Source organism: Moschus berezovskii, chromosome 5 (genome assembly GCF_049115385.1).
Source record: "Moschus berezovskii isolate FMDL1 chromosome 5, NW_MosBer_1.0, whole genome shotgun sequence".
NCBI lineage: Eukaryota > Metazoa > Chordata > Mammalia > Artiodactyla > Moschidae > Moschus > Moschus berezovskii.
In genome coordinates this window covers 78,878,705-79,022,883 of record NC_142464.1, presented here as the reverse complement: position 1 = coordinate 79,022,883, position 144,179 = coordinate 78,878,705, and the positions used below count along the sequence as shown (strand labels likewise).

The 144,179-nt window shown below is 39.6% G+C and overlaps 1 protein-coding gene across 1 annotated transcript; it reads left to right on the top strand.

Annotated features, from left to right (window-relative positions):
- The first annotated feature begins 30,091 nt into the window (after nt 1-30,091).
- CHIC2 (cysteine rich hydrophobic domain 2) lies at nt 30,092-92,406 on the top strand. Its single transcript, XM_055435068.2, has 6 exons — nt 30,092-30,534; nt 63,628-63,682; nt 63,824-63,979; nt 87,311-87,367; nt 87,533-87,592; nt 90,835-92,406. The coding sequence occupies exons 1-6, from the start codon at nt 30,416-30,418 to the stop codon at nt 90,883-90,885; spliced, it is 498 nt and encodes a 165-aa protein (XP_055291043.1). The 5' UTR covers nt 30,092-30,415; the 3' UTR covers nt 90,886-92,406.
- The last annotated feature ends 51,773 nt before the right edge of the window (nt 92,407-144,179 follow it).

Sequence of the window (144,179 nt, the reverse complement as noted above, 5' to 3'; positions counted from 1 at the left end):
GATCTTGCCTGTCCCCACTGTTTATTCAGAACCGATGGGCCTTTGAGAAACCTGAATTCGCCTTTGTGCTCACCACAGGCACAAGAGTTCAATTCGGCCCTCATAGAGGAAGGGGTGGGGGAGGTTCTGGGAAAAAAGTGAGGAGTTTGGCCGAGAATTTCAGGAACGGCCTTCAGAACAGAGTTTTGATGGCACCCAGTCCCCACCACTGGAGAAGGAAATGGCACCCCACTCCAGTGTTCTTGCCTGGAGAATCCCAGGGATGGGGGAGCCTGGTGGGCTTCCATCTATGGGGTCACACAGAGTCGGACACGACTGAAGTGACTTAGCAGTAGCAGCAGTCCCCACCACACATCCCTTCTGATTCCCACTTCACCTTAATTAATATTCACCCAGTCCCAAATCCTTAAGCCTAACAAGGCATCCCTCCCCCATTTAAAGCTCTCCTCTGTCACCAGAATAAAATTTATTGAGCGCCTTCTCAGTGCCCAGCGTGTGCTGGGCTCCGCGGGGAGCAAGCCTGAAAAGGCCCAGACTGTATCCTATAGAATATTGTTTCATTTTAGTAACAATGGTCTGAGGTGGGGAACAATTATCCAGATAATTGAAGCAAATGCTGCATCTCCCTCCCTCTCCAGTTCTCTTGGCGCTTGCCTTTTTTTTTTTTAAACTGAGTTTTCAAAGTTAGTGGTTTTGGTTGGAAGCAGGGAGCTGGGAATATAAGGGGAGGGCTGAATTAACACCAATTCTCCACTTTCCTTGGCCTAAATTTGCTGAAAGCACTGGGCCCAAATGGCTCCTTAGTAATGGGATTCAGGACGGTTTCATTTTAAAAAAAGGTTTCCAAAAAGAGAATGAATCATTATAATTTCTAGCAAGCTGGCCTTTCTGGTGTTCAACGTTGGCCATCTACAAAAATCACCTGGGGAGTATGGATGCCCTAGAGATTTTGATTTAATGGTGTGTGGCCAGAACACTGAAATTTAAAACAACAAACAAAAACCATGGCGCACTTTCTACGTGGTCCTGATGCTGGTGAGGGCTGAAAAATAATGGATAAATCCTACCGTCACTTATCCAAAATAATAACCGCTTTGAGTCCCATTGAACAACTGATAGTGGTTGAAAGTGTGTACTGGGAGCCTACTATTTAAAAGGTTCAGGACAGGGGGATCCACTGCACAAGGCCCGTCCCCTGGAAATTTCCACTTTGTGGAAGCGATAATAAACCAACACACAGAGCTGGTGAATTACAAAAGGTCGCCTGAATATGAAAGCAAAACCCTAGCGGCTCCGGGAGCGGAGAAAGCCCAAGTGTGAAGTGACCTGCGGGGACCACCGGCCATCTTCGGTCTGGGACGGGATTGGAGGGAATGTGTCAGGCGAGAGGAATTTCTTTTGGCTAATTGAAATAATTGAAAGAAGGTCTCCCTTAGACTGGTAGAAGAATATTAGGGTCTGCCTCTCTGAACCAGGAAAAAAAACCGCCCGCTGCTTTCGAGTCTTCTCGAGGAATTAGGGGATGCCTAGCACCCGGCCTAGCCACTCCAGTACTCTTGCCTAGAAAATCCCATGGATGGAGCAGCCTGGTAGGCTGCAGTCCGTGGGGTCGCTAAGGGTCGAACACGACTGAGCGACTTCACTTTCACTTTTCACTTTCCACTTTCACACATTGGAGAAGGAAATGGCAACCCACTCCAGTGTTCTTGCCTGGAGAATCCCAGGGACGGGGGAGCCTGGTGGGCTTCCGTCTATGGGGTCACACAGAGTCGGACACGACTTAAGTGACTTAGCAGCAGCAGCAGCAGCAGCAGCACCCGGCCTGGTACTTAGTGAGAGTTCGTAGCCTCTCTTGTTTTCTGTAATTATCTGCGATCTGCAGCTCCACGGATCCTGAGGTTTGGGAAGCAGGTACCAGAGCCCAGGGTTTCGTAGTGAGTAACCAGGAAGCCGGGGCCTCTGCCCAATTACCATTCCGCCCCCACACGCCTTTTCCCGGCGGGATTTGCCAGCTAAGGCTCCTCCGCAGTCCGGCGTCTGCGCCCTAAAGGTGCCCAGTCCGGTGGTTTTTCCAGCCCTCTGTTTCTGGGCGAACAGTTCAGTAGCCTCCTCAACCTGGGCCCGCCAGGAAAACCTCGCCATCTCCTATTCCCCACGCCCATCAAAGGCCCCTGTTTAGGACTGCGCTCTAAATTTCAAGGCTCTTTTGGCCTGGAGAAACCTTACAGCTTTGTGGACGGTTTTATAGAGGAGGAAACAGGAGGGTATGAGCATCTCTATTTCCCGAGCTCTCACTGTGTGCCTTGCCCTTAATCAGAAGCCTTGCCCACAAAACCTTATTTAATTTGCATAGTTGCCCTACCAGATAAAGCGCTATTTTTCTGTTATTTCTCCAATGAGAATCCTGAATCTTATTAAAGTTCAAAGGCTTATCCAAGGTCACAGAGCTAGAGATGAGACAGCCAGGACTCAGATCCTGTTTGTAGAATGTAAAAGTCGGAAGTTTTAAGCACTAGGTAATACTGTCTCCTAGAGGTCAGTCTTCATTCCAATCCCAAAGAAAGGCAATGCCAAAGAATGCTCAAACTACCGCACAATTGCACTCATCTCACACGCTAGTAAAGTCATGCTCAAAATTCTCCAAGCCAGGCTTCAGCAGTATGTGAACCGTGAACTCCCAGATGTTCAAGCAGGTTTTAGAAAAGGCAGAGGCACCAGAGATCAAATTGCCAACATCCGCTGGATCATGGAGAAAGCAAGAGAGTTTCAGAAAAACATCTATTTCTGCTTCATTGACTATGCCAAAGCCTTTGACTGTGTCGATCACAATAAACTGTGGAACATTCTGAAAGAGATGGGAATCCCAGACCACCTGACCTGCCTCTTGAGAAACCTGTATGCAGGTCAGGAAGCAACAGTTAGAACTGGACATGGAACAACAGACTGGTTCCAAATAGGAAAAGGAGTACGTCAAGGTTGTATATTGTCACCTTGCTTATTTAACTTATATGCAGAGTACATCATGAGGAACGCTGGGCTGGAAGAAGTACAAGCTGGAATCAAGATTGCAGGGAGAAATATCAATAACCTCAGATATGCAGATGACACTACCCTTATGGCAGAAAGTGAAGAGGAACTCAAAAGCCTCTTGATGAAAGTGAAAGAGGAGAGTGAAAAGGTTGGCTTGAAGCTCAACATTCAGAAAACAAAGATCATGGCATCTGGTCCCATCACTTCATGGGAAATAGATGGAAAAACAGTGGAAACAGTGTCAGACTTTGTTTTTTTGGGCTCCAAAATCACTGCAGATGCTGATTGCAGCCATGAAATTAAAAGACGCTTGCTCCTTGGAAGGAAAGTTATGACCAACCTTGATAGTATATTAAAAAGCAGAGACATTACTTTGCCAACCAAGGTCCGTCTAGTCAAGGCAATGGTTTTTCCCGTGGTCATGTATGGATGTGAGAGTTGGACTGTGAAGAAAGCTGATCGCCGAAGAATCGATGCTTTTGAACTGTGGTGTTGGAGAAGACTCGAGAGTCCGTTGTACTGCAAGGAGATCCAACCAGTCCATTCTAAGGGAGATCAATCCTGGATGTTCATTGGAGGGACTGATGCTAAAGCTGAAACTGCAATACTTTGGCCACCTCATGCGACGAGTTGACTCACTGGAAAAGTCTCTGATGCTGGGAAGGGTTGGGGGCGGGAGGAGAAGGGGACGACGGAGAATGAGATGGCTGGATGGCATCACCGACTCTGTGGACATGAGTTTGAGTGTACTCCGGGAGTTGGTGATGGACAGGGAGGCCTGGCGTGCTGTGATTTATGGGGTCGCGGAGAGTCGGACACGACTGAGCGACTGAACTGAACTGAACTGAACTGAATAATATATCCAGTATGTATTGTGCACCTACTATATTTTTTAAAAATGATTTTTATTGGAGTATGCATGTGTGCTCAGTCGTGTCCAACTCTTTGTGGTTCTATGGACTGTAGTCAGCCAGGCTCCTCTGTCCGTGGGATTTCCCAGGCAAGACTACTGGAGTAGGTTGCCATTCCCTTCTCTAGGGGATCTTCTTGACCCAAGGACTGAACCTGCATCTCCTGTGTTGGCAGGCAGATTCTTTACCACTGAGCCATCTGGGAAGTATTATTGGAGTATAGTTGATTTACAATGTTGCATGCTAGTTTCAGGTATACAGCAAAGTGAATCAGTTAAATATATATCCACTCTTTTCCCATATAGGTCATTATAGAGCACTGAGTTCCCTGTGCTGTATAGCAGATCCTCATTAGTTATCTATTTTATGTATAGCAGTGGAGCACCAACTATGTCCTCAGCTATGAGTTAAGCCTTTAATGTATCATTTATTTCTCATAGTGACCTTGTGAGGAAGATATTTTATTATTTTGAATTTGTTTATTGTTCACTCCTTGGTTAATGTGGTTTTCCTGCGAATTAAAGATTACAAAGGCCAGTCTAAGGTAGCCCATATTACAGAAAAGGCATAGACTGGAGTGGGATGAGATAGGGAATATGACTGTTTTCGTTCATTTGCTCCCAGAACATAGTAAGTGCTAAAGACAGTTGGCCAGGTGAAAGCAATATGTCACTCTTATTTCAAAAGCTGTCATCATAATCAGTATTTATGTCTTCAGGTTTATTTCAGTGCTGGTTGAGTACCTCCCCCAGTTGACTGCAAGCTGCACTGGGCAGAAACTGCCTCTGTTTATTCGCAGGTGTCTATAAAACGTCTAGCCCAGAGGTGGCATATATTAGGAGTGGAATAAATACTTGTTGAATGACTAAGCCCTCATTTTGCAGATAGGACAAATGAGGCTCAGAGAGGCTATGCAACTTGTCCAAAGCCACGCAGCTCAAAAGTGGGAGAGGGAAGATTCAAACTGAGGATTTTCTAACGCTGACCCCGTCCCCCTTTCACCCTGGCCCACAGCTTTCTGTGCTGTGTCCTCTGGGTCACAGGGACTGAGCACTGGGACTGGCGCTGCGCCGCCAGGGGCTGTCCCAAGTCCGTGCCCAGTCACTCCCCTCCCCAGGCCGAGAGATTTAAGAAGCTGTCGGAGGCCGGCGAGGCTGCTCCCTAGACGCAGTGAATAGGCACTCCTCGCGGGTCGGCCCCTACCCAGCGCTCCAGCTGCCAGCGCGGGAAACCTGCAACCCACTCCTTCCCGGTGATCGACTCCCTCTCTGAGTCTTGATCTGCTCCTCTCCCTGGCTAACTTCTCACCGGAAAAGTAAGCGACTCTAAGAGATCGCCTTGAACCCACAACCTGCAAACGCTGCCATCAGAAACAGTCCCCAAACTCCAAGCACATGGGCATCTGCGCTGGGCACAGCGTCCTCACCGTAGCAGGTGCGCATGCGCAAGCGTGAGTGCTGGGCTGGAGAACCGTGTGAATCTGTGCGTGCGCAAGCGCGGGTGAAGCGTGTGCTAGAGGGTGGGGGTTGAGTGTGAGTATGAGAATGAGTGCATGTGGCAGGGTATGTGTGATGTGCATGTGTGTATCAGCAAGTGTGTGAAGAGGTGAGGAGTGTGAATACGAGTAGCGTGTTAAGTGTAAAAGTGAAGAGTGTAGGTATGTAGGAGCTTGAATGGGGGTTGTAAGCATAAGGGTGCCTGTGAATACTGGGGTGTGTGGATGTATGAATGTGAGAATTAAAGAGACTGTGTGAGGATGTATGTGTTGCTGAGGGTGTATGAATGGGCGTGTGACTGTGAGTTTGTGAGAAGTGTGGGGTCCCATGCGTGCGTGCGAGAGTATGTGCGTTTGTGGAAGCACGTGTGTGTGCGGGCTCGCAAGTGTGTACTGAAGAGTATGGGGAGTATGAGCGTTTGAGTATGAGTGTGAATGTGGAAGAGAGCATGTGTGTGTGTCTGTGTGTGAAGTTGGCATGTGAGACCACCCGCCTTCGTGGGGCGCGTGCATGGGTTCGGGTCCTTTCGCGGGCCTCATAGCTGCTCTCTCCAGCCCACCCAGTGGGCATCCTCCTTAGCGCAAGCTCCTCCTGCTACCGGGGGCCTTGGAACCTGCCAGGTCAGAGTCGGGGGCGGGGGTAAGCAGAGCCTGGAGAGAACCTCGCGGTGAAGCCAGGACCTGCTAAGTGGGAGGGGCTTTGGAGCAGTGTCTCCAGGAGTCCCCTTCTTTTCTTCTCTGCCTGCCTCCAGTTTCCCTCGCTCCCGTCTGGATCATCTTTCCATCCATTTTCTCACTCACTGAACATTTACGTGTCCTCTGCCTTAGGACATTTAGACAGAGCCAGGCTCTTTTAGGTCCTGGGGAAACCAGTGCTAAATAGCTTAGGTCTCACTCACTTTGGTGGAGAAGGAAATGGCAACCCACTCCAGTGTTCTTGCCTGGAGAATCCCAGGTATGGGGGAGCCTGGTAGGCTGCCGTCTATGGGGTCGCACACAGTCGGACCCGACTGAAGCGACTTAGCAGCAGCAGCAGCACTCACTATGGAGTTTTCACAGAGTTTTCTGTTCATGAGTAACTGCTTTGCCAAATACTGATGATTTGATGCAAACTAAAGTTTTGGCCTCTGCCCTCAAGAAGGGCATGGAAGACTTTTAAGACAGACAGTGATATCAATAAGACAATTCACTAACTAAGTGCCTGTGCATCCCGGCTCCATTCCAGCCTCAACCCTTTCACTGCTCTACTGAGCTTGGGCTTAGGGTTAGGAGGTCCTGGGTGTGAAGCTCCCCTCCTTTGACAATGAAAATAATCATGACTCTTCTCATTGGGTGACTGTGGGGGTTAAATGAATTAAGTCATGATAACTGTGGGAAAATGCCTGGCACACGGTAAGCACTCAATACACCAGCTATGATGATGGTGATGATGATGTTCCCCGGGTCACATGCAATGTGGGAGAAGGGGAGATGCTGTGTTGTAGGCTACAAGTTTAAGAGATTATCCAAGGATTTAAATTAATCTATGTATGATTATCCTGCATTCCTCTCCAGAATCAGGCTGTATTAGATACCTGGTCTTGAGTTTTCTCTAGTGACTTCTTTATTTATTTATTTTTATTTGGCTGTTCTGGGTCTTCATTGCAGCATGTGGGATCTTATTAATAGTTGCAGCATGGAAACTCTTAGTTATGGCATGTGGGACCCAGTTCCCTGACCAGGGATCGAACCCAGGCCCCTTGCATAGGAAGTGTGGAGTCTTAGCCACTGAACCACATGGAAGTCACCCCTGTGACTTCTTATGCTCCAGAACTAATGACACCAATAGTGCTGTTGTCAAGAAGAAATGAAAAAGCAATAGGGGAAGAAAGTAAGAATCTACAGGAGCCAAATGTTCTTTCAGGCAACCTTAGCAGATTTTCAAGTTCACTCATGTACCATTAAAGTGAAAGGGAGTATTTTAACAGTGACACAAAATTTAACTTGTGAACAAGACTTCTGATGAAATATGACATAGGAAATATGTTTCCTGATTAGCCAGGTAACTCCCTGGAACAAGATACTGTATAAACAATTGCAGGACATACTTTTTTTTTTTTTAAAAAAAGAAATCTGTCTTATTAAGATTCATTTTTTGATGTTCTAACTAGGATCACAAAATAATTTTCTTTTAAACCAAAAAGGGCATGTTCAAAGATTGAATTTCCTATTGAGACTTTTTCTTTTTTAAGAAAAAAATACATCAAAAATAAATCTTGAAAAGTATGAGAACTGGTGGCACCATCTATGTTCTTGAATTTAGCAGCTGAAATGGAATTTTGCCATTATCCTGCTGGCTCATTTCATATTACAACTAGAGAAACTGAGGTCCAGGGAGATGAACTAGTGTGAATTGTCAGTCCCTCCATCAGTCACCAAATAGAGCATTTCAATCTTGTTCCTGTAAGCACAGTTTTACATTTGCAGGAAGAATTCCGGCAACTAGGAGGAAAAAGATGGAGAAGTTTCAGCTCCCTTCCATATGGGCACATCTCTGTTGCTGGCAGCTCTGCATTCTGGTCGGTCAGACCCAAATTTTATCATCTTCCTGACTCCTCTCTTTTTGTACATTTAATCCACTGGGAAGTCCTGATGGCCCTATGTTTAAAAATATACAGAACCTGACCCCTCTCAACATTCCCACCATTGCCACACGGGTCTACCTTACATTCTAGTCTCCTGACTAGGCTTTTTCCTCCTATGCCTGTCTGTTCTCAACCCAGCACCCAGAGGAACCTCTAAAAATAGGAGTCAAATCAGGTCAGAGCAAAAGATATACTGAAGATATTACAGTGGCCAAAAAGGCCCTCCATGATCTGGCCGTGTGTCTCTCTTTGACCTCCTGTTCTCCCATTGGCCTACCTGCCTGCTCTGCCTTCCTTGCTTGGCTGGCCCTTTCTTGCACTGGCCTTCCCCTCTGCGGAGAATTCTTCCCCATAAGCTCACTTCCTCACCTTCTGGTCTTTCTCAAATGTCATTTTTTCACTATTTTAAAAATACCAAAGCCTCTACTATGCCCTCTGTACTCCCAACCCCCTTATTATGTTCTATTTTGTTCTCCCATAGCACTTACCATTTTCCAACATGCTGTATAATGTACTGTGTTTGTATGCTTATGGCGGAATCTCCCTGCAAGAATGAAAGCTCCTGGAGAATGTGTATCTGTTGGGATCTGTTGGGGTCACTGAGAACAGAGCCTGGCACAGTAGGCGGTGCTCAAAAATACTAGATACAGGATTGAAAGAAGAATGCCAGTGTTCTAGGTAGATGCCTAAACACAACTCATATCTTACATCTACATAACATTTTGGAGTTTACAAAGAATATGTTTTAAACGTATCTTAAATGTGTTATGTCACTGGAGATGCACAATTAATATAAGATAGATAGGACTATTTCCCCCCAGTTGTTATTTCCACAATGAGGTATTCAGAGGTTAAAAGACTTGCCCAAATCAGATCCAGGACTAAAATCTAAATCAGAGTGTCTTTTTGGGTGAGAGACACTTGGCTCAATGAGGAAAACTAATAAGTTACTAGATCCACAGTAGATCCTTCTAAATCTTGCCCCAGGATGAAGGCTGGGATCCTCCCTCCACTATCTGCCTTTCAGCTAAGTGAGTGGTGCTTGGGGGAACATAACACGATGGCCACATCCTCTTGTGTTTATAATTTGCATAGAGTTGAAAACAAGAGATATTGTCCTGTTAGCTCAAGCTTATTTGGAGTCTGCCCTGAATCTCTGGACTTGGCGGGATGCCCTCCCTTGTCTAACTGCTCTGGGCAAACCAACATGCTGTCTTAGTGTATTATAGTTCTTTCCTCATGTTTGGGCTCTCTGTCAGTCCATCAGATTTAGCTGATGAGCTCATTGACTACAAACTGATTTAGCAAGATAATATCCCTCATTCTCTGGGCATACACAGTACTATTGTCTTCCACAGATACTAGTAAAAATTGACATCTCCTTTTGAGAGCATTGATATCTCAATAGCCATTAATCAATAAGTGTTTTTAAAGCAACAAATTATCATATTGAACTACAAAAGGAGTTTTTAAAAAAAGTAATATGATTCAGAAAATAGATGTAAATATAAAATTACCAATTCTGAACAAATTTTTAGAGATAATACTTTTTCCTCAAAGATGTTCACATTTAATAAAATAAATGACAGTTGCTTCTTTGTTATTCCCCGACTGGCATAAATTGTTACTTTTTTGTATGAATGGGAAAAATTTAAACATTTCGAGACAAGAAAAGGAAAAGAACAATGTAATTGTTTATTGAAATATTAATTCAATGTTTGGTTATTCACAGATTATCTCCATGCCATCTCCATTTAGAATTTAATACTTGTCTCAGTTATACACTATTTTTTAGTTCCAGGTGCTCTAAAGCAACAAGGATGTTAATTATGAATGCAAAAGGCATAGTTCAGAAAGAAACAATGGCAGCCAAAATTAACTGTATCATTGCTTCTCTAAAGGGGTTTTTTTACCTGTTCTTTTTTCTGAGATCAGGCAAATTACTGGAATTTCCAACAGTGTACCTAATAATGATCACAATACCATTTATATTGTCCAGAGAATGATTCTTACCCAGATAGGATTCTTGGATATTTAGTTGTAAACCCTAAAGAAAGCATATCAGAATAACAGCCAATTTTAAATATAAGGTCTAGGCCATATTGCTAGAGGAACTTCTGGAAATAGAGCTGCAGTTGCTATTGACATTCAAATCAGTTTAATTCACTATTATTTCCTGAGTGCCTATATGTGCTAGGTACTAGGGTTACAAAGATGGCCAGAATCTAACCACAGCCTTCAATGAATTTTAATGGGATGCAACAGTCTATGGCACCATGGAGAATAGAGCCATTCTTTCTTCTAGCTGGCATCAGGGACTCTGGGATTGGGACTTGAACTGTTTGTAGGATATGCTCAACTTCAAAACAATGCCACCACCACAACAGCTGTGAGAGAAGAGACTTCTAGGTCAAAGGTCTGCTGGTGGGCACAGGCCTAGAAGATGGATGTTCCATCATGTGGCAGTGGAATGACTTCACACAGCAGGGTGAAACAGCAAGGGCTGCTGAGAGGCAGAAAGCAAAGGGTCTAAGTGGGGAGTGAAGTACTAGGAGATATCTCTATATTAAATGGACAGTCACTGAAGGTGCTGAGCAGAAAATTGAAATGATTATATTATAATCATTGAAAAGGATGGATTGGAAGAGAGAGAAACCAGAGGCAGTTAAAGTCTTAAAGTCCAGTCCTGAGATGATGAAGGTCACATTAATCCGTGGTGGCAGGAAAGGAAAAAGACAGGATAAATTCAAGAGCCATGTGGAAGGGACCACAAACAGTCCTTGGTTACCAATTGGTTGGAACATAGGTGCAGAAAGAGAAGAGGCAGTGGGAAATTTATATTTCTATCTCAGGTGTCAGCATTGATGGTGATGATGTCAAATTTATTAACACAGTGGTTATAGCTGGAAGATAAGCTGGGTTTTTTTGTTTGTTTGTTTCAGATGGGCTTGTAGATAGAGTGGGTGGAAGAGAAAGAAGAAGAACTATTTGTCTTAAAGATTTTGAGTTGTAAGTGTTGTCTGAACCACCAAGGAGAAATTTTTTACATATAGTAGTGTTGTAAATATGGATCTGAACTTAAGAGAATTTGGGGTTGGAATAAAAATGGCATTCGTCTACAGTATTTAAACTGTATTTGTATAATAGTTGCAGCATTAAGAGAAGATGAAATTACTGAGGGTTGAGGTGATGGTTAGTATGGTGGTCAGGAAAGGCCTCAAGTTTGTTATTTCGGTATAGTGCCCATCAGAGTAAATGGTACATAGTATTTAACATATTTGTTGAGAGCTGATTCTGTTCCAGAGCCTCATTTCTTTGTCCTTAGGCACTATATAATCTCTGTCACTCTGCCTTGACAATGGAACTGGAATACAATAGATTTGAAAATCAAATCAAAGTTGTAAGGCAGCTTGGTAGAAATATGGGATTAGTATTCAAAAGAGTCTCCTTTAACCAACCAGGTGCCTTAGAAGGTTGGCCTGAGCTCTCTTCTCCTCATCCTAACCCCTCTAATAGAAACAGAGTGAAGTAAAGAAATCCTAAGGTGGTATTCAGAAACCTTGCCTTGTTTTCTTTCCAAAAGACTTCCTTTTCCAGGTAGACCTTAGACATTTTCTGACTGATATGACTTTTTCTCCACAGGGCCTGTTGACAACTTAGCCTGCCAAGGACCCATCAAGTAGGGCTGCTGCTGCTGCTAAGTCACTTCAGTCGTGTCTGACTCTGTGCGAACCCATAGACGTCAGCCCACCAGGCTCCCCTGCCCCTGGGATTCTCCAGGCAAGAACACTGGAGTGGGTTGCCATTTCCTTCTCCAATGCATGAAAGTGAAAAGTGAAAGTGAAGTTGCTCATTCCTGTCCGACTCTTAGCGACCCCATGGACCACAGCCTACCAGGCTCCTCCATCCATGGGATTTTCCAGGCAAGAGTACTGGAATGGGCTATCATTGCCTTCTCTGGTAGGGCAGTCAGATGTTTATGGTCTGGTCCTGAGCAGCAGCATCACCCAGATTCCCAGTGTGAGTCAGAATCCCAGGTGACTGTTCCAGGTCACAAGATGTTTGTATTTCCTTAAGGACTTCAAGTGCTTGCAAAATGGTCTGTCATAGCCACCTCCAGAAAGAAGGTTGCTCATCTTTGAGTTCCCAGGTAGATGAAAAGAGCAGGGAGAAATGGTAAATCAATGCACAAAATCATACACCTTTGCACATACATTTATCATCAGCTATTACTTTTTATTTATTTTCCATTCACCACATCGTTACCTATCTAACTTCCCACATCCTAGCACATTCTGGACCAACTTCTCTGTTTTAAGCAATCAGGCCTGTTTGTGGTCCACAGCACATACAGTTGTGTTTAGGGCTTCCTACTGAGAAAGCAAGAGAGTTCTAGAAAAACATCTATTTCTGCTTCATTGATTATGCCAAAGCCTTTGACTGTGTGGATGACAATAAACTGTGGAAAATTCTGAAAGAGATGGGAATCCCAGACCACCTGACCTGCCTCTTGAGAAACCTGTATGCAGGTCAGGAAGCAACAGTCAGAACTGGTCATGGAACAACAGACTGGTTCCAAATAGGAAAAAGAGTACGTCTAGGCTTTATATTGTCACCTTGCTTATTTAACTTATATGCAGAGTACATCATGAGGAACGCTGGACTGGAAGAAACACAAGATGGAATCAGGATTGCTGAGAGAAATATCAATAACCTCAGATATGCAGATGACACTACCCTTATGGCAGAAAGTGAAGAGGAACTCAAAAGCCTCTTGATGAAAGTGAAAGAGGAGAGTGAAAAGGTTGGCTTGAAGCTCAACATTCAGAAAACAAAGATCATGGCATCTGGTCCCATCACTTCATGGGAAATAGATGGGGAAACAGTGGAAACAGTGTCAGACTTTATTTTTTGGGGCTCCAAAATCACTGCAGATGCTGATTGCAGCCATGAAATTAAAAGACACTTACTCCTTGGAAGGAAAGTTGTGACCAACCTTGATAGTATATTAAAAAGCACAGACATTACTTTGCCAACAAAGGTCCATCTAGTCAAGGCAATGGTTTTTCCCGTGGTGATGTATGGTTGTGAGAGTTGGACTATGAAGAAAGCTGATCGCTGAAGAATTGATGCTTTTGAACTGTGGTGTTGGAGAAGACTCTCGAGAGTCCCTTGGACTGCAAGGAGATCCAACCAGTCCCTTCTAAAGGAGATCAGTCCTGGGTGTTCATTGGAAGGACTGATGCTAAAGCTGAAACTTCAGTACTTTGGCCACCTCATGTGACAAGTTGACTCACTGGAAAAGAATCTGATGCTGGGAAAGGTTGGGGGTTGGAGGAGAAGGGGACGACAGAGAATGAGATGGCTGGATGGCAGCACCGATTCTGTGGACATGAGTTTGAGTGAACTCCTGGAGTTGGTGATGGACAGGGAGGCCTGGCGTGCTGTGATTCATAGGGTCGCGGAGAGTCGGACACTACTGAGCGACTGAACTGAACTGAACTGAACTGACATGTTTCCCCCACTTAAAGTGCCTCTACCCTTTTCTTCTACCTTTTTCTTCCTAGTAGTGAAAACTCAGGTCATCTAAAATTCCTCAATGTTTACATAAATAGTAGCTATAAGTTTTATCTCTACCTAGTATATACTGGGGTGTAATTTCTCAGGTTCTGTTTACACAGATGCTAATCAAGCAGGTTTTAGAAAAGGCAGAGGCACCAGAGATCAAATTGCCAACATCCGCTGGATCATGGAGAAAGCAAGAGAGTTTCAGAAAAACATCTATTTCTGCTTCATTGACTATGCCAAAGCCTTTGACTGTGTCGATCACAATAAACTGTGGAACATTCTGAAAGAGATGGGAATCCCAGACCACCTGACCTGCCTCTTGAGAAACCTGTATGCAGGTCAGGAAGCAACAGTTAGAACTGGACATGGAACAACAGACTGGTTCCAAATAGGAAAAGGTGTACATCAAGGTTGTATATTGTCACCTTGCTTATTTAACTTATATGCAGAGTACATCATGAGGAACGCTGGACTGGAAGAAGCACAAGCTGGAATCAAGATTGCTGGGAGAAATATCAATAACCTCAGATATGCAGATGACACTACCCTTATAGCAGAAAGTGAAGAGGAACTCAAAAGCCTCTTGATGAAAGTGAAAGAGGAGAGTGAAAAGGTTGGCTTGAAGCTCAACATTCAGAAAACAAAGATCATGGCATCTGGTCCCATCACTTAATGGGAAATAGATGGAAAAACAGTGGAAACAGTGTCAGAATTTATTTTTTGGGGCTCCAAAATCACTGCAGATGCTGATTGCAGCCATGAAATTAAAAGACGCTTGCTCCTTGGAAGGAAAGTTATGACCAACCTTGATAGTATATTAAAAAGCAGAGATGTTACTTTGCCAACCAAGGTCCGTCTAGTCAAGTCTATGGTTTTTCCCGTGGTCATGTATGGATGTGAGAGTTGGACTGTGAGGAAAGCTGATTGCCGAAGAATCGATGCTTTTGAACTGTGGTGTTGGAGAAGACTCTTGAGAGTCCGTTGTACTGCAAGGAGATCCAACCAGTCCATTCTAAAGGAGATCAATCCTGGGTGTTCATTGGAGGGACTGATGCTAAAGCTGAAACGGCAATACTTTGGCCACCTCATGCGACGAGTTTACTCACTGGAAAAGAGTCTGATGCTGGGAAAGGTTGGGGGTGGGAGGAGAAGGGGACGACGGAGAATGAGATGGCTGGATGGCATCACTGACTCTGTGGACATGAGTTTGAGTGAACTCCGGGAGTTGGTGATGGACAGGGAGGCCTGGCGTGCTGTGATTCATGGGGTCGCGGAGAGTCTGACACGACTGAGCGACTGAACTGAACTGAACTGAACTGAATCTTTGAAGAGCAGTATCTTATAGACTAACCCTAGCATCACTCAGAGAGATGGTTGAGTTAAATGGACTATTCAACTAAGTCAATTTGAAGTTTCTTAAATGATGAGTATAATAACAATAGTAACTATCATTTATTAAGTGTCTACTCTGCCAGACTAATGGAGACAGCCATGCCAACCCACAGCAGTATTCTTGCGTGGAGAATCCCATGGACAGAGGAGCATGTCCAGCAACAATCCATAGGGTCACAAAGAGTCAGACACAACTGAAGCGACTTAGCACACACGCATCTGTGCCACACACACACATGCCAGACTAAGCATTTTGCTATGTTATTACATTTGATTGAGTGAGAAGATACTCTCCTCATTCTGCAGATGAGAAAATGGAAGTTTAGAGAGGTTAATTTGCCTGTGGTCACATGATTAGTAAAGATCAGAACCTGGATTCAAACCCATGTCTTTGAGACTCTGCCATTCACAATCTTACCAAAACACCATATTTTTAGTGTTCATTTTTTAAAGAACAAAAATAGTTTCTGTATTTTCTTGATCTCTTTCCATTCCTCCTTGTATAGGGCTGCATACTGAATGCTGTAATTAAATGGGCTATTTTTAGTTATAGGAACACACAGATGCTCAATTTTCCTGTGTGGATTGAGTGTTTTTGGTAAAGATAAACAGAGAAGTAAGGATTTGCTGAGGGTATATCTCAGCAAATGTGAAGTTAGATCAATGGAGAACTGGAAAAATCATTTCATCGTATGCGCATTTCTTTCAGGGGCTTACTTAGAGACCTATGGATCCTTCTTCCCTTTGAGAACAAAGCTTGTAATGTTTGGATAGAAGAACCTTTTTTAGAAATTAGTTCCTTCATTAATTCCACAAATATTTATTGAGTGCTTATTATATGTCAAGCAGTCTTCATGGCACTAGGGCAAAGAAAAGAGATAAAGTTTTCTCCTAATTGGGCTTATTTTCTAATAGTTCCTTATATTAAGTTTTAGGGATATGCTGATAAATCTCATGGGACTCATCTTTTCTTAATGCTTATTCTACAGGTTTTGAGTCTTCTCCATTTTTAAGATTGTACTTGAATTAAGAAGTAGGTGTACATCAGTATTTCCCAAATTTATTTATAGTGAACATTGGTTAAATTTCTACAGCATTCATAGTGTTTGGTTTCAGCCTTGGGATTGTAGGGAAGCTGACACTATCAATGGCTCCAAAGAAGAAGTTGTAATCTGGACTAAATTGATCAGTATATATTATCCCTTCCATAATGATTGGCTTGGTAAATAGCTTACAACCTGAGAGGGTCCAATAACAGCAAATCTCAGAACTTCTGTGGGTAGGGGGAGTTTAAGAACACTTAGTCTCTCACATGCTCTGGAGAGTGTGATATGTTAAGTATGAAGGCTGGATCTGCTGCAGTCATTTTGCAGAGAAGAGGAAAAACCTAATACATGGATATAAACAGAGTTCAGAAATGGAGCTGGAGGTCTGATCAGATTGTACCATGTCTGTCCCACCTCTGGACTTTAATCATCAGTGAAGTCAACAAATGTCTGCTTACTGAGTTTGAATTCAGTTTCATGCCAGCCAAGGTCTTGGCTGGATGGCATCACCGACTCGGTGGACATGAGTTTGAGTGAACTGTGGGAGTTGGTGATGGACAGGGAGGCATGGCGTGCTGTGATTCATGGGGTCGCGAAGAGTCGGACACGACTGAGCGACTTAACTGAACTGAAGGTCTGTCTAGTCAAGGCTATGGTTTTTCCAGTGGTCATGTATGGATGTGAGAGTTGGACTGTGAAGAGGGCTGATCGCCGAATAATTAGTGCTTTTGAACTGTGGTGTTGGAGGAGACTCTTGAGAGTCCCTTGGACTGCAAGGAGATCCAACCAGTCCATTCTAAAGGAGATCAGTCCTGGGTGTTCATTGGAAGGACTGATGCTGAAGCTGAAACGCCAATACTTTGGCCACCTCATGCGAAGAGTAGACTCACTGGAAAAGACTCTGATGCTGGGAGGGATTGGGGGCGGGAGGAGAAGGGGACGACAGAGAATGAGATGGCTGGATGGGATCACTGACTCGATGGAGGAGAGTTTGAGTGAACTCTGGGAGTTGGTGATGGACAGGGAGGCCTGGCGTGCTGTGATTCATGGGGTCGCAAAGAGTCGGACACAACTGAGCGGACACGACTGAGCGACTGAACTGAACTGAATTACAACTTAAAGCATAACAATTGACACCAAACAACAATGACAAAAAGGAAGGGAGGAAGAAAAGAAAAAAGAAAAAACACTTTCCTTCCCTTTTTGTTTTTTCTAGAAGCATTTCACAGGACTAGATATTCTCAAAGTGAATTCACATTGGGAAATGCTGATTTTGACAATTGGTGTCTATTACCCAATGTCCTAGATAGGAGAAAATATGCGTCCCTTTGATCAAGATCTTTCCAAGTTTTAAGAAATATCTTTATATCCACTGTTCTGTAATCTAAGTGCAAAGAGGTGTTCTTAATGCCAACCCCCTCTGTTCATGGGATTTTCCAAGCAAGCATACTGGAGTGGGTTGTCATTTCCTACTCCAAGGGATCTTTCCAACCCAGAGATCAAACCCGTGTCTCCTGTGTTTCATGCATTGGAAGGCAGATTTTTTTTTTACCACTGTTCCACCTTTGAAATATTAGTTAAGGAAAAAAAAGAAAGAAAAACAGAGGATACTATAATTATGATGAAAGAAATAATATATCTCAGGGGAAAGAAAAGATAGAAAAGTTGGAAAATAAAGGTAAAGATAAAAATCAATTTTCTGCAAAGGGACGTTTTAATCCTAACCTAGAAGAGAAAGTATGCAGTAAAATTTCTAAGGTTATAGAATTTAATGTCATGTAGGGAAAATATAAAGATAATAGTTAATAAATCATAAGATCTTTTAAGATTGAGTAGACAGAAATATGAAAAGAAGGCTCAATATAGATAAATATAATTCAAATTATATTAATAAAGTTGTTTCTGTGTTACTTTAATTATGATACAGAAACAAAAAGGGGATTAAGGATCGTAGGACTGTTCCTTAATGTTATAAACCTAATCTGACTCAATTAAATCAGATTGAACAGCTCTTCTCAACATAACCATCAAAATGTTGTTTTTGATCGTTTTAGGAATGAAAACAGAAAGCAATCTCTGACTCTGGCAGTAGCATTTATCAAAATGACATTTGATGCATATGTGATGGTAGATCCTGAGCTACCCAAAGTTTGTAAATTTATTTCAGTAACCTGAAAAAAGTCTCTATTAGATGTTGGAGATATTACATTCAGGGTTTGATTGGTATCACTCATCATTGATCTGGGATTATCATTTAAAGGGCTTTTGGATTCATTTGCCAAGTTGCATCATTGTAAAACATCTCAAATCAGGCATGACAGGATAGAAACACATGCTGGTGCTATGGAGTGTAGTTGGGTCTGAATGGACCCTGATTTAGTCAACAGTCATGCTTTCATCATGAATGATCAGCTGCTCTATGATACTAACAAGAATGATCACCTGCTTGTGTGACATACCCTTAAACAGGTCCTCATAGGTGGTGGTGGGTGTCAGGAGGGCTGCTCTGGGAATGAAGTTACAAGAATCTGACAGAAGGAGGGTGGAGGGGGACTCTGAGCCAACGTGAAATCACTTCTAAGGTGAGTGGGAGCTACAATAGCCCAGCAAGGATATTTGGAGGAAGCATCTCCTTAAACAGACTGCTCACAGGCTAATCACTATGCTAATCCACAGCAAAGAAGTTTGTCCATTCCTTAGATGATACATACATTACCACCTCAATGAGCTTCTTATAGATAATGTAAGCTGTTGGGTTAAGTCTCAGAAAACAATTAAGTCAAGTTGACTGTTCCTTCCAGTTCAGCCACTGAATTTTAAGTTGCCAGGCAACTGTGTAGGCCTGAATGGATGACTACTCAAAAACCCCTTCACAGTCCCGTAGGGTGGCTTTGCTTAGAATGTCAAGGAGGGAGAAAGACAGGATGAGAAAAATGGTTGTGGTATCTTCTTATATTTCTGTAGGGCTTTGTAGATGCTCAGAACATGATCCAACATGGTGAATTATTTCTGCAGGAGCAGCTAGGAAGGAGTATTGTCTTCATTCTCCAGATAAGAGTATTGAAGGAAGATAATTTAGGTTGATTGTAATGCAGCATGCAAATACATGTCTACTACTCTTTATTCTAGTATTCTCTCCACAGTGATTAAAATGACATCATCATCATTAGTCATAACAGCTAGCACTTATTGAGTACTTATCATTCTTTACAGGTATTATCTCATTTAACCCTCCCAACAGCTCTGTGCAATAAGCATTATAATTAGCTCTGCTACATAGATAAGGGTAACAAGTATTGAGTCAACCCCAGTTTCCTGTTTCTTAAGTATCATCCTTGGATTGCTAAGTGTTTGGGGAGGTAGAGAATTTTTTTTTAATAACCACTCAGCAGTTCCTCATTATGTTGCATAAAAATAGTTAGCCTCATTTTCTCTTTAAGTTTCTATTTTTTTCCTTCCTTGTGGTGGAAACTTACCCTCAGAATCAAAAAGAGCCTTAGGTCTTCACTGTATCTCAGCCTTTTAGGAGCCAGTTGAACTTGAGTCTCCCATTTAACTTCAGCATCCTCTGAAATGTATAGAATGGAAATAATATCCCTCTGTTTTTATTTCACTGGAGTGTTGTGACGGTCAGATGAGACATTCTAAGTGAAAATGTTTATGACATGATAAGCATTCATGGGGTTGCAAAGAGTCACGATTGAGCGACTGAACTGAACTGAAAACATTGATATAAATATTTATTCTACTTATAAATTGTCTTTTTTCTTTGCCTCATTTTCCCTTATTTTTCTGAAGAACATTGCATTTTTTTATATGTTCATATCCAATATCTTCTGAACAGTGCAATTAAATGTAACACAAAAGATAATAGAAAGATTCCTGAAAAAGTTCACTTAGAACTATTGTGTTCCTCCAGATCTAAGTTTTCCCAATGGTAATGGGTACCTTTAATTTTCAGAGCCTCCAGATTACCTCACAGCAAGTTATATCTTCAAAGGACACTTTGGTGGTCTTTAAGTACATCAAGTGCAGAGTTACTAGATAATTTCCCCAAACCTAAAATTATTCATGCATCTTCTTAGGTCTTAGCATCACTAAGAGCAACATAATGTGTTGGGTATTGAAGTCCTGAAGTTCATTTACTTGAGAGAATTTGTTCTTTACAATGTTGTTGCTGCTGCTGCTAAGTCGCTTCAGTCGTGTCCGACTCTGTGCGACCCCATAGACGGCAGCCCACCAGGCTCCCCCGTCCCTGGGATTCTCCAGGCAAGAACACTGGAGTGGGTTGCCGTTTCCTTCTCCAGTGCATGAAAGTGAAAAGTGAAAGTGTTAGTTCTACGTAAGAGTAACTCAGGTTTTATGAAAAGGCTGAATAGTAGGCAATGAAAACAGAAAAGAAAGAAATCTCAAAAGTATGAATGTAAAAAGCAAGTATTCAAAAAGAAAATAATGAGGAAAATATCATAAGAAAACAGCAGATGTGATTAAAAGCACAGCATTGCAAGGCTATCATGTATGTGACTGGGGGTTCAGTGAGCAGAGGAGAGAGAGAGAAAGGCCAGAAGCAAGTTCTCTCCTAAGTTCCCATGTGAAGTTGGGTGTTGTCTAAACTCAATCATGTGAGAAATCCCACATGATTAGAACCATTAAGTCCCAACTCTTCCCTGTATCGTGTTCAAAGAAGCGGAGAAACATCTCGACATTAGTGAGTAGGAAGGCCATTGGTTCCCAGTGAGAGTTCCCAAAAGGTAGAAAATAGATTTCACCACACCCAATTCAAGAGCAAAGATTGGTTATGTCCCTTAACCTTGAAGGCGAAGCCCAATATTGCAAAAGTTATGTATTGAGTGTCTATCTAGGGGGGCTCCCAGGTGGCGCTCGAGGTAAAGAACCTGCCTGCCAGTGCAGGAGATGAAGGAGATGTGGGTTCAATCCTTGATTGGGAAGATCCCTTGGAGTGGGGCATGGCAGCCCATTCCAGCATTCTTGCCTGGAGAATCCCAAGCACAGAGGAACCTGGTGGGCTACTGTCCATAGGGTTGCAAAAACTCAGTGGCTTAAGACAGTAGTAGATGTTTGTTATTTTGACAGTTTCCATGGACTAGGGATTGGTGGTCTGACACAGGATCTCTCATAATGTTGCAGTCAGCGTGTTACCTGGGGCTGCAGTCATCTAAGGGCTTGAGAAGGGTTGTTTTCAGGATGGTTCCCTCACAGGAGTGGCAGGAGGCCTCAGTTCTTCTCTTTGTGAGCCTCCCTGTAGGGTTGTTTGAGTGTCCTCCTGGCATGGCAACTGGCTTCCCCCAGAGTGAGTGATTTAAGACAATGAAGTGTATATTGTCATGTCTTCTATAACCTAGTGAGGGAGGGGTCTACAGAAGGGTGTGAATACCAGAGGATGAGGCTCATTTGGTATTATCTTGGACATTGACTATCACACTGGTCAAATCACACTATGTCTGGTCGGAACACCAAATAGTAAAATGACTATTGACCCAACAAAGCTAATAAGAGTCAGTTATAGCCTCTGAAAAGAGTCAGAAAACTTGAAACTACCTTCTTGGAGGAAAAATGATTGAAGGAAATGGGCATGGTTAGCTTAAAGAAAAAATATTTTTTTCACTTATTTGAAGAACTGTTACATAGAAGAAAAAATAAACTTGATTTCTGTCTCTCCAGAGATTGGAAAGAGAATTAATAGAGGAAGATATAGTGAATGACTCCTGAATTCCAGGCAGTAAGAAAGGGCTTGGAATAAAAAAAAATAAGGCCAAGACACAGTCCCAGACCATAAAGAATCCAGTCTTAAGAGAACTGTGGAAAATATAATAAAGCATTTTTGCATATGTGCAGTACATTACAGATATTTAATATAACTATCAAAGATGTTCAGTAGAGCAGGACACACCACATGATTTAGGCTGAAGCATGGTTTTGGAGGTTAGTGTGGACAAAATGACTTCAGGATTTCTTTCCTGTTTTATGAGCCTATGATTTTAGGAATAGACTCTAGACCTTTGTGGATTTAAAAGATGGCAGTAAGGAAAACCCAGGACAACTTACATGTCATATTTATAGCATTGGTTTAAATCAGGTGAGCAGCTATAGATAATTATTCTAGGGTAATCTAGGAGATTGGCTTAAAGTTGGCTTAAAGCTCAACATTCAGAAAACAAAGATCATGGCATCTGGTCTCATCACTTCATGGCAAATAGTTGGAGGAACAGTGGAAACAGTGGCAGACTTTATTTTTTGGGACTCCAAAATCACTGCAGATGGTGACTGCAGTCATGAAATTAAAAAGATGCTTACTCCTTGGAAGAAAAGTTATGACCAACCTAGACAGCATATTAAAAAGCAGAGACATTACTTTGCCAACAAAGGTCCATCTAGTCAAGGCTATGGTTTTTCCAGTAGTCATGTATGGATGTGAGAGTTGGACTATAAAGAAAGCTGAGCACCGAAAAATTGATGCTTTTGAACTGTGGTATTGGAGCAGACTCTTGAGAGTCCCTTGGACAGCAAGGAGATCCAACCAGTCCATCCTAAAGGAAATCAGTCCTGAATATTCACTGGAAGGACTGATGCTGAAGCTGAAACTCCAATACTTTGGCCACCTGATTCGAAGAGCTGACTCATTTGAAAAGACCCTGATGCTGGGAAAGATTGAAGGTGGGAGGAGAAGGGGATGACAGAGGATGAGATAGTTGGATGGCATCACTGACTCAATGGACATGAGTTTGAGTAACCTCCAGGAGTTGATGATGGACAGAGAGGCCTGGCCTGCTGCAGTCCATGGGGTCACAAAGAGTCAGACATGACTGAGTGACTGAACTGAACTGAATCTAGGAGAATCCATATGGATTTTACAGATTTTTTATAAAAATATTTGGAGACCAGACATTGAACTAAATATGTATATACAGTGTGAAATGATCAAAGAAAAAATGAGAACAAGTTCCTGTGTGTAGTCCCTAATATTTATAAAGCACTCACTGTGTACTATACACTGTTGTAGGTGTTGGGAAAATGAAAGTGATCTGAGTATTTCTCTGCTGGTGTTTAAGATGGGAGAGCTTACTGGTAAGATCATGGGGTGAGAAAACATGCTGTTTAGGCTCAAATCCTGGTTCTATCATTTCCTGGCTGTGTGACTTTGGGCCAAGATACTTTAATTTCCTTTTGCTTCAGTCTGTATACATATGTGTAAAATAGGAATGAAAATGGTACCTATGTTAATAGGATATTTGTGAGGCTAAATGGGTTGATATATGCAAAGTGCTTAGAACAGTTTCTGGGATACTACGTATGCTATATAAGCATTGGTTTCTTTTCCCAAATAGAGTAGATTCTGCCCTCAGGAAACTCCCAGTCTAGTTTATATCACCTTCTTCCCCCCTTCCTCAGCCACCACAGTTATTCAGATGACTGTGGAAGCAAAAACAGATAACTGTTCCTCCCCAAAGGCGTTTCACATGCTTCTATCACACATGACCTTTCCCTAGGTGCTGGAGTGCTGGAGTGCAGCACTATTTTTCATTAGTTATACTCTGAGCACCACAAACTTGAGGAATTGGGACACACTGTGCCAATTTTATGTTAAAAATTTTTTTTTTTACAATGATCAATGTGACTTGAAAGAATTAATTTCTTTTTTGGAATTATATCTTTGAGTGAAGACATTTTGTTTATTTTCCTGGAGAACCAAGAAATTTGAATTTCTCCATACAGTCTAAAACTCTCCCGATGCAATTAAAAATTCTTCTTTTTTAAAAAAGTTTTTGTTTTAAAATATTTATTTATTTGACTGTGCAGGATCTTAGTTGCTGTATGCGGGATCTTTAATCTTTGTCTTGGCCTGTGGGATCTTTAGTTGCAGCATGTTTAGTTTAGGCATGCAGGATCTAGTTCCCTGAGCAGAGATTGAAGCCTGGGCCCCAGCATTGAGAGATCTGAGTCTTAGCCATTGGACCACCAGGGAAGTCCCTAAAATTCTTCTTACCTGAGTACTCATGGCTGGCACCAAGTATTTTTTCTTCTAAGGCCATGTTCCCTAATATCACATCTATCCTATCCAAATATCTAAATAAATTAGGCTCAAGAACATACAAAATCAAATGTTATTATTGATATTATTGTTCCCATCACTAAGAAGAAAAATAGCTAACATCTGTGTAATTATCAGGATCTAGGCTCGATGGACATGAGTTTGACTGAACTCCAGGAGTTGGTGATGGACAGGAAGGCCTGGCATGCTGTGATTCATGGGGTTGCAATGAATCGGACACGACTGAGCGACTGAATTGAACTGAACTGAGGCACTATATTCTAGATCCCACCCCATTTGCCTTTTTCGGAGTTCATATGTTAGATATGATTCCTCCTTCAGCTAATTTCTTAGGTTGGCCATTCCTATAATACAAGTGTGGTGTAAATTTAGATATAGCAGTAAAGCAGGCTTGAGGCTTTTTCACCAAAGATCTTTATTTCCCCAACCCAGAATTCCAGCAGAAAAATGTTCTGCATTGCTTCCTTGTCCCATGGACAGAGTTTTTCTGGTTTCTCTCCTGCAGCCTTTCCTGGCTGGATGTCGTGGTCCTGCCCTGATCCTTCCTAGGGTCAAGTCTCCTATCACAGCATGTTAAAACACCTACCTTTAGCAGCTGGGACCTATTTCTGGTCCAGTAATCCCCCTATCCCTTCCCCTCCTAGCCCCATAGTGTATTCTATGAGTCTATTACTCAAGCTTTAAGCTTTATCTTTGCTTCTAGCACTAAAAAGTTTCTCCTATCCTTTGAATTCAGTATTTACTGTACCTCTAACTTTTAAAAATTAGGCTTTATTTTTTAAGAGCTGTTTTAGACTATAAGGGAAATTGAGAATATAATACAAAATGTTCCCTACACTCCTGCATGCAGTTTTTCTTTATTATTAACATCTTACAGTATGTTTGCTAAAAATTATGAAGCAACATTGATACATTATTATTAACTAAAGTCTATAGTTTATTCAGATCTTCCTAGTTTTTACCTAATTTCCTTTTCCTGTCCCAGAATCCCATCCAGGATGCCATATTACATTTATTTCTCATGTCTCCATAGACTCCCCTTGGCTGTGACAGTTTCTCAAACTTTCCTTGTTTTTGATGACCTTGGCAGTCTCAGGAGTACTGTTCAGGTATTTTGTAGGATACCTCGCTATTGGAATTTGTCTAGTGTTTTTCTTTGATTCAGATGGGGTTATGGATTTGGGGGAGAAAGATCAGAAAGGTTCAGTGCTATTTTCATCATATCATAAAAAGGCACATAAAAAGTCAATGTGATTTATGGTCAACATGATGTTGACCTTGATTAGCTGGTTTAAACAGTGTTAGTCAGTGTCACCACTGTAGAGTTCGTCTTCCCCCGCTTTCCTTTGGAAGGAAGTTACTATGTATGGTCCACACTTAAGGAGTGGAGAGTTAGGCTTCCCTTTATTACTGTTTTTTTTTTTTTTTAACAGTTATATGCAACCAAGGAGTTTTGTGTTGGCTCTGTCTGTCAAAATGCTACTTACAGAAATTGAGTCCTTTCTCAGGATTTTCTGTTCTCTTTAATACAGCTGATACTGGTTGCTGCTGCTGCTGCTGGTGCTGCGAAGTCACTTCAGTCGTGTCTGACTCTGCGCGACCCCATAGACGGGAGCCCTCCAGGCTCCCCCGTCCCTGGGATTCTCCAGGCAAGAACACTGGAGTGGGTTGCCATTTCCTTCTCCAGTGCATGAGAGTGAAAAGTGAAAGTGAAGTCACTCAGTCGTGTCTGACTCTTAGTGACCCCATGGACTGCAGCCTACCAGGCTCCTCTGTCCATGGGATTTTCCAGGCAAAAGTACTGGAGTGGGGTGCCATTGCCTTCTCCGGACACTGGTTGCTATCTTACCTTATTTCTGCAATGTCTCACATGAACAGTTACTACTTTCTTCTTTGACTTTTCTCTTTCTTTACTTGAAGCAGCACACTCTCCCTGAGTTGCCTTTTACCACTTTGGTTAGGTTCTCTCCATTTCCTCTGTCAGTTCTTCCCCCTCTCCCCTTTTCTACTCTCTGAAATTCCTTCATCCTACATCCTCTTCACTCTCTCCCAGCCACCTCACCTCTTGGCTTCTGAGCCATCCTAGTCACTACTATGGCTAACTTTACCATCTATGAGTTGATGGATCCCATGTATTTATTGTCTACCAAGATTTATCTTTTGAACCTCTCCCCCAACTCATTCTTTCCCCTTTCCTCTCTCTGTTTTATCTACCTCTTCATTTATCTACATATACATCTGTCCATCTACCTAATATCTCTGTCTATACATCTATGTTCTACTGGACATCTCCACTGGGTGTCTCTTATTTCACAAACTAAATCCATTATCCTCTCCTACAAACCTGGGAAACTTTAAGTGTAACTGAACTCAGGGGACTCAGGACATTCTCATGAGGAAAAGTCATGTTTGCTTCATCCCTTGGTTCTGCTTTCCTCAGCGCTGGCATCATTCTTAGATTATTTCTACCACAAGAACGACATGGTTCCTAGTAGATCATAGAAAAAGAGGTCCCCCTCTTCCCAATAGTTCTATTAAAAGTCCTGATATTGTGAGGAATTCCCTGGTGGTGCAGTGGATAAGAATCTGCCTGCCAATGCAGGGGACACAGGTTCAATCCCTGGTCTGGGAAGATTCCACGTGTTGTAGAGCAACTAAGCCCACACTCCAGAGTCTAGGAGCTGCAAGTACTGCGCCGGCATGCTGCAACTACTTAAGCCCATACATCTAGGGCCTGTGCTCCACAACAAGAAAAGCCATTTCAATGAGAAGCCCATGCACCACAATGAAGAGTAGCCCCCACTCTCCATAACTAGAGAAAACCCACGTGCAGCAATGAAGACCAGCACAACAAAAACTAAATAAATTTTTTAAAAAAGAAAGAAATTTGAAACTGCCCAAGACCACTCAACGAGGTAATGTAAAAATTTGGAAGTTTTCAAATCTAGGAATACTGCCTTAAAAGCAACTGTAGATCTGTTGCCTCATGAGGCCCCCAAGGCATTATCCTGTTTGGCTTTGAACCATTTGGTGTGAAGGTAAGTGTGAAAGTGTGTAAAGCAGGGATGGAAAGAGGAACTCAAATGGAAAGGAGTCCATACTGCAGAGAGCAGGAGAAAACATAAACAGTGGGGGGAAATACACTGAGAAGGGAGATTTGTTCACAGGAAGATACTGGGGAAGGCATGTGACAGGAAGTTGGTCCCTGGAGGGCTGGAGGTGGAATTTGGGGTTATGATGTCAACCATCATCAGGGAAATGTTTGACTCATCTTCCCTCCCCCTCTTGGCATTGTTCCCAGGCCCTATATCCTTTTGCTGGCTCTGACAGCTTTTTCAGAATAGGACAAAGAAGCACAAAATAGGAAGAGCAAAAATAAGGTAGCCCCCACCTTACACTGAGGTAGTGGGAGTTACAAAGTTCTCTCTGCTGCATAGATCTTAGAATAAAGAACATTTCTCCCACACAGAACTACTGTTAAGTTAAGGGTGAGGTTCTCACAGTCCTGGGAAGCCTAATGAACTCATGATGTTCTGGAAATAGCACCAGTAACAATGTTTCTCAATTCAGATAATATTTATTGAACCCCTTCTTTGAAGCAGGAGCTGCGAAAGTGCTGTATATGACTTCCCCTGCCCTTGGGAAGTTGTCAGCTATGTGGTAATTTAGATATGTTGGAGCATCAGCCCCTTATCTTGGCCACTATTTCTACAGAAGGTGAATTCTCAGTCACAGTACACCGGGTGTGGGCCATGTGTGGGACATACTGACCTTTCTTCCTCTGGTTCCCTTTGCTCACTCTCTCATTTGCTATCATTCCTTTAACTGAGTGCAGCCACTTGGCCTTCTAGTTCCTGCCAAGAAGGAAATTCAGGAGCTTGGCCTACCCAGTGCACTGAATTGAAACCCTGAGTTTGACTCTTAAATAGTTATTTGGCTATAAGGCAGTCACATAGCATCTCTGAAGCTAAGGAGTAAGTTACAACCTTGGTTACCTCGCACAATTTTGGGGGAATGTTAAATGATATATGTGCTTTATCAACAGTAAAGCATTACATAATGCAAAAAACCTGAGCTGATCCTCACAGAGTTAACTAGTTGGATGGGACCATAGAGATACCCTCTTGCCACCCAATATTTACTATGTCTCGAGGCTTTCTTCTAGGCATTTCACATGTAGTGACTTGTTTAATCTGCAGAGCAGCCCAGTGGGTTGTACTATTATTATCCTCATTTTACACATGAGGAGCAGAGAAATTAAATGACTGGTCCAGAGTCACATTGTAAGTGACAGAGCTGAATTCAAAGTCAGGCCGTCAGTGAAGTTGCTCAGTTGTGTCTGACTCTTTGTGACCCTATGGACTGAAGCCTACCAGGCTCCTCCGCCCATGGGATTTTCCAGGCAAGAGTACTGGAGTGGGTTGCCATTTACTTCTCCAGGGGATCTTCCCGACCCAGGGATTGAACCCAGGTCCCCTGCACTATAGGCAGACGCTTTTACCGCTTTTAACGTCTGAGCCACCAGGGAAGTTGATCACCAAGGCAAGCTTCCTCCTGTGTGCTCTATTACCACCCTCTCTATACTCCTCTGGGAGCACTCAGCAGGGTTATGATTGCTTGCCTTAGTGATAAATAAGCTACTAGAAGGCAGAAACTATACCTCATCATAAACACACACACACACCACAGTGCCTGCCACATGGTTGGTGCTCAGTACATATCTGTTGAATGAATAAATGTCCTCAGGAGAGACACATAGCAAGTTTGATTCGATCTGCTATGTTTTTCTTTAATCTTTTCTTGGCTAACTATGTTCGTTTTTTTTCAACCATTACTAGTCGGAGGTTCTTTGGCATTTCTCACTTGCCCTGATTGCCCGCCTTTGCACTTTCTCAACTCAACAACGAATCATCTAAACTGGTAGGAAGTGAACACTGTACTTGGGAGAATATTCTGACCAGCACCAGGTCCAGTATGACTATCCTTTCCTGCTGTCAGTACATATTCCTTATCCTGGACTCTCTCAGGAGCCCACTACTACCCCTGAACTATTTGTTTGCCTGGGTAGGTTCTTGACTATGAATACAACCAAGTACCCAGAGTGAACCTTGGGCCTTTAGTGATGATCTAGGCGGGTGAGAGAAATACACTAAATTCTACCTCCGCTCTTCTCCCTTCACCTTTCCTGGGAGGAGCTGGAAGGAAGGGAAAGGGATTCCCTAAGTTCTTAAAGGAGAAATGAGGTTATGGCTGGTGAAGAAGTTGAGGGAGGCAACTGCATCTTCTAATCTGGAATCCAGAGTTTGTTAATTTTGTGTCATGGCCTCCCTACAGTGAGTTTTCTCGTAAGAAAACAAATGTATCAGCACCATTGGCCTCACCTATTGGACTATATTTAAGGGGACGATGGGACAAGATGTTTGAACTTGGACATATTTTGAAAAATCCTGTCTTACAGTGGGCAAACATATTTGCGCTGTGTCTGTTGGGTACCTCAAATTGGAAAACTACAGCCTCTGGATCTCATCACAGACTGAAAAAACTGATGAAAAGTGAGATTCGATTATTGGATAAACCGGGAACCACACGCACAATAAATTCTCTATTCCAAACTAGTGCTTTTATTTTTAGTTGTTTTGGTTAGAGATTACTCTGGGGAACCAAGTGCCCCACTGGACACTCAGAGCTCTGTTCTTTGGGTCGGGGGTCAAAGCCACCAGTTTCCAGAGACATTCTCCTTAAGCGTCAGCGACGCTTGTCCTGGAGGGCGGGGCCGCGCCGGCGGGAGCGCGCTCCAGGAGTAGACGGCGGGTGGAAGATGAGGAAGGCGACCTGGGGAAGCGCGCGAGGCCTCAAGTGCGCGCTCCCGCCCGCCAGCCCGCGCGCTCTCGCGCCCACCCGCCCGCTCACCCGCCCGCCTGCACTCCCGGGAAGTCTCGCGATGTCGTAGCCGGGTGCTCCCGCTGCGGGAGACTCTGGCTGTTGCTGTGGTTGCCCGAGTTGCTGCTGCGGCGGTCGCGGCAGTGCTGGTGGAGGTGTCGGCCCTTGGGCGGATGTTGACATTGTGTTGTTGTTATTGCTGACGGTAATGGCGGCGGCGGCGCCGACGGCCAGGACCCCATCTCCTCTGTAGCCGAAGCCGAGACTGCACCGAACGAACTCCGCGGCCTCGGAGCCCGCGGCAGCGACTCCCCTCAGCCTTCGCCGCCTCGCCAGCCCGTATCTCGGCCTCAGCCTCTGGACAGGCCCCTTCGGTCCGGGGGTCGCGGAGTCTCAGGATGGCGGATTTCGACGAGATCTATGAGGAGGAGGAGGACGAGGAGCGGGCCCTGGAAGAGCAGCTGCTCAAGTACTCGCCGGACCCGGTGGTGGTCCGCGGCTCCGGTCACGTCACCGTGTAAGGCCCGGTGGAGGGCGAGGGCGAGGACGGGAGGTGCAGGGCTGGGGTGGGCCCCTTACTCCGCGGGGGCCTTCTCTCCCCGGTGTCCGTCGGGTGTCTGAGGCCTTCGGGAAGAGTAGGCGACCAGGAAGTGAGAACTTGCTCTATTTTCATTTGTTTCTGTCTCCGGAGTGGGGACAAACGCTGCCCTCCGTCCCCCCCGCACTCCTGTTAGCAGGCCCCACGGGCCTGGCCGCTCTGACGGATCCCAGGAGGAAGGTTATCCTTTGGGGTCTGCCCTTCCGGCCACCCCTTCAGCTTCGGGGTGGAAATACACGTATTTCTCAGGTGCCTCCCCCAGTTTTCTCATCCATTTACCCTGCGGTTCTCTTTCCTCGTTTGTGCCTTTGAGCCTAGTGACATATGGCTCAGAGGCCGGATCTGGGCCGGGTGAGACCCTGGCGACGATCGGTAATGAGTGGTTCCCTGTCGTCGTGTCTGTTTCACTCATACTCACCCGCAAGTCTTACCAGTTTCTTGCAGAGTCAGTTTGTGCGGAACTAATGCAAGTTCCTGTAATTGTATGTGATAAAAAAATGTATGGATGAACATATGTATTTAAGATGCAGAATGATGTATGTTTACACATAATTAAAAAAAATTACGTGATGGGCACACACTGCTCAGGTTACTCTGGGTTCTCTGTAATCTAAGTTCTTCCTTGGGGCACGGACTCTGGGATGGCTTCTTCATTTGATAAGGGTTCCTGTAAGTTCAGTTGGCAACATTTTAAAAGGCTGATATTATTCAAACAATAAGGAAGCAGCACTTTCTGAAAGGTCATGACTAATAAAGGAATGTGAAGACTTGAACCAAATAATGAGCTGTCCGGAAGCAGGAAGTTTTGTAATGTTTGTCTGAGAAGTTCAGAGTTTTGTACAAGTTGAAGAATTTATGCCTTTTCATTTTAGATCTCTGTTCAAATCCTAGGTCAAACTTCATGCTTGTCAGACATCTCTCCACTTCACCTTTTTAGTAAAATACAAAGGGCCAGTAAGTTTGAAATTGCCTGGAACACTTTATATTTTATTTTGGGCTTAGGGTGGGTGGGATGTGCAGTGAATAACTTTTAGTGAAATAGTAGGACTTCTCATATAAGACTGTCAGCAAAATCCTTACACTTCTCAAAACATGATATGACCAGCCATATTGTTGTTTGGGTGTGCTTATGTAATGCTTTGATTTCTTTAGCACCTGTTAGTTTATATTCTGGTGACTTAGTATAAAAACACTGCATTATCTCTGTCACAGTGCCATGAGAAGACAATAAAAGATAACCGTACTAACAGTTACTTAGTATTTTAAGTGTCATCACTAGCATAATTAATACATATAGCCAAATATTATGGGATATTAAATCTTTTTAACATATATCATAGAAATGTTTACCTCTCAGAGCCTGCCATTTGTTTTGTTTGACTATTTGAACCTTAATACATTCTTTTAAACCTAAGGAGTGCTTAAAGATTGGTTTTCAAACTTTATCATGGTATCTGTCCACCCTTCCCCTTAAATTCCTCATATCAAAAGCTGGCAAAATTTTATTTTAAAAGGTGCAGCTATAATTGTTTCCTCTGTTTGAGTAAAAGAAAAGCTAAGTACATTGTTGGGCATGATGGAAAAATCAGAGAGCTCAGAACCGAACAGGTGATTAGTAAATTTGATTTTAGTTGGCTACTTACAGAGGTTAACAGAGTGGGAGAGAATTATTAGTGGTTCCCAATCTTAATTGCCCATTAGAATCACTTAGGGAGTTTTTGTCATTGCCCCAGTGGAAGCCAAGTATCTGAGTGAGGTCCTAGTTTGTTTAAAAAGTTCCACAAGTGACTCAAGTAGGTACCCAGGATTAAAAAAATGCTATTCCAGAGTATTAAGAGAAACTAAATGCCCCCAATAAACAGTATACCTTTCAACATAGAAGTTAATTTTTCTGTGCTTTCTCTCGACAACTTCACTTTCTTTCCTGTTACTTTGGTTCTAGGTTCTGGGTTCAAATCTAACCTTTGCCACTTCTTGGGTAAATTATTTATCTGTTACTCTTCATTTAAGATTGGGCTAGTTGTAGTCTCTAATTGTTAAAATTAAGGATTAACTGAGACAGTACATGCAAAGAATTCATCACATTGTGTGGTACTGTGCTCAATAAATATAGCCTTTATTAATTATCTTCCACATATATAGTGTTCCTCTTTGAGAAACAGGTATAAAGCATAAGAAAGTATAAGGAATCCAAACTGCCGTTCTCAAATTTAATAGTGATTCACTTTAGTCTTACTTTTTGATTTCTGGGTGATTTGTATGAGGGTAAATTGTGTGAAATATTTCAAGGAGAATTAGTAAGAATCTTCTGCATTTGAAGGCCTAGGCCTGTTTTGTGTGACATAGATAAGTATGGTTAATAGTAGCACAAAACTTTTTGTATCATTCACAGGCAATCTATCCCAGTAGGAGCCAGTTAATACCTATAATGGTTTTTGAAATTGGTGTTTGTGGGTTGCTATAACTGTTGAGCATGTTCAGTTTTTCTTGCCTGCAAGTATAAATGGGAAGAGCTATTAAAACAGTTAAAAGACTACTGGTTAAGCTTATCACTACAGCTGCCTTATCTGCTCCTCCTTTATTTAAACTAAGGAGCTGCTCAGAGCTGTTTTCCCTTACCAGTTTGGAAGTCAGTATAGTGTAATGTATAGAATCATCTGTAATCCACATCAATCTGAATCTATATAGATCCATTCATGTGTGTTTTTCACAGATTTCACTTTTGAGTAGACCTTTATGATTGATTATGTCTACTCTTTTCCCCTCTATGATATCATATTATAATATTGCTGTTATTTTAGAAGTCACTGTATTCTCATATGACATAATGCAGCATGTCATTATAGTGATGTGAGAAAGTAAGTCATCTTTTATTTTCTACTACACAGGCAGGGCTTGGTTAGTTTTGTGGCATAATCAGATTTTGGGCATGCTGCTGATGCTGCTGCAAAGTCGCTTCATCGTGTCTGACTCTGTGCGACCCCATAGATGGCAGCCCACCAGGCTCCTCCGTCCCTGGGATTCTCCAGGCAAGAACACTGGAGTGGGTTGCCATTTCCTTTTCCAATGCATGAAAGTGAAAAGTGAAAGTGAAGTCACTCAGTCTCCTAGTGACCCCATGGACTGCAGCCTACCAGGCTCCTCTGTCCATGGGATTTTCCAGGCAAGAGTACTGGAGTGGGTTGCCATTGCCTTCTCCGATTTTGGGCATACAAGTATTTAAAATGTATAATTTGCCTAAGTGAAGTTTGCTTTAATGTAGTTTCTAGTATTTTCATATTAACCCCAAGTCAGGCTTAAACTGTGTACTTCCATTAAGATCAGTATTCTTTCTTGGTGTTTTTCTAGATGAGTGTAATAATTTCCTTCATTTTTAGATTTGCATGTGGCAATATGGAACAGGGTGGCAGCTCCAATAGGAAGAAATCTTATACAAAATAATGTTTTGAGGAAAAGTGGTATTTGAAGGAAGAGAGGGAAATGATAAGTTCCCTGTTATTGAATAAAAAGACTTGAGCTCACACTTCAGTTAAAAGATTTTCTCTCTGTGTGTGTACTTCTCAGCTTATTATGTAATGAAGATGAAGGAAAGGTGATTAATTTATTAGGTGTTAATTGTCAAAATTGGTTAATATTTTTTTAAAATTATGACATTCTCTTCCCCTTAGAATAAACTTTTGTAACTGTGATTTGTTGAAGAGTTTGATTTTTCACAGTGATGATAGCAGTGTGCTTAATATAAAAATTAGAATTTAAAACTAGGTTTTAGGTCAGTATTTCCTGTCTAATTTGTCATCGTAACTGACATTATCAGTTCCTATCTTGTTTCATGCCCTCCCATATAAAACTCACACTTGGAGCCTCCCTAGGGAATGTATAATTTTTGACTTCTAAGATAAGCCTTGTCATAGAACCAGCTTATTTTTAGATTTGTTTCTAATGTTAGTCTCTTCTAATTTCACTAAATTACTGTGTCTTTGGGTACTTTCCTCTGAGGTATAATCTTTCTATGATGTCCACAAGAATTCCTCATCCTTTACCAGTTTTTATCGATGGCTGTGAGACATCACTCTCTTTATCATTCATCTCAGGTAAGCTGTGGAAAATTGAAAGATGTAGAAATGTGACTTGAAAAAATATGGAAACACTTTGGAATACAGTAGGACCTTTGCATAGGAGCCATCACAGAACAGCTCAGTATATATTGACCTTTTAGATAGTAGAGTTAAAAAAAATTCTGTCTTGAAATGTACTGGACCAAGATTGCTACTGCATGCTGTGGTAAGCAACAGGAGATTTGCTTAAATAACAGGTTCACTTCAGTTAAATAGTTTTGTAAACTTTTGTTACTCTCACCTCCTTACTCAGCATAATTATTCCATTTTTAAAGATTAAATTTTTTGTTTGGAAACTTTTGAGGTTCTTCTTGATATTTCTCCACAAAGCTGGATAGTTCTTTGAAGGCAGAAATTATGCTTATTGGTTTTTATTTCTCCACTACTTAATACCGTGTCTGGAATAGTGAAGTGAAGTGACAGTCACTCAGTCGTGTCTGACTCTTTGCCACCCTATGGACTATACAGTCCATGGACTTCTCCAGGCCAGAATACTGGAGTGGGAAGCATTTCCCTTCTCCAGGGGATCCTCCCAACCTAGGGATCGAACCCAGATCTCCCGCATTACAGGTGGACTCTACCAGCTGAGCCACCGGGGAAGCCCAAGAATACTGGAGTGTGTAGCCTATTCCTTCTCCCGTGGATCTTCCCGACCCAGGAATTGAACTGGGGTCTCCTGCATTACAGGTGGATTCTTTACCACCTGAGGTATCAGGGAAGCCCTGTCTGGAATATGATGGGTTCTGAAATGTTCTCTAAATAAATGAGGTAATTGCATACATCTTTGGATCTTGTCAAACTTGTCAAAAGAATAACTGTTTTCTCCTTTTTTTTTTGTACCTCTGAATGAAGGCAAGCTATTTAACAATAGAACTCTTATAATCACATTCGTAAGATAAATGGCTTATTATTTTTTACTTTATTTTTTTATTTTTGGCTGTGCTTTCAGGATCTTAGTTCCCTGGCCAAAGATTGAACCCTGGCAGTGAATGCACAGAGTCTTAACCATTGAACCTCCAGGAAATTTCCTGGCTTGTCTTTTTCTAAAAAGCAAATTTGGTGATTGTGTGAAAATTGTCTGTTTAAAGTACATATTATTTTCCCAGAGATTTTTCTTGCTCTTTATAATTTGAGAGGAAATTACTTTGATTTAGAACATAGCAATGAGCATAGTTCTGACACTATAAAGAAAAAAGTGTTCAATATCTTAACTGGACAAAGTGTTAAAACTTCTCAGTGAGTAAACTTTCTTGAAGAAGTGAGAAATATGGTAGTAACCTTGTTTCAGAATTTTACTGTAATTTGAAATTCACATGATCAGTTCAGTTGCTCATTCGTGTCCAACTCTTTGTGACCCCATGGACTGCAGCATGCCAGGCTTCCCTGTCCATCACCAACTGCCAGAGCTTACTCAAACTCATGTCCATTGAGTCTGGGATGCCATCCAACCATCTCATCCTCTGTTGTCCCCTTCTCCTGCCTTCAATTTTTCCAAGCATTAGGGTCTTTTCCAATGAGTCAGTTCTTTGCATCAGGTGGCCAAAGTGTTGGAGTTTCAGTTTCAGCGTCAGTCCTTCCAATGAATATTCAGGACTGATTTCCTTTAGGATGGACTGGTTGAATCTACTTGCTGTCCAAGGGACTCTCAAGACTCTTCTCCAACACCACAGTTCAAAAGCATCATTTCTTTGATACTCAGCTTTCTTTATAGTCAAACTCTCACATCCATACATGACTATTGGAAAACCCATAGCTTTGACTAGATGGACCTTTGTTTGCAAAGTAATGTCTCTGCTTTTTAATATTCTGTCTAGGTTGGTCATAGCTTTTCTTCCAAGAAGCAAGCGCCTTTTAATTTCATGACTGCAGTCACCATGTGCAGTGATTTTGGAGCCCAAAAAGATAAAGTCTGTCACTGTTTCCATTGTTTCCCTGTCTATTTGCTATGAAGTGATGGGACCGGATGCCATGATCTTAGTTTTCTGAATGTTGAGTTTAAGCCAAGTTTCTCACTCTCCTCTTTCACTTTCATCAAGAGGCTCTTTAGTTCTTCTTTGCTTTCTGCCATAAGGGTGATGTCATCTGAATATCTGAGGTTATTGGTATTTCTCCTGGCAATCTTGATTCCAGCTTGTGCTTCATCCAGTCCAGCATTTCTCATGATGTACTCTGCATATAAGTTAAATAAGCAGGGTGACAATATACAGCCTTGACGTACTCCTTTCCCAATTTTGAATCAGTCTATTGTTCCATGTCCAGTTCTAACTGTTGCTTCTTGACCTGCATACAGATTTCTCAGGAGGTAGGCCAGGTGGCCTGGTAGTCCCATCTCTTTCAGAATTTTCCACCATTAGTTGTGATCCACATAGTCAAAGGCTTTGGCATAGTCAATAAAGCAGAAGTAGATGGTTTTTGAAATTCTCTTGCTTTTTCAGTGATCCAGTGAATGTTGGCGATTTGATCTCTGGTTCCTCTGCCTTTTCTAAATCCGGCTTGAATATCTGGAAGTTCACAGTTCATGTACTGTTGAAGCCTGGCTTGGAGAATTTTGAGCATTATTTTGCTAGTATCTGAGATAAGTGCAACTATGTGGTAGTTTGAGCATTCTTTGACATTGCCTTTCTTCATGTATGGATGTGAGAGTTGGACTGTGAAGAAAGCTGAGCGCCCAAGAATTGATGCTTTTGAACTGTGGTGCTGGAGAAGACTCTTGAGAGTCCCTTGGACTGCAAGGAGATCCAACCAGCCCATTCTAAAGGAGATCAATCCTGGGTGTTCATTGGAAGGACTAATGCTAAAGCTGAAACTCCAATATTTGGCCACCTCATGCGACGAGTTGACTCATTAGAAAAGACTCTGATGCTGGGAGTGATTGGAGGCCGGAGGAGACGGGGACGACAGAGAATGAGGTGGCTGGATGGCATCACCGACTCGATGGACATGAGTTTGAGTGAACTCCAGGAGTTGGTGATGGACAGGGAGGCCTGGCGTGCTGTGATTCATGGGATCGCAGAGAGTCGGACATGGCTCAGCGACTGAACTGAACTGAACTTCTTTGGGATTGGAATGAAAACTAACCTTTTCCAGTCCTGTGGCCACTTCTGAGTTTTCCAAATTTGCTGGCATATTGAGTGCAGCACTTTGACAGCATCATCTTTTAGGATTTGAAATAGCTCAACTGGAATTCCATTACCTTCACTAACTTTGTTTGTAGTGATGCTTCCTAAGGCCCATTTGACTTCACATTCTAGGATGTCTGGCTGTGGGTGAGTGATCACACCATTGTGGTTATCTGGGTCATGAAGATCTTTTTTGTATAGATATTCTTTGTATTCTTGTCACATCTTAATATCTTCTGCCTCTGGTAGTCCATACAATTTCTGTCCTTTATTGTGCCCATCTTTGCATGAAGTGTTCCCTTGGTATCTCTAATTTTCTTGAAGAGATCTCTAGTCTTTTCTAGTCTATTGTTTTCCTCTATTTCTTTGCATTGATCGCTGAGGAAGGCTTTCTTATTTCTCCTTGCTATTCTTTGGAACTCTGCATTCAAATGGGTGTATCTTTCTTTTTCCCCCGTTGCCTGTCACTTCGCTTCTTTTCTCAGCTATTTGTAAGGCCTTCTCAGATAACCATTTTGCCTTTTTGCATTTCTTTTTCTTGGGGGTGGTCTTGATCAAAATTTTGCTGTAATTTGAAATTCACATGATATTCCAGTCCAGACAGTTCAATGTGGGATTTCTGCCTGCCAACAGATGTGAAATTATCTAGTACTTAAAATGTTAATGTTTAGCTAAGTGGAATGTAGGAACTAAATGGTGGAAAGTAAATGATAAGAGATTATTTATGATGGTAATCAAAAGCTGTTATTATTCTAAATAACATTATTCTAAAGAATAATATTTTTGAGAGCTGCTCTTGAATCCCAGCTTGAGTTTATATTCCTAACAGGTTAAACGCCTAGGATATTATATCAACTGTATACTCAGAAGGGTATCTTTTTTCTTTTTTTAATAATTTTTATTTATTTTATTTTTGTGCTGGGTCTTTGTTGCTCTGTGCTGGCTTTCTCTAGTTGTGGTGAGCAGGGGCTATACTGTGTTGCAGAGCATGGTCTCTGGAGCTCAGTAGTTGTGGTGCACGGACTTATTTGCTCCATGGCATGTGGAATCTTCCCAGATTAGGGATCGAACCGGTGTCCCCTGCATTGGCAGGCGGTTTCTTATCAATTGCACCACCAGGAAAGTTCAGAATGGAATCTTTTAAGTCTTTTTAGTATCTATGGCTTAGCTTTTTAATCTGCTATAAAGTACTTAAGATATTATTCTCAGTGAAATTAAGCTTTAAAATATAACAGCAATGGATGCTTTTAAGTATCCTTACTCTCATATCTTCTGTGTAAGATTTGTTGGTGACTTTTCATAATTTGTTTCAGAATCCATTTGTAAAATCAGATGTTATACAAATGTTTCCATGTTCATGCAGACTAGCTTAATCTCAGTACAGGATTTCTTAAACTTGCCTGATTATTAGAATCGCTTGCCCGATTATCAGAATCACTAAGAACATTTTAAAAAATACACATTTCAGACATCCCCGATCAGAATCTTTAAGGGAAGAGTCTAGGAATTTTTATTTTTGATAGGCGCTTGGGTGATTCTTAGACATGTTTAGAAAGCAAGAGATGGTTCTGTGGAAAGAGTGGTCTCTGATGTCAAACAGATTGATTTCAGTTCTCAGAGACTTCCGAACTGTAGCCATTACCCTTTCTTAACTTTAGTTTTCTCATCTGCAAAAGGGATATCTATCTCAGGGATTAGTTGTGACAGTCAGAAATAATTTATCTGAGTACCTGAACTCAGACATTCGGCAAATTATTGCCATATATTTTTATATTTATCCCTTCATGTATTTTTTGGTTAATCTTTATCATTGTCTTGAAAATCAGTCTGAAATATGCTCTCCTGCTTTAAGATCCTGTCAGAATTATCTGTGAGTAGAGGAAACTTAAAGATGGCAAGGGAACATTTCATGCAAGGATGGGCTCGATAAAGGGCAGAAATGGTGTGGACCTAACAGAAGCAGAAGATATTAAGAAGAGGTGGCAAGAATACACAGAAGAACTGTACAAAAAAGATCTTCACGACGAAGATAATCACGATGGCATGATCACTCACCTGGAGCCAGACATCTTGGAATGTGAAGTCAAGTGGGCCTTAGAGAGCATCACTACGAACAAAGCTAGTGGAGGTGATGGAATTCCAATTGAGCTATTTCAAATCCTGAAAGATGATGCTGTGAAAGTGCTGCACTCAATATGCCAGCAAATTTGGAAAACTCAGCAGTGGCCACAGGACTGGAAAAGGTCAGTCTTCATTCCAATCCCAAAGAAAGGCAATGCCAAAGAATGCTCAGACTACTGCACAGTTGCACTCATCTCACACGCTAGTAAAGTCATGCTCAAAAATCTCCAAGCCAGACTTAAGCAATATGTGAACCGTGAACTTCCAGATGTTCAAGCAGATTTTAGAAAAGGCAGAGGAACCAGAGATCAAATAGCCAACATCTGCTGGACCATGGAGAAAGCAAGAGAGTTCCAGAAAAACATCTATTTCTGCTTCATTGACTATGCCAAAGCCTTTGATGGTGTGGATCACAATAGACTTTGGAACATTCTGAAAGAGATGGGAATACCAGACCACCTGATCTGCCTCTTGAGAAACCTGTATACAGGTCAGGAAGCAACAGTTAGAACTGGACATGGAACAACAGACTGGTTCCAAATAGGAAAAGGTGTACGTCAAGGTTGTATCGGAGAAGGCAATGGCAAGCCACTCCAGTACTCTTGCCTAGAAAATCCCATGGATGGAGGAGCCTGGTAGGCTGCAGTCTGTGGGGTCGCTAAGGGTCGAACACGACTGAGCGACTTCACTTTCACTTTTCACTTTCACACATTGGAGAAGGAAAAGGCAACCCACTCCAGTGTTCTTGCCTGGAGAATCCCAGGGACGGGGGAGCCTGGTGGGCTTCCATCTGTGGGGTCACACAGAGTCGGACATGACTGAAGTGACTTAGCAGTAGCAGCAGCAGCAGCAGCAAGGTTGTATATTGTCACCCTGCTTATTTAACTTATATGCAGAGTACATCATGAGGAACGCCGGGCTGGAAGAAGCACAAGCTGGAATCAAGATTGCTGGGAGAAATATCAATAACCTCAGATATGCAGATGACACCACCCTTATGGCAGAAAGTGAAGAAGAACTCAAAAGCCTCTTGATGAAAGTAAAAGAGGAGAGTGAAAAGGTTGGCTTGAAGCTCAACATTCAGAAAACGAAGATCATGACATCTGGTTCCGTCACTTCATGGGAAATAGATGGGGAAGCAGTGGAAACAGTGTCAGACTTTATTTTTTTGGGCTCCAAAATCACTGTGGATGCTGATTGCAGCCATGAAGTTAAAAGACACTTACTCCTTGGAAGGAAAGTTATGACCAACCTAGACAGCATATTAAAAAGCAGAGACATTACTTTGCCAACCAAGGTCCGTCTAGTCAAGGCTGTGGTTTTTCCCGTGGTCATGTATGGATGTGAGAGTTGGACCATAAAGAAAGCTGATCGCCGAAGAATTGATGATTTTGAACTGTGGTGCTGGAGAAGACTCTTGAGAGTCCCTTGGACTGCAGGAGATCCAATCAGTCCATTCCGGAGGAGATCAATCCTGGGTGTTCACTGGAAGGACTGATGCTAAAGCTGAAACTCCCATACTTTGGCCACCTTATGCGACGAGTTGACTCACTGGAAAAGAGTCTGATGCTAGGAGGGATTGCGGGTGGGAGGAGACTGGGACGACAGAGAATGGGATGGCTTGATGGCATCACGACTTGATGGACATGAGATTGAGTGAACTCCGGGAGTTGGTGATGGACAGGGAGACCTGGCATGCTGTGATTCATGGGGTCGCAAAGAGTCGGACAAGACTGAGCGACTAAACTGAACTGAACTGAGAGGAAACTTAATCAAAAGAAAATATTGACAGATTGGTACATAGTGATGTTGTTAGAGGACATTGAATTATTTTAAAGTTTGAGGATCTTTTCTAAATGGCCCTTTCTTTTGAATTTCGCACATGAGAGCTTTTGCTTTCTGTTTATTTTCTTCTTTTCTTTCTAATTGATCAGCTGTAGGTTAGAAATGAGACAATCAACCTTATAAGACCAATGTATAAAGTAAGAGAAGTTAGTTCTGAGTGCTGGATTTAGATTCTTGAATTTTAATTCTTGGGTTTTGAGATTCTTATCTCCTCAGAGTATTTTTCAATTAATCCTTCATTATCAACTGTCTTGTTGAGGCTTCCTGATAAGTAATTTAACAAGTATTTATTAAATTGTATGCTCAGTGTTATGTGGGGCTCTGAGTTTACAGTTATGAATGAAACATATATAGTTCCTCTGCCCTTCTGGAGCTTACAGCTAACAGATAAATTATGTCTGAGAAAGTTATTTCGAAGGACACATTAGCATCTGTGGCAGAAAATAATGTGATATAGAGAGCCCTTCTGAGAAAGTAACATTTAGGAAGGGTGAAAGCGTCCTGTGAAGAGCCCTGCAGGTCTGGAGAACAGCAAAATAAGTTTGGCTTGCCTGAGAAACTGAAAGGGTGCTACTGCTGAATTGTGGCAGAACACAGGAAACGAAGGAAATTGTTCCTTGAAATGAGATTGGCAAGCTCAATAGGGACCAAAAAGGATTAGAGAAAGATTAGAGTGAAACTGGGGAGAGTAGTTAGGAGCTGTTGGAACAGTAAAGATGAGATGATTGTGGCCTGGTTTAGGGTGATGGACTTTAGATAAACGAGGTATTACAATTCTGGCTGTAAGCCATCACATTTATCAACTTTTCTATGAGGTATGGCAGAACATTGCATCGGTCACTTTTGCCATCTCATTTCCAAGTTGTGTTATTTTTTGTTTTCTTTTGGTCTTTGTTTTGGCTTTGTGAAGGGTGAGGTCAAAGATCGGTGGCTGCCGATCTATTGATTTGAGATTGTTGTGATGACATACCTGCATTTCCTGTTCTGCTGCCACAGGGCACCTAAGTATGACAAGAGAACAGTGGCTACTCCACAAGATCGTGGCTTTCCTACAAGATCGTAGATTTTGAAGTGAGGACCTTTGTACCCTTTAGCTACAAGATGTGTTGTGTTTGACAGGGATATGTTCATTAGATTGGAGGAAAAGACTGTTTCTTACATTTTTACTCTTAAAGCTGAATTGTCTACATAAGGACTGAAATTTCCTCAAAGATCTAGAGAAATGATTTTCTTCTTCTTGACACTCTTTTCCATTCTACATCTAGTAAGTGACGTTTACTAGAGTTGGTTGGACTATTGTTTTAACTTATTTTTGTTTTTTGATTGATAAGAAGTGAATATGTGTGTATCTCTGTCTGCCTCATGTAAGAGTAACTGGTTTTATTCTCTTTTGTCATGCATTGTAATTACAGTGGAGTCCTTGATTAGTCCAGTGAAGGAGTTCCTATGTATCCAACTCCAGGGGTTCTGTATCTTCTGGGTACACTTTCAGTTCTATCCTTCCATGAGCCACATCGATATTTAGATGTATATTAAGGCAGCCAGATGAATTTAAAGCATGAATTTTATATATTAAAATCTGTTAATTTCTTCTTTGATTATGACTTCATCTCCCAAAATAGCTAAAAAGTTGACTCCATTGAGCTCAGAGTTCACCATTAGAAAATAAGTGCTGTCTTCACTTGCCATTTGTATAACCTGTGTGTTCAGATTGAATCTGAAATTTCTGGTTTGTATCTCACATGCTAGAAAAGTAATGCTCAAAATTCTCCAAGCCAGGCTTCAACAGTACGTGAATCATGGACTTCCAGCTGTACAAGCTGGATTTAGAAAAGGCAGAGGAACCAGAAATCAAATTGCCAACATTCATTGGATCATCGAAAAAGCAAGACAGTTCCAAAAAGCATCGACTTCTGCTTTATTGACTATGCCAAAGCCTTTGTGTGGATCACAACAAACGGTGGAAAATTCTTCAAGAGATGGGACTACCAGACCACCTGAACTGCCTACTGAGAAATCTGTATGCAGGTCAAGAAGCAACAGTTAGAATTGGACATGGAACAACAGACTGGTTGCAAATAGGAAAAGGAGTACATCAAGGTTGTGTACTGTCACCCTGATTACTTAACTTATATGCAGAGTACATCATGAGAAATGTTGGACTGGATGAAGCACAAGCTGGAATCAAGATTGCCAGGAGAAATACCAATAACCTCAGATATTCAGATGACACCACCCTTATGGCAGAAAGCGAAGAGGAACTAAAGAGCCTTTTGATGAAAGTGAAAGAGGAGAGTTAGAAACTTGGCTTAAAGCTCAACATTCAGAAAACTAAGATCATGGCATCTGGTCCCATCACTTCACGGCAAATAGACAGGGAAATAATGGAAACAGTGACAGACTTTTATCTTTTTGGGCTCCAAAATCACTGCAGATGGTGCAGCCATGAAATTAAAAGACGCTTGCTTCTTGGAAGAAAAGCTATGACCAACCTAGACAGCATATTAATAAGCCACCAAAGGTCCATCTAGTCAAAGCTATGGGTTTTCCAATAGTTACATATGGATGTGAGAGTTGGACTATAAAGAAAGCTAAGTGCTGAAGAATTGATGCTTTTGAACTGTGGTGTTGGAGAAGACTCTTGAGAGTCCCTTGGACAGCAAGTAGATCCAACCAGTCCATCCTAAAGGAAATCAGTCCTGAATATTCATTGGAAGGACTGATGCTGAAGCTGAAACTCTAATACTTTGGCCACCTGATGCAAAGTACTGACTCATTGGGAAAGACCCTGATGCTGGGAAAGATTGAAGACAGAAGAAGAGGACAACAGAGGATGAGATGGTTGGATGGCATCACTGACTCAATGAACATGAGTTTGAGTAAGCTCTGGGGGTTGGTGATGGACAGGGAAGTCTGGCATGCTGCAGACCATGGGGTCACAAAGAGTCAGACACAACTGAGCCACTGAACTGAACTGATATTCATATGTGTCATCATATTGAAAGGAGTCTATAGATTTGTATGGGTCCAAAATATCCAAAACTGAGTTTGTATTCTACCCCTCAAATCAGCTTTCAAGTGCAGCCTTCCCCTTCTTAGTTGATGGCAGACCTGGTATCCTGTTTGCTTAGAGTAAAAGAAGTCTTTGACACATCCTTGATGTCCCTATTTTTCTTTTACTTCATCTAATCTGTCAAGAAGTAAATCTCTTGACTCTGTCTTAAAAAAATATCCAAAATCTGACCACTTTTTGCCATCTCTGTACTGCTAGTGTGAGTTGTCATTGTCTCTCTTCTGCCTTATATTTCATACTTTTCTTCACCCTGCTGCCACCTTTGCTTCTCAACCTTTACAGTCTTTTTGGTACATCTGCCACAGTGATTCTTTTAAAACACAAATCAGATCATGTCTCTTTTCTGTCAGAACTCCTCCTCTTCACAATTGAAGTTCCTTTTAATGGCCTGTAAGACCTACCTGATGTGTCCCATCATTATTCCTCTGACTTCTATTGTTCTTCGCTTGTTTACCCGAGTCTAGTCACACAAGCCTCCTTTCTATTCCCTGAATTATTCTAGGCACACTTCTGGCTTAGGGCTTGGCACTGTTTGGTTCCGCTTTCTGAAATATCCCTCTGCCCCAGATACCCAAATGGCTAGCTCCTTCACCTTCTTCAAATCTTTCACAATTATCTTAATGAGTCCTATCCTCCTTTCTACTTAAAACTCATCTACGTCCCCTTCCTCTGTGCTTCTCTTTTTTCATAGTGCTTCCTCTGTCAGAATGTGAGATGAGCCACACTTGGTAAAGAGTACAAACTTTAGCAAAGAGGAAAACTCTCAAACTTTGTTAACAGGAACAAAGTTTTAAAACTTTCTACCATTTTTTTGTAGTAGTTGTTCTACCTATAAAATGTGAATCCAGAAAACCTTGTTTTTTTTTCCTTAAAAACATTGATATTGCATTTGACCTTTGGGTGTAAGCAGCCCTGAGAACAGGTTGTTTTACGTGAGGGAAATAAACCCAGAAAATTTGCTTTCTCGAGATAATATATCTAGTTGGTATCTGAACCAGGGTTAGAATTCAGGCATTCTGTTTCTCCATTGTGTTGCTCTTATATTTTCACCACAGTAACTTCTTTGTGCCTTTCAACCTTTGTCTTACCTGCATGGATTCCTGCCCTCCTGCTTGCCCATAGTAGCTCCAACTGTTTAATTTTCCCTAGCTTTCCTGAGGGGCTTCTCTGGTGGCTCAGAAGGTAAAGAATCTGCCTTCAGTGCGGGAGACCAGGGTTCAATCCCTGGGTTGGGAAGACTCCTAGAGAAGGGAATGGCTACCCACTCCAGTATTCTTGCCTGGAGAATTCCTTGGACAGAGAAGCCTGGTGGGCTTCCTAACCCAGCACCTCGCAGTGTACGCTGTTTCCTCCACATTAACCCTGACCTTGAAGAGGTTGGCAGAAAGTTGGAATATCTTTGACAGTTAACATTAAGTTAGTTTTATCATTGGCTGTTGTGTTTGCTAAGCTGTTTGAAGAGGGTGTTTGTGAAGTCATTGTGATCTGGACTTTCTCTAGTTTATCATCTATAAAAAGTGAAAGTGAAGTCGCTCAGTCACGTCTGGCTCTTTGCAACCCCATGAACTGTAGCCTACCAGGCTCTTCCATCCATGAAATTTTCCAGGAGAGAATACTGGAGTGGGTTGCTATTTCCTTCTCCAGGGGATCTTCCCGACTCAGGGATCGAACCCAGATCTCCCACATTGCAGGCAGACGCTTTACTTTCTGAGCCACCAGGGAAGCCCCCCATCATTGTCTATAGTGGACATTAAATGATAATATTGTCAACTTTATTAGAAGGGTGATAACCGAAATAAAAACATAGCATACATTTGCATTGTTTTATAAAAATAAAAGCAGTTAAACATATGGAGTTTATGCAATGCATTGTTTTTGGTTTATGTATGTGAACTCATTTAATGAGTTAGAAGTTGTTATTATCCTTGGTGTATAAATAGGGAAACTGAGGCTCAGAAAAAGTAACTTAATTGTTCAAAGTGACACATCTAGAAGAGGCAGTGTCAAGATTTCAGTCCAGGCAATCTGGCTCCAGAGTCTTGTTTCCTTAATTGCTTTTATTGAACCAGAGCAGCAAACTCAACACTATTGTATGTTATTTTTTTAATGCATTCTTGTAATTTATCAGCATTTTAAAATTTATTTTTTAAATATTTATTTGGCTGCGCTGGGTGTTGTAGCTTGTGGGGTCTTTAGTTGCAGCATGCAGAATCTTACTGGTGCAGCATGCAAACTCTTAGTTGCTACATATGGGATCTAGTTCCCTGACCAGATATTGAACCTCAGACCCTCTCCATTGGGAGCATAAGAGTCTTAGCCACTGGACCACCAGGGAAGTCCCACATGTTGTTTTTAATTTTATAATTTCTGTTTGATGGAGAAAGTTTTTTTCCCTCCAGTTCTCAAATATTTTCTCAATTTAGAGTTTCTAGTTGAAGGAGATAAATGTTTTCTTTGCTTACAGAGAAAGTTATTAGAGGCATTGTCCAGTAGTAGAAATTACCCAGCCTTGGGTTCAGGAGAATAAGGCTCTAGCCTAGATCTTACATGTTAATTAGTTATGATACCCAAGTTATTTGCATTCTGTGCATCAATTTCTTCATTTATAAAATTAAATATTTGGACCAAATGATGGTCGTGGTCCCTTTTAGCTCTCAGATTCAGAGATTCTATTGTTGTGGAATTAGGATTTTTTTTTTTTCTATTTTCAAATTCTTTACAATTTATTTAACATATATTTAAATATATTTTAAAAATCCTTAAAGTATGCTCTGAAATACACTTTAAACTAGTAGAATTATCTTGAAATCTAAACATGTCAATTGCATATATATTTCCTTAGGGGTTGAAAATAAAAAACTCCTTTATCTACTTTTTTTCAGGTTTAATGCTTTTTCTAATTCTAATAAAAACATAAAGATTATTAAAAATTGAGAAGTAGTATTTCCCAGTGAAGCAGAAAGTAAATCATCTATTATCACCAAGAGGAAAAGATCATTTAATATTTTGATGTATTTGTTCCTAATAAAATATTTGGTTTAAAGTACATATATGTAATTATTAAAGTTTTGGAGAACATGAAATTGTGAAAGTGAAATACCACCCATAATATTATTGCCTAAGACTAGTGACTATATCGGAGAAGGCAATGGCAAGCCACTCCAGTACTCTTGCCTAGAAAATCCCATGGATGGAGGAGCCTGGTAGGCTGCAGTCCGTGGGGTCGCTAAGGGTCGGACACGACTGAGCGACTTCACTTTCACTTTTCACTTTCACACATTGGAGAAGGAAATGGCAACCCACTCCAGTCTTCTTGCCTGGAGAATCCCAGAGATGGGGGAGCCTGGTGGGCTTCTGTCTATGGGGTCACACAGAGTTGGACACGACTGAAGTGACGCAGCAGCAGCAGCAGCAGCAAGGTTAATCACTATTTTGATAATCTTTTTCTGTTTTTATGTTTATGTAAATATTTTTGTTAAAAAATTGAAACCATACTTATAAAGTACTTTGTATTCTGCATTCTTCATTTAATATATTGGGAACATTTGCCAATGTTATTTACAGGTTCTTACATAGTCTGAAGTATTAGTCTCTATTAGATTTCCAAAAACAGAAACACTCAGGGGACCTATCCTAGTGCAAATTTTTTGTAAGAGTGCATGGAGATTAAAGAAGACAGGAAACTTTGTGATTGTATAGCCAGACTTCGAGGAGACTGGAATATTATTGTTTTGGATAATTGAGTGCAGCTCTGGTGATGAAGTTATTGTGTCATTTTTCTCAGCAACTTGTGTCCTTTGGTCTAGTGGTCTGTCACAGCGACTTACCTTTCAGTTCTAGCTTCTGCTGTTGCCACGAACTGGCAGACCTCTTTTTCCTTTTAACTTAACAGTTTCTGTTACTGTTGGCTTAGCCTAGTCTTTTTTTTGTTTGTTTGTTTTAACCTCTACTTACTCATAACTTTACTATATCTTGGCTTTCGTTTCAGCTTCTTGTTACCACCTGTTGTTACTTTCTCAGATACATCAAGAAAGAGGATCAGATTGAATTAGTTAATGTTGTCCAGGTTGGGTAGCCCTGGCCATCCCACAGCTTAGGAATTAGTTATTTTTAAAGCAAATGCCCATTTGTGATCTAATTCACCAGAGTTTAGGGGGATCCTAATTAGGCATTCAGAGTAACAGACTACTCTCTAATGTAAATGGTTTTGAGCGGTGTAGTATCTTTTAGTGTACCATAATTACTTTCATACAATTGTAGTCTTTCTACTGTTTTAAAACTTTCACTGTTAAAAGTAGCACTGCATTCAGAAACAAGGAAAATAAACACAGCACAAAACACAATTGAAGTCAGATTGTTATACTTCCTTTATTTAAAAGGCAAAATTCACTGTGAGTTCAAAACATTTTGATTCAAAATAACAGTGCACCACTGGATTCTAGGAGACATTAATATGAGGAGATATAAGGAAAAAAAAAAGGACGAGATTATATGGACTAGAACTATAGAAAACGTTGAAATGCATCTAGGAAAACTGTTGATTAGTGAACCCCAAACTTCTTTTTTACTTATGATAACATACCTGCTGCTACTGCTGCTGCTGCTAAGTCACTTCAGTCGTGTCTCACTCTGTGCGACCCCATAGACTGCAGCCTACCAGGCTCCCCCGTCCCTGGGATTCTCCAGGCAAGAACACCGGAGTGGGCTGTCATTTCCCTCTCCAGTGTGTGAAAGTGAAAAGTGAAAGTGACATCGCTCAGTCATGTCCAACTCATAGCGATCCCATGGACTGCAGCCTACCAGGCTCCTCCATCCATGGGATTTTCTAGGCAAGGGTACTGGAGTGGCTTGCCATTGAACATACCTAGTTAATACCAAATAAAAGATTCAAATACAAGAAATTATGTTGATGTTATTGTATGTTATAAAATACTTTTAATATATTTGCTTATATATCTACTGAAAAATAGATCCTATTTTAAGAAACAACAAATGAAACAAAATGTGTTTAGATCTCCCTTACCAAAATAACACTGCAGGGACTTCCCTGGTGGTCCAGTGGTTAAGATTCTGAGCTCCTAATGCAGGTGGCCCAGATTCAGTCCCTCCTCAGGGAACTAGATCCCACATGCCACAACTAAGACCCAAGGCAGCCAAATAAATAAATATTTAAAACAAACAAAAAACACAGAAAAACACTGCATAATACTTGGTTATTCATGAACATATCTGTGCCACTGTAATGAATTTTTTTAAGACCCTTTGTGTGTGTGTGTGCATTCAGTTGTGTCTGACTCTTTGCGACCCCATAGATGGTAGTCCAGGCTCCTCTTTCTATGTACTATCAAATTGTGTGCTTGAAGGGTTTATGATTTTGTAAGGTTTTCTCCTTTACATTCTAGATCATATGCTATGTGTATGTTTTTGTATTTTTTGCTTAACGGTATTTTATATGTGCTTTCCATATTATTAGTTTGCAACTTCATTTTTAATAGTTGTCTAGTATTCTATTATGTTGAGATACTGTAGTAGTTTACTTAACATTCCCAATATTTTGTTTATTTTTCTCTATTGTGAATAAAGTTTCAGGAAATTAATTATGCATATATTTTTATTCACATTTCAGATTATTTTTTAGGCAAGATCCCTGAAAGGAAAAATTACTAAAAGTATAAATATTTTTAATGCCAAATTAATTTCTGGAATGGTTGTAATAATTTATAGTTCACTGACAGTACATGGATATTTTCCATCTTAAGACCTTCTTGCCAACATAAAATGTTTTTTAGTTTTGTCTCATCTCTTAGTCTCTGTCGCTAACTAAATTAAGATGCCACCCATCTTGAATTATGTCTTAAAGTTATTTATTAATTGCTGCTTCCAGTTTTTTGGATTAATAAAATGTTAGGTTATTAGGTTGAATTCAGCTTCCTACCTATTATTCTTCTTTCAAGCATATTGAATTATTATTTTAAGAAATTTGGCCTTTTTATTACTGTCCATGGCCAATTATATTTAGACTAGATTATTATTATTATATTTAAAAACCTCAAACTTGAAGGAACATAATGGGTAAAAGGAGTAATTTCTAATGCTTCAATTTAAACTGAAACATATGTCACTTTCATTGCTGACAAACCCTGCTGCTGCTGCTGCTGCTAAGTCACTTCAGTCGTTTCCCACTCTGTGCGACCCCACACACGGCAGCTCACCAGGCTCCTCCATCTATGGGATTTTCCAGGCAAGAGTACTGGAGTGGGGTGCCATTGCCTTCTCCAGCTAACAAACCCTACCTCCTGCCAAACTTAAAAAAAGCAAAAAAACCAGCCCCTCTCCCCCAACCCTCCTGCTGAGCTAGAACTAAGGTAGTATCAAAACTAAGTAACTTATGTCACATCAAAATCATTAAAGATGGTATTTTGTAGTTAGCAAACATGAAGTATGTGGCTTTTCTTGTCCATTTAATAAAAAAGGATGGTTTCATTAAAACTTTATCTGCCAATATTTCTTTGGTTGGTGTAGAATAGATTAAAAAAGCAAAAGCTTTGGCAGAAATAAAAGACATAACAAAGAAAGTATTTGCTGTATTCTTTACCAAATAAGACATTCCCTACTCTGGTAATCAAGCTGTTTGCTAGGAGAAAGCATGCTCTATAAGTAGGACTCAACGAAAAGAGTGTTTTCAACTGTTCTGTTGAGAGCAGTCTCATCAGTAGAGAAATTTGGATTACATCCTGGATTATAGTGGTTTGAATAATGAATGGGAGGTGAGATAAAGAGATGAATGTGGAACACTTTTTCAAGACACTGTATGAGGAAGGAAAGGAGATGGATGCCATCATATGTTGAGGGAGAGGAAAATAGGAGTTCAGATTCTTAGGCTGAGTAGACTTAGGCAATTTTGTAAGCTTCGTGTAAGGAGCCCCAAAAGAGGAAGAAATGAGTAGATTTCTGAGGAGACTGAAGGAGCTGCACCGTAGTAAATGATTAGCTTGCCTCCATTGAGAAAGATGATACTGTTACTGAAGACATAGGTAAATCTAAACATGAAAGGGAGAGAAGGCAAAGCAGTTTTTTGTTTCATTGGTCTTTTTCCCTTTGGTTGGAGTTAAGGAACTATGGTTATCTGCAAAAAGAAAAAAAAGTGGGTTGTGAGGATAAGGCTGAGCATTCAGAGAAGCAGTTGTGAAGTATGGAAAAGGAAGCTGATTATGAGTGATTTAAGATTGTTACAGCATTAATCTAACTGAAGTTAGGTGTAATTTATGTGTTTTTTTTTTTTCCCTAATGTAGCTCCAGGCAGTGGAAATTGAAGTGAAGAATGTAAACATTTCTATTAGATTGACAAAAGACTTTCTAGAGGTGCAGAATATAAAGGGTTTTTTTGAGTATGGTTAAGTGATTGACTGTGTATTTCTGGCAGGTAAAGAGAAAGTAGAGTCATAGGGAGCAGATTTAGAATGGAAAAACAAGGAGGAGTAGTAAGGAGGAGTGGGTTACAACCAGACACGAGGAAATGAATTTAATAAAAGTGGGAGAAATGAAATGATTGATGGTTTAGTTGTAAGAGGAGAAATTTACAGTTCCGAATTTCAGGATATAATTCTAAGTGTTGATGTTGGTTGCTGAATTAAATAGAAGTGAATTTCCTCAGAATAGATAAGGTCAGTTAATAGTTATATTTTGGTGCTGAATATTGAATTATTTGGGATAAAGACAGGAGTTGTTGTGGAAAGAAAAATCTGTGACATAAATGTCTGTGTCCTTAGAGAGTGTGAAGTTGTGCAGAAAAGAACATAGCAGACTTGAGACTGCTGTCCTTAAAAAGCCTTGTTTGCTGTGTTGGTTTTTGGTTGGTGTCTGAGAACTTGTACTTTGGAAGTGTTCCCAGTATGCCCAGAATTGATAAGAATGGCTCACTGTGCCTAAACTGTTTGTACAAATAATGTGGTTTATACTGAACGTCTGCTTTCCTTCTGGGTGTCTGGAATTTTGGTACATGCTAAGTAGAGGGGGTCTATGTGACTAGTCCCTGGTAAAAGCTTTGGTACTGACTCTCTGATGAGCTTTCCTGGTAGACAACATTATATATATGTTGTGAAAACTAATTCCTGGAGGAACTAAGCACATCCTGTATTCCTCATTGAGAAGAGATTCTTGCAGGCTTGTTTATGGTTTCCTGTAGACTTCACCCCATATCCCTCTTCCCTTTGCTGATTTTGCTTTGTACCCTTTTGCTGTAGTAAATCTAGCTCTGATTACAATATGTTGAGTCCCTTGAGTCTTCCTAGTGAATCATCAAACCAGAGGATGATCTTGGGGATCCTCAACACAGAGGGAGTGACCTGGAATACTGAAAATGATGGTTGGGGCTTGGAACAATGTGAGAGTCGTGTGCATCAGAAGAGAGAACAGTGAAGTGGAAGTTTGCAGTGAGGAGTTAGTGAAATGTAAAACACTTTTCTTGGAGAAGGCAATGGCACCCCACTCCAGTACTCTTGCCTGGAAAATTCCATGGATGGAGGAACCTGGTAGGCTGCAGTCCATGAGGTTGCTAAGAGTTAGACACGACTGAGCGACTTCACTTTCACTTTTTGCTTTCATGCATTGGAGAGGGAAATGGCAACCCACTCCAGTGTTCTTGCCTGGAGAATCCCAGGGACGGGGGAGCCTGGTAGGAGGCCGTCTATGGGGTTGCACAGAGTCAGACATGACTGAAGCGACTTAGCAGCAGCAGCAACAAACCACTTTTCTGGCTTGGAAATTAATTTATTTAGCAAATATTTATTGAATATTTATCAGGCATTGGGCCAGACATTTAGAATATAAAGATAGTTAAGATATCATGCCTACCTATAACCATCTCACTGATTATCAAGGTAGGGAATTAGGCTTATGACATTGTTATAATGAGACATGATAATTGGCTATGCAAGACAGAATATAGTCAAGTATTATGAGAACGTGGAAGATGGAGTCTGGAAGATGGACTCCAGAGAATGAACTGTAGTTGAGAATTTCTAAGGAGAGTTTGTCATTTCATAGGAGAAAATATACCTATTTAAGGTATCCAAGTAGCAGATCAGTAATTAGAGGTTCCAAAGTTAAATATTAAAAGAAGTTTGGAAAGAGTAGGATCTATCATGAAGAGAGGTTCTGAATTGGATGAAGATGAGAGTGCAGGGTAAAGATGAGAGTGCAGGGTAACAGATTAGAGTCGCTTACTCTGAGTTTTGGCTGTAGATTAGGAGTGAGGCGACAGTGATATGAAAGTAGGTGGGGTATGAGTAAAAGAATCCTGTTTCAAAATTCCATTTAGACTTAGGTGTAAGGTTTCAGTCCCTTTGCAGAACTTCACCAAGTATATTATAAGAACTTCTAAGAACTTTCAAAATTACCTCAATTTATATAAAAGTAAGAACTGGAGGAATTTCCTGGCAGTCCAGAGGTTAGAACTCTTCACTTTCACTGCCAAGGGCCCAGGTTCAATACTGGTCAGGTAACTAAAATCCACCCTATCCCCCAGCCCCACACACAGGCAAAAGCTAAAAATCGGCCTCATAAATGCTTTCTTAAAAAAAATTTAAAAAGCTATGCAAGCCTTCCTTTGTAGGACTTTGTGATCATGAAATGTTACATAGAAGGTGCTCAATAGTTTGATTTGAATGAATTCTCTTTTTCTCAAAGTTCTAGTAGATTGTAAACTTGTAATATATAAAATAGGCTAAGTTGGATGTATTTTATCTTCTTGCCATTCTTTGAAAACAGTTTAAATCTTTTATCACTTCTAAAGCAATGATTATTTTAACAGTGATTCAGGACAAAATCTTTCAGGTAATAGGAATAGATGTAGATGTAGCTCAGCTCAGTTCAGTCGCTTAGTCGTGTCTGACTCTTTGCGACCACATGGACTGCAACACACCAGGCTTTCCTGTCCATCATCAACTCCCAGAGCTTACTCAGTGATGCTATCCAGTCATCTCATCCTCTGTCGTCCCCTTCTCCTCCTGCCTTCAGTCTTTCCCAGCAACAGGGTCTTTTCCAGTGAGTCAGTTCTTTGCATCAGGTAGCCAAAGTATTGGAGTTTCAGCTTCAACATCAGTCCTTCCAATGAATATTCAGGACTGATTTCCTTTAGAATGGACTGGGTGGATCTCCTTGCAGTCCAAGGGACTCTCAAGAGTCTTCTCCAACACCACAGTTCAAAAGCATCAATTCTTCAGCACTCAGTTTTCTTTATAGTCCAACTGTCACATTCATATATGACCACTGGAAAAACCATAACGTTGACTAGACAGACCTTTGTTGGCAAAGTAATGTATCTGCTTTTTAATATGCTGTCTAGATTCGTCATAGCTTTTCTTCCAGGGAGCAAGTGTCTTAATTTCATGGCTGCAGTCACCATCTGCAGTGATTTTGGAGCCCCCCAAAATCAAGTCTGTCAGTTTCCATTGTTTCCCCATCTATTTGCCATGAAGTGATGGGACTGGATGCCATGATCTTAGTTTTCTGAATGTTGAGTTTTAAGGCAACTTTTTCCCTCTCCTCTTTCACTTTCATTAAGAGGCTCTTTAGTTCTTCTTCGCTTTTACCCATAAGGGTGGTGTTATCTGCATATCTGAGGTTATTGATATTTCTCCCGGCAATCTTGATTCCAGCCTGTGCTTCCTTCAGCCCAGTGTTTCTCATGATGTACTCTGAATATAAGTTAAATAAGCAGGGTGACAATATACAGCCTTGACGTACTCCTTTCCCGGTTTTGAACCAGTCTGTTGTTCCATGTCCAGTTCTAACTGTTGCTTCTTGACCTGCGTACAGATTTCTCAGGAGGCAGGTCAGGTGATCTGGTAGTCCCATCTTTTGAAGAATTTTCCACCGTTTGTATGATCCACACAGTCAAAGGCTTTGGCATAGTCAATAAAGCAGAAGTAGATGTTTTTCTGTAACTTTCTTGCTTTTTCGATGATCCAGCGGATATTGGCAATTTGTTCTCTGGTTCTTCTGCCGTTTCTAAATCCAGCTTGAACATCTTGAAGTTCACAGTTCATGTACTGTTGAAGCCTGGCTTGGAGGATTTTGAGCATTACGTTGCTAGCATGTGAGATGAGTACAAGTGCGGTAGTTTGAGCATTCTTTGACATTGCCATTCTTTGGGATTGGAATGAAAACTGACCTTTTCCAGTCCTGTGGCTACTGCTGAGTTTTCCAATTTTGCTGGCATATTGAGTGCAGCACTTTAACAACATTATTTTTAAGGATTTGAAATAGCTCAACTGGAATTCCATCACCACCTAGATGTAGCACATGTCTACATTTTCTTTCAGACATCTAATGGACTGATAGGTAGTAAGTATTGAATGGTAATTAAGACAGTTGTTGGTAACACTTTGTCAGTCTTCACTTTCTTTTTTGTTTCTTCTCTCTTTCCTTGTACTTACCTTTTCCAACTTTCCCCTGCATTTTTCCTTCTTCTTTTATTGCTTTGGCTACGAAGGACACTTGTTAAAATCCACAGCTACTGCCTGTCTCCAACAGCAACATTCAAAGCTAGGGAAAGAGTCATCTATTAAAGTAATATGCTTTGAAGTTAGTTTTTAAGTTGTTAATGGTAGCTTAAATTAAAGCAGCCATTTTCTTTTGTTTATATAGTGCTGGTTATTCAGCCTCTTTTTTTTTTTTTTTAAAGTAAAGCAAGACTCAGTTCAGGTAGAACAGCTGATAGCATTTGTTGTCAATAATTCCAGCTTTCAGATGAAAATTAGAATTTTTAGAAAACTTATATTTGCCACTGTGAGCTTGACAACTTCCCAAAACTTTTGATGAGATTGGTAGTTATAGTGTGATGATTCTGATATCACACAATGACGTGTATCAGCATTTGGAAACCTGCATCACTCAATCTACCAATGTTTTCCAAGGTGCAGATATATGAACTTATAGAATCAGGTATGGGTGAAAAAAAAAAGCTAGTAAAAAAAAGATATACAGTGGATTTTAATTTAAGAGTATTAAAAGTTCATTGATAAAATTTTTTTCCACCTTGCAAAAAATTCTTAATAAGCTACCACTTGTCAAGTGTTGTTATAATAGCAAAGAATATACACAATTTTCCAGCTACATATCTGGAGAAACTCAATTTTCTTTATAAACATTAACCAAAAGAGCATGGGGGATTACCTGGTGGCTCAAGTGGTAAAGAATGCGTCTGCCAGTGCAGGAGACATGAGTTCCATCTCTGAGTTGGGAAGATCCCCAGCAGTAGGAAATAGCAACCCACTTCAGTATTCTTGCCTGGAAAATTTCTGTGGACAGAAGTGCCTGGAGGGCTGCAGTCCATGGGGTTGCAAAGAGTCAGATAAGACTCAGCACTCATGCACTCAGAAGAGCATGTTACTACTGACTGAATGCAGAAAGAGATGTAAAAATTCAGCTGTCTCCCATTGTTGGACTTTAAAGAGATGTGTGAAGATCTCATTAAATTAAAGTTTTTTGCTTTGAAAAATATTTGTCATAAAAACATTTTCATTAGCATATAGTGGACTCATTTATGAAAAAATATTTTAAATGTTTTAGGGGTTTCAGTTCTAATGTATAATCCAAAACAGTGATAAATATAAATCGCATAAACTTAAGTTCAGTGAAGTGCTCAAGGGTTTAAGAGAGCAAAGAGGTCTTGACACCAAATGTTTAAATAGCAGTTCAGTTTAGTTCAGTCGCTCAGTCGTGTCCGACTCTCTGCGACCCCATGAATCACAGCACGCCAGGCCTCCCTATCCATCACCAACTCCTGGAGTTCACTCAAACTCATGTCCACAGAGTAGGTGATGCCATCCAGCCATCTCATTCTCGGTCGTCCCCTTCTCCTCCCGCCCCCAACCTTTCCCAGCATCAGAGTCTTTTCCAGTGAGTCAACTCGTCACATGAGGTGGCCAAAGTATTGCAGTTTCAGCTTTAGCATCAGTCCTTCCAATGAATACCCAGGATCGATCTCCCTTAGAATGGACTGGTTGGATCTCCTTGCGGTACAAGGGACTCTCAAGAGTCTTCTCCAGCACCACAGTTCAAAAGCATCAATTCTTCGGCGATCAGCTTTCTTCACAGTCCAACTCTCACATCCATACATGACCACAGGAAAAACCATAGCCTTGACTAGACGGATCTTGGTTGGCAAAGTAATGTCTCTGCTTTTTAACATACTATCAAGGTTGATCATAACTTTCCTTCCAAGGAGTAAGTGTCTTTTAATTTCATGGCTGCAATCAGCATCTGCAATGATTTTGGAGCCCAAAAAAATAAACTCTGACACTGTTTCCACTGTTTTTCCATCTATTTCCCATGAAGTGATGGGACCAGATGCCATGATCTTTGTTTTCTGAATGTTGAGCTTCAAGCCAACCTTTTCACTCTCCTCTTTCACTTTCATCAAGAGGCTTTTGAGTTCCTCTTCACTTTCTGCCATAAGGGTGGTGTCATCTGCATATCTGAGATTATTGATATTTCTCCTGGCAATCTTGATTCCAGCTTGTGCTTCTTCCAGCCCAGCGTTCCTCATGATGTACTCTGCATATAAGTTAAATAAGCAAGGTGACAATATACAACCTTGACGCACTCCTTTTCCTATTTGGAACCAGTCGGTTGTTCCATGTACAGTTCTGACTGTTGCTAATGGAAAGGGTGCCTGGTTATCATGGCTCCATTCGCCTGTAATCACGAAGTACTTGATTCAAATGTAAATGTCTTCTTAAGACTTTTAAAAGGAAAGCAAATTGCTGTTGGGATTCACTCCTGTGGGCTTGGGAGACTCCAAGCTCTTCAACAGCAGTATCTTTTTGACACTCTTTACAGGTATTCTTGTTCAGAAGGTGGGAAACCACAAGTGAGGCAAAATGGAAAAATCATTGGCACCAAGTTAAAGGCTGGTGGCGGAGCTAAGCAGTCCCATCTATTGTGAACACGTCATTCTTTTGGGGGCGAGATGAAGAAAGGAAGAAGGGTTACTGTCTGTTCTTAAGACACATCAAAAGTATGACTGAAGAGGGGAGTGCCTAAGAAAAGTCTTTGTGACTGCTAGTTCTTACTCAGAAGAATAACTACTAGCCTGACTTAAAAGGAACCTTGACTTACAGGAACAGCAGGGCAATTAGCTGGTAGTGCTCCCTGGGTAAAGCATCAACACCTAGCCACTCAGCCCTATTGTAGGGAGTATCCAGTCTTGGGAAAGAAAGGAAATTGATGTTTATACTCATGCTGGACTGCTCCCTCCAGTGTGGCATATTACCTGGCAAACTATTGGTATTTGATAAAATAATCTGTTTTAAATATTTAAATATATTAAATATTAATGGCTGAAGATGGTAGGGGAAGACACTTATCTTTAGGAGACTTGGAGGTATCTGGTTGTTGCTTTTCTAAATTTCAAAACCATTTGGAAGGAGATTGTTAATTGCAATGCTAAACGTGATTGAAATGAAACCTATTGATTGAAGGAAAAAGTCACCAGACAAAAGGAGATGACACAAGAGATGGAAATGTATAATTTAGAAACCAATACTCAGTAAATATTTGTTGAATTATATCTCCTCTAAGAGAAATAGATGAAAAGGAAGTCCATTATCTGGAGACTTCAGAACTATCAGCAAGCACTGTGCACCTTTTCCTCGTGCTAAGACCTTTGCAGTTGGAGGTGAATTATCTATAGGGGCAATTTCAAGTAGAACCACATTGTTCTGAGGCCCCCATATTTAAAAACAGGTTTAACTCAGAGTCTTGGAAAGAGAATATCACCAATACCAGAGTTATATTAAATAGTAATGGTTTATGTTTAGTCTGAAGAGAACTTTGTCTTGGACCTAGGTAATTGTATTGTAGTTTTTTTCATCAATAGTATCCGTTGTTTAGAAAGACATATTGATGTTATTTCAATGCTACTATTAAATAATTTTTGAAAATACTTGAAGATGATGACAGGATGGTCTCCAATGCCACCATCTAGATGTTGTGGAGAAGTCTAGGTCATGATGCAAATGACAACCTGACCCACAGAAGTGCTGTGATTGACTTGCACACTATTTTAAAGGTGGGAAATTTTGCATAGAGGTCTGGTTTTCTAGCTCCTCCTAGAAGAAGAAAGTCATATAGACTGTCAAAGGTAGGCCTGCATTCTAGTGTGACAGTAGTCAGCTGGATCTGACTCATTACATTCACACAATACCTGGCCAGTCTCCATCACCCCTTACTGCCTTAACACAGACTACCTACTTGATTTCTCTCTGTGGCTTCACTGATGTTTGAGTCGGAAACCCTGGCCAGCTCTTTCATACAGAATATCCCAGGGGATCCCTCTCATCAGTGCCAGCTATTTAAGATGCAGTCTTGTATATTCAAGACTGGCTGCTAAGACAGTGAATTTTAAGCATTTCCTTCACAGGAGAAAAAAAAATATGTGAGATGATGGATATGAACTAGTGAACTTACTTTGGTAATCATTTCACAGTGTATGCATGTATCAAATCATTTGGTTGTATATCTTAAACTAATACAGTTTTATATGCCAAGTAGATCTCAATAAAACTGGAAAAAAGATTTGGCTCCAGAATCCAGTAGAAAATTATCATATATAAACATTTCAATTTTATTTCCAGGGTGCAATCTGCTGTTACCAATGTGTCTGTGAGTGTTTTTTTCTTTCCTGCTAACTTATGCAAAGAAATAGTCAAGTGCCCAGTCAACCTTCATGATCTGTGCAAACATTTAAAAGCTTAAAGATGTTAAAATGTACTACCTTGGTTTCATTTCTCTGGAAATATGTATAGCAAATGTCTTAGTATTTGAAAGTTAAAGTAGCCATATTGTTCCAAATATTTTTAACATTCTCTGGGTATAATAGCAGTGTAGATATGCTGGTCTTCAGTTCAGTTCAGTTCAGTCGCTCAGTCGTGTCCGACTCTCCGCGACCCCATGAATCACAGCACGCCAGGCCTCCCTGTCCATCACCAACTCCCGGAGTTCACTCAAACTCATGTCCACAGAATCGGTGATGCCATCCAGCCATCTCATTCTCCGTCGTCCCCTTCTCCTCCCGCCCCCAACCTTTCCCAGCATCAGAGTCTTTTCCAGTGAGTCAACTCGTCTCATGAGGTGGCCAAAGTATTGGAGTTTCAGCTTTAGCATCAGTCCCTCCAATGAACATCCAGGATTGATCTCCTTTAGAATGGACTGGTTGGATCTCCTTGCAGTATAAGGGACTCTCAAGAGTCTTCTCCAACACCACAGTTCAAAAGCATCGATTCTTCGGCGATCAGCTTTCTTCACAGTCCAACTCTCACATCCATACATTACCACGGGAAAAACCATTGCCTTGACTAGACGGACCTTGGTCGGCAAAGTAATGTCTCTGCTTTTTAATATACTACCAAGGTTGGTCATAACTTTCCTTCCAAGGAGCAAGCGTCTTTTAATTTCATGGCTGCAATCAGCATCTGCAGTGATTTTGGAGCCCAAAAAAACAAAGTCTGACACTGTTTCCACTGTTTTTCCATCTATTTCCCATGAAGTGATGGGACCAGATGCCATGATCTTTGTTTTCTGAATGTTGAGCTTCAAGCCAACCTTTTCACTCTCCTCTTTCACTTTCATCAAGAGGCTTTTGAGTTCCTCTTCACTTTCTGCCATAAGGGTAGTGTCATCTGCATATCTGAGGTTATTGATATTTCTCCCAGCAATCTTGATTCCAGCTTGTGCTTCTTCCAGCCCAGCGTTCCTCATGATGTACTCTGCATATAAGTTAAATAAGCAAGGTGACAATATACAACCTTGACGTACACCTTTTCCTATTTGGAACCAGTCTGTTGTTCCATGACTGGTTCTAACTGTTGCTTCCTGACCTGCATACAGGTTTCTCAAGAGGCAGGTCAGGTGGTCTGGGATTCCCATCTCTTTCAGAATGTTCCACAGTTTATTGTGATCCACACAGTCAAAGGCTTTGGCATAGTCAATGAAGCAGAAATAGATGTTTTTCTGAAACTCTCTTGCTTTCTCCATGATCCAGCGGATGTTGGCAATTTGATCTCTGGTGCCTCTGCCTTTTCTAAAACCTGCTTGAACATCTGGGAGTTCACGGTTTACATACTGCTGAAGCCTGGCTTGGAGAATTTTGAGCATGACTTTACTAGCGTGTGAGATGAGTGCAATTGTACGGTAGTTTGAGCATTCTTTGGCATTGCCTTTCTTTGGGATTGGAATGAAGACTGACCTCTTCCAGTCCTGTGGCCACTGCTGAGTTTTCCAAATGTGCTGGCATATTGAGTGCAGCACTTTCACAGCATCATCTTTCAAGACTTGAAATAGCTCAACTGGAATTCCATCACCTCCACTAGCTTTGTTCCTAGTGATGCTTTCTAAGGCCCACTTGACTTCACATTCCAAGATGTCTGGCTCTAGGTCAGTGATCACATTATCGTGACTATCTTGGTCGTGAAGATCTTTTTTGTACAGTTCTTCTGTGTATTCCTGCCACCTCTTCTTAATATCTTCTGCTTCTGTTAGGTCCATACCATTTCTGTCCTTTATCGAGCCCATCTTTGCATGAAAAGTTCCCTTGGAATCTCTAACTTTCTTGAAGAGGTCTCTTGTTTTTCCTATTCTGTTGTTTTCCTCTATTTCTTTGCATTGATCACTGAGGAAGGCTTTCTTATCTCTCCTTGCTATTCTTTGGAACTCTGCATTCAGATGCTTATATCTTTCCTTTTCTCCTTTGCTTTTCGCCTCTCTTCTTTTTACAGCTATTTGTAAGGCCTCCTCAGACAGCCATTTCGCTCTTCTGCATTTCTTTTCCATGGGGATGGTCTTGGTCCCTGTCTCCTGTACAATGTCACGAACCTCCGTCCAGAGTTCATCAGGCACTCTATCAATCAGATCTAGTCCCTTAAATCTATTTCTCACTTCCACTGCATAATCATAAGGGATTTGATTGAGGTCATATCTGAATGGTCTAGTGGTTTTCCCTACTTTCTTCAATTTAAGTCTGAACTTCGCAATAAGGAGTTCATGATCTGAGCCACAGTCAGCTCCTGGTCTTGTTTTCGCTAACTGTATACAGCTTCTCCATCTTTGGTTGCAAAGAATATAATCAATCTGATTTCGGTGTTGACCATCTGGTGATGTCCATGTGTAGAGTCTTCTCTTGTGTTGTTGGAAGAGGGTGTTTGCTATGACCAGTGCATTCTCTTGACAAAACTCTATTAGCCTTTGCCCCGCTTCATTCCGTGCTCCAAGGCCAAATTTGCCAGTTACTCCAGGTGGTCTTAGAAAACGTTATTTGCATTCTTAGACAAGTTACTATTTTGTTGAGTATTAACAGAATGCTCTTGACCTAAAGAGTAATTAATAGCAGAGATTTTAGCTTTCTGTTACTTAATTGGAAGAATCTTAGTAATTTTGGCAAAATTGGACAGTTGTGTTGTTTTCTGTTTCATTAATATTTGGCTCACAAAGATAACTCCAAGAAAAGTGATGTCTATATAAATTCTTAACCTCTTGTATAAAAGTTTTGATTCAGCTGCAGAATTGCGTTTTGCATTTCATAAATTGCTAATTATAATGTCTTAAGCTTCCATTGTTATTCTGTGTATAAAGTTATAAAGTTGTGCTCTTATTTACTTGACCTTTTATTAAGTTAAATGGTCTATTTTTTGCAACAGTGACATATAATAACATATTCTTTTTTTTTTTTTTTAAATAGATTTGGACTGAGCAACAAATTTGAATCAGAATTCCCCTCTTCATTAACTGGAAAAGTGAGTGTCAATTATTTAGACATTATTTATATACCTCAAAAATAGTCTTTTCCTAACAAATTAGAAAAAAATTTATGTTAAAGAGACATGTTTATTGACATTAATATTTCAGTATTGTTATTTCTTAAAATTTTTCTTTAGGTAGCTCCTGAAGAATTTAAAGCCAGCATCAACAGAGTCAACAGTTGTCTTAAGAAGAACCTTCCTGTTAATGTACGTTGGCTACTTTGTGGCTGCCTTTGTTGCTGCTGCACTTTAGGTTGCAGTATGTGGCCAGTTATTTGCCTCAGTAAAAGAGTAAGTTGAATTATATATTTTAATTTAAATTTAGAAGTAGACAAGCGAAATCTTGCACTATCTAGTTTTTATTTTTTGTATTGAATGAATCACTATTCCGAATAATATACAAAAATAATTTGATCCAGTAGAGAAGACCATATACTGTTATATTGAATAGCCATCTAAAAATAACATGTAATTTTTATGATGTAAGATGTTAGGTTAGAATATAGTACAGCCTTATCTATATATCCATTGATGGTGGTAATTGAAAATTTGTATTAAGGTCTGCCACTTATCTCTGTGACCACCTAGAATGTGTTTCCTAACCTCTTTAAACTCTAGTTGACATATCTGTAAAATGGCAGTATTTACCTCCCTACTGAATAGGACTGTTCAGTAATAAATATTGATTAATAGCATTATTTCTGATCTATAAGATAGTACCTCAGAAAAAAATGGTAACAATGCTTGTTTTTATTTGTTAAACTCTTTTTATTTAAAGAATTTTTGCTGCTGTTATTTACAGGTTTCCTGTGATTAAATAGTAATCTTATAATCTGAAAAAAATGATCTGATGGTGGTAGTGGTTTAGTTGCTAAGTCATGTCCGACTCTTGTGACCCCATGGACTATAACCCTCCAGGCTCCTCTGTGGGATTTTCCAGCCAAGAATACTGGAGTAGGTAGCCATTCTTTCTCCAGGGAATCTTCCTGACCTAGGAATCAAACCCAGGTCTCTTGCAGTGCAGATGGATTCTTTACTGACTGAGCCATCAGGGAAGGCGAACAAATGATCTAAAGACTAATAATTTTGACTGCTTATAATAAAAAATTTCCAAGATGTGGGTAGAGGTATGGCAAATTAGTACAGATTGAACGTTACATTTTTTTGTTATGAAGCTTTAAAAAATTATGGTAATTATATGTATAAAAATGAAATACATTGGAAGTGAACGAATAGTTTTGTGTGGCTATATTTCATTTTGTCATCAGATAATCATAAGAAATATAGAAAAGCAAATTTTATTTGTCATTTTTTGTCTTACAAAATAAGATGTATATTCTACTGGAAAAGGTTTTTAACTAGTGCATTTTATTGATAGGAAGTAGATACTGCCTTGTAATAGAATTGCTATTAAAATATTTAATTTTTTATATTCCAAGAATATTTCTTTTTTCCCCCCATATAGTACTCACCAGATCATCTTCCTACCATAGATTAAAAGAAAAAAATCTGTTTTTTCCTGCATCCACAGTTGAATTTGTAGCTTTTGTAGTTAGATTCCCTCACTCCCTCCTGCTGTTTGGGCATTTCCAGTGCTTACGTGACTGCTGTAACTTCCTTGCTTGGTTGGTTGCTGTTACTTAACCTAAGGAATTAAAGAGTATTGTTACTATAGAAACCTTTGAAACAGGTATTTTTATTTTTTTTTTAATGAATAAACAAGATATTGTAATGTGTGCACAGTGTAGGATTTAGAAAACAGAAACTTCCTACCCTTCTCCATGCATTCTTAGTAACAAGATCATATTTTAGATGCTTTCATTGAATTCTTTCTTATTTGAGATATAAGGTAGATTGACTTTTTTAGGTTACTTCAGTCTGTAGTTTCAGAAAATACAATTCATTCAACTTTGTATTATTACCTCTGAAGTCTTTCTTATATATATGTTTATGATTTAATGTTATATGGACTCTGCTGTCCAGTAGGCATAAACAAATAATGATTACTGGTTAAAAAACTGTTTCCCTGTCATGGGTATAAGCTGTTACATAATTGGAGAGAGGGACCCTTCTTGCATATATGAAGGGTGTTAGAGGCCCTGAAAAAAGGGATGCTTTGTCAGATGGGGGTGGGATTTAAAGCAGGGATTTTTAACCTTTTATTTATCATTTTATTTGCCCTTTTCATCTTAGGAAATAAGACAAAGTAAGCTATAAAGTATTATAAATAAGACCACATGGTATTAAAGTCAAGATGGACCCATAGAAATCAATAGAACAGAACCAGTGCGTAGAAATCTGAGAAGCATTCTCTTGTATGGATATATTACAATTTGTTTATCCATTTGCCAATTGAAGGACATCCTTTGTGAGGTATTTAACTTGCAAATATATTTTTCCAGTTTGCAGTTGTTTTTTCATTCTCTTAATGTCTTTGGCAAAGCAAAAATTTTTTATTTTGATTAAATCCAGTATATTAATCTTTAAAACATTGTGTGTTTGTCATCATATCTAAGAATTCTTTGCCTAAATTAGGGTCACATTTTTCTCCTATGATCTTTTCTGTATTTTATGACCCATTTTGAATCCATATTTGTATGGGTGTGAGATACAGGTCAAAATTCATTTTTTACATGTGACTTCAAGCTTTCCAGGATGATATGTTGAAAAAGTATCCTTTTCCTGTAAATTGCCATTGTATATTGTCAAAAGTCAGTCAGCCATATTTATGTGGATCTATTTCTGGACTCTGTTCTGTTCTATTGATTTTTATGTGTCTATCTTGATTTTAATACCATGTGGTCTCATTTGTAATAATTTATAGCTTTATAGTATATGGCTTCCCTGGTGGCTCAGAGGTTAAAGCCTCTGCCTCCAATGCGGGAGACCCGGGTTCGATCCCTGGGTCGGGAAGATCCCCTGGAGAAGGAAACGGTAACCCACTCCAGTATTCTTGCCTGGAGAATCCCGTGGACAGAGAAGCCTTGTAGGCTACAGTCCACGGGGTCGCAAAGAGTCGGACACGACTGAGCGACTGAACCGAGTATATGTATTTGCTATAGTACTATTTGTTGTTTAGTTGCTAAGTCATGTCTGACTTTTGCACCCCATGGACTGTAGCACGTCAGGCTCCTTTGTCCATGGGATTTCCCAGGCAAGAATACTGGAATGGATTGCTATTTCCCTGTATCTTCCCAACCCAGGGATTGAACCTGAGTCTCCTGTACTCTCAGGCAGATTCTTTACCATGGAGCCACCAGGGAAGCCCCGCTATAGTACTGTACTACTACCATAAAACTATAAAGTATTATAAACAACGTGTGTGTATGTGTGTGTGTAATTTAGTGCCTTTTAGCTTTACAGTAAGTGTTGACATCAGGTAGGACAAGTCTTCTAAACTTCGTTTTTCTGTTTCAAGATTGTTTTGGTATTCTCTTTTCATTTTCCACACAGATTTTAGAAGCAGCTTGTCTTATCTTGTAAAAGTTACTGTTTTGATTGGATTGAAATTATAAATCAATTTGGAGAAAATTGACATCTTTAACAAGTCTTCAAAACCATGAATGTGTTATACCTCTTCATTTATTTAGATCTTTGATTTCTTTGTCATCAGTGTTTTCTAATTTTTTGTGTAGAATACAGATCATGCACATATTTTATTAGCTTTATGTGTATATGTTTCTTTGTTTTGATGCAATTAATGGTATTTTAAAAATTTTGATTTCCAGTTGTTCATTGCCAGTAGATAAAATATGTAGTTGCTTTTTGTATATTGGCATTGTGTCCTATGACCTTACTGTATTTCAGTAATACTTTTATAGGTTCTATGGGATTTTCTACATAGATAACCATGTTGTTTTATTTCTTGTTTTCTAATCTGTATGCCTTTTATTTCTTTTTCTCTTTTTTTCATTGGGTAGAATTTCCAGTAAAATGTTGAATAGGAGTGATGTAAGTGGACTCCTTTAAGGCCTGATTTTTTTTTTCTATTTTTCTGTTTTTAATTTCATTGATTTTTTGCTCTTATTTTTACTACTACTTCTCCTTGCTTTGGATTTAATTTCTTTATTTCTTAATGCACTGACTAGAATCTCCAGAAAATCTTTGACTGAAGTAGTGAGAACAGGGACTTCCCTGGTGGCACAGTGGATTGGAATCTGCCTGCCAGTGCAGGGGCACCTGTTCGATCCCTGGTCTGGGAAGATTCTACATGCCATGGAGCAGCTAAGCTCATGTGCCAGAACTACTGAGCCTATGCCCTAGAGCCCACATGCTGGAGCTACTGAGCTCACGTGCTGCAACTACTGAAGCCCCCATGCCTAGAGCCTGTGCTCTTCAACAAGAGAATCTTCTGCAATGAGAAGCCCGCTCACAACAAAGAATAGCCACCACTTGGCGGAACTAGAGAAAGTCCCCGTGAAGCAACAAAGATCCAGCAGAGCCAAAAACTTTAAAAAAAAAAAAATGAGAATAGATGTCCTTGTCTTACTCCTAATATTAGGGGCAGTGTATTCACATTTTTATCATTCCATATCATTATGGGGTTTTGTAGATGTTCTTTGTCATATGAGGAAATTTTATTCTACTGCTTTGTGGAGAGTTTATATCAGGAATAGATGTTGGATTTTGTCAGATATCTTTTCTGCTTCTTTAGAGTGGTTATATAGTTTTTTATTTTTAGTTTAGAAATATGTGGAATTGATTGAATTTTTAGACTTCAAGTTTGTTTAGAAGTCCTCTGTTCATGTGGGATATTTTTCTGTAGTCTTCTTTTCTCATAATATCTGATTTTGGCATTAGGGTAGTGATAGTGTTCTTACCTGGAGAATCCCAGGGACGGGGGATCCTGGTGGGCTTCCGTCAGTGGGGTCACACAGAGTCGGACACGACTGAAGTGACTTAGCAGCAGCAGCAGCAGCTCACAAAATGAGTTGTGAAGTGTTTTCTCCTCTTCAGTTTTCTGAAAGAGTTTGTGCAGAATATGCATTATATCTTTCCTAAGTTTTAGGAAAATTCACCAGTGAAGCCATCTGGACCTGTAATTTTCTTTGTTGGAATTATTTAAACTAAAAATTCAGTTTATTTAATATATATGGAACTTTTCAGGTTATCTACTTTATCTTCATTGAGCCTCATAGTTTCTGTTTTTCAAGGGATTTGTCTATTTGTCTGTTTGTTGAATTTTCATACAGTTCTAATATTCATTATTCTTTTACTGCTTATAAAATCCCTAGTAATACAACCTCTTAATTCCTAAAATTGTTAATTTATTCTTTGTTCTTTTTTTCCCCTGACCAATCTGACTAGTGGTTTATTAGTTTTGTTAATTTCAGAGATCAACTTTTGATTTTATTGTTTATATCAAGTTAATGTTTAATATCTCATAGGTTCCAGTCTTTTATTCTTTCTTCTTCTTACTCTGAATTTGTTTTGCTAGTTTTTTTAAAAGTTGGAATCAAAGGTCATTGATTTGAGACCTTTTGATTTTTAATGTTAAAAATTTTCTTCCTGAATACTGCTTTAGCTATATTGCCCAAATTTGGTATGTTGTGTTTTAAGTTTCATTCAGCTTCTTTTACTTTCATATTTCTCTTTTGTCTTTTTTCTACAACCAATGCATTATTTAGAAGTATTTTATTTGGCTTCCAGGTATTTGGGGGACTTTTATACAAATCTTTCTGTTGCCAGTTTTTAATTTCATTGTGGTTAGATAATACTTTGTATGTTTTGAATCCTTTTAAATTTTTTAAGATTTATTTTATTACCCAGAATATGAACTATCTAGGTAAATGATTGTTGTGCATTTGAAAATAATGTGTTTTCATCTTCCTTTGGGTGGAGTGGTGTGTTTTAATTCAATTAGATTAAGTTAGTTAATAATGTCAGATCTTCTATAGTCTTACTGAATTTCTGTGTAGTACTATTAGTTATCAAGAGAGGGATATTAAACTCTGACTGTAATTATGTAACTGTAGGTTTGTCTGTTTATTCTTATCATTTTTAAAATTTACTTTGACATTGTAATTAGGTACATAAGTTTCAGATTTTTGTGTCTACTCCATGAGTTGACCTCTTTATCATTGTGACATTGACCATCTTTATTTTTTTCTCCGAAATGTACCTTTTTCTAGTTTTAATATTGCATTCCAAATTTTTTTTTTTTTTGAGGCAAGGAATATGACTTTATTTGGGGAGCCGGCTGATTGAGGAAAAGGTGCCTCAAAATAACCATCTTGTCCAGGTCTGGATGCCAGGTTCTTTTATAGATCAGAGAGAAAGCAATGAGGAACTAAAGACAAAAGACAGATTAGAAGGAAAGGCAGTGGGGAAGTAAAGATGTTTGGGTCTTCCGTCTTGCAAAATACCTCCAGGGGAATTGGCCAGCCTTGGGAAAGGGTTGTTGTGTGTGCTCATGCTCAGTCATGTCGGACTCTTTGCGATCCCATGGACTGGAGCCTGCCAGGCTCCTCTGTCCGTGGGATTTTCCAGGCAAGAATACTGGAGTGGGTTGCCATTTCCTTCTCCACCAACTTTTTTTTGATTAATGTTAGCATGGCATATCTTTTTCCTTCTTTTACTTTTGACTTCAGTTCAGTTCAGTTCAGTCGCTCAGTCATGTCTGACTCTTTGCAACCCCATGAATTACAGCACGCTAGGCCTCCCTGTCCATCACCAACTCCCGGAGTTCACTCAAACTCATGTTTTAACTTAGTTGTGCCATTATTTAAAATTTGTTTCTTATAGGCACTGTTAGGTTTTGATTTTTTTTTTTTTCTAAAAAAGAATTTTATTAAAAAAGCACAAATGCAAAGAAATGAACAGAGGAAAATTTTTTTATTCAATTTTTATTCAGTCTGACACTTTGTCTTTTAATTAGAAATTTTGCACCATATACATTTATTGTAATTATCCATTTGGCTAAATTTAAGTCTTTCATTTTACTGTTTGTTTTATTTTCTCCCAGTCAATTCTTGGTTTCCATTTTCAGCCTTCTTAAATTTTTAAAATAATAGTTTATCAAAGTGAAATTCACATAATAAAAATTAGCCATTATAAAGTGAACAGTTTAGAGACTCCATGGTGGTCTAATGGTTAAGACTGTGCACTTACAATAATTCCCTGGTGTCCAGTGGTTAGGGCTTCATGCTTCCACTGCAGGAAAATGGGTTCAATTCCTGACCAGGAAACTAAGATCCCACATGCCTTGTAGTGTGGCTCCCCTTTCTCCTCCCCGAAAAAGAATAAAGTGAATAATTCGGTGGCATTTTGTATATTCACAGTGTTGTGCAACTATCACCTCTGTCTAGTGCCAAAATATTTTCCCCACTCCAAAATAAAATCCTTTACCCATTGAGAATTTTCTCCCCATTATCTTTTTCCCTCCAGCTAACACAGTGTGTGTTCTGTCTCTGTGGATTTATTTATTCTGGTTATTTCATATAAGTGAAATCATACAGTATATGACCCTTTGTATCTGGCTTCTTTCACTTGGTGTGCATCACCGACTCTGTGGACATGAGTTTGAGTGAACTCCGGGAGTTGGTGATGGACAGGGAGGCCTGGCGTGCTGTGATTCATGGGGTCGCGGAGAGTCGGACACGACTGAGCGACTGAACTGAACTGAACTGAATGTTTTTATGGTTCCTCAGTGTTGTAATAGGTCTCAATTCTTCATTCTTTTTTATGATTGAATAATATTCCTTTATATACACCATGTACACCATGCTGTGCTTAGTTGTTCAGTCACATCTGACTCTTTGCAACACCATGGACTGTAGCCCACCAGGCTCCTCTCTCCATGGGATTCTCCAGGCAAGAATACTGGAGTGGGTTGCCATGCCCTCCTCCTGGGTATTTTACCAACCCAGGGATCGAACCCAAGTCTCCTGCATTGCAGGCAGATTCTTTACCAGCTGAGCTGCTAGGGAAGGAAGCCCATGTATACATCATCATAATTTGTTTATCCATTCATCCGTTGATGGACATTCAGGTTTTTTCTGCCCAATAGTGCTACTATTATGGACATGGTTGTACATGTATTTGTTTGATACTTTTTTTCAGTTCTTTTGGGTATATACCTAGGAGGGTGCTTAACTTCTTGAGTATCCATAGCAGTATTTGATCTAAGGCTAAATACTGGTAAGGCAAAATCTTTCTGGTTATTCTACTCAGTAGCTTGTTAATTGTGGTGTTCTCTAGTCTGGCTAATGGAAAGAGGCTTTGTGCTGTATCTGTGTCAGATCTCTATGCGGGGTCTTTGGACATTCTTACTTCTCGTCCTTTCTAGTGGTTCTTTGCTCTACCTTTGGTAGTTCCCTTACCAGCATGTACTCCTCAGCACTCACCTTAATACTCATGCATGCAGATCTTTGGAGTTCTTTGAAACACTTTCCTCTGTGGGACTCTGTTCTGTGGCTTCAAGTTGCCTTGGTTTCTCAAATTCTCAACTCTGTCTCTTTAACTCAGAGTTGCCAGGCTTTGTCTAGGCTGTCCTTCCATTTACTGTGGCCTGGAAGCTCTCTGACATCAATAGTCTTGCTTTTTGGGTTTTTGTTTGTTTGTTTGTTTTGGTAGTCTCAGGCCAGAGGGTAAATCTGGTGGCTATTGCTGCATCTTTGCTGAAAATGAAAGTCTGAATGTCCTAAAAGCATTTTTGACAAATAAGTACTGTGCTTGGGATTGAAAGATTTACATTAATGCTATATTGAAAGAGTATGTAGTCTGTTTGGAGAACTGGCTAGGTGAGCACAGAAATAGTTCAGGTTTATAAGTACTTGTTATGTTTTTCATGAAGTAGCTCTAATAACAAAAGACAATAAATATATGTCCTAGAAATATGAAGTAGCCACCTGCAATAACAAAATATTTTTGAAGTCTTGTGTTATATCTCAGACACGCATTTGAATTTTACATTCTATTATATAATATTTATTTGTTTTAAATAGAAAATGTTTAAAATGACTTACTGAATAACGTTGGTACTCTTAGAGTATAAACATATCTGTCTTACGAAATTGCTAATTTTAGCTGCCATTAGTTTAAGCTGTTGGAGAAGGAAATGGCAAACCACTCCAGTATTCTTGCCTGGAGAATCCCATGGGTGGAGGAGCCTGGGGGACTACAGTCCATGAGTCCTCAGTCAGACCCAATGAGAGACTAAGCACTTTAAGCTGTTAGTATGCCATTCTCTGGAAGTTACTTTTTCATTAATTCAATTAATTATTTCTAAAGCCACACTGTGGGCTTGGTATTGCTTCAGATGATAAGAGGTTATGTGTTTACTCTTGTGGACTTAAAAAATAGACAAAAAGGCAATGAGGTAATTAAAAATAGTGATAAATGCTTGGAAGACAATAAAAAGGAAACCTCAGCCTTTTGGTAGTTCTTAGTGTGAGTCTGAGGCGCTTACAAGCAGGTAAAATATTTCAGCTTCATTAAATAGATTTTATGACATTGACTTTGCAAAAGCTTATATTTTTGTTAATACTTTTGTTTATACTTTGCTTCTTGATTGTGCCTTAATTATAATATTATAGTTTTGAAAAATGATATCTAAGTAGGTGAACTCTTTATGAATTTTTTGCTTTTAGCCTGGCTCGTTTATTGAGGAAAAAGTTTCATAATTTTACTGTACATTGTTACAGTGTTGTTTTCCATCCTAAAGTAAATATTAGTTTCAGTCTTTTGAGATTTTGCATATATATATATGATGAACATACATAATATCCCAACTTTAGTGATTTTATAGACTTTGTTTATATGTATGCTCAGCCATTGTCCTTTCTGATTAAAGAACTCTAAGTTTTAGAATGTTTATATCAGTTCAGTTCAGTTCAGTTCAGTCGCTCAGTCGTGTCCGACTCTCCGCGACCCCATGAATCACAGCACGCCAGGCCTCCCTGTCCATCACCAACTCCCGGAGTACACTCAAACTCATGTCCACAGAGTCGGTGCTTCTATAGTTATTTCTCCACTGAGCTCCAGTAGCATACTGGGCACCTACCGACCTGGGGAATTCCTCATTCAGTATCCTATCATTTTGCCCTTTGTTACTGTTCATGGGGTTCTCAAGGCAAGTATACTGAAGTGGTTTGCCATTCCCTTCTCCAGGGGACCACATTTGGCTGTGGTCCATATGATTAGATCAGCTAGTTTCCTGTGATTATGACTTCAGTTTGTCTGCCCTCTGGTGCCCCCTAGCAATACCTACCGTCTTATTTGGGTTTCTCTTACCTTGGTCGTGGAAAATCTCTTCACAGCCGCTCCAGCAAAGTGCAGCCGCTGTACCTTACCTTGGACGAGGGGTATCTCCTCAAGGCCACCCCTCCTGACCTTGAACGCGGAGTAGCTCCTCTCGGCCCTCCTGCGCCCGCGCAGCCACCGCCTGTTGGACGTGGGGTAGCTCCTCTCGGCCGCCGGCCCTGGCCGCAGGCGTGGGGTAGCTCCTCAGGGCCGCACCTCTTTGCGTGGTTCGTTGCGCCCGGGCCGGCGTCTCTCGCGTCGCGTCTGCGCCGCCGGGGCCGGCGTCTCTCGCGTCGCGTCTGCGCCGCCGGGGCCGGCGTCTCTCGCGTCGCGTCTGCGCCGCCGGGGCCGGCGTCTCTCGCGTCGCGACTTCTTAATCTTCTGAGTTGTTGTACCTTTTTTTTTTTTTTTTAGTGCTTTAACCTTCTCTTACCTATAAGGAATAAAATTGTGTGGCTTTCTAAAAGTGTTCTCAATATGAATTTGTTGTACATAGTGTATATTTCCATTCTCTTTATACTCTTCTGTATTTAGACCTGTATCAGGGAATCATTTCTTTAGGAATAGGGAAGTAGGCTGCAACATGTGGTATCTGGGACCTGCACTTTGATGCTGGAAAGAACTGGTTTGGAAAGTGGCAGTTACTCTGAACATTGATCAGTTCACAGTCTCTAAACCTCAGTTTTTACCTCTGGCTCAGAGGTTAAAGCGTCTGCCTCCAATGCGGGAGACCCGGGTTCGATCCCTGGGTCGGGAAGATCCCCTGGAGAAGGAAACGGTAACCCACTCCAGTATTCTTGCCTGGAGAATCCCATGGACGGAGAAGCCTGGTAGGCTACAGTCCACGGGGTCGCAAAGAGTCGGACACGACTGAGCGACCGAATGGAATGGAAGATGAGGTTAATCTCTTCCTTGCAATATTGTTTTAAAAATAAGAGCAAGTACCTTAGTATAGTTTTTTGGCTATAGTATTTGCTTAATTAATGGCTGTTGCTATTAAAATCACTTTATTATTCTTCCCAGGGTCTGTCTTTCTAACCAGTATATCTCCAGTGCCTCTCACAGTGCCTCTCATCTGTTTTGTGTTCAATAAATGTTTGCTGAATGAATGTACCTTTTGGCTTTTGAACTTTTTGAGTAGTAAGATCATAACATTTCAGAAGACATAGTCCTCACTATTCAAAACAAGATTCCTAAGAAAAGGAAAGCGTTTTGTCTTCTAGAGTAAATAACAGACATTTTTTCCTGCGGGGGCAGTGTGATAAAGTACAAAAGATAGTAAATCACTATTTGAAGCTGAGTGACTTTGAGTCACTTAAAACCTCTCTGAGCCTGAAGTTTCACCACCTTACCCCCTACTTTATTTTTCTTTTAATCTCAGGAGAGGAAAGGCTGACTGATCTCTCTAGGTACTCTCCAGTCCTGAAAATCTATAATCCTTTGAAAACTGAGCTGTGTAAGTCAACAAAAATATCCTTATTTTCAAGCTCTAAGTAAAGAAGTTCTCAATATTGATTTTTATTTCCAATCTAAAGATTGACATTTTAGTATTTTCTTTACTTTTAAATTTTTTAAAACTTACTTATTTTTTTAATTGAAAGATAATTGCTTTACAGAATTTTGTTGTTTTCTGTCTTTAGTTTTTTGGTCCTAGTTTTTCTTTTACTTTTTTGGCTTCTCTGAGGTGTATTTTTTTTGTTGTTTTTAGATAATTGCTATTTAGTTTTGAAACTTAGATGAGATACAAGTCTTTTTTTTAAAATCATACTTTATTTCTTTTACTTTAAGTTGTAATGTGCTTAGATTTACTTCTAAATGTCTTTTATCTCAACTTCAAATTTTCTTATTCAATAATAGTGAGTTACTTTAGTTGGGGTATAGTAGGAGTAGAAAATCCAAATGGAAAATCCAAAAGAGTTGAGGGTTTTAAGTGAGAATGCAGCCTTGTAAGATTTAAAGAAATTCAAGAGAAAGTGAGCCTGGGAGAATCATAACCAGAAAGCTTCAAATATTTGTGTGTGTGAGGAACTTGGAGTTTACTTACTCAGTTATAACAGCAATATTAAAAGTTACCTAGAACTTTTAGAACTCTTATTTAATCTGTGATTGGGATTTGAGCAATTATATTCACTTACTCTGAATCATAAGATGAAAATTGCAGTGAACATTTAGATGAAGAATTAGAAAGATCCTTCTAACATGTTGCAGATAATGAAAGCCAAACTTAAAAGCATCATAATGAAATTTTAGAGAAGGAGGGGATCTTGAAAAGTTTCTGGTTAAATAAGAGATGGTGAACTAAATGTATTCTTATGACATTATTATGGACTGAAGGTTTAGGAAAATCAGTGCTTTTTCTAAAAAAGAATGCTATCCAATTGCTTTATTTCTATAAATACAACATAATTATTAGGGTATTCATATGTTCAAAATAAGTATGTACCTGTGACACCATCATTATAAATGATGCCATAAACCTAACCATTGCCTCTAGTAATTCACTCCTTTCCTCCCTCTTTTTTTGTATGTATAGGTGTAATGAGAACATTTAACATAAGACCCACCCCATGCATTCTCCCCCACACCCCCCCAGCTTTATTGCCCAGTGGCTCAGCTGTAAAGAATCTGCCTGCAACACATGAGCCGTAGGAGATGTGGGTTCGATACCTGGGTTGGGAAGATCCCCTGGAGGAGGGCATGGCAACTCACTCACTCCAGTATTCTTGCCTGGAGAATCCCATAGACAGAGGAGCCTGGTGGGCTACAATTCATAGGGTTACAAGGAGTCGGACACAGTTGAAACGGCTTAGCGCACATGCACACACAGTTGACACATAACACTATGTAAGTTTAAGGTATACCACTGCTACTGCTAAGCCACTTCAGTCGTGTCCGACTCTGTGTGACCCCATAGACGGAAGCCCACCAGGCTCCCCCATCCCTGGGATTCTCCAGGCAAGAACACTGGAGTGGGTTGCCATTTCCTTCTCCATAAGGTATACCACATTGATACAATATTTTGATACACATATATATTGCAAAACCCATATGTTCTCTTTTAATCTTTACAACAATCCTATGTGGTAAATATCATGGTAACATCTAATAACTAATTATTGAATATTCACTGTACACCAGGGATTGAGTTAATCAGTTTACTTGTACTGTGTCATTCAGTCTTCCCCAAATTTCACGAGTAGACATTCATATTATTCTTGTTATAAGGATGAGAAAACTGAAGCTGAGATCAAACTGAGATCCCACTGTCTACAAAGTTAGGCCATAGTTAGAACCCTAGGCTTAAAGCTGCAGATCTCATACTTTTTTTTTCACTCTTTGATAAGGATACAAAATCAGTTATTTTTTTTTATGCTTTATTATAGTTCAGTTTTATATCGGGAAGCCGGGGCTATTTTAGAGGTTTTGAAGGAACTTAAAAGATCACTATTTCACATGATAGGAAATTCAGGTCCATCGAGTATTGTATAATAATTTGCCTAAGTTTATCCAGTTGATTTATAAACGGTAGTAATGTTCAAGCATTTAATATCAGCTTTTGCAATATTTCCAGTTTTTTGGCAGATTTAACTTTCCCGTTATTTTTTTCCCTAATAGTTAAACAAATTTGTATTTCTTGAAAATACAAACTCACAGTAAAGGAAGGAGGCCATAAAAGAAATAAAGATGCAAGAAAACAGTATATTTTAATCAGATTTTATACTAAGTTCCAGTTGGACAAATGAGAGTTGATATATTGCTTTTGCTTCTGTTTTACTTTTATAAAAACAAAAAATCAGTATCCCTGTATTTGAAAAATTATCAGGTTCTCTCTCCCTAATAAATAAGTACATATTATTTCTGATAAAGTTTTTATTGTTTCTAATATTATACGCTTCCTTAAAACTTGTATATTCGCTCTTAAATTGAGAATGTCATGTAGTGAGTTAATGCATTGTAGGAGGGACAGGAACTCTCACTGAATGAAGGTAGAGTTGGGTTTTCTGTATCTAATGCTAGGGTATTCAGTTTTCAGTTTTTTGCCTTAATTCCTCCCATATTATCATGATAAAGAAATAGGTTTAACCTCTTTCATATCTTACTTCAGTTGCTGTGGCAAAGGGATCTCATGTAAAAATTTTATGACCAGAAGAATATATTTATTGCTGTTTCATTTAAAAAAATATTTTAGGCTTGAAACTTGGAAAGTATTCTTACATAAACTAAATTACTACCATTAGTGTAAATGGTACTGATTGTTTTTAGTTGGAGGGAGACCCTGATTCTGGGAAAGATTGATGGCAAACGGAGAAGGGTGCTACAGAGATGAGATGGTTAGATAGCATTACCAACTCAGGGGACATGAATTGGAGCAAACTCTGGGAGATAGTAGAGGACAGAGGAGCCTGGCATGCTGCAGTCCATGGGGTCACAAAGAGTTGGACACAACTTACCAACTGAACAACAACAACTAAAAATACTTGTTAAGGCTTCCCTGATGGCTCACTGGTAAAGAATCTGCCTGCCAATGCAGGAGATGTGCGTTCAGTTCTTAGGTTGGGAAGATCCCCCGGAGAGGGAAATGGCAACCCACTCAAGTATTCTTGCCTGGGAAATCCCATGGACGGAAGAACCAGATGGGCTGCAGTTGCACAAGAGCCGGACACAATTCAGCGACTAAACAATAAAAACGTGTTACTAATTTCTCATTATAAAGGAAGATAATACAAAAAGTGAACTTTAATCTTAAATGTGCAGAGATGGCACTGGGACTTTAAAGATGTGCTAGACTTCTTTAAAATGTGTTTTGCTGAGAGCTGACCGACATTCAGTTCTTTCTGAATATTTAGGATATAGTATTGATGTGGTGATTTGTAGAAGCTTTGCTCATCTTCCTCAGTGTCCAGTTTGTTCTTACCCTATGCAATGAGTTCTTAATTTCAGACACTATTTTTCAGTTCTACAAGGTACGTTTGATGTTTTTATAATGTAGTCCTCTTTTGAAATTCATTTTTTCACCCATTTTATCCATTTTTCACTATAATTGAACATAGTAATCATAGTTAAATTCCTGTCAACTAACACCAGTGCTTGGATTATCTCTGGATTTGTTTCTGTGGGTTTTTTCTTTGGTCATATTTTCCTGGCTCTTAAAGTTTTTAATTTTATGTTAGATATTATAAATAGAGCAAAGTAGAACTTCCAGAAGAAATCTTCAAAACCAAGGGTCTCATCTGTCATCTTTCAGGCAGATCAGTTCGGTTCAGTCACTCAGTTGTGCTGACTTGTTGCGACCCCATGGACTGCAGCACACCAGACTTCCCTGTCCATCACCAACTCCTGGAACTTGCTCAAACTCACGTGTATCCAGTCACTGATGCCATCCAACCATCACATCCTCTGTCGTCCCCTTCTCCCGCCTTCAATCTTTCCCAGCTTCAGGGTCTTTTCTGATGAGTCAGTCTTTCACGTTGGGTGGCCAAGATATTGTAGTTTCAGCTTCAGCGTCAGTCCTTCCAATGAATATTCAGGACTGATTTCCTTTATGATTGACTGATTCGATCTCCTTGCATTCCAAGGGTCTCTCAAAAGTCGTCTCCAATACCGCAGTTCAAAAGCATCAATTCAGGCAGATAGGGTGAGAAAAAATGATCACTTTGATCTAATCAGAGATTGAGCTAGGTTGGACTGGTAAGTGATTCATCGTCAATACCTAGTTTTCTGTTTCTTGGTTATGAACCTTCTAGACTTTTGATTGAGGCCTAGCAGGCCTTTGCCTCCTTTCCTCAGAAAGTTGTATGTATCCTTTGGATATTTTGAGTTTAGATTTTATGCATGTTCAAGTGTTTTGAGGAGTATACCAATTTTGAGTTTGTTGCAGATCCTCCTCCCTCTAGCAGAATTTTGTCTCCTAAGTACTGAGAGACTATGAGTAATCTTTTTCTGCCTGTTTGTCTTGGTCCCTCACCCTTCTGTGCTATCCTGAAAGTCAGTAATGTCTCTTGGGAAAACTGGCTTTGCATTTTAGGGTAAATCTAATTTCCAGTCCACTGAGCCAGGCTGTGCAATCTGTCAAAACTCTCTTGATTTCCTCTTTCCTTAGTAAGAGTCCCACTGGTTGTGCCAAACCTAATCGGCTGATTCTCTAATCAACACAGAAAGAAAATGGTTTGTACATAATCATCAAATGATTTAGAAAAGGTGCTTTCCTTGTCTGGATTTTATTTCATCTAGGCCTTGTTGCTTCCCAGAATGTTCTGATGTTTTAAAAATAATGTGTTTTTTTTTTTTTGGTTTGTTTTTGTTATTTCTTCAATTTATCCATTTCAATTTGTGGTGGAAGTGTTGGCTTGAGTGTTCACATCCTACCCAGAAATAGAAGTGTCTAGTTACCTTGACTTTACATAAAAAATTGTGCCGTTCTTTGCATATTGGGAGGGAAAGAACAGTGTGATTATTATTATCTGGCTTTTTAACATTTTGTTTGAAATTTCTTCATATTTGGAATTAAATAATATTTTAAGAATACTGTATTCATTTGATGTTAGTGCCTTAAATGGAAGGATTTAAAATTGATTTCACTTAATTTAGATGCAAGTGAAAGTGGTTAATGCTTGCTGATCCCATGTAGAAAGCATGTTCAGTTTGGAAATCTGAGTTTGAATCCTGTCATTACCCATATTGGCATGTGACCTTGGGCAAACCATTAACTTTTGTAAATCTGTGTACTTAATCTATAAAATAATGATATACCTCAATTCATGTTTAGTTGCACAAAGCAAGTTATAAACAAAAACAAAATACATTTTGGATAAATCTCATTGAGACTTTAGAGTAGAATGAGTATTTCCTAGACCTCAGCTGGAGAAAATTTTAGTTTTCGATTAAGTTGACTGTTCAAGGCCAATAGCTGAGTTAGTGGTTTAAAATACTTTGCATGTCATAGAGGTGTTATCCAACAAATTACAAATTCTTTACAAATTTGTAGTTTCATTGAATAATGGAGAGAGCACATGATCGAAATCCTGTTTCAAATTCCAGTTCCACCATTTCCTAGTGTGGCTTTAAGTTTCTTAACCCCACTAAGACACAGTTTTCACATGTAAAATAGAAGTTATACAAGCTGCCTTCTAGGTTTATTGTGAAGATTGATTGAGATAACAGGGAAAACAGTTAACATGGGGTCAGATCCAAAGTGAGGATCAACAGATGTGATTCCTTACTCCTTTAAGGTTTCTCCAACTGTCATTATAATCAATCAGCAGTATTTTCCCCCTGCCTGTTGTGAAGTAATTCTTCCTTGTGAAGTCATACAGGTTTTTAAAATCTCTGATAGTAATATGTTTGACTATTATATAGTCATATTATATATATGTATTAGTTTAGTGAAATTCATTTGTCTTATGAACAGTTTTTCTAATTTTCTTCTGTCATTTGAAACTCAGTTTTAGTTTTCTGAGATGTTATCAGTATTTTCTGAAAAGTTATCAGAGACTTGTAGATAACCCCTTAAAATTGTATGCAAAATTTTTATATATTGGTGCGTAAATGCCTTTTTCATCAAATCCCAAAGTAGTCAGGGTAACCGTAAGAAGGCAAGAACCACTAGCCTAGTCATAAACTGTTGATTAAATTGTGCTTAAAATTAGTATTTGTAGGTCACTGCTCAGTACTAATGGAGAAGGAAATGGCAGCCCACTCCAGTGTTCTTGCCTGGAGAATCCCAGGGACGGGGGAGCCTGGTGGGCTTCCGTCTATGGGGTCACACAGAGTCGGACACGACTGAAGTGACTTAGCAGCAGCAGCAGCAGCTCAGTACTAAATTAAAGGGAATTTTTGATACACAAAATATTTGCAGCTGTTTAGCTTGTCTTTCGGAGAAGGCGATGGCAACCCACTCCGGTACTCTTGCCTGGAAAATCCCATGGACAGAGGAGCCTGGTAGGCTGTAGTCCACGGGGTCGCTAAGAGTCGGAAACGACTGACCGACTTCACTTTCACTTTTCACTTTCATGCATTGGAGAAGGAAATGGCAACCCACTCCAGTGTTCTTGCCTGGAGAATCCCAGGGACGGGGAAACCTGGTGGGCTGCCGTCTATGGGGTTGCACAGAGTCGGACACGACTGAAGCGACTTAGCAGCAGCAGCAGCAGCTTATCTTTATTTGAAAATTAGTATTTTTAACAAACAGCATGAAAATGATTTTTTTGAATATACTTTGGTGGATATTTAGCTTATCTAGATAACATAAAAGTCAATATTCACATAGAATTATTTTCCTCTTTACATACCATACTTTTTATTTATTATGGTTTTTAAAACTTTTTATTTTGTATTGTGTATTATTGCAATATAAAATTTATATTAATTTATATAATTTTATATTAATCCAGGACAGAGATAAATCAAGTAATTTTCTCTTAAGTTAAAATAATTCATTTAAAATTTTGCATGCTTGCTTTCTAATGACATAACTAATAACATTTTTGTTTCATTTATTTTAATGATTTGAATTTGCACAGATGTCAAAAGATAAGTATAGTTCTTATTTGAAAAATATTTAAAAATTTAAAAAATTATGAATACATTCAAAGCATTATTCTAGTTAAAGCTTAGTGCATTATAAACTTAGGAGTTTAAATTTTGTTTTAAATAAGAAATTGAACATTTGAAATTTTACTCTGAACTCTGTGATATGAATAAATCCTATTCAGAAAGCTTTAATTTTAAGTTTAAATAGTTGAACTTTTATAAATAGTTGTTAGTGAGCTACTCATACATTTTGTTAAGTATTTTAGCATTTCTTATATTCTGAAGACTGATAAGAATGCTCTTTCTTTGGGGAAAATTCAGAGAAATTTTGTTACAGCTTCCACATTTAACATTTTTCCTTTGGGTACTTAAAAATCCATGAGGTTTCTATTGATTTTTTCAGCAAGTTCTAGAAAATCACTTCTTTGAAAAAACATTTTTTCAAAGGATTGTGAGTCAGTGAATCATTGGTAATGCATAATACTGTTAAGTAAGAGTGGTAACAGTAGTAACAAAGTAGGGAAGTAATACAGGGAAAACTTTGTAAATGATTTGCTGTCCTGAAAGACTTATTTATATCTAACAGTGCATAATTCATTTATGAGGAATAATAACATATTCATTAGTAAGTATAATATTTAGAAAAATTACAAAAATGTTTCTTCGCATAATAAATCAAATTTGAATTTTCAGAAAATCCTAATTTTCAGTTGCAGTAGCTTACTATATCTGGGTGTTTCATATGTATTTTTCTATTGTAAGCTTACTTTAGATGCTTCTTTGGAAATTGATAGGGATTTATCAACCTAATATTAATTGTTGATCAGTTGTTATTAGCGTTTTTGTGAAGTATCCAGGCTGTTTACCTCTTTTGCATTTTCCTGATTGACTTACTTCCACAATTCTACCAAAAAATTTAAAAGGAACCAAATAGAAGCCAAAAATTTCTAACCTTCTATTATTATTACTTGTTATTCAAGTTAAGTCTATTTAATAAGTCCATTTATAATTGAAATGTTTTTTTAGTTTCTGTTATTTTTTACTTTAACGTTGCAGAATGGTTATATTAGAATTAGTTCACCAGTGAGAAAAATACAGTTAGCAAAGTGTTGAAATGATGAAATGTGTGAAAAAAAAGTAAAGCGAGCTCTGTGAAGAGGGAGGGGGTTCAGAGTTCAAATGCTTAGAGCGGTCCTTTTTCCAACCAAGTTAGTTGATATGATGTTATTTTCATAAAAACCTTGTTTTGATTACATGGTGTGGATTGGAGGTCTTGGTCCTTTTAACTAAGGATAAAAATCCACGATAAAATTAGATTTCTTGTTGATCATCTTTTGCGGAAGAACTGAGGATTCATTGGTTAAGAACCCTAACCTGTCCTCTAGCCTCCAGGGTGTGAGCACTGAAAAGGATTAAGGCCCACCGTAGGGAAGCTTGCACTGAAGCCTGCACTGCCCTTTCCCCCGTTCTTTCAGTTAAATAGGAGATTTTTAGTTCCCATGACTATCAATCTGGTGCTTTTCACAAGCACCAAATTCTTTTAAGAAAATTGATTATTTTTAGATTCACTGCCCTAGAACACTGAAAGATGATTTTTTTTTTTAATATTTCCTGTTGATAGATCCTGTACATACTGTTTTTTTTCTGAGGCATATTAGTTTCCTTTATGTCAATTTGGTGATCGATAGAAATACTTTAAAAAATCAAGGACAGGTTTTTATATGGTTAAATTTGTCCAGTAATAATTACAGAGTTTGGCAGTGTTTAATCTTATAATTTGTTATAAATAGCTATCTGACAACCCTGTGGACATAAACTCTTAACTTTTATTTCTAGAGGACTGCAGTAGTAAGGTACTTTCTTTTCATGTTTAAAGGCTTTTAAATAGGTTTTTATAAATGGTGGTGTCATTTTTTTAAATACCTGCCAAATTGGTGTTGTATTTAATCGTGAAAATATATTTTGATTTTGTTAACTGAAAATAATTGCAAAGTATTAAACATTCTCTGTAGTTAAAGCTTTTTTCCCCCCATTTAATTTGAGCTTTTGTTGTTACTAGCAAATAATTCGTGGCACAGTTTCTTTTTTTTTTTCAATGACTGTTACAATCTATATACTTGTCACCTTAGTGTGCCACTCAGATCAAGAGATCCTTTCTGGTTTTGTATGTTCTCACCTGCTCCTCACTGTAAATCATTGAGATGTCAAGTGCAATGATTAATTAAGCTGCACGTGCATGTGTTTTTTTTTCACCTGTCAAGCAGGAAAGAAGTCTTATATCAATAGCAAGATTAGATGCTGCAAATTCACAGCTATTACTCCAGACTGTCAAGTGTATAAAAATGTTTTATGTTTAGATGCTTATTTGGAATATGGCATACCACCGTTTGTTTGATGTAGAATTCTTAAATATTGTAAGATACTATTATTATATCAAATCCTGTCATTAAACTTCCAATTAGAAGCAAAGGATAAATTTGGCATTTCTACATAAATATTTTGGAATTTAAGTTTCATACTTTATACTTGTCTTTTATTCAAATATGGGTAGTTGATTTGAGTTATTTAAATATTTTTAAGTTTCTAAATTGATGTGTGTTTGTGTGTATGTATCATGTACACCATGAGATCCATTCATAATGTTTGTTCTTGTTATAGTATGGGTTTAAGTTTGTGATGAATGATTGTGAAAACTACACTTTTTTTTCTGTGTGTTATGAGTATTTGCAGAATGCAATGTTAAACTTTTAATTTTTATATATTAATATGAAACAACAGACTTGAAAGCTTGATCTCCTCACCCTACTTCTTTCATACCCCCTCCCCCCTTTTTAAACATCAGCAAAAGTAAAACCTCAAATTGTATAGTAATCTTAATCTATTATTAAAAGGTCCTAGAAAGGAAGATTACAAGGTAGATTCAGGTTTTGAATCGGTTTTGCCATTGGTTTAGCAGCGGGTGGGCAGGCAGATGCCTGCTCAGAGTAGAACCTATTGCCATTTTTCACCATTGATAGAGTAGCCTTTCAGAGTCAATGAGCTCTGTCAATGTGAGCTTGTCAAGGCTACAACTTCATAGACCTGAGAGGCGGTTTGAGAGGTCAGCCCTTTTCAGGTTCGCTGTGATGCAAATGAACTTTAATGCTTAAACAACTATTGGAATTTTTATGTCTGCTCCTTGTTCTTTTTTCTTCACAAAGTCATTGACGAGACATTCAGTGCTTTTTAAATTGGAAGTTGCATTGTGCTAAAGACCTAGTACAGATTTACGGAGGGCTGAAAGCAGTTAGATCATGTTCTTTTCATGGTGCGATTAGAATCAAATCGATTTCCCTACAGCCTTCAGCATTCAGATGGCAATTTTAACAAAGCTTGGGGGCTAGACAAGGGACAAAACGACTGAACTGAATGTTAATTACACTCTGCAGCCTTATTTTCTTTTGATTTGGGGCTGACTGGCAACTAAATTAACAAAAAGTGTGACCATAACTGCTGCCCTATTTTCATTTAAAAGGAGAGCTGCCTCTAAAAGGCTATCTTTACAAAGAAACAAGTGAGGTCTGCTGATCATTGTTAACAAGGGCACTTTTTTTCCTTTAAAATTCTTGCCAAAAAAACTGTTCAAAAAAGTAATGTAATAAATTAGTCATTGGCATGTTATTACCCAGGGAGTTAGTTGAGTTTCTGATTTTTATGACATTAGCTTGGAAAATGTAAGGCAGTAAGTGGTAGTTACGAATTATAATTGGCACCTCTGTGCTTGTGGTGTGTATTTAGCATGTTCCATATGCTAAAAGGTAATATGGTAACTAGATTACAGTAGATACCTTAAATAGATATTAAACATTTTATTATGTAACATTCGAGTATTCAGAATCAGCTTGATCATAACAATTTTTCACCTCGCTCATCCTTGCTTGATAGGCAGATTTTCATATTTGATGATTAGTACTTATTTAGTTGTGCCACATTAATGGAGCTGGATGCTTTTTTCCTTTCCTTGCAAGGAAGCTGCAGCTGCAGCAAGTTGCATTTGCTTCTTGTGGCAACACTGTCCTGTTTGCACCTGCAGCTGTGTCAGTCTCATCCTAACACCTGGCACCATGAATTATCCTCCTCTTTATTCCTCCCCAAGCAAGAAACATTTCATGCTGCATAGTGTATACTGCAAAAATCAAGTGACCTTCAGTATAAATTTCTTAGTTGATTCCTTCAACAGTAGTATTGAATAAAGTTTGATTTTCAAATAAAACCAATTTTATTTGAAAACCAACAAAAATGATTGGATTAAATGCCGTTTTGCCTCTGAAAATCTTTGTGAAATAATAAAGAAGCTTAGCTTTTAAATTTGGACATTATTTTTAAGTATGAAAAAATTAGTTTGATTTGATACAGATTGATTTTTTTATTAACTTTTAATCATTTCCTTTTTAAATTTAGACTAAAGACCCTTTTCATTTTGTTAATGTATAAATAGCTTTGTTTTAAAATAAGTATTAAGGTATTCTTATTACTACTAAATATTACAGAAATATTTTTGAAAGAAATGGGGGTTTAAATTTGTATTTTTTGGTGGATAACATTAGCTTTTTAGATTTAAATAAATCAGAGACTAGTAAGTTTGAAACAGTTAAAAAATACAATGCCAAAAACCAAAACCATACCTTTATCAAAACAGAGTACTATTTCTGTCCAGGCTACTATTTAGTGCTAGAGTGTTGCTGGTGTTATAGACCACTCTGTACTCAGTCACTGTCTTATACCTCTTTCCTTTTCACACAAAAAACAGCTGCAAAACCAAGTTTTTCTAAAACCAGTCAGGAGTAAACTTTTTTCTCATTTGTCTTCTAGACACGAAGATCGATTGAGAAGTTATTAGAATGGGAAAACAATAGGTTATACCACAAGGTGAGTACCACAGGGAGCAGCTTCGTACTGTTGGGGTCTGAACTGCACAGTATGGAAACAGATGCTTTTGTTGAACTAAAAATATGAAGATGGACAAATGGGTTAGTCTGTGTGCTGCAATAAAATAGAGCTCATTTTTCTTCTTTTACTCTCCTACTTGTCTAGCTGTGCTTGCACTGGAGACTGAGCAAAAGGAAATGTGAAACGAATAACATGATGGAATATGTAAGTTAAAGGGCTGTTTTGTGAGTTTCTCTATTAAATGATCATTTATTTTGCTTCTGATCTTATTCTTTCCATGATTATTAATCAGCAAAGGTGTCAGAAGCTTAATCTCCTGAGTGCAAGGATTTTCTACGGTTCACAGATGCATGGTTTCATGTGCAAGACATTTATAAAGTTATGAATGACTTGAAAACAAGGCTTCACTGTGTTCTGAAAAATAATAAATTAATTGCCAAGATAAAATAGCCTGAACATGTGTTGATGGAGTGTGAAATTTTAGATGCTGTATAAAGAATAACCACAACTTTGGTTACGCAGCAAGTCAGATATGGCTTTTTTATATAATGCTAATCAGGTTTCCAAGTATGGAAGAAAACCTTTCAGCCAAGCCGCTGGAGCTTAAGAAAGCTTTAGCCTTTATAGATTTTAACTGCCCATACCTCAGTGGCCTTTAAAGAATCTTTCAAAGTGTTGTTGGAATATTATTCTGTAAAAATTATCTTAAAAGTAAGCAGGAGATAAGATGTTGCTCACCCTGTGTTTATTCTTTAAAAGATATCTAATGGGTATGTGTATACAGTGAATTTTAGAGCTTAGAATGGGATTTAATTTACCAACTACATGATTTACTTGAAAATTTTTTCTCAGTTTGAAAAATTCAGAATACTATAGAAAAAGTATGAATTTTTATTCTCCCTTGAGCCTGGGTGTTTTATGTTAAGTATGAAAAGATTAGTATATGAAAAGAAGAAGATCTGAGCACGGGGTTAAGTATCTAGCACATCATTTCTGACAAATTTTGTCTATTCTTTGACACAGTATAGCCATCATAGGTAGCGTGTATGCGTGTGTGTGTATAAAAGATTAATGAAAACAGTGCCTGGATACTGGAAATAGTTGGAAATTATCATAAAATCATTTTTCTCTGTAGCATTTTCTCTTTCTTTCTTTATCACACAATCAAACCCCATTTCTATCGTTGAACATAAAAGATGTCTTTAAAATTCTCTTTTTTCATAGAATAGCTCTATTCAGTGAACTAAATAATGTAGATTTTATCATTATCTATTATATCAAACATGTTAATTTATGATGGTAAAAAGGCACTTGATACTTTTGTATAATAATAAAAGTACATTCAAATAACTTGTTTTGAGATTGACCTATGAAAATACTAGGCTTGTATTTTCATCATAGATGAAAACTCACTGGTGAGAGAGTTTATGTATTCTGTGAGAAGGGGTGGATATGTAAGTTATTTAAAGGATTTTGTGAAAAAATATTTGCTATATTTATAAACTCAAACACTCAGCTTATTAATAAAATAGTGGCTTTTATTTATTTAGCACTCTTCTAAATTTACTTTGGAGAGCAAAGCATAAAAGTATTCTCAATACTATTATTTCCAGATAGAACTATAAGATCATTCATTCATAGAATATGCTCATTCTATGTAATGTTTATTTTTATGATGTTCTAGTATTAATTAAAATAATTTGACCTTCCAAAACATTCTGAACTTAACATGCTCTGTAAAATATGTGCTCTTATTGCTCTGTTAAAATTGTCATTAATTTTTAGGTAAACACTTTTGTACTAAAGCCATTTTATTTTCTTACCATCATAGACGATATCTAGAAGAATAGTTTTTTTAAAACTTAAAAATTACTTTAAAATGTATTTCTCATCAGTTTTCTTCGAGTGTGTGTGTATGTGTATTTATGACAGTTGAGTGGAAGAAAAACATAATTTAAAAAACTCCCTAAAAATAGTTTTGCAAAGTTAAGATAGAAATAATCTGTATATCTGTTTGACTTCAAATTTTCTTTAATTTACAGAAATTTTATTTGTTAGTTAAAGGGAAATATTTCTCCTTGGTTATGTTTTGAATATTGGAGTAAATTATGAAATATACCAAATTTTCTTTTATTCAGATATGGGAGAAGAAATGAGACAAATGGTTAACTTCTGTGTATGGCTTCTGAAGGGAAAAAGTTTGTAGGATATATTCTTTTAAAATTAGTAATAATTCAGATAGTTAAAGATATCTTTTACAATTCATTGTGCAATATATATTGGAAAATATAATTTAGTCATCAGATTTTAGAGCTACAAAGAATCTTGCCATCTCTCCAATCCTTTCATTTTATAGGTGAGAAAACTGAGAAACAGAGGACTCTAGCTCAACTAAGGAAGCTGGGTAGGAAGCTAGTGAACATTCTATAGGCAGATAACAGGTCAGGAGAGTGGCACAGGGGGCACCAAATGATGAGTCAGCTAGGGGAGGAGTATATTGGAGCCACGTATAGAAATACCTTCTTTATTGAGACAGGTCCAAAATCAGGAGAACTAAAGAGTGAAAATGAAGATTTGTGGCTCAGATGACTAAATGTAGAAAAGTATTCAAACTTAGAGGTCATACCAAGACAGTTTCTAAAAAGACTGAGGAGTTCCTCAAACTGGAAATTGTTCAAATTGAATAATTTTTTGTTTAGCATCCATTCCATACAGAGTTGAAACAAGGGGGAAAATTGATTATAATTTAAGACAGTTCCAAGTTTGGAATAAAAATTATCTCTGGTCAACTTGTGTCTTTCTGTGTTACTGTGTTTTGTTTTTTGATTGATTTTCATTTAGTTTCCTAGTAAAAAGTCCTTTGGAACAGATTTTAACCTTTAATTTTGCTTGCCTAACTTTTAATTCTGCTAACCTAAAAAGAAAAGAATGTTTTTAAAAAATTAAGAGAGAGAGGACCAACACTTTGTCTAGAGATCACATGTCCTGGTACAGTAAAATGAGAACAGCTCTAGAACCTAAAGACCCGTGGAACTGGGCTGTAAATAAAAGGGAGGAAGCCTGCGGAGCTGAATATTAGGGTCATCTGCAGCCACCATAGGGGAGTAGAAAGGGCAAGGCTTTGGAGTTAAGACAGTCTTTTGTTCATATACTAACTTCATAATCTATGGTGTTATACTTCTCAAATCATCAGGTTTCTCATCTGTAAAGTGAGTATGATAACACTTGCCTCAGAGAGCTGTCAGGATTAAATAGATGCATGTAGTATGAAATACTTGGTATGTAGTTAGTTCTCAGTAAATGCTAGTTATTCATTCATGTATGCACGCGTCTGCTCTTTGTCAGAGGCACTATAAAAATTGTTTTAAGTGATGGAATATAACTGAAGTTTTTTTAAGATAAAATTTTAAAGAAATCCTTTTAAAACTTGTTTTCTCCTTCTACAGGTCATCCTCATAGAATTTTTACCAAAGACACCGATTTTTCGACCAGATTAGCATTTACTTTATTTATAGAGACTTTCCAAGTATGTTGTCTTTCCAATGGTGCCTTGCTTGGTGCTCTCCTGGTGGTGACATAACATTGGTTCTACAGAATCGTGTGGTGTTTTTTTCTGTTTTTTTTTTTTTTAAATAACCGCATGTTCTAAGTGTGCATTTTTGTCAAACTTTGCAACAGTTATTTCATACAGATGTTTAATACTTAAGTTATTGTGCTCTTTTCTGTTATGTATTCTGATTTTCAAGGATTACTTTTTTGTATTGTCAAAAAAAAATACATTTGAACTTAGCATAAAAAGTGGCCAGCTTTTTTATTTTACCATCAAGGTATACACAGTCCTTTATTTATTAATTCGTTAATATAGAAAAAGACCTTTGTGAGGCTCTACTTATCTATTATTCTAGCAAGCACACTCTGTATTATTTCTCTTGCTTTTTAAATTTATTGTCATTATTTTAAAATAGTGTTTTCTTTCATAGCTTTTTGAACCATAACATATTCCTTCTCATACAATTCCTAATGCTATGTTTACAGCAGAAATATCTGTAACATTATAAAGACCTGTCAAAAAGTTTTGAAAGTATTTCTGTCTTCAAAAGTCGTAAGGCAGGATTAAATTATTTTCATTAGAATAGACAAATCAGTGAATGGTATGCATGCATCTAATGTTTACTAGAGCTCAGGATCACAAAACATAGTAGCATTACAATCTGTATATTTTTGATCAAGGTATTAATAATGGCCTTATTTGGGTTATTTTTTATTGTTTTTTCAAATCTTATGTACAAAAGTATAGGAATACTAGAAATACTCCTTTAAAAAATTTCTAAGGAAAATATCTCCCAATCTAACAGCAATTGTAGAATGCATATGTGCTTCTGAAAAGTTTTCGAAAGGAAAAAAAAATTATAGAATTAAACTGGTGTTTAATATCCCATTGATATTTAAAACAGATTATTACTAAGAAATGGAGGGCATATTTAGTACTGTTTTAATCCACTAGTTTGCTTTCAGTCCAGTTATGTATACTTTTTTGATTAAGAGTATGATATACAAGTTTGAGTCAGATCAGTTTGTTTCTTTAAAATATGTACAGGCATACTTTTTTTTTCTTCTCCTCCTTTTGGTTGTACATATCTTCATGCATTTTGAAACTTTCTAAATTTCTGAATGGCCTATGTGTAAATTTTTGTTTTTATAAACCTTGAAATTATACAAATTTTGTGTGTGTATACAACATGTTCCATACAACTGTGGTATCGAGCAATAATGTGAATAACTTTTGAAATTATATAAACTATGCTTAATTTGTATTAAGAATTGGTACCACTATATAATACTTTTTTCCTTGTATTAAATCTTTTAAATACCAGTTTCATTAATTTATATACCTGTATTTTTAAAAACAATTTCTTTGTACTTCTCCAAAGTACTGTAATTCTATGTGAATTTGAATAGTTTAATGACATATCCTATATCAGATATTAGGAACTATCTTAAAAATTAGGATTTTTGGAGAGGGGTGTGTCCTGAGATTTATTTGTTTCCTTTGCTTCCCAAAACACCAACTTGAATTTATAAAACACTTTTCCTATGAAGAGCTCAAAGTACAGAGAATTCATACACTTCTCATTTTATTTACCTTGTGTCTTGGATATGTCCTATCACCTTAAAGTAGTACAAATTAAAAGATAATGCTATTCAGAAACTCTAGTATTCCTCTGTGGTTTCCCTGTGACGTATTATCTTATGGAGAACACTAATTTTGGCTCAGGAGGATTCCAAAAGAACAGAAAATATGACTGTGTAGACTATGCAGCACAGTTTTCCAAATCTGAAATTTTGTAAATTTGTAGAGCATCGTGTTAATCAGCTCTATAGGAAGAACTGTACCCATTTAGGCATAATTTTTTCTTCTATTATTCTTCTATAAATTGTAATTTTAACATTATTATATTCCCATAAGAAAATTAATATTTTTAACAGGATAGTTTTCATACTTGATAATGTTAAGTATAGGATTTTAACATATTTTCCTGATTTTAGTGAGAAATATGTTGCCTAAAGAGTTCCTAGAAATGGGCACTCATATTTTTAATGAATATATGGAAAAGAGCTGTGAATACTTAGTATGTGACATTACCATAAGCCAGTTATGCTTTGAGCAGTTAGATTTCCATGTTTGGGTTTTCATTAGTAGCCCCCAGTGTAAGCTGTTTGTTTTACCCTTTCTTGAATCATGAATTTAAGTGTCCATGTTACTGGAAATTAGGAATGTCGGAGATGTCTGCATTATATGAACATTAGTCCAAAGGAAATGTTTTAAATGATGATCTTTAGTTTCTGTTTTCTAACTTAAAGTTTGTGAGACATGAACCATAGTACATAATTATAAAAATGGCCAAGAAAAGGTATTATCAGCAAAAAATCTAATGTATAGATTTTTACATAGGTTAAGTGAATATCTTAGCATCTTCATTTATATATTACTGGCATTTTACAATTAGTCCAGCAACCTTTTGTAGAAACATTGCTTTATCAAACGGTGTACTTTGCAAACCCTATTATATTTTAGTACATGACTTTTGTATACCTGAATTAAAATATATGGTCATCCAAAATCTAATGACTGTAGTAAAACTGAAGTAACATTTAGCTTTTAAGGTAAATATGCTTTTCTCTCACAACATTACTTACATAAAATGGTCCTCAGATGCTCTGTTATGACTCTTTAATGACTAGGTTTCATCCATTTAAAATATAAACATGTAATTTTGGCCTGAAATCAAGAAGTGTTCAACCTTGCAAACTAGTAAACAGTGATTTCCTTTCCTTACTCAGGAAGCTAGTTTTGTAATTGAATAATTTAAAATCAGGAAGAACTACAAGTTTCTCCATAGCTGTATTTTCAGTGTTACACATAGAGAGCTTCCGACTGCCTCTTTATGTTAATAGACACGGACCAACCATCTGAAATATTGATAGCATTCCATATCAATCTTTGGTTATAAAACAATGATATGAAGTAGTAACATGTACAGTTGGATCCATAACTGCATCCATAGCTGCATGATTTCAAACTACACTACTTTTGTTTTGTTATTGTTGTTCAGTCGTTCAGCCATGTCCAACTCTGCGACCCCATAGTATTGTGTATATAGACTGTTTCAACTTTTATGGTAATTGCTTCACTATTATAACCATTAGCTGCTTGCCTAATGTTTCACTGTAAATATTTGCTTTAGCTCAACTCTTGGTCACTAGTACTTAATCAGAAGTACAATGTGTTTAAAACTGTCTCTGAATTCTAGCATTTAGTCCTGGACTCTCTTTCAGGATTCTCCTATCCCACTGAAGTATCGTGGGTTCTTTTGCTTCCCTCCTGATGTCCAGAATCTTCACCAAGGTGTGGACATACTTCAGAATTGCCTTTATATCTTCCTTCCTCAAAGCTCCCAGTAAGAATGTTAATTATTTGGCGCTGTTAGTTAGGTGTTTAGAAAGCCAATTAAATTGAGTCAGTGACGTTAAGTGATGAATGGCTGACACTCTGAATTCTACTAAAGTGGTACTTGCATTTTTAAAATGGAATTTCTTAACTTAAATTTTCAATTGGTTTTCCTTTTCAAAACACCCTATCAGTCTGGACTTTCCCAGGAAGGAAGTAGTAGAATGGTTGCATGTGAGGCTTCTCAAACCACTATTTCTGAAGAAAGCTGATTTATGTCTAGTACTAGGGTGGAAAGAAAAGGCTCAAGAACAATTCCAAACCAAACTATTCGTTATCCCAGAATAGTTGGTGTTCAGTTCAGTTGCTCAGTTGTGTCCGACTCTTTGCGACCCTGTGAATCGCAGCACGCCAGGCCTCCCTGTCCATCACCAAATCCCGGAGTTCACCCGTACCCATGTCCATCGAGTCGTTGATGCCATCCAACCATTGTATCCTCTGTTGTCCCCTTCTCCTCCTGCCCTCAATCTTTCCCAGCATCAGGGCCTTTTCAAATGAGTCAGCTCTTCACATCAGGTGGCCAAAGTATTGGAGTTTCAGCTTCAACATCAGTCCTTCAATGAACACCCAGGATTGATCTCCTTTAGGATGGACTGGTTGGATCTCCTTGCAGTCCAAGGGACTCTCAAGATTCTTCTCCAACACCACAGTTCAAAAGCATCAATTCTTCGGCGCTCAGCTTTCTTTATGGTCCAACTCTCACATCCATACATGACCACGGGAAAAACCATAGCCTTGACTACATGGACCTTTGTTGGCAAAGTCTCTGCTTTTTAATATGCTGTCTAGGTTGGTCCTAACTTTTCTTCCAAGGAGTAAGCGTCTTTTAATTTCATGGCTGCAATCAACCTCTGCAGTGATTTTGGAGCCCAGAAAAATAAAGTCAGCCACTGTTTCCAGTGTTTTCCCATCTATTTCCCATGAAGTGATGGGACCAGATGCCATGATCTTAGTTTTCTGAATGTTGAGCTTTAACCCAACTTTTTCACTCTCCTCTTTCACTTTCATCAAGAGGCTTTTGAGTTCCTCTTCACTTTCTGCCATAAGGGTGGTGTCATCTGCATATCTGAGGTTATTGATATTTCTCCCGGCAATCTTGATTCCAGCTTGTTCTTCCTCCAGCCCAGTGTTTCTCATGATGTACTCTGCATATAAGTTAAATAAGCAGGGTGACAATATACAGCCTTGATATACTCCTTTCCCGGTTTTGAATTAGTCTGTTGTTCCATGTCCAGTTCTAACTGTTGCTTCCTGACCTGCATACAGGTTTCTCAAGAGGCAGGTCAGGTGGTCTGATATTCCCATCTCTCAGAATTTTCCACAGTCTTCCAACAACACATGAGAAGACTACACATGGACATCACCAGATGGTCGACACCAAAATCAGATTGATTATATTCTTTGCAGCCAAAGATGGAGAAGCTCTAAACATTAGTCAGCAAAAACAAGACCGGGAGCTGACCGTGTCTTGGATCATGATGTCTTTATTGCCAAATTCAGGCTGAAATTGAAGAAAGTGGAGAAAACCACTAGACCATTCAGGTATGACCTAAATCAAATCCCTTATGATTATACAGTGGAAGTGAGAAACAGATTTAAGAGACTAGATCTGATAGAGTGCCTGATGAACTATGGATGGAGGTTCATGACATTGTACAGGAGACAGGAATCAAGACTACCCCCAAGAAAAAGAAATGCAAAAAAGCAAAATGGCTGCCTGAGGAGGCCTTACAAATAGCTGTGAAAAGAATGAAAGCGAAAAACAAAAGAGGAAAGGAAAGATATACCCATTTGAATGCAGAGTTCCAAAGAATAGCACGGAGAGATAAGAAAGCCTTCCTCAGTGATCAATGCAAAGAAATAGAGGAAAACAACAGAATGGGAAACACTAGAGATCTCTTCAAGAAAATTAGAGATACCAAGGGAACATTACATGCAAGGATGGGCACAATAAAGTACAGAAATGGTGTGGACCTAACAGAAGCAGAGGATATTAAGAAGAGGTGGCAAGAATAGGCAGAACAGTACAATAAAGATCTTCACGACCCAGATAATCACGATGGTGTGATCACTCATCTAGAGCCAGACATCCTGGAATGTGCAGTCAAGTGGGCCTTAGGAAGCATCACTACGAACAAAGCTAGTGGAGGTAATGGAATTCCAGTTGAGCTATTTCAAGTCCTGAAAGATGATGCTGTGAAAGTGCTGCACTCAGTATGTCAGCAAGTTTGGAAAACTCAGCAGTGGCCACAGGACTGGAAAAGGTCAGTTTTCATTCCAATCCCAAAGAAAGGCAATGCCAAAGAATGCTCAAACTACTGTACAATTGCACTCATCTCACATGCTCGTAAAGTAATGCTCAAAAAAAATTCTCCAAGCCAGGCTTCAGCAGTATGTGAACTGTGAACTTCCAGATGTTCAAGCTGGTTTTAGAAAAGGCAGAGGCACCAGCGATCAAATTGCCAACATCCACTAGATCATCGAAAAAGCAAGAGAGTTCTGGAAAAACATCTATTTCTGCTTTTTTAACTATGCCAAAGCCTTTGACTGTGTGGATGACAATAAACTGTGGAGAATTCTGAAAAAGTTGGTGTTAAGTAAACTGAAACTTTTTTTTTAAATAAAGAAGTTCTTAATTTTCCATAGATAGAATTGCCAACTCTATGTTGTTTTCGTATCAGACCTTTTGTAGAAGTTGAGTTTTGAAGGAGATTTATCTTTGAGATCTGAAGGACATCTTGAGTTAACCTTGTTCTGTACTTTTATAGACTTTTTAGATAGTTTAACAAGTTTAGCTAGTGTTTACATTATTAGTTATAATTCGGTGTACTTGATTCTGCCATAGGGAGCAATACCCCTCTTTCCACACACCCCCGCCCCCGTCACTGCCTCACCTTGGTAAATTAAAACAACAGAGATTGATTGTAGCTTTAATAGACAGTAATGAAAACAGAAGTTCAGATTACTAAACCTGATTTTGAATTGATTTCTCATGTTCTTCAAGATCAAGTTTACTTGGCCTCTTCGTTTTTCATTTTCATGGAAGGATACTATGACTACCTCATATTTTTTAATTATTTATTTTGCTGTTGTTTATTATGTCCTATATGGAAATAAGTAGCTAGATGTTTAATAGTAATGATTGAGTAGCTTTTTAAGCTTATGATATCAGCAGAAACTTTAGTTATTATCAAATTTTGCTTTTAAAATTGGAGTTATAGTGAGTACTCCCTATATATACTTATAATAATGTTATTTAAAAATCAGGTAAACATTAAATATAATATTTGAGAAAAATTTCTTTCCAATAAGACATTTTAAAACATAGTTATATCTCTGATATTTAAGCAAAATTATGCCTTTGTTTTGGTGTGTTTTAACATTCTACTTCATAAACATGGTGCTCTGAATTTAAGAATTGACAACTTTTTTCTCTTCATGAAAGATACATTGTATATTGCTTTCTTAGCTCTTTATCACAGAAATATCTCATTGAATTAACTATACTAATTAATTCTCAACTTTGGCAGATAAGATATCTGTTCCTTAAAAAAAAAAGGAAAAGAAAGAACCATAATGTCAACCAGCCTTCAAGAGAAGATGAGGAACCAGGTCACTGTTTTTGGTACTCTCATGTACTGGACCATTAATGTACCCTTAAACTGCAGATATTTCTTTCCTATTGTTCTTCCTACTGTAAATTTAGTAGGAGTGGTTAACTTTATACGTTTTAGAAGAAAAGTGTATTCTAGTTTGGCAAGAAACCTTTTGTACTAATTAAAAGACCTCCTTCTCTTTCTTCCCTTTTAATAGCCACTTATTTAATTAGGTAATTACTCCAATCTTATTACATTGCCATAAAGTCTTCATAAACAGAAGATTGTTGTAACTGAAGTTATCAAAGCCCTTTTAAAGTCTCTATTTCTTTTTCACATTAATTAGAGCTAATGACATTTTGACCTCTCAGAAGAGTTAAGCATTGTAGACCAGAGGTGGAAAGCAAGGTAGACATGATTGGAAAAGTGTGTGCTGAGTTCTACTGTTGGAGAGAAATAACTGCATTGTTATCCTACAGTTTGGTTTACAAAGGGAAAAGTTATACAATGGCCAGGAATTGCGCACAGCTTTATACTTCCTTTTATATATTCTTTATGTATTACAGGGTGCTGGAAAGTATATTTTGTTTTAAGAAAAATATTGTTCTAGATTGGAGGCTACCTTGAATACAGTATTCTTCTGTTTATCTTTTATAATTTAAGTGTGACAAACAGTTTGAAAAGTACTAAATAAATGATTTTAGGAATTTGTTCCTATGTCCTTGATGAGCATAGAATAGTTTTCAAATAAAATAATTCATTAGAAATTTTTGATGAGTGAGCAATTATGCAGACCCATGATCAAGGTCCCTATTAATTATGCTTTCAGGTTATTCTGATTACACCCAGCTAAGTCTAGTAATGAAAATAATTGGTAAATTGGTCAATATGCAGTTGAATTTTAAAGATATATGTTTTTCTTTTTTGAGAAATTACAGCCATTGTCAAATGAGTATCATCTGTTTTTGTTGATGAGATTTTTCTTTTGGTTAGATAAAAATTTGTTGGTTTTTATAATTGTGAAAAAAATCTGTATTTAAGGTGGCTTGGTCTTTGTTCCAGTCTTGGCTACAGGATATTTAGTCGTGTAAAATTAAGTCTTCATTGACATGATTTTTTTCTAGTAAACAGTGGAGATCTGATTTGAGCTAGGTGTTTTTTGTTTTTATTTAACTTGCTTACTTTGCCTAGTTGAGTTTTTATTATTCTTAAGTAAACCTGTTGTAGCATATGACTTCAAAACATGATTCTATGCTCAAAACTGAAATATGGGCTAATTCACAGCATTTGGTCTCTAAAGACTATATAATGTGTTAAATAAAAATTTAAGCCAATTTAGGTGAAGTTGGAAAAGGGAGTCTGGAATTTAGAGAGCAAATCACTTTAAAGTGACCAAAAGTAGTCATGTCTGTTGAAATGACTGTGTGAATGAATACACACACACACATTTCTGGGAATAAAATATTAGACATTACAAATATGAGTTTAGGAACTGTGAGCAATAAACTTATTAAAGAAAATTTTATATTATTGTGTTCTTGAACTTGCTTTATAGTTGGAAAACAAAAGTACAACTTGTATATTACCTTTTTTTCCCTCCACAGATCTTATTTAAGTTGTCCTTAAGTTTTAAAGGCCAATATAGCTATTAAAGTTTAGCACTGATATTTAAATTTTGGGGGGAAACATATAATTCTAATCACTACTCCAGTAAATATGCATATTTAGCATTTAGGTAAAGTTTGTTATACTGTATCAAGTGACTTTTTGTCATATAAGCTATTTTTTTCATTTTACCTGATTGACCCAGGTTCCAGTGCAAACCTTTAAAAAGTTCCATATATATGGAAAAAAGTGTATATGTGTGTGTATATACATACATAATTCTAAAATAGAATATAAGTAATTATATATCAGTTCATTGGGACATCTCTTCGGTCAGCAGTAGAGATACTTTTACACTCTTATCACCTGGATTGTTATAGTTAAAATGCAAAATGACAATTGATTCTATTTAAAGCGTTTAAAAACTAAGAGAGAAATTTTGTGTTTGTGGATTATTTTTGTTTCCTTGAATCATCTCAGTATTGTAGTTTTGAAAGAATTGATTTCTTATTTTCTGAATTTTTAGTCTTTTATTCTTTTTTCTCCATGCTAACAAGAAAAATGCAAATGTTCTCAAAAGTAAATGAAGTTTCCCTTTTCACAGATGGAGACCTAAGCAAAAATGCCATTACTGCTTGCATTAGTTACAATCTTAGAATCCATCACAGAAAGCGCAAAAGATAGCCCAACCTTTTGTTACCTATAGTCTTAGATATTCTTAGATAGCCATTCAGTTTTCTTTACATCATGTGTGAGATGAATATTTCTTTAGACTTTTTTGTTTGCTTTACTAAAGAAATCAACGAAGGGAAAAAAAAAGTCCAAAAAACAAAACAAACAAAAAACACCCTGTAACTCATGTGAAGCATGCAGGGTGTTGTAATTTCAGTTTGCAAAGTGGTGTGATACAATGTTGCTGAGGCAAAAGCACACGATAGATTTAATGTAGCCAATTGTATACTTTTGAAAAAAAGAGTAACTGTTCCCTGTGAGTTAATTTTGGATTTTTTCAAAATCTCTCTTTTAGGCTTTGTGCTGGATTCTTCCAGACAAATGCGTATTCCATGTGGGCCACTGTTCTGCTAAATGCTCTCAGTTCTCCTTTTGCAATCAAGATTATGTTGCTAAGGAGATTTTGCTTTTATTGGTGCCATTGATTTGTGTTAATACGTTTTGAATACCTCTCCGTATTCTTCCATAGACAAGGCCAAAAGAAAAACTTCCCCGAGTTTCCCAATTTACATTACAAATGGAGCGGTGGTGTAATGAAGCCGATATAAAGTGGGCAGTTGAAAGGGAACTAAAGAAGGGCACTCAAGTGAGAAATGAAGAAATGTGCCGGGTGTAGTCTGTGGGCTGCCTTTGGTCCAGCTGCAGGAACTGGCTCAGGCCATAGGTAGACTGAGTGAGCACCTCCCTCTTCAAAGACCACCCACTTTTTGGAGTCCAGGCTGGCATACCGAAGATTACCTTGTTGACTGATATAGGGCCGTTAAAAAAGTGAGAAACTCTTCTTCTCAAGTGGCAAAGAAATGATTCTGTCTTACCCTTGGATCTCTTTGAGTCCTTCCTAGAGCATGACTGAGGCTAGACTTCCTCTGCCTCATGAGTTTAAGTTGTCTTTTAAAGGAAGCCTTGTGAATGATTGTGAGGACTAGCATTTTCAAGTACTGCTGGTATGTCTCCAGGTGAGAAGGATGGTAACTAGATTAAGGGTTTAGTTATATGCTCCTTCCTTTGTATCATATTCTAAACTCAACTGTTCTGTGAATGGAAGGGGAATCCAACTTGACACGTTTGAATCAGTGATTTACTCACAGCGTGGTATCTGAAGGTGCTGAAGAATACCTCTGTGGCACAGTTACACCCTTTTAGTGGTTTACATTGTTCAGACAGTCTGTTGTTATCCCATATGGTTTTGTTTTGTTTTTTTAATCAAAACACAAATACTGCACTGATACAACGTGAAGGATTTTCAGACATTTTAGATTAGAAATGCAAAGAATAATAATATTAGGAACTATGAAAAAATTGCTATATAAGTCTGAGGAAATAAACTGATCACAAAGAAAGCAACTTAAGTATTAAAAGAACAAGCTTGCATTATTTAGAGATGAAATATGACTGTTTCTGTCAAAATAATTTAATGATTATTTCAGCAGAATAAAAGTCTAAATTATCAGTCCTTTAATGTATGTATGATTTGGGCAAAAAGCATAAATTGCAGAGGCATTCTGCTATAAGTGGGAAATATATAAAGTTCATATAAACATCTGAAAAGGAAATCTTATTTCCTATATTAATGGTGGCTCCTCAGTAGTTTCTTTTCCCCAAAAGATGTTTGTCAACTACTGTGTTTCATGGTTAAAATTCCAGTTTGTACACTAAATGTAGTAAGAATTTTTGTCTTATGTCGCAGGATCTTTGTCTACTTGTACTTCTGGGGCATCTTTTTCCTGTAATTTTTTAAAAGTCTTTTAAAAGTAATTAGCTATAGTTTAAAGACTAAATTTGAAAAACACAGGGATGAATTTATATATTCTGCCTGGTATTTTTGGCTATATTTCTCAATGATTTCTGTATTAGTGATACCATTCTTCCATGGTATAATCTTAAAGAATTTATTATAGGTAAAAGGTAGTGAAAATAACACAATACTTTTGTACTATGTATTGAGAACTTTTTTCCTCCAAATTGGAATTAATCTATGGAAACGGACTTAAATTACTTTAAATTTATGCTTAGACTGACGTGAAGAGATAGGCAAATGTGTTCTATTTGTGTTCATAACGCGTAAGCAATATAGTTTTACTCTGTGCATCGAACATGTAACAAAAACTAATGAAGTTATTTTCCAAATATGACTAAAATTTATCTAAGGTTTATGAACTTTGAAAAACCAGTTCTTCATAGTCTTCTGTTTATAATATACTATTCCTGCTGGAAGGTATTTCTGTAAAAGAATGCAAGGGTAGCAAGTCAATCATTCCTCCCAGTTTGTCTGACCAATGTTTCTTCTACTACTTAGAGCACAGATGAGTTAGATGCTCTATGAACAGATAGTACGTGTTTAAATACTATCAAAGCCATCAATAATTAGGCTGCACCAGGAGAACATTGCAGAAAGTGTGTGTGTAGGAGGACTCTCTTTTCCAGTTCTGTCAGCACTGGGTATTGCTCTTTAGCCATATAGCCCACATCCATTTTAAAAAAGAATCTCAGAGCTGGAAGAAACCCCAGTGGCGATGTACCTTGGAATCAACTGGGGAGTTTTTTGTTTTTTTCAAGTTCAGTTGGCTGTCCCGTCACTCCCACCCATTAGAATTGGGAGGAGAGGGGAGGAGAACATGTATATTCTGAAAGATTTTTCTCAGTTATGATGACATCATCCCTCCCCCTTGTAACCTTATAATGACCTAAGGAGTTTGTCATTTATCTATGCTCACAGATTGTGACAGAGCTTATGTGTGTGGGGGGGATTTCCTGCAGTAAATGCTATAATATAAATAGAATCTTCCTTTTGCAAATTTAGCAATTTGAAAAAAATCCTAAAAGCTATTCATCATTTGAAAATAAGAAATGTTATCAAAATTTATTCTTTGCAACTGAAAGACTATCACCTATGCCTACAGCACCTAAAGGCAATTTGTTGAAGAAAAAACAACCCCAAATTGTTTTCTCCCTAAGTGGTGAAATTCTGGCTCTGTCTACTGTCCAACCTGAAAACTGTGACTTAAACATTTAATTATTTATTGCTAGTCCATGTGAAAACATTTAGAATGGCTGGCAGCCTACCAGGCCCTGAGTTAAACATTCTACAGCCTGACTAGATTTGCTGGGTAGCCAACTTCACATCAGATTAAACACATTCTCTGCATGATGAATAGCTTGGAACCTAAAAACTTGATTTTGTTACAAGAAAACGCAAGAGGTGTGTTGTTTTCAAAATTAAAATTATTTTATGTTTTCCTGCCACCATTCTATTTGTGATTGTCACAAGTATTTTCTTTGATGGTGGTAAGATGGAGGAGAAATGGACAATGAGGGACTTTTGGTACTAATAAAATATAAAAAGGACTCCAACAAGGTTGGACACAGTGCAGCTTAGAGATGAACATTCATGAATTTTGTACAGAAAAAATTTACATTTCATTAACATTTTAAATTACAAAGGCAGGTCTACAAATACTCATTTGTGTGCTTGTGTATTCTCATTGCATTTTCTAAGCAAATGGTGAATAATGTAATGCTAACTATATTCTGTTTCCTTACCGTTAATTTCCCTTTTTATTTTAAAGTTTAAGCTAATTGTAATGTGTAGTAACTAGTAACACTCATTTCAGTGAATCATACTTTATGGATCTATGCATATAAGCTCTATGTAATGTTCCCTTATGTAATAAGTGCTTAGGGATAATGAAGGGTACTCTGAGCATCACTGCTCAGCTATGAAGTACACCAGTTCTCCACAGACTTGTCATTCTAGTTCTGCATCCACGTGGAGAGAAATCAATAAACTATCTTGATAGTGAATGACACTAGGGAAATACAATGTTTGACGATGAAATTCACTAGACTAGGATAGAATTCAATCGAGTTTGCTATTCTTTCAAATATGTTATACTTTGGGAAATTCTGTGAAATTACAAAGAATTTGAAAGGGTTATAGAGGAAATGGTGACTAACTCTGTAATGAATTGAAATGTTTTAACTAAGAACTCTGCTCAAGGGAGCTGGCTGTCCAGCAGGCTGCCAGTTGAGAGTAATTGACAAGCAGGTGCCTGAAAAAAACACAGGAAAGGTCCTATTTTTAGTTATTGGCATCAATAATGACATTATGGCTTTAGGCCATGATTGAAGAAGATATTTTCTGAGAGTAGTGTATCTTGAATTTAAAGTGTATTAACTGTTCAACTGCAGAAAGTTACAACGTCTAAAAATTTTTAGTAACTGAAAGCCCTTCAACCAGAATCTTTCATTTAAGAACTTATTCATGTGCAGTTTAAAATTGTAGCAGCTTAAAGAAAAATCGGCTTTAGATATATTTTTTATAAAATGTACGTTTAAAATCACAAAATGTTTAATACTTTCATGAATGTATTGCTTCACTTATTAAATATTTGGAGCACTCGGAAATATACCTAGTTTTGGAGTTATCAGGGAAGCAGCCATTAGTCAAGAATATTGGTATTGCAGACTTAGTGAACTCTGACATTTGTCTTTTTTACACTAGCTGTATGGAGTCCTTGTAACTGTGCTTCAAATGTGCTATGATTCCTAAATGCCATGCTTTCAACCATGAAAGGGTAAACATGAACAATTTCTTGGTTATCTCCTTTTTTTCCCTATTGAACTACCCTGATTTACTCATCAAAATTGCATTCTTGGAATAATTCATATCAAGATCGCAAATGAAATTTATCAAACCATTCAAAATCAACTGAAAAATGTTTTTAATTAGGAAGATGAAGTACAGGAATTGGCAATGTTGAAGCCTAAATTCTTAAATAATATGCTAAAATTTGTTAAAGTATGCTTTTGGTATAAATTTGCATAGTTTAAAGCAAAAGGAATATAAGAAAAATGATTTTTGTTTTTAAATAATTCTAAGTATTTGCCAGAGATAGAAAGTCAGTGGTGATCCTACTTTGAAATAATGCTTAGCTTTCAAAATTAGAGTTTTATTTTTATTTATTTATTCTTATAAAAAGGGTACTTCCTTCGTGTGTTTAAGATTGAACTTTTTGAAACTGCTAGATGTAATTATTTTTTTAAAACAAATCCTGTAGAAATAAAGAGAATGTCAAATAAATTTCAGACAAACTTAAAACAAATCTATTTACTCACAGAATTGCTTTTCAAAGATATCTCAAAAACAAAAGGGAGAAACAAATTTTTAAAATTTATTGTCATTTTAGTGCCACTTAAAGCATGTTTGGGCTTCCCTGGTGGCTCAACTGGTAAAGAATCTGCCTGCAATGCTGGAGACCTGGGTTTGATCCCTGGGTTGGGAAGATTCCCTGGAGAAGGGAAAGGCTACCCACTCCAATATTCTTGCCTGGAAAATTTCATGGACTGTATGGTCCATGAGGTTGCAAAGAGTCACACATGACTGAGCGACTTTTACTTCACTTAAGCATGTTTTTGACCCATTTTGTTCTTAATAATTTTAAAATAGATGATGGTAATATTTTTTCCTGAATCAAAAAGGAATCCAGCTCAACTTTTAAAATCTACTTTTAAAAGCTGCCCTGTTAATACACTTTTCTGCATAGGATTATCCATCACATTTGAGTAGATAAATAAGTTGCCTCTTAATTGTTTTGCACTATCTATATGACTTTATTTCATTGCCTCTAATAGTTACAACTTTAGCTTTAAAAAATCATTTTATCAGTTTTTTTTTCTTTGTATCAATTCAAAATTCAGAAGAAAGAAGGTGAAAAAGAATAGTGGCAGTTTCTATTCTCTGTAGTTTGCTTCCACAAATTGGTCATTCTATTGTGGATTAGTTTTAATTTTGTTATTAGTATTTATTTACCATTGTTACGAAAGAGATTTGTTACTGAACTATGTCCTCAAATCGTGTTAACAGTCTGTGGCCTGGAACAGCAGGTGAAAACTTCCTTTTAAAGTATATTGGTGGGAGGGGGGTTCAGGAAGGGGAACGTACGTACACCCGGGTGGATTCATGTCAGTGTATGGCAAAACCAACCAATATAATATTGTAAAATAAAAATTGAAAAAAAAACATAAAGTATATTACTAAGTTTATTTCCAAGAGATAACACTGCTGTTCCTGGGTGAGAAAAATAATCCAGTTAATATCTTCCACAATAGATCTTAGCAAAATAGTCTGAATACCAGTTGTCCACCATCATGGCTAATGCACAGATTGAAAGTGCAAGTGTTAGATCCTCAGTCATGTCCAACTCTTTGTGATCCCATGGACTGTTGCCCTCCAGGCTCCTCTGTCCATGGAATTTTCCAGGCAAGAATACTGTAGTGGGTTGCCATTCTCTTCTCCATGGGATCTTTCCAACCCAGGGATCGAACCCAGGACTCCTGCATTTCGGGCAGATTCTTTACCATCTGAGCTACCAGAAAAGCTCAATGCACAGATTACTAAACCAGTAATGTCGATTTTGAGTACCAGGTAAAAGAGCTAAAAATACTTTACTAACAAAACTGGAGACATTTGACTTGTTCTTAATAGAGCCATACTCTAAGTTGGTTTGGTGAGGGAAGGATTTAAAGAATGTGTGTTAAGCTTGGCCTATTCCCAGGCATTGTCCCAAGTGCGAAGGATATCAAAAATCACATCACTCGAAGAGTTGAGGCTGGAGGAATAAATGTAATGTGGTATAATAAGTGCCAGTAATCAAGGGAATTAGTTGGTATGGTGGGGCTACAAAGAAGCAGTAAATTTGGTGCTGCGTGAGAAGGTCAATGAAGGCCTCAGAGGAGATAGTTAAGGTGATTTTGAAGGATCAGTTAAAAATGACAGGTGCAAAAGCAGAGAGGGATATAAATATATTGCATTCAAAAATGGGTTCTGCATGACTGGAAAATAGGGAAAGATTATCTGGTATATAGTAATCATCTTTTAAATTAATGAATTATGGGGAAACATCAAGAGAGAAGGTCAGCAAAAGGAGAAAGTTTGTGTGTTTCATGCTGAAATTTTAACCTGAAGCTATTGGAGGAATTTTAAGAACTCACTGTTTTATCAGTAAGACCAAATGATAGGTAAGATGGAAGAACAGAGGTGTAGAAAAACAGTTTTGATGTTTGTTTAACAGAAAGACTAGCCTTCTAACAATTCTGGATAATTATTATCTATATATAATTATATAATATTATCTGGGACATTACAAAGGCATCTCTGGAGTCAAACCTGGCCTCTAATTACAGCCCTGACACTTTCTGGCTGTGTGACCTTGGAAATGTTAATCAGCAGTTTTGTCCCGGTTTTCTCATTTGTAAAATAGGTTCATAATAGCACCTGTTTCAATAAATAGCCATGAGGATTGAATAACACATATATTCTGTTGGCAATGCCACCCAATCTAAGATTACTAGGAACACATGAGGAGTTGAACAAAATTGGGTTTATTGTTTGTTGAAAGTAGAGCACACACTGTGGGGTTCCATGGAGCTGTTTCAGTCAGAGGGTGCTGAAAAGGCCTTTTAAGATATGGGCTCATGTTAAGTGGTTTGAAAGAGGTCAAGGAAGCAAGGGTTTGCTCTGGATTGCGTTCTCTCAGGAAGTGGGTAATTTTATGACTGGGTATCTTAATGGATCTTGTTTAGAAGGTGGGAAGAAGGAAGGGAAGTTAAAACTGTAATTGGTAAAGAAGCCACAGACACCTAGTATTAAGTGGGAGGGGGATGCTTAGTATTTTGTGCTTTGCACTGTGACTTGCATATACAAAATTATGAAGAAGGCTTGTCTATCTTACTTCATAACAGAGTGACCTTGTCTGACGTTGATGTTCTATGAGATTAAATTTAATGTTCAACTAGATGTAGCTAATAGTAACAAGTCAGTTCCCAGATGCCAGAGGCTGCTTTTTCTTAATCATCACTTAGCATAATACCTATAATAAACTTAAAGCTTAAAAAATATTCCCTAAATAATTATAATATTGAAGCCACCTCTCAAAATAGTTTGGTCCATTTTTGGTCTGTCCTATGGCCTGCACCTTATTCCTTTTCTATGTGAGTAGATTTTTCTTATGTTTTAGATTTTTACTTTTAGCTAGTATTTTTCATATGCAGAAAGGATAGAATGTTAAACCTCTAACAACAGATTCTTTGAACATTTTCCTGAAGGTTTAAAAAATTTTAAATATAACCATTCCAACATCTCCATTTTATATAAGTTGACACTGGTCAACCTTTATACTGTTTCTCAGACTGAACTTAAATATTTACTAAGTATAGTTATTGGTGTTCTGTTACATACTATGAGATCTGTTAGTCTTGTCTTATCGCTAGCACTAAGTACAGTGCCTGGCACATAGTAAGTGTTGAAGAAATGGTTGTTGAATAACTGAAGGAGGAAGAGAAAACTTGTTTGTGAAGTAGAACTGAAACTAAAATATACTGCGCAGTTACTCAATGCCAGGTACTGTTAGGCACATTATAAAAGTTATAAGGAAATTCTGGACATAAAGGTTAATTTCTATTCTGCAAAGGAAACTTTGACTAAAGATAAGTAACTTGTTCTAGGAAATGATAAAGCTTGATTCCAGACCTGTGTCATGCATCAAACATTTAATAAACACTTATCTTGTATTGTACTGGGGATTGAATTTATCAAAACCTATCATTAGCAATTGCTGCTTTGTAATTACATCAACTCCTTCAGCTACTCTCCCTCTGTAATAGTCACCTGGGAGTCTCAACTTGTTTTAAACACAACTATCTTGCTACTCTGTGCTTGCTTGTAAGAACTGAATGGGACTGGAGAAAAACCTATAACCAGTGCTAGTTTCATTTTCAGTGTATTAGCACAAATGTCAAATAACCATTACCCAAAGATCTGAACATCACAAATACACTCTCCAAAATTTGTCATATCTTCACTTCCTACTTCAAATGTTTAACACCAACCTTCACGTACTACTGGATCTTTTCATTAGCATATTAACATTCTCTTTGCCTTCCCTCTTTAATAAATAAAACTTCCTCAGTGGCTCAGCAGTGGAGAGTCTGCCTGCAATGCAGGAGACCCAGGTTCGATCCCTGGGTCAGGAAGATCCCCTGGAGGAAGAAGGGCAACCCACTCCAGTATTCTTGCCTGGAGAATCCCATGGACAGAGGAGCCTGGCGGGTTACAGTCTATAAGGTAACAAAGAGCCAGACTGGACTTTCACTTCAATAAATAAAACCCTCCCTGGACCTCGTATCTCCTGCCGTGTTTCTCATACCTCACCGAAGGCTTCTCAAAAGCTTCCTCACATTTCAGCTTACCTCTACTTATGCTAACTAGGTTTTGATTATCCATTCCCCTAAAGTTGCTTTTATCAAGATTACCAAACACCTCCACTTCTCAGATCAGTACTCTGAAATGTTTGCTCCATTGACCACTGCATCCTCTTCATACACCTCCTTCTCTTGGCTTCCCTGAGAGCATGCTCTCAGTTTCTTGCTCCTTGTTCCATCCATTGGCTCCAGCTCCCCCTTTTCATCCTTAAATGTTGGAGTGCTCCAGGGCTCAAGTCTAGGGCTTGATTTCAGCTCTTCTCTTTTTCTACACTATCTCATATAATCCCATGGTTTAGATGCCATCTATTATTGTATGCAAATTTATAATACCAGCTCTGGCCTTTCCACTGAGATATCTAGATGCCAACTTAACATTTCTCTCCTTGAATAGCAAGTGGGCATTTCACACTTCTTGGTTTTCTCCCTTGTGAAAACTGTTCATTCTTCTTAACCTTATTATGTGGTAGCTCCTTTCACACAGATATTCAAGACAAGAACCCAGGAATTGTCCTTTCTCTTCCATCTCCCCAGCTCCCCATACTCTACCTTAAAAATATATCCTCAGTAGATTTCTCTCTGTATCCCTTGCTTTCACTTGTGTCTCAGCTTCCATTATCTTATGTCAGTTCTTATCTGAATTATTATGAGGACTCTTAACTATTTAGCTTCCTTCCTAATCTGGCTCCTGCCTTATCTTTTGACATTTGCTACCACTCAGCACCCAATCCAGCTGAGTGGTCTTATTCGAAAAGACAAAATGTAGTTCTCCTTTGGGCTCTGGTTCATTGTTACCTCTGCCTGGAATGACTAACTGCTGTCATTCAGGTTTCAGCACAAATGTCCTTTCATCAGTTAAAATCTTTCCCAGCCACCCAATCTGAATTACCTTCTCCACCCAGTCAGTATCCTATGTATTCTTTTGACTGCTTTTCACTCTCTGCACTGATCTTATTCATATTTTTGTCATTTGGTATTCTTTTTATTATGGTATCAGCCCTATAAATTGGGTTCTTACCACTATATTCCCAGTGTTAAGAACATTGCCTTACACATAAGTACTCAATGTATTTGTTGAATAAATAAATATATAACCATATTTGTTTTAATGTAAAGCCAATTTTAGCCTCACAACTTTGACCCTAGGAAAATATGCCTTGTTTCTTCCATGGCTCTGTGTATTCATGGCTTCATTACCTCATTTCTTAATTTGAGAAGCTTTGTCACTCTTTTTCACCTATACCAACCACTGAAAAGAAGGACTGTAGTATCTTTGAAATAAATCAGTGAAGAAGATCATCAGTAAATTATCCATATTGTTGTTTAGTCACTCAGTCGTGTCCGACTGCAGCCCCATGGACTGCAGCATGCCAGCCTTCCCTGTCTTTGACCATTACCCAGAGTTTGCTCAAACTCATGTCTTTTGAGTCAGTGATTCCATCTAACCATCTAGTCCTCTGTTGTCCCCTTCTCCTCCTGCCCTCAATCTTTCCCAGCAACAGGGTCTTTTCCAGTGAGTCAGCTCTTCGCATCAGATGACCAAAGTATTAGAGCTTCAGCATCAGCCCTTTCAATGAATGACTGTTCCAATGAATAGTCAGGGTTGATTTCCTTTAGAATTGACTGATTTGATCTCCTCGCTGTCCAAGGGACTCTCTAGAGTCTTCTCTCAACACCACAGATGAGAAGTATCGATTCTTCAGTGCTCAGCCTTCTTTATGGTCCAACTCTCTCATCCATACATGACTGCTGGAAAAACCATAGCTTTGACTATACAGACCTTGGTCTGCAAAGTGATGTCTTTACTTTTTAAATGCTCTCTATGTTTGTCATAGCTTTCCTTCTGAGGAGCAAGCATGTTTTAATTTCATGGCTGCAGTTACCGTCTGCAGTGATTTTGGAGCCCAAGAGAATAAAATCTGTCACTGCTTCCACTTTTTCACCTCTTATTTGCCATGAAGTGATGGGACCAGATGCCATGATCTTAGTTTTTTGAATGAGTTTTAAGCCAGCTTTTTCACTCTCATCTTTCACCCTCAAAAGGCTCTTTAGTTCCTGTTCGCTTTCTGCCATTAGGATGGTAACATCTGGATATCTAGATTGTTGATATTTCTCTCGCAGTCTTGATTCCAATTGTGCTTTATCCAGGGTGGCATTTTCATACGATGTACTCTGCAGAGTAGTTAAATAAGCAGGGTGACAATATACAGTCTTGACATACTGCTTTCCCTATCTGGAACCAATCCATTGTTCCATGTCCGGTTCTAATGTTGCTTCTTGACTTGCATGCAGATTTCTCAGGAGGTAGGTCAGGTGGTCTGGTATTCCATCTGTTTAAGAATTTTCCACAGTTTGTTGTGATCTACACCATCAAAGGCTTCAGCATACATCTACTGAAGCAGATATTTTTCTGGAATTCCTTTGCTTTCTCTATGATTCAACGGATGTTGGCAATTTGATTTCTGTTTCCTGTGCCTTTTCCAGACTCATCTTGTACATCTGGAGGTTCTTGATTCAAGTACTGCTGAAGCCTAGCTTGAAGGATCTTGAGCATTAACATTGCTAGCATGTGAAATGAGTGCAATTTTCGGGAAGGTTGAACATTCTTTTGGTACTGCGCTTCTTTGGGATTGGGATGAAAACTACACTCAATATTTCAGCAAATTTGGAAAACTCATCAATGGCCACAGGACTGGAAAAGGTCAGTTTTCATTCCTAGTCAATATTGTTAGGGTACAAAACAAATGGTACCAGGTACTTTGCTGCTGCTGCTAAGTCGCTTCAGTCGTGTCCAACTCTGTGTGATCCCATAGATGGCAGCCCACCAGGCTACCCTGTCCCTGGGATTCTCCAGGCAAGAACACTGGAGTGGGTTGCCATTTTCTTCTCCAATGCATGAAAGGGCAAAGGGAAAGTGAAGTCGCTCAGTCGTGTCCAACTCTTAGCGACCCCATGGACTGCAGCCTACTAGACTCCTCCATCCATGGGATTTTCATCCAAGAGTACTGGATTGGGTTGCCAGTGCCTTCTCTGACCAGGGTACTTTAGGGAAACCTTAAAAATTGGTCATTTGCTTTTGATTTACCCATTTCACTGTTGTCTGCAAACAAATGATTTTGAAAGGATCTTAAATTTTACCGTGTGTTCAAAACAGTGCAGTAGTTTTTGCCAAATAGGTTGGGAATGGGTCATCTCAAAGGAAAAAACAAAAACATTCTAACAGTTAGTTGTGAAATTTTAATTACAGCAACAAAATTTTTATTCCTTTAAGTATCAGTGGAAGATAAGCCTTTTATCCATCTTCTAATATTCCTCCATGAATTAGAGTATACAAAGATTTTTAAAAAATAATCTTGAGTAATGTATTACTTATCACTTTAGTTCAAGAATAGTGAAGTTGACACTGCTGACCAAGTCCTACTTGCTCAAGATAGAGAAAGTTGAATGGGACCTGTTTAGGCTGTGGCCTGGGTTATAGCCATCTCTTCCAACACTGGTTGCCTACTATTATTATGTGATACTAATTTGGCCTACTCTGGTCATTATTTTGCTTTTATTCTAGCAAATCCAGCCCCTGTGGCACTTAATACTGCAGTTGTCAGTCGGTCTACAGTAGTGACTACCTTTAAGCTCCTGCGGTGTGTCATGTCCAGTGTTTAATGGGTTCGGGGGGACACTAAAGCATAGGCCATATAGGGCTCTGCTGAGGGTGAATCAGCTCTCATACCTCAGGAAGGAGGGCTTATTAGTACAGCATGGAAAGGCCTTAAACATTCTCACTTCTGATTGGAATAAGAAAAAAAGGCCACAATATCAAGGCTTTTCTACAAAGAAGTGATGCACGTTGAAAGATAATACACAGCTCTGAAGAGTGAATGTGGAAGATACAGGGACCTCCCCCACCAACTTCCCACACCTTTTTCTAGTGACAAGCTTGTGGGGAATGGCTGGCTGTTAGAAAATGAAGTAGGGGAGTTATTGATTTACTTTACTTCCTTGCACTGCAACTTTTAAAAGAATGGAATAGAACAAATGAGCCAGATGAACTTTTTTTTTTTTTTCCAGAAAAAAGGGTATACATTATTTTAAATGTATTATTTAAAAATGAGGCAGGGTATACATTATTTAAAAAACAAAAAAAATTGACCTTGAGTTCTTGCAAACAAGGAACCAGTCAGAGAAAATGCGGCAGGGGAGAATGTAATAGAAAAATGGTGACGCCTATTCCTTTTATGGGAGCAACAAGGGCCGCTAAGAATGGCACTGCTTTTCCTGGAAGTACGGACCCTATAGAGCAGGCAGTATGACTCATCCACAACTGACATGCAAGACAAAGATGAGCCAGGGAAGGCAGTGAAGCACTGGAGTGCATTTATGTAGATTCCGGACCTGTACTCATGCAGGGTCTGCATCCCTCTTCTCTGAAAGCCTCTGCACATTGTGAGGAGAGAGCAAAGGAGAAGGGGGAGAAGAAGCAGAGGGCAGGGCCAGCCTTAAATATCTGGTAGTGCATTGTCCGCAGCTCACCAAGAGAACTCTGTACAATTCAGCTCCTATTAGTAGCGAGAACAAGTAGCTATTGTTGAGGCTTAAACAGCTCGAGTGTTTCTTCTCGAGATAATTAAATTAATTAAAATGGTCCCTGAAGCCAAACTGAGCTTCATATTGAGCACTACACGCATTCCTTCCAGATCCCAGTCCAGTCTATTCAGAACGAGTAAGGCATCAGCCGTGTAACTCAGCCTGGGCCCCGCAGACTAGCCTTTTCACTTCTTTTGGAATAGAGGCCCCAGGTCAGGGGCTAAGACAGGAGGAGTCTTTTCCTATGATGAGGGGAGGGCCGTTAGTTCTGGTGCTATTAAAGAAGAGATCATCTTTTATTCTGTGAGTTTGGTTCCAAAAATGATGGGGGCAATTTTTTTTTCCTTTAGGGTTCAAGTAGGAAATTTGGCTTACTGACTGTATCCAAATCAACAGTCCTCACTCAGTATAGTCTCAGAATGTTGGTGCTCAATAAATATACATTGAATCAGTGAGTGGATACTTGAATGAAAACCAGTCCCTTTGACTGACTTTCATCCTATTTCCTTCTGGAGTAAGAAAGTAAATGGGTAGCATCTGATCTTAGATCAAAACTACCAAACTGTCATGTGTCCCAATGGACATAGTACTATCCTGTGGCGTTGTTCAGTCGCTCAGTCATGCCCAACTCTTTGCAACCCCATGGACTGCAGCACACCAGGCTTCCCTGTCTTTTACCATCTCCTGGAGCTTGCTCAAACTCATGTCCATTGAGTCAGTGATGCCATCCAACCATCTCGTCCTCTGTCATCCCCTTCTCCTCCTGCTCTCAATCTTTCCCAGCATAATGCTTTTCTCCAGTGAGTTGGCTCTTTGCATCATGTGGTCAAAGTATTAGAGCTTCAGCTTCAGCATCAGCCCTTCTAATGAATATTCAGGGTTGATTTCCTTTAGAATTGACTGATTTGATCTCCTTGCTGTCCAAGGAACTCTCAAGAGTCTTTTCCATCACCACAGTTGGAAAGCATCAATTCTTCAGCACTCAGCCTTCTTTATGGTCCAACTCTCACATCCATACATGACGACTGGAAAAACCATAGCTATACAGACCTTTGTTGGAATGTAATTCTCTGCTTTTTAATGCGTTCTCTAGGTTTGTCATAGCTTTTCTTCAAAGGAGCAAGCGTCTTTTAATTTCATGGCTGCAATCACTGTCTGCAGTGATTTTGAAGCCCAAGAAAATAAAGTCTGTTGATTGTGTTTTATTTGTGGTGGCTGTAACTCCATATGTTTGGAACAGACAAACAGAATTAAAAAAAATTTTTTGGCTGTGCCACACAGCATATTGAGATCCCCCCCACCAGGGGTCAAACCCATGCCCACTGAAATAGAATCACAGAGTCTTAACAGCTGAACCTCCAGGGAAGTCCCCAGAATGAAGATCTTCGACTTTGTGATGCTTATTGTCTAGCAAGGCATGGGTATGGGAGGCAAACAAAAACCATAAACATATTAAAGTATGTGCTAAGAGAATAGTAGTGCAGGGTAAGAGTTACAAAGGCAGAGTTGGGGGATATGGGAAGGTGGGAGTGGCTTGCAATTTTGTAGAGGGTAGACAGTGTGGGTCTCTGAGAGCGTGATGGTTGAGCAAAAATTAGAATGGTGAGGGAGTAAGCCATGTGGGTATCAGAGGCAGAATGTTCTAGGCACTGGGAAGCCAGCACAAAGTCCAGAGGGCAGGAGTATGCCAGGCATGTTTGAGAGCAAAGAATAAAGAAGGTAATGTGGCAGCAGTAACTGCATCTCTGTGAATGCACAAGGAAAGAGGCAGAGAACCTGGGCACTGGTAGGTGGGTAGATGTGGGAATCTGTGGAGGTTTTTTCTGATTCTCTCAAACATCTTGGGGAAGAAGGAAGCAAAGTAATCAGCTGAGACAGAGGGGAGAGAGGAAAGTATGAGCTTGTCCTCCAGGAGAACAGAGAGTGAATGGACTGGGGGAACATATTATGAATGCCAGGCAGCACTGAGGTCCCACTGAATGGGTTAACAGTCAAACTCAAAATGAGGCCAGTCAGCGCAGTTGAGTCTTTCAGCAGACATATTCAGCTGTTCTGGTAGACACAGAGCTGGGTTTTGCCAGGGTGGTAGTTCTGCTAAGCAACTTTGACAAAGTGAGAAGAGGGTAAGAGATTTCAGCGGTTCTGAAGTGAGTAATTACAACATGATAATGACCAGAGAATTTATGCTGAGTAGATAGGACCCCAAGTAAGAGGAAGGAAGGACTTTCAAATGGATTAGAAATCCCCATGATTTAGAGGGATTGGAGGAATAGGGGTACTAGAAAGAATGAACTGGAAAAAATAGGAGGTAGGGTCAGAAAGTGCCTCTGCTGTAAGGACTGTGCTAAAAATGAATGAATGGGGATTTCTCTGGTGGTACAGTGGATACCCTGGTAGCTCAGATAGTAAAGAATCTGCCTGCAATGTGGTGGACCTGGGTTCGATCTCTGGGTCAGGAAGATCCCCTGGAGAAGGAAATGGCAACCCACTCCACTATTCTTGCCTGGAAAATCCCATGGACAGAAGAGCCTGGTGGTCTACAGTCCATGGGGTCACAAAGAGTTGGACGTGACTGAGCGACTAACACATAGGGTCAAAATGGAATGTGTCCAATTAAGATTTTGAAAATGCATCTAAAATCTTAGGGCAATATCCGGCACAAATCAGATCAGTTCAGTTCAGTTCAGTTCAGTCGCTTAGTCATGTCTGACTCTTTGCGACCCCATGAACCACAGCACGCCAGGCCTCCCTGTCCATCACCAACTCCCGGAGTTCACTCAAACTCATGTCCATTGAGTCGGTGATGCCATGCGGCCATCTCATTCTCTGCCATCCCCGTCTCCTCCTACCCCCAGTCCCTCCTAGCATCAGACTCTTTTCCAGTGAGTCAACTCGTCACATGAGGTGGCCAAAGTATTGAAGTTTCAGTTTTAGCATCAGTCCTTCCAATGAACACCGAGGATTGATCTCTTTTAGAATGGACTGGTTGGATTTCCTTGCAGTCCAAGGGACTCTCAAGAGTCTTCTCCAGCACTACAGTTCAAAAGCATCAATTCTTCGGCGATCAGCCCTCTTCCCAGTCCAACTCTCACATCCATACATGACCACTGGAAAAACCATAGCCTTGACTAGACGGACCTTCCTTGGCAAAGTAATGTCTCTGCTTTTTAATATACTATCTAGGCTGGTCATAACTTTCCTTCCAAGGAGCAAGCGTCTTTTAATTTCATGGCTGCAATCAGCATCCGCAGTGATTTTGGAGTCCAAAAAAATAAAGTCTGACACTGTTATCACTGTTTCCCCATCTATTTCCCATGAAGTGATGGGACCAGATGCCATGATCTTCGTTTTCTGAATGTTGAGCTTCAAGCCAACCTTTTCACTCTCCTCTTTCACTTTCATCAAAAGGCCTTTGAGTTCCTCTTCACTTTCTGCCATAAGGATAGTGTCATCTGCATATCTGAGGTTATTGATATTTCTCCCGGCAATCTTGATTCCAGCTTGTGCTTCATTCAGCCCAGCGTTCCTCATGATGTACTCTGCATATAAGTTAAACAAGGAGGGTGACAATATACAACCTTGATGTACTCCTTTTCCTATTTGGAACCAGTCTGTTGTTCCATGTCCAGTTCGAACTGTTGCTTCCTGACCTGAATACAGGTTTCTCAAGAGGCAGGTCAGGTGGTCTGGGATTCCCATCTCTTTCAGAATGTTCCATAGTTTATTGTGATCCACACAGTCAAAGGCTTTGGCATAGTCAATGAAGCAGAAATAGATGTTTTTCTGGAACTCTCTTGCTTTCTCCATGATCCAGCGGATGTTGGCAATTTGATCTCTGGTGCCTCTGCCTTTTCTAAAACCTGTTTGAACATCTGGAAGTTCACGATTCACATATTGCTGAAGCCAGATACTCAATATTAAATGACTATCGTTTGGAATTCATAATACCTGTCCAAAACCTTTGAGGCCAGATATGTTTCATAATCCAGAGTCCTTCAGATTGTAGGATGAGGTCTTGGAAAGCTTTCCATAATCAAGTACACTTGTATTTCTTCAGTGAAATATATGAATATTATATGTGGGATATATAGCCAAAGGTAGGCTAGGCCAGACTTTGCTATCCAATAAGTTTTGGCACTAAACTTAAAAAGCAGACAGTTTTTGTCTTGGGGACTTCCCTGGTGGTCCTGTGCTTAAGAATCTGCCTGCTGATTCAGGGGACATGCTTTGGATCCCTGCTGGTTCAGGAAGATCCCACATGCCACAGGGCAGCTAAGCCTGTGTGCCACAACCACCGAACCCATAAAGTTCTAAGAGTCCATGCTCCACAACAAGAGAAGCCACTACAATGAGAAACCCATGCACCGAATACAAAGTAGCTTCCCACTTTTCCCAACTAGAGAAAGCTGTGTGCAACAGTGACCCAGCACGGCCAAAATAAATAAATAATTAAGAGCCTTTGAGATTTAAGAATTGCAGACAAGAGAAGGTTAACCTATACTGGCATTTAGACTGAGTTAAGGAATTATGGGCAATCACTTCATCTCTCTAGATATTAGTTATTTCTGTATGAAAAGAGGACTTTGAAAAATTTCTTAGCTACTTTGAGCTCAACATTTTATGTTTTACAGATACCCTTTGCTGGGCTTTAAAAATTTTACTCATAAACTATTTACAGTTGAATAAAGAGGGTTAGCCTAAATTTTATATTAATAAATGAGCTTATTTTGATTGACTATTATAGTCTTGGGGATTCCCTGGCAGTCCCATGGACTCTGTGTTTCCACTGCAGGGTGCATGGGTTCCATCCCTGGTGGGGGAACTAGGATCTCATATACCTTGTGGTATGGTGGAAAGAAAAACAAAAGCACAGAGAAGCAAACAAAAAACTATTATATATCAGAAGAGTTTAGAACCTTTTACATTTTCAAGCCTAAGAACAATATAAATCAGTCACAGGCATTTGAACATCTATCAAATTTGGTGAAACCTCACAGGTCAGATAAGTTAGAAGGAGGTCAGGGTGAATTCATACAAAGTTTTAATGAAAGTACTTATGAAATGCTGCATTATGTAATTCAATTCAAGTTTATTTTAATAATGACTGTTTCCCGGTAGATGTTAAACCTTGACTTGCTTTGATGACTAAATGAGGCTGATTTTTAATTTAATGCATCATTTGCATATAGTGTGCTTATAAAATACTGAGAAAAAAAATGTGTCCTTGAAGTGTATTAAATACTTTGCCTGCCTTTGGTTGTTCTAATCATTGTCTTAGCAAAACCTTTCTTTGTAGATCCAGCGGCTTTGTTCAATTACCGCATATTCTCCAGGGAAGCTTTCCAATAGGGAGTTCACTTTCTGTAAGTGAACACAATTCTAAAGAATGGAGCAAAACTCCAAATACTAAGAAATAGAATGTGTTGCATTTTCTATCATATTTTTTGTAAATAATGATAAGATATAACTAGTTTAAAATAAAAAGGCCCCAGTTCAGTTCAGTTCAGTTCAGTCGCTCAGTCGTGTCCGACTCTCCGCGACCCCATGAATCACAGCACGCCAGGCCTCCCTGTCCATCACCAACTCCCGGAGTTCACTCAAACTCATGTCCACAGAATCGGTGATGCCATCCAGCCATCTCATTCTCCGTCGTCCCCTTCTCCTCCCGCCCCCAACCTTTCCCAGCATCAGAGTCTTTCCTCAAATCCATTTTCAGCCCTGATTGTGCTCCGAGTTTCTATCCAAATTCCCAATAACACTGACACTTGGATTTGAGTTTGATTCAATGATTTGTTTGAACTTCTTTTACACAATCATTTTTCTCCTTCAGGTGCTTTGCTACCCTTCCCTTTCTTTTTGCTTAGCTTCACTGTTACTCATTCTTTAATACCAGCTTTGGTGACATCTCTTTAGGAAAGCCTTTTCTGTTTGTTGCCCACCCTCACTCCCAAGCCTGGGGTGGGTATCCTTCCTGAGCGCTTTCATGGTAACACTGACTGTTCCCCATTGTAGTATATCTCTTTAGTGTGCATGTGCTTGTTTGATCTCACTATGTCCATCTCACATCTTTGCTTCTTCAGGGTTTACCTGTCTTAAGCTAACTAAAGGTTAAGTTTAGAGTTCCAGAAGTAGGCCTTTGCACTAAAAACCAGGGTCATGTAACCCAAAGCAAGATTTAACCCCACTAAGCTCTTTTAGAGGCCTTAAGGAAAAGAAAGGAGGTTGAGAGACGAGAATGACAGTTCCTCACCACTCCCTATCAGAAGAAGATGGGGCTGTCCTCACATCTGACTGGTCCCTAGGGACACTATGGCCTTTATCTAGTCACGGGAAAGACAGCATTCGTCTTAGGAGGCCTCAATAGGTAAGGGAAGGGGATACAAGGTAAAGATTTCATTTTCAAGGCATTCAACAAATAATACAACAAATATTTTCGAAGTACCTCTGCCAAACAGTGTGTGGCGGTGTCTATCTAGGGAGCCCTAGGGCATCCTTTTCTGGGAGCCTGGTCCCTCTAAGGAAAGACTGAAGCAGCTTAGGTCAAACAAAACAACTCTCTGGCCTTATTTCCATAGTCACCTGTGTTCATCCCTGATCTTATTAAGAAAGGGGTTGATCTGCCCAGGCACACACTTTTAAAGACACAACATTTCAATCCATACAGATAGATAAATGATTAGTACACTCATACGTTTATTTCAAACACAACATTGGCTCCTAAACTCAAATTGCTGTATTACAGTAAAATTGAGTCAGCCAGCATTACATTTAAAGCCCAGCATTACATTTAAAGGCTGCAACTAATTAAAGAGACTCTAATGACTAGAGAAAGAAAATGTCATTATAAAATGATGTTGGCTTAGTTAGTCCAGGTCCCCCAAAGAGGATGGGTTTCCCTATCTAGATACTGTCATACGGTGTTTGGCATAGGTGCTTGGTAAATACTTGTACTGAATGAATGCCTTGAAAATGGAATTTTTATCTTTTATTCTTACTCTCTTTCACATTGTTCTTGGGCTTCACTGGTGGCTCAAAAGGTAAAGAATTTGCCTGCAGTGCAAGAGACCCAGATTTGATCCGTGGGTCCAGAAGATCCCCTGGAGAAGGGAATGGCAACCCACTCCAGTATTCTTGCCTGGAGAACTCCGTGGACAGAGTAGCCTGGCAGGCTACAGTCCATGAAGTCACAGAGTCAGACATGACTAAGCAACTTTCACTTTTACTGGGTTAAGTAAGCATGATGAGTTTATAGCTGTACATGACTTCAGATTTCTCTGTGTGCAGGAGTGAAGGTCATTGATAAGTGCACAGCTGAGGCTTCCTATTTGGCTGAAGAGTCTAGCCATGACCCACATCAGCTCTGATCATTATTTATGTGAATGGGGGAGCAGGGGATAGTTGCTTCACAGACTAGCCTAGAGCTTGCTACTCAAAGTGTGATCCTTGGGCAAGGAACATCAGCATCCCCTGGGGGCTTATGTAGAATGCCCCCTTTCAGGTTCTACCCTAGACCACCTGGACCAGAATCTGCCTTTCAACAAAACCTTCTAAAGATTTTTAAGCTCACTAAAAGTTGAACACTGGCCTAGGGAGTCAAAGGAGGGCCAGAGCTTGGATCTCACATAAAGATTACCAAGAAGGTAGCTCAAAGAAGAGCAGAAAGGGCAGTCTCAAAAGGGTACTAGAACCAAAGAGAAAGAAGGTAAGGCAGTCAGCTCAAGGATAGTGGGTGGAGGAGGTAGAGGAAAATCAGAAGTGACTTGTGTGTTGTGTGTTATACTAGGCTTAGAGCTGGAACTTGGAGAGAAACAAGTAGGCCCCAAACCAGTGATGGAGCATCAAGTTAGGGTTTGCAGGGTCATGGCTTTGGGCTCAGAAGAGGTTTAGAATCGGACATCCTTGGAATTCAAATCTGACTTAGTCCTCTGTTTTTGCATAGCAAACCACCCTATGTTTTAGTAGCTTAAAACAGCACCTATATACTTATGAATAAATCTGTGTGCTGGCAATTTAGGCAGGGCTCCTCTGACCCATGTGGTGCTGGCTGGGCTCATTTCCATGTCTGCAGTCAGTTGGCAGATCAGCTGGGAAGGGACTGGTCCCAGACAGTCTCATTGGTTTCGTGTGTCTTGTTTGACTGGAACAACTGGGATTATTGGGCCTCTCTCTCCATGAAGTCTCTCATCCACAATGAGACAAGCCTGATTTTGTTCACATGTTCACAGTGATCCAAAAAAGGCCAGAGTAAAAGCTGAAAGACTTCCTGAGGTTCAAACTTGGAAATCACTTCTGCTACATTCTTGTAGTCAAAGTTGGTCGAAGACCGGCCTGTGGGATGTCCTTCAAAGACTGTCTGACCAGCTGCCATACTCTGTCATATACTAGCTCTTTGACTCAGGGCAAGATTCTTAACCTTCTGAACCTCAATTTCCTCTTCCTTTAAAATGTAAATAATATTACCTTTTTCATAATATTATGTGAGACAAATTGTCCTAGTGATTGGCATGTAATTAGCATATAATAAATGGGAATTGGAGCTTCTCCACTGGCTTAGTGGTAAGGAATCCGCCTGCTTGCCAGTGCAGGAGATGCAGGTTTAATCCCTGGGTCAGGAAGATCCCCTGGAGGATGAAATGCAACCTACTTCAGTATTCTTGCCTGGCAAATCCCACGGACAGAGGAGCCTGGTGGTCTACTGTCCATGGGGTTGCAAAGAGTTGGACACGACTGAGGGACTTCATTTTCTTTTCTGAGATACTAAGCACACACAGCACAGCAGAAATGCATGGCCAGAAAAAAAAAAAAAAAGAATCAGGCATTAATAAACTATTCTAGCCAAAAAGTGGTGAGCAAATGGGCAGGATCTGAATTGCAGACAAACCAGGTAATGATGTACCTTGAAGCTGAGAGACCAAAATCCTCAAAACAGGTCATGTTGTTCATCATTGTCACAATAAGATTTCATGCATTGGCCCCAAACCTCCAGCCAGTGTGAACACTCATTCCACTAGAGTGGTGACCTCTACTTGTTTGGGGATGGTGTAATTGTTTTCTTAATGGGGCTTTTAATCTGGTTAAGATTTAGAGTTAAATAGGTAGTGAAGTAAATCAAACCCACAGGGTTAGCATTTTTGTGTAAGTTCAGGAAGAGATTTTTATAATCTTGAGGATGATGTGTGTTGTTTGGTATTTCAAATATTTGTAAGGGAGGATTTAACCTGTTAGAGAATTGCAGTCCTAATTTAAAGAGTGTAATTTGTAATTTTTAGGTGAAATGTATATAAAGAGAACTTTAAAAAGTTTTTGATTAAGGTTCTAAACCATTTTAGCTTAAAAGAACTGCAGATTAGGTATATTGTTCTAGAGTCATGTAAGTATTTGAGAAATTTTTGCTTAGAAGCATTTGAAGTGCTAAAAAAGCACCACTGTATGAAACATATAATGCAGCTTGAAACTTCTCATGGAATTTAATTAATTAAGTATTTAAATGAGACTTTAGGAGAATTTAATTCCTGCCGCTTTAGCTGACAGATCTTTAATCCTCTTGAAACTGATGGTTAAAATTTGCTTGGCTTATAAATAGAATAATCACGTTTCTACACTGAACTTTAGGTTTAAGGAAAACAGTTTTAGAATTATTTAAATTTTCTTCCTTTAATACATTTCATATCCATTAGAAAAAGAAAAAGGAATCTGCAAATAGTCTGCAGTATGCTCTAAAACTTCCATTATGGGTACCAAAAACTCATGTTAACATGAATAACTTAAATTGTCACCAGTATCTGATAAGTTTAGACAGTTTAAAGCCAAGGACATGTTTTTTGGTAAGTGTGGGACACTCTTCCTGAACTGTGACTCTCAAAGCTGTAACCTTCAGGCTCACAGGTAAAATACTCCTATACACCATCTGTAGATAACTTGCCAGCAGACTGCACGAGCAGCCTCTACTGTGGTTCTCCTGCAGTGACTGCCACCACAAAGCACTGGTCTCCAGTCCCCTCCACCTCACACCCAGAAACCCATGACAGCAGAAAACCAAAGCCAGCCAGTGAACCAAAAGCTGAAGTTTTTCCACAATGTCCGCTGATCCATGCCACTGATTAGAATCGCACAGTTTGCTGACTTTCCCTTCTCAAATAGCTCAGAACTCAAGTCTGTATTACAAATTGCAAATGGTTTGGAAATTTCTGTTTTAAAAGTGATGTTTGAGACTTTCCTGGCAGCCCAGTGTTTAAGACTGCACTTTCACTGCAGTGGAAGAGGGTTCGATTCCTGGTTGGGTTACTAAGATCCCACGTACTGTGCAGTGCAGCCAAAAAAAAAAAAAAGGTGCTTGGCATCCTGAGGAGTGTATTTTCCTTGGGTACAAGGCTGCCTCCCTGCTGATGGTGATGTCAGGGAGCCAGCTAGGTATCCAAATTCAAGGAAGACTTGGGCTTCCATGGACTGCCAAAAGACCTCTCTTCGAGACCTTGATTCTGTTGGCTCCTCTGAAGACTTAAAGCGGAAAAAAAGATTCACCCTCAACCCTTCCTACAGAAATTGCTCTGCTCCTGAGGACTTAATAAATACAGCTGGCTTAGTAAACAGACGTCACCTTGAAACTGGTCTGCTGAAGGCCCATTGGGTGCTTGATGTTGAGAGGTCTGTTCTTTTCCCCACTCTGGAAGAATTGGAGCTAAGAAGGTAAGAAGCCCTTGAAAACAGCAAGTGAAAGTGAAAGCGTTAGTCGCTCAGTCGTAGCCAACTCTTTGCCACCCCCATGGACCATAGCCCACCAGGCTTCTCTGTCCATGGGATCCTCCAGGAAAGAATGCTGAGTGAGTGGGTTGCCATTCCCTTCTCCAGAGGATCTTCCTGACCCAGGGATTGAACCCAGGTCACCTGCATTGCAAGCAGATTCTTTACCTTCTGAGCCACAGCATGTGTTCTCTTAATCCTATTGGTGAAAGGTGAGCTCGGAAGGCTTTTGCTTCTAAACTGATGTGCTTGGGGCAGAATTCATCATCATCGTTGTTGCCCCTCTGCCCCCTTCTTCCTGAAGCTTTCCCTAGGTTCTCCTTGGGTGCCTCCTATATCACATAGCACTATAATGTGTCTTTACTTATTTATTATCCCTCCACCAGAGTACCTCAGAACAAAGCTTGCATTTTATTCATCCTGTATTTCCTGTGACTTCTTTCGAAACAGTTCACACATCCTGAGTGTGCAAAAAGTATCTGCATAGAAAACAAGTGAACAAACTAGAATAGCCCCTAATTATGGTAGAAATGTTTACAGACAAGTATATGGAAGGGTTGTTTTCTCGGTTTGTTTCGAGTTGTGACTTTTTTCCCCACATATATATTTTCTTTTTCTTTTTTTGGCCGAGCTGTGTTGTATGTAGGATCTTATGTCCCTAGCCAGGGATCAAGCCCACCCCTTGGTAGCGGAAGCACAGAATCCTAACCAGTGGACCACCAGGGAAGTTCCCCTATTTGAAATTTTAAGTGTAGGTTTAACCCTAACTTCATGGTTATAGTTTATTATCAAATACGTGCATATTTTATAGGAAAGGTCTCCCTGCAGTAGTGGAGAAAGAATCATGGAACTTAACCAGACTAGGTCTCAGAGTTTATATAGTTGGCTAAGAATAAGCACTTACTAAATGCAAGGCTTAGTGGTAAACACTGTATGTACCTTAACTCATTAAATGATTGAAAAACCCTAAAAAGTAGGTAATATTATTAGTCCCACTTTACTGATCAAGAAAACATACTTCAAAAATTTATATAACTTGCCTTGTTTAGCAAAAATCATTCAATTTTTTCATGTTTGACTTTTATCATAGCATATTTATCTTTCCAATACATTTTATTAATGCTTAAATGAAAATAATTTTATATTTTAAAAAAAATTAGATATAGTCCCTCCCCTCAAAGAGCAAAACCTCCAACAGTGAGGGCACGTACTGATTCAACAGTACGAAGTAGAACACTGGCCCATGAAAAGAGAAGGGGAACACATGTACACCCGGGGCCGATTCATGTCAATGTATGGCAAAACCAACCAATATAATATTGTAAAGTAATTCTGTTCTGTTCAGTCGCTCAGTCGTGTCCGACTCTTTGCGACCCCGTGGACTGTAGCCTACCAGGCTTCTCCAATAAAAAATTAATAATAATAATTAATTAATTAATTAATTAATAATAATAAATAATAAATAAATAATTAATAAAGTAATTAGCCTCCAATAAAAAAATGAAAAGAGAACAGATGAAAAGTCAAGGTCAGATAAGGAAACCACAGCAGAGGGAGTTGGTATGTGTCTGGGGGACCTGCAGGGGAGCCCTGAAAGGTGTGAATTCTGGTTTGGAGTCAGTGGGGCAGAGGACAAAGGGGAGCCCTACCAAGAGAGAGAATAACCAGAAGCAAATACAAACACAGCTTGAAACAATTAACCAGAGCTTCAGCTACCCTCTCCCCAGCCCTACGTCTTTGACCATAGAGAAAAGTAGTTTGTACCCGGAGTACAAGGCCAACAACTTCACTTGAGCACCTCTAACTCATCGCCCTCTATTCCCTCTGACTAGCCTCTCTCGACTGGTTCCCACCCTATACCTCATACGTAGGTTCTGGTTTACTCCATTAAAAAGAAAAAATCCTCCATTAATGGGCATCTCCTTGTGGGTTGTTTCTTTCCTTCCTATCCCAATCTTAAAAAAACAAAAAATGTCTCTGTTTATAGTCTCAACACTCTCAACCTCTATCTTCTCATCCTAGTAGCAATTCAACACTTCTACTCACTGTCTTGATTCTTCTCCACCAGCAGCACCCTACTTCCACCTTGCCAAAAGAGAACACTGCTTGCTAGGATGTTTATGACCACTTCATTGTCAGCTCCCATGAATACATGGTCTGTCTGGTAGGTAACATTGTTGCTTACATTCTTCTTCATGAGAACTCTCTCCTCCCCTGGCTTCTGACCACTGCTCTTTTGCTGGATCGACTTTATATATATGGGCTTCCTTTGTGGCTCAGCTGGTAAAGAATCCACCTGCAATGTGCAAGACCTGGGTTCGATATCTGGGTTGGGAAGATCCCCTGGAGAATGGAAAAGCTACCCACTCCAGTATTCTGGCCTGGAGAATTCCATGAACTATATAGTGCATGGGGTTGCAAGGTGTCTGGCATGACTGAGCGACTTTCACACAGCATGTGGGATCTCAGTTCTCCAAACAGGGATTGAATCCACAACCCCTGCATTGGAAGCACAGTCTTAATCACTGGACAGCCAGGGAAGTCCCTCTATATCCATTAAGAGTGGTGTCTTAGTCCTTTTGGGCTGCTTTAACAAGGATACCTAGATAGTATATTAAAAAGCAGAGACATTACTTTGCCAACAAAGGTCCGTCTAGTCAAGGCTATGGTTTTTCCCGTGATCATGTATGGATGTGGGAGTTGGACTGTGAAGAAAGTTGATTGCCGAAGAATTGATGCTTTTGAACTGTGGTGTTGGAGAAGACTCTTGAGAGTCCCTTGGACTGCAAGGAGATCCAACCAGTCCATTCTAGAGGAGATCAATCCTGGGTGTTCATTGGAAGGACTGATGCTAAAGCTGAAACTCCAATACTTTGGCCACCTCATGCGACGAGTTGACTCACTAGAAAAGACTCTGATGCTGGGAAAGGTTGGGGGCGGGAGAAGAAGAGGATGACAGAGAATGAGATGGCTGGATGGCGTCACTGACTCTGTGGACATGAGTTTGAGTGAACTCTGAGAGTTGGTGATGGACAGGGAGGCCTGGCGTGCTGTGATTCATGGGGTCGCGGAGAGTTGGACACGACTGAGCGACTGAACTGAACTGAACTGAACAAGAATACCATAGACTAGGCAACAAACAAGAAACATTTCTTCGCTCTGGAGGCTGAGAAATATAAAGATAAAGACATTGACAGATTTGATGTCTGGTGAGAGCCTGTTTCCCGGCTCATACATACTGTCTTCTCACTATGTCCTCACATGGCCAAAGGGGCAAGAGAGCTGTCTGAGGTCTCTTCTTATAAGGGCACTCATCTAATTCATAAAGGCTCCATACTCATGACTCACTCACTCCACATTCATGACCTAGTTACGTCCCAAAATTTCCAACCATTACAATAGGAATTCAGTTCAGTCGCTCAGTCGTGTCCGACTCTTTGCGACCCCATGAATCACAGCACGTCAGGCCTCCCTGTCCATCACCAACTCCTGGAGTTCACTCAAACTCATGTCCATTGAGTCGGTGATGCCATCCAGCCATCTCATTCTCTGTCGTCCCCGTCTCCTCCCACCCGCAATTCTTCCCAGCATCAGACTCTTCCAGTGAGTCAACTTGTCACATGAGGTGGCCAAAGTATTGGAGTTTCAGCTTTAGCATCAGTCCTTCCAATGAACACCCAGGATTGATCTCCTTTAGAATGGACTGTTTGGATCTCCTTGCAGTCCAAGGGACTCTCAAGAGTCTTCTACAGCACCACAGTTCAAAAGCATCAATTCTTCGGTGATCAGCTTTCTTCACAGTCCAACTCTCACATCCATACATGACCACTGGAAAAACCATAGCCTTGACTAGACAGACCTTGGTTGGCAAAGTAATGTCTCTGCTTTTTAATACGCTGTCTAGGTTGGTCATAACTTTCCTTCCAAGGAGTAAACGTCTTTTAATTTCATGGCTGCAATCAGCATCTGCAGTGATTTTGGAGCCCAAAAAAAAAGTCGGACACTGTTTCCACTGTTTTTCCATCTATTTCCCATGAAGTGATGGGACCAGATGCCATGATCTTTGTTTTCTGAATGTTGAGCTTCAAGCTAACCTTTTCACTCTCCTCTTTCACTTTCATCAAGAGGCTCTTTAGTTCCTCTTCAGTTTCTGCCATAAGGGTGGTGTCATCTGCATACCTGAGACTATTGATATTTCTCCCAGCAATCTTGATTCCAGCTTGTGCTTCTTCCAGCCCAGAGTTCCTCATGATGTACTCTGCATATAAGTTAAACAAGCAGGGTGACAATATACAACCTTGACGTACTCCTTTTCCTATTTGGAACCAGTCTGTTGTTCCATGTCCAGTTCTAACTGTTGCTTCCTAACCTGCATACAGGTTTCTCAAGAGGCAGGTCAGGTGGTCTGGTATTCCCATCTCTTTCAGAATGTTCCACAGTTTATTGTGATCCACACAGTCAAAAGCTTTGGCATAGTCAATGAAGCAGAAATAGATGTTTTTCCACAGTTTATTGTGATCCACACAGTCAAAGGCTTTGGCATAGTCACTGAAGCAGAAATAGATGTTTTTCTGGAACTCTCTTGCTTTCTCCATGATCCAGCAGATGTTGGCAATTTGATCTCTGGTGCCTCTGCCTTTTCTAAAACCTGCTTGAACATCTGGAAGTTCACGGTTCACATACTGCTGAAGCCTGGCTTGGAGAATTTTGAGCTTGACTTTAGTAGCGTGTGAGATGAGTGCAATTGTGCGGTAGTTTGAGCATTCTTTGGCATTCCCTTTCTTTGGGATTGGAATGAAGACTGACCTTTTCCAGTCCTGTGGCCACTGCTGAGCTTTTCAAATTTGCTGGCATATTGAGTGCAGCACTTTCACAGCATCATTTCTCAGGATTTGAAATAGCTCAATTGGAATTCCATCACCTCCACTAGCTTTGTTTGTAGTGATTCTCTCTAAGGCCCACTTGACTTCACATTCCAAGATGTCTGGCTCCAGTTGAGTGATGACACCATCGTGATTATCTTGTTTATGAAGATCTTTTTTGTACAGTTTTTCTGTGTATTCTTGCCACCTCTTCTTAATATCTTCTGCTTCTGTTAGGTCCATACCATTTCTGTCCTTTATCGAGCCCATCTTTGCATGAAATGTTCCCTTGATATCTCTAATTTTCTTGAAAAGATCTCTTGTTTTTCCTATTCTGTTGTTTTCCTCTATTTCTTTGCATTGATCACTGAGGAAGGCTTTCTTATCTCTCCTTGCTATTCTTTGGAACTCTGCATTCAGATGCTTATATCTTTCCTTTTCTCCTTTGCTTTTCACTTCTCTTCTTTTCACAGCTATTTGTAAGGCCTCCTCAGACAGCCATTTTGCTTTTTTGCATTTCTTTTCCATGAGGATGGTCTTGGTCCCTGTCTCCTGTACAATGTCACAAACCTCTGTCCAGAGTTCATCAGGCATTATGATAGGAATTAGGCTTTAGCTTTTAAAGTTTTGGAGACACATCCAGCCCATGACAACTGGCATCCTTTTCGTCTGGTGTTCAGCCTACATTTGGTCTCACCACACATAGTCCCTGAGTGGCTATATCAAGTCCAGTGAATTCAGTATCTGTCTCTGTTCAGGTGAGTACAGAATAGCTCTAAGGGGAAGAACCAAGTCTATTTCCTGAGGTCCATTTGAGCCAGGTCTCGATACCTGAATGCTCAAACTCTACAGAAGACATCTCTAGACCAGATACCTCCACGTGGACATCCTGAATTGTACTGATCAACTCTTCCCTTATTCATTCCCTAATCCATTTTTCCACTGAATCCCCCATCTTTATTCATGGTACCATTCTTTACCCATAAGCCCAAGGACACAATCTAGACTCTCTTCCTTATGTCTAATTAATTGCTAACAGATGTCTTGCCAAAACTTTGAAGCTCTCTGGGACTGGTTTCTTCCTCCCATGCACTCTGATATGAAACCTCAGCATCTCCTACTAAGAGATTTCCCCTCTTCAACTTCTTTTCCTTAAAATTCATGCTGTAGGAGTACATTTCACAAACATATCACCATAGCTATATTACTTTTCTCCACGACCACGCCCCTCTGTCCTTTGCTCTAACCTCCTCCTCCTCCACTCCTCTATAGCCACCTCACGCACTGATCCTACCCAACTTCTAGCAGCTCCCCCTTCAGGTCCTTTGTGTGCCCTTTGTATGGTTCCCTCCACCCAGAATGTCCCTGCCTCTTGCCCCGCTAGAGAACTAGCACTCCCTTGAAAACCTAAACATTCCTGAGGTTTCTAGGCAGGATGACTGCTGTCAGACTGTGAGGAGTTCCTACAGGGTCCAGCTTGGTCTCATTCTTTATATAAAGGATTGGCTGGCACAGAGAGGCTCTGTGAAAGTGAAACTCGCTCAGTCATGTTCCGACTTCTTACGATCCCATGGACTATACAGTCCATGAAATTCTCTAGGTCAGAATACTGGAGTGGGTAGCCTTTCCCTAGGAAATTCCAAAAGAGAGATGACAACATAACCATCTCAATTTTCCACCCTAATCTTAAGCAACAAGCCTCCATGAGGGGTTAGCTTTTTTATTAATTCAAAGATTCATGTCATCAGCGAACAGTGAAAGTTTTACTTCTTCTTTTCCAATTTGTATTCCTTTTATGTCTTTTTCTGCTCTGATTGCTGTAGCCAAAACTTCCAGAACTATGTTGAATAGTAGTGGTGAGAGTGGGCACCCTTGTCTTGTTTCTGACTTTAGGGGAAATGCTTTCAGTTTTTCACCGTTGAGGATAATGTTTGCTGTGGGTTTGTCATATATAGCTTTTATTATGTTGAGATATGTCCCTTCTATTCCCACTTTCTGGAGGGTTTTTATCATAAATGGATGTTGAATTTTGTCGAAGGCTTTCTCTGCATCTATTGAGATAATCATATGATTTTTATTTTTCAGTTTGTTAATGTGGTGTATTACGTTGATTGCTTTGTGGATATTGAAGAATCCTTGCATTCCTGGGATAAAGCCCACTTGGTCATGATGTATGATCTTCTTAATGTGTTGCTGGATTCTGATTGCTAAAATTTTGTTAAGGATTTTTGCATCTATGTTCATCAGTGATATTGGCCTGTAGTTTTCTTTTTTTGTGGGATCTTTACCAGGTTTTTGGATTAGGGTGATGGTGGCCTCATAGAATGAATTTGGAAGTTTCCCTTCCTCAGCAATTTTCTGGAAGAGTTTGAGTAGAATAGGTGTTAGCTCTTCTCTAAATTTTTGGTAGAATTCGGCTGTGAAGCCGTCTGGACCTGGGCTTTTGTTTGCTGGAAGATTTCTGTTCGCTGATGACATGATCCTCTACACAGAAAATCCTAAAGACTCTACCAGAAAACTACTAGAGCTAATCAATGAATACAGTAAAGTTGCAGGATATAAAATCAACACACAGAAATCCCTTGCATTCCTATACACTAATAATGAGAAAATAGAGAAATTAAGGAAACTATTCCATTCACTGTTGCAATGAAAAGAATTAAATACTTAGGAATATATCTACCTAAGGAAACAAAAGACTTGTACATAGAAAACTATAAAACACTAGTGAAAATAATCAAAGAGGACACTAATAGATGGAGAAATATACCGTGTTCGTGGATTGGAAGAATAAATATTGTAAAAATGAGTATACTACCCAAAGTAATTTATACATTCAATGCAATCCCTATCAAGCTACCAACGATATTTTTCACAGAACTGGAACAAATAATCTCACAATTTGTATGGAAATACAAAAAACCTCAAATAGCCAAAGCAATCTTGAGGAAGAAGAATGGAACTGGGGGAATTAACCTGCCGGACTTCAGGCTCTACTACAAAGCCACAGTCATCAAGACAGTATGGTACTGGCATAAAGACAGAAATATAGATCAATGGAACAAAATAGAAAGCCCAGCGATAAATCCATGCACCTATGGACACCTTATCTTTGACAAAGGAGGCAAGAATATAAAATGGAGAAAAGACAGTCTCTTTAACAAGTGGTGCTGGGAAAACTGGTCAGCCACTTGTAAAAGAATGAAACTAGAACACTTCCTAACACCATACACCAAAATAAACTCAAAATGGATTAGAGAGCTAAATGTAAGACCAGAAGCTATAAAACTCCTTAGAGGAGAACGTAGGCAAAACACTCTCCAACATAAATCATAGCAGGATCCTCCAAGACCCACCTCCCAGAGTATTGGAAATAAAAGAAAAACAAATGGGACCTAATTAAAATCAAAAGCTTCTGCACAGCAAAGGAAACTATAAGCAAGGTGAAAAGACAGCCTTCAGAATGGGAGAAAATAATAGCAAATGAAGCAACTGATAAAGGATTAATCTCCAAAATATACAAGCAGCTCCTGCAGCTCAATTCCAGAAAAATAAATGACCCAATCAAAAAATGGGCCAAAGAACTAAACAGACATTTCTCCAAAGAAGACATAAAGATGGCTAACAAACACATGAAAAAATGCTCAACATCCCTCATAATCAGAGAAATACAAATCAAAACCACAATGAGATACCATTTCACACCAGTCAGAATGGCTGCTATCCAACAGTCTACATGCAATAAATGCTGGAGAGGGTGTGGAGAGAAGGGAACCCTCTTACACTGTTGGTGGGAATGAAAACTAGTACAGCCACTATGGAGAACAGTGTGGAGATTCCTCAAAAAACTGGAAATAGAACTGCCATATGACCCAGCAGTCGCACTCCTGGCCATACACACCGAGGAAACCAGAATTGAAAGAGACACATGTACTCCAATGTTCATCGCAGCACTGTTTATAATAGCCAGGACATGGAAGCAACCTTGATGTCCATCTGCAGACGAATGGATAAGAAAGCTTTGGTACATATACACAATGGAGTATTACTCAGCCATTAAAAAGAATGCATTTGAACCAGTTCTAATGAGGTGGATGAAACTAGAGCCTATTATACAGAGTGAAGTAAGCCAGAAAGAAAAACACCAATATAGTATACTAACGCATATTGGGCTTCCCTGGTGGCTCAGAGGTTAAAGCGTCTGCCTCCAATGCGGGAGACCCGGGTTCGATCCCTGGGTCGGGAAGATCCCCTGGAGAAGGAGATGGTAACCCACTCCAGTATTCTTGCCTGGAGAATCCCATGGACAGAGAAGCCTGGTAGGCTACAGTCCATGGGGTCGCAAAGAGTCGGACACGACTGAGCGACTGAACGGAACGGAACGGAACGCATATATATGGAATTTAGAAAGATCCAAATGATAACCCTGTATATGAGACAGCAAAAGAGACACATATGTATAGAACAGTCTTTGGGACTCTGTGGGAGAGGGTGAGGGTGGGATGATTTGGGAGAATGGCATTGAAACATGTATATTATTATATGTGAAACGAATCGCCAATTCAGGGTCGATGCATGTTACAGGATGCTCGGGGCTGGTGAGCGGGGATGACCCAGAGAGAGGATAAGGGGAGGAGGGAGGTGGGAGGGGGCTTCTGGAAGGGGAACTCATGTACACCCGGGGCGGATTCATGTCAATGTATGGCAAAACCAACCAATATAATATTGTAAAATAATTACTCTCCAATTAAAAACAAAAAAGAAAAAAAAAAAGATTCATGAATACTAAAGGGTGGTTTTCACAGGAGCTGAGATTCACTTTTTCTTCCTGCTAGATTCTTCCCTGGGGCTGTCATGAGGGAAGTGAATTCCCTCGTGGAACAAGCAGGCCATGTGGGGCCTTTATGTCCATCAGGAACCTCTCCAGCCCTGTGCTCAGGATCTCCGCTGGCCAGTCAAGGACCTGGCTCCGCTGCCCCACCCCCACCTCTGGCATTAGAAAATGAAATTGAGAAGCAGATTATTGACTCTATTTGAAATGTCACTTCTCTAGGTGATCTGCCACCTTGCAAAGAGATTGCTATTGTTACACAACATCATTAATGATAGCAGCCTTCCGGAGGATTAAACTGTTATCCATCTTTCATTTTTTAAGAATGTGTTTGATTTGAAACACAGAAATGTGAATTTACAACATTCACTCTTCAAACCAAATAAAAGATTAGAGCAATTAAATGAAAACCACCACCAATTAATCTAGGCTAAAAACTGCAAATTGGTTACTAACACTGATCATAATTACAATGACATTAAGATGCCTTTTCGGGTTGTTTTTGTTTTTTTGTAAATGGGATTTAAGTAACATAGCCTACGAAGATGATAAACCTAACTGCATGACTACCAGGTGCAGGAATTCTATTTGTGTGGCATGAACAGGACTGCTAATCCCTCGCTCGTTCCTTTCTGTTTGGCAGCTAAACACTTCCTGGTGTGCCCTGTAATAACAGGCAGCTGTCCTGTCAGCTCCACTGAAAAATGAGATAATAAGGCAGGCAAATGATGTCCTTTATGTTCCGAATCTACCACTTCCTGCAGTTTTCTTCTCAAATGCTACAAGTAACAAGGATCGGTGCAATTTTCACACTTTTTTCTTCTAAAAATGTTTGTCCAAATTCTTGGTGAATGTCATTTTCCTTTGGACATTTGGTGGAAAAAGAGGCAGCCTGCTTCATTGCACCAGGATAGAAGGCTTCCAAAAAGCCTCTGAATGGAGTTTATGAATGGAAATCCCCCCTCAAAAGCCACTGAGGTGATCAGAGCTGGAACTCCTGTCTGGAGGGACAGGGTTGGCTTCCCTATACAACTGCTGTGGACCTTGCCATTCTGTCCCTGGGATAGCTGGAGGCAATAGCAAGAGCAGCGATATCCTGCCACTCGAGAAAGTGGCCTCCTGGCTGGGAAAATTGTGGCTGTAAGGGTCTGTGCCTGACAACTCGCCAGGGACCCCCGGTGGTGTAGAATGTGTGAGTTTTGAGGCATCCTGGAGGCATCCGTTATCTCTCCTGTCCTTTACCAAAAAGGAAGTGGAGGCTGTAGGTCAGAGGGCACAGTTGGAGCTTGAATCCAAGCATCCTTTTGGCCAGGCTAGTAATGGTGTCTTTTCCTAAAGCAAGGATGTGTTTCTTGGCTTTATAATTCACACTGACCCAAGGCTAATAACAATTGAACTCTCCGTTTTAAATCCTATTCATAATGTAGAAGGTTAATGTTCAGAGAATGCATGTTTAGAGTATGTTTTCAGGGGCACACTCAATTATGTCACTCATTCAACCATCTGTCCGTGTGAAGGAGTTAGAAAGATGAATAGATCAGTTGAGCTTGCTGCCTGCAGTGCTGCTTCAGGAGGTGGCAATAACAAGAGAAACACATTCCAAGAACTCTAGACACGTGGTTTTGTGTGTGTGTGTGTGTTGTGTGTGTAGTGTATATATGTAGGCGGGAAGGCTAACAGTCCAAATGAATCCAGCCTGAGCACTTTATTCTAGTTATCCAGACTGTTTTCCCCGTGGAAGAGAAATCCACTTCATAGATTCATCATCTTTCCTGCCCTTTACTGGAATTAGCCTTAACATAGCCACAGGACAGAGGTTGCCCCTGGGGCTGGGAACACTGTGCCCACTGTTTGTTGGCAGTCCTGGGAGGCCTGTGCAGCCCCCTGGGCTCAGAGACCCAGGCCGCAGGGCTGTGGGCAGGCATGGAGCAGGGCTTTGTCTTGCCAGGGCCCAGGACGGATTCAATCTGGGCAGAGGGCTGGAGCAGCCTCCACAGGGAAGGAGCAAAGAGAGGAATTTAATAACCTCTTGAAGGCGTTTACTTTTCAGACCACACTTTTTACTGACACCCCTCTATCTGGGGGCAGGTCTCAGCATGCTGAGCATAGGTGGTTTATTTGCACTGTTCACCTATCTGTCTTTCCTGAGGGAATAAGCACCCCTTTGATTCACTCAAAAGTTCTGCACTCTAGTCTCCTCCCCTCCTCAAGTTTCTTTTCCCGCTTCCACTTGTATTTTTAGGGAAGAATGGAATTAGTATTGATTGAGCTCTTATTATGGGCTTTAGCACTCGTTCAGCTATTGTTCAGTTGCTCAGTTGTGCCCGACTCTTTGCAACCCAAAGAACTGTAGCACAACAGGCTTCCCTGTCCTTCACCATCTCCCTGAGCTTGCTCAAGCTCATGTTCATTGAGTCAGTGATGCCATCCAACCATCTCATCCTCTGTCATCCCTTTCTCCTCCTGCCTCCTGCATTCACCTCTTAGAAGTATTTACTCATGGAATCCTCGTAACAACACAGTAAGGGTTACTGTTACTTCCTTCATTATACAGATGAGCAAATAGGCTCAGAGAGATTAAGTGATGTATGCAAAGTCACACAGCTGGTAAGTGGAAGGAATTGGGGTTCAAATCCAGGAAGTCTGGTTTCAAAGTTTTTCCTATATATAACTCCTTTAGGAGCAAATGATGGTTCATCCTCAATTTTCTAGAAATATGCTGTCCAGTATAGCAGCTACTGGCCACATGTAGCTGTTTTATTTAGCATCAGCATGTGTATGTGCTAGGTTGCTTCAGTCATGTCCGACTCTTTGCGACTCCATGGACTGTAACCTGCAAGGCTTCTCTGTCCATGGGATTCTCCAGGCAAGAATACTGGAGTGGGTTGCCATGTCCTCCTCCAGGGAATCTTCATGACCCAGGGATAGAACCCGCATTTCCTGCGGCTTCTGCATTGCAGGTGGATTCTTTACCGCTAAGCTCTGGGGGATGCCCCAATTTAGCATCTAAATAATTCTAATTAAGTAAATTGAACACTCATTTCCTCAGTAGCACCAATGCCATTTCAAGAGTTCAGTAGCCACAAATGGCTAGTGGCTACTGTACTAGAAAATACAGAATGTTTCCATCACAACAGAAAATGCCCTATAAAGTGCCTTGACTTCCTATAATTTTGTTCTTTTGATAAAAACCAAGGACAATAACACAACCATGAAAAAGTGAAAGTGAAAGTCACTCAGTTGTGTCTGACTCTTTGCCGACCCCATGGACTATACAGTCCATGGAATTCTCCAAGCTGTAATATTGGAGTGGGTAGCCATTCCCTTCTCTAGGGGATCTTCATGACCGAGGAATCAAACCGGGGTCTCCTGCATTGCAGGCAGATTGGGGAACACAACCATGGTGATCTGTAAAATCTATATTAAGTGAAATTTATCTTTTGAAGATTTTTCATGTGATGTTGTTTTATGGTCAGTAAGTCGTGTCTGACTCTGTGACTCAATGGACTGTAGCCTGCCAAGCATCTCTAGCCATGTGATCTCCCAGGCAAGAATACTAAAGTGGGTTGCCATTTCCTTCTCCAGGGGATCTTCCCAACCATGGGATCGAACCCAGGTCTCCTACATTGCAGGCAGGTACTTCACTGCTGAGTCACTAAGGAAGCCCCTCATGTAACATTAATAAACTAAAACAAGTTCTTCCTGGGTAAGTGTTTCTAATGCAGTGAGTGAAAAAAATCAAATGCAGCTTTCCCTGAAAATAGAGGTTCCTATGAAACCTTTTCTTAGCTGAAATGGCCTTAAGTGAAGAAGCAATTACCTGAGGGCATGTCGTGGTAACAGATGCACAAAATCAGTTGAAATGAAGCACAGCTGCTCACAGACACAGTTCAGCGCTTGGCGGCTGATGCTGAGTGTAGTCCCCAGGAAGGAGCTTGGTGAGGCCAATCTTTCTACTGAATGTGGCTGCCTCTGTAACGACTGCTGCAAAACCCATGCAGAATGCTATTTTTGCTTTTCCTCTTTTTTCATAAAGCTGGAAATCCTCTTTGAATTTCTTTCTAGCCCACCCCCTACCTCCAAAGCTAGTCAAGAGTAAGATGCCCCAGGACAGGAATTGCCCTCCCCTGCTCAGCTGAGCACCTGGCTTCATCACCACCTCCACTCACCCTCCTGCACTCCCCTCCAGCTTTTCTCTTTTCCACAATAAAGAAAACCCCAGCCCCCAAACACACACATACACACAGAAAAGTGAAAATGAAAGTATTAAGTTGCTCAGCTGTGTCCGACTCTTTGCGACCCCATGGACTGTGACCCACCAGACTCCTCTGTCCATGGAATTCTCTAGGCAAAAATACTGGAGTGGGTTGCCATTTCCTTCTCCAGGGTATCTTCCTGACCCAGGGATCGAACCTGGGTCTCCTGTACTGCAGGCAGATTCTTTATCATCTGGGCCACCTGGAAAGCCGCTACACACACAGAGTGCAGATATTTGCAGAAACAATTTTAAAAAAGAATGAAGACAATCTGTGCTGTGATAAATCCTCTGAAATCTATACCTGTTGGGTCTGGGTTTAGTCCCAAGAGTGGCCACCCTCCTAGTCTCACCCGTTACTTTAGAGCCATGCTAGCTCCCCTATTTCCCCAGGGAGCAGCAGCTGTGTTTTTGTGTCATAGCAACAAACCAAAGAAGACTTCTCAGACAAACTTCTTAGAAGACTTGCTATGAGAGCAAGCCGTCAGCGAGCGGGCGAGAGAGGGACGTGCTCCGGGCCAGGCTGAGGGCTGCGGCAGGCCTGCTGAAGACGCAAGCCCAGGCTGATGAATCCTGATGGCTCCCTGGTGGTGGAGGGAGCTGCTCCCCTGTTCTTTCCCCACCAGCGTGGGCAGACAGCCCAAACTGTCTGCTGAGGCAAGGACCAAAGAGCCAGTCCCTCACATCCTTTCATCATGCAGCACATTTGTGGTTTATAGCTTCAGCCGAGGGATTGAAAGGTCTGAGGTTCAAACTCTTGGGGTCTCAAGGGAAAAGAAAAGGACTCTTGTTAGGAAAACATTTCTAGCAGCTCATCTCCAAGGCTGCATTTTTGAGGCCCCAACTCTCGACCCCTGTGTGAGAAAGCGTGTCACTAAGTAGAAAAACCGGAAGCCGTTTGACCCCAGTCCCCAGTTACAAATTCCTCCCTGGACTCAGCCACGTGCACTGCTCTGCTGGGAGATGCTGGGGCGGCTCTTGAAGGCCCCGAGGGAGGCCAGGCTGCAGGGCCTCTGAGCTGGGGGAGGCTTCACTGAGAGGCCTTTTAGTTCTTTTCTGTGAGAATTGTGTGTCTGGGATGCTGAGCTCAGGATTGTGGCATTTAAGAGCCCAGGGAGCCTTGAATGGTGGGGAGGGAAGATTCCTTTTTGTCCCATGAATTTCAATGCAAAGAAAAGAAATTAACTACAACTTAACTGAAAGAGAAATGCAAAGAGACTCTGTGTCACCTTGAAATGCCTTTTCTTCTGGCTAACATTTGAGCTCCTGAAATCCTCACAATGTGCTTAAACAACTTGGGAAGGTGAATTACCTGGTATCACTGCTTAAAAACACACACAGGCTTCTTGTCTTAGGCTATGTGCCCTAGGGATTAGGACGCTTAAGCAGCACCTATATTTGCAGCGGGATCCAGGTGTCCTTTGAATTGATTCTTTCTAGAGTGTCATCTGGCTTCCATACCAATCAGGATAATTCTGGGTTAGAAGGGTCAGAAACAGTCAGACTAAGTGCCAAATAGAGATGTCCCTCTCTTGATGACTGAATCAGACCCCCTGCCCTCTGCTAGAGGAGGAGTAAGGAGTTCTTTGTAAACCTCTATCCACCTGTCTCTGCCTTGGACCCAGCTTTCTACCTAGAATTTCATGTGGAATCTATGTGAACTTATTGATGAAATTATTGAAATTGTTAGTGAAAAATTAGTGAAATTACTGATCACTGAGGAGTCTCTCTCAAGAGTTTCACACTCACATCAAGAATCTGTTGGGGACTTCCCTGGTGGCTCAGTGGATGAGACTCCACCTGTCGGTACAGGGGACATGAGTTTGATCAGGAAGATTCTACATGCTGCCAAGCAACTAATCCTGTGCACTTCAACAACCGAGTCCATGTGCTCTAGGGCCCATGAAGCACAACTGATGAAGTCCGAGAGCCCTAGAGCCTGTGCTCTACAACGAGAAAAGCCACTGCAATGAGAGGCCAGTACACCTCAACTATGGAGTAGCCCTCCCTGTCCACAATTAGAGAAAGCCCGAGCGCAGCAACGAAGACCCAGTGCAGTCATAAATAAATAACTAAAACAGAAAAGAATCTGTTGGGGGAGGAGGACCCCTCAAGTCTGTAGAACAGTTAAAATAAAAGAAAGAAAATACAGGCAGAATTATTCCAGCATGTCTTTTTATGTCAGTTTCTGCAACAGCGCATCCAGTCCTGAACAGGCCATTGTATTCCTGACTTGTCAATGAGACTTATAGGTCATGCTTGGGAAAAGGTTAAGATCTTGGGAAATATTTCCAAATATTTTCATTTTTTTGCAACAGTTGTGCAGAAGGTCCCTAGTAATACTGACAGGATGAAGAAGGGCTTGGAGATAGACCAAGTACAGCCTATTCTCATTATTTGCAGTAGTTATACTCCAGAAAGTCACTGTGAAGCACAAATTAGCAAATTCTGAACTGTTGTTCCTGGAGAAATAGAGTTAGCTTCGTTGGAGTCTCTGGTCACAAGGCTTTCATCTGTCAAGCAATATATAACTTTGCTTTATGTATGTTTCCGTGTAAAGACAACTTATTTAATATATACGTAGATAGAGATGATTCATTCATTTTGAACTCATGGCCAACAGCACCATAAAGCATGGCTGAAGGAAGCTTGTCTAACACACGTCTCTCCTTAAGGCATGTCTCAGCTTTCTGGCACTTAGAAACACTTAAACAGCACTTCAGTAATATGTGGGGGGCTATAAGCAGTAAAATCACCCACAAAAGCACAAGAGTGAAAAAAACGTGGAACTACATCAGTTCAGTCGCTCAGTTGTGTCCGATTCTTTGCAACCCCATAAATCACAGCACGCCAGGCCTCTCTGTCCATCACCAACTCCCGGAGTTCACTCAAACTCATGTCCATCGAGTCGTTGATGCCATCCATCCATCTCATTCTCTGTCGTCCCCGTCTCCTCCTGCCCCCAATCCCTCCCAGCATCAGAGTCTTTTCCAGTGAGTCAACTTGTCACATGAGGTGGCCAAAGTATTGGAGTTTCAGCTTTAGCATCAGTCCTTCCAATGAACACCCAGGATTGATCTCCTTTAGAATGGACTGGTCGGATCTCCTTGCAGTCCAAGGGACTCTCAAGAGTCTTCTACAGCACCACAGTTCAAAAGCATCAATTCTTCGGTGATCAGCTTTCTTCACAGTCCAACTCTCACATCCATACATGACCACTGGAAAAACCATAGCCTTGACTAGACAGACCTTGGTTGGCAAAGTAATGTCTCTGCTTTTTAATACGCTGTCTAGGTTGGTCATAACTTTCCTTCCAAGGAGTAAGTGACTTTTAATTTCATGACTGTGATCACCATCTGCAGTGATTTTGGAGCCCCCCAAAATAAAGTCTGACACTGTTTCCACTGTTTCCCCATCTATTTCCCATGAAGTGATGGGACCAGATGCCATGATCTTTGTTTTCTGAATGTTGAGCTTCAAGCCAACTTTTTCACTCTCCTCTTTCACTTTCATCAAGAGGCTCTTTAGTTCCTCTTCGCTTTCTGCCATAAGGGTAGTGTCATCTGCATATCTGAGGTTATTGATATTTCTCCCAGCAATCTTGATTCCAGCTTGTGCTTCTTCCAGCCCAGCGTTCCTCATGATGTACTCTGCATATAAGTTAAATAAGCAGGGTGACAATATACAACCTTGACGTACTCCTTTTCCTATTTGGAACCAGTCTGTTGTTCCATGTCCAGTTCTGACTGTTGCTTCCTGACCTGCATACAGGTTTCTCAAGAGGCAGGTCAGGTGGTCTGGTATTCCCATCTCTTTCAGAATTTTCCACAGTTTATTGTGATCCAGACAGTCAAAAGCTTTGGCATAGTCAGTGAAGCAGAAATATATGTTTTTCTGGATCTTGAAAAAGACCCTTGTTTTCAGTCTGAGAGCTGAAACAGGAAGGCAGAGCCTATTTAATGATGCTCTGGGTGGGACTCATTTTTCACCACTCTGATGTCTGTGAATGACCACAAAATCCCTGCCAGTTATTGATTTGGGGGTGACGAGTGAATTTTAGTGGGTAGGTGAAGTCAGAAATACAGAATCCTCAAATAATGAAGAGCATCTGTGTATCTTTCAGGGTGAGATCTCATTATCCTGGTTCCTGATCCACAGTACTTCCCTAATGTAAATTCATCACTATTAATTTGCTCATAAAAGAACAACAACCCCGAGACAGGGAACAAATGATTATTTGAGTATCGTATGAACTTGTTTATCAGTTTCCTTACTGGAAAGGACTTATCTGAGAGCAGATTTAGAGGGCAGTATTTAGAGAGTTGATACGGGCTAGAGGCGATGGAGAACTATAAACATACAGAGAGAAAATTCTGAAGGCAAACTTTAATGTTCTTCATTCTCCCTGAGAGATGGTGGAACACTAGAAGTTCACCCTTTTATGGCTCAAGTGCCAGCCTATCCAACTCCCTTCCCTCCCTTCCCCACACCCCCAGACAATTTGCCAGGATTCAGCTGACCTCAATTCTTTGTCAGTCTCAATTCTCAGTCAGCTAGAACCATTCTTCCCAAACGCAACTGATTTGTTCACTTATGAAAACACTTCCTGCTTATCACTGGGGCTGGAAGCATCTGTTCCAAGACCAGGTTTAAGTGGATCTGATGCAACAACTATTTCTGAGCTTCCAAGGCATTGAGTTGGCTGAATTGGAACCTGAACCTCATCTTACCTGTCAACCTGAACTCTGAAATCTTTCTCTCCTCCCTTGGACCACAGCTTTATGAACTGTGAACTCCTTGGCCCTCAGGCTAGACTTCCTGGCTTCCGTCCCTGCCTTGTGACTGACCTCTGGCCTCAGAATTCTCTGTGGTCCTGTCCTAATTTTCCAGTTTCCTGACCTTTTGCTTGGCCTGATCTCTAGCAGCCCCAGGGTTTGTAACCCTCAGCTTGCCAGCTCAGCAACTTCGTAATGCAGCTTCGTCCCACTGGCATTACACCCTCTCTGCCTCCAATGTTCTGCTCCCGTGGTTCAAGTCCCTCTTGATGGATGACTCTGGATCCCACGTCCAGCACGGAGCATTCTGCCAAATGAGTTAAACCAAGGGAGGTCTGAGACTGGGGAAAGAATCTTGTTAGTTCCAGGTGTGTGACTGGCTTACTGTGAACTGCAGAGCCGCAGCCTACGTCATGAGATTCAGCAGATGCAGATGCTTGACTAAAAACACAAAGCATCATGAAAATAGGGCTTTAACTGTTAGCAAATTGGTTAGAAATGATTGTCTCTTTCACCGTTTTACAGGGAGAGAACTAAGGCCCAGAGA

What these genes read in the sequence shown, in the direction of transcription:
- CHIC2 (XM_055435068.2), top strand. Translation starts at nt 30,416, where the DNA reads ATGGCGGATTTCGACGAGATCTATGAGGAGGAGGAGGACGAGGAGCGG. An exon ending in GGCTCCGGTCACGTCACCGT is followed by an intron (nt 30,535 to 63,627) that starts GTAAGGCCCGGT and finishes TTTTTTAAATAG; the next exon opens with ATTTGGACTGAGCAACAAAT. An exon ending in ACAATAGGTTATACCACAAG is followed by an intron (nt 87,368 to 87,532) that starts GTGAGTACCACA and finishes CTACTTGTCTAG; the next exon opens with CTGTGCTTGCACTGGAGACT.